Raw genomic sequence first — 144,179 nt, 5'->3', positions numbered from 1 at the left:
ATACTTTAAGAATTGTTCCTACATTCTTTCTCAGTTCAGGCACACCACATTTCTGGATTGCTAAATATTAACTAATAGGTTATTGGCTTCGTCTCTTCTTTGTGACCTTGAGGCAATACACTGCTTAATTCCAGTGATGCTAACATGAGCATTTGAAATAGCACTTTGGCTGACATTATAAAATGCCAGAACTTGAGATCTAGTAGAGTTGTTTGACATTTCTGAAAACATCGTTGTATTTGTGTTCTCATTTCCAAATGTTATCAGCTTCAAATCAAATTAAAATTTTACTTTGTTCATAGACATAACAGCATATACATAATTTTAAAAAGTACAATTTTAATGTATTTTAAAGGGAAAAAAATAGCACCTAAATATGTCAATAACTGTTATTGGCCAACATAACAAAATTTTACTATTTTAAAAAAAAGCTAGTTCTCGACTTGCAACAGTTCATTTAATGATTGTTAGACGTGAGTGTTAGAATAGCACCAGGGGTAGTATTCACTTACCTTCACTACCGGTTCGCAAATCTGAGCACCCACCTCGCGCATGCACAGGGCCTTCTACGAATGTCAGAGCATCAAAAACCTGGATAAATGGGACGTGATTACGTCCGGGTGGATGGGCAGAGCCACCTGTAGCCGCCGCTACCGATTCGCCCTAACTGGATAGAACTGGCTGAATACCACCATTGAATAGCACTGAAAAAAGTGACATATGACTGTTTTTCTCACGATCATTACAGCATCCCCATGGTCATGTGATCGAAATTCAGACACTTGACAACTACTCATATTTTTGATGAGTGTAGTGTCCCTGAGTCATGTGATCGATCACCTTTTGCGACGGTCTGACAAGCAAGGTCAATGGAGAAGCCAGATTCACTTAACAACCATGTTACTAATTTAACAAGTGCAGTGATTCACTTAACAATGGTAACAAGGAAGGTTGTAAAAGGGGCAAATCTCACTTAATAAATGTCTCACTTAGCAACAGAATTTTTAGACTTCTCATAAGTTGAAGACAACCTGTAGATCAGGGATGAAATCTACTTACCTTCCTTACCGATTCGGAAGTGTCACATGCGTGTGCACACCTGCGCATGCACAAAACCTGCACATGCACAGAAGGTAAAAAACATTACTTCCTGGTTAAAACCAGGAATTAATGACACCTGGGCGTCGATCACTACTGGATCGCTGAACCACAGGGAGAAATCGCTACTGGATCGGGCGATCCGGTCCGATCCAGGGGCATTTTACCCCTGCTGTAGATACAGTAGACTTATCTTGATAAATAACAGATAACGTAAAATAGAAATTACCAAAATGCCTAGGAAATTTAAAAGAGGAATATTTAGCTTATGACAAATATCCCTGTAAATCTGACAGTGAAGCAGAGAGTGGGCCAGCTTCATGAGTGCTACAGGGATGCTACCATGCTTCAAAAGGATTTCTCTTACATCTCCCTTCCAAAACAGCTGTGCAAACGACATTAAAATGGGGAAGAATTAAAGCTCTCCTGAATTTAGAGGTTTAAATATGGTATAGATATAAAGGTAATCTGGTATGAAGTAATCTGAGAACTAAAATTCACTTACTTATAAATGTATCTTGTGGGAAGGCAGCACTTTCTATTTAACCTATATTAAAATCCTTTGTCTTAAGTCTAACTTAATTTGATTTGCCTTAATAGTAAAATAGCATCATTGGAAAAGCCATAAAGCCACAATTTCTTTTAGCTTGTTTTTTTCCCAGGAAAATTTGAAATTTTCTGCCACAATCAAACAGAGTTGTGGAGTAGTTCCAGCCAGTATTTATCCAAAGACTGGATTTAAGCTTATTGACTTCTGCTTTCTACCAAAATACCATATTTGGAATGCAAATATATTATTAATATTTCATAATTACAGTAATTGATGAATGATCCCAAGTTCTTTTACTATTTGAGCCTGTAGAGAGGTGAAAATTAAAGTGCCTAAAACCTCAGATATCTTCCTTGACTACTCCAGGCATAGCTAATATGGTTGTCTTAAATCCCTGTAAGGTCAATTCATATACCCATCATGTTTCCTGGGAGAAAAAAAATCTACCATAGAGAAGCATGCCAGAAATAATAGACCTTTACTTCTGACTTTCCACTTTTCAATATTCCAGGTTATAAAAACGGGATGACACTAGTTAAGTGATTTGGTTTGGTTTGAATAGGCAAGTATGCTACAGTAGATTCATCCAAGGAAACTCTGTTACAGTGATGGTTAACCTTTTTGGTGCAGAGTGCCCAAAGCGTGCACATGTGTGCGTGAATGCACGTACATGTTGCCAGCATGTCACCATGTGTGAGTTGGGCAGCTATATAAATCTTTTAAATAAATAAACAGTCCTCTTTTGTAGAAAATAGCACCCTGGCTTATAGAGGAGCTTTGGGAGATGAAAAAACACATGAAGCATCTCCTGTATCATAGCAGGAAGACTCTTCAAAAAGACCTTGACTTTGTGTTAGAATGGTCAAACAATTGACAACTCCAAATCTCAACTAACAAATGCTCTGTCTTATACATTGGCAAAAAGAATCAGAACACAAAATACAAGCTGAGTGGACATGACCTTGTAGATGAGCCTCACTCTGTCAAGGACCATAGAGTACTTATATCTAATGATCTAAGCGCCATAGCCCACTGTATCAACATCGCCAAAAAGGCATTAAGACTTGTAAACCTAATCTTGCATAACTTCTTCTCCGGTAATATTACACAATTTATCAGAGCATCTGGAACCTCCACTGCATATCAGATATTAATACAATTGACCGTGTCCAGAAATATTTCACAAGAAGTCCACTCCTCTGCTTGAAACAGAACACCTTATGCCACCAGACTTGAAATTCTGGGCTTAGAAAATTTAGGACTACGCATGACCTAAGCATACCTCATAAAATTATCTGCTACAATGCCCTACCTGTCAATGACTACTTCAACTTCAACCACAACAATACACAAGCACCAGTGGTGGGTTGCTCCCAGTTCTGTCCGGTTCTTGCGAACCGGTAGTAAAAGTGGCGGGAAGCCCCACCCGGATGTCATAATGGACAATCTGTGCATGCACAGAAGCTTCTGCGCATGCGCTCTGTTGCAAACCGGTAGCAAAGGTAAGTAGAACCCATCTCTGACAAGCACACAATAGATACAAACTTAAAGTGAACTGCTCGAAACTCAATTGCAGAAAATATGACTTCAGCAACAGAGTGGTCAATGCCTAGAATGCACTACCTGACTCTGTGGTTTCATCCCAAAACCCCCAAAATTTTAACCTAAGACTGTCTACTGTTGGCCTCGCCCCATTCCTAAGAGGTCAGTAAGGGGCGTGCATAAGAGTACCAGCGTGCCTACAGCCCCTGTCCTAAGGTTCCCTTTAATTGCATTCATTTTATGTATTTAATTCATGGTTATACTGATATATATTATCTAAAACATACTTGGCAAAATAAATAAATAAAGATGAAGCTGACTGGGCACAGCCTTTAGAAGGATTTACCTTATAGTGGTAAGAGCATGCTTACTTCTTTGCCTTTATTATATCTGTAGGTACTGGCCAGTGGCCCCATTTTGGGTGAACAAGGTCCTCCTGGGTAAAGGAAGGTCAGACAAACTTTTGCAGAGTCACTGTGAAGACTATTCTAGGCATCTGTTAAACAAAGTTGCTCAATTTTGTTCCAGGTTTGATTCTGACTGGTAGATACAATGGAAGTGAATGAAGTATATTCTAGCTTGATTATCTGGAGTTAAAGTTGGTCAAACATGAGTAAGTAGTCCTTGCTACTGTGAGCTCTACTACCCATAGTCTGGATTCACACCCCTCTTGACCCCTTCCTCCAACTAGTACTGGACTGACCTACTAGAGCTGGGACAAACTCCTAGTGGTCTTGCACTTCTGTATTGAACTTCCTCTGGAGTTCCAGGACATTGTTAGGTCCCTGATGGCTTTTTTGAAGGGTCTTCAAAACTGAGCATTTTGGAGGAACATTCCAGTTTTTTTTAAACCTACTGCATTTTTTACTTATTATTTACAAGTAATTATTTTTCCAGTTTTATATTCTGTTTGTTTGTGTTTAAATCTTATCATAGCTGACTTAATTTTTTCTTCTTATAGTCTGTATGCTTCTGAGAGTCCTGAGATTGCACACAAATAACTTCAGCTAATAAATGTTAAATGTGTTCGAGGATCGTGCCCAATAACTCCATAGACAAGTTCTTAATGAATCAATTATCTTTTATTGATCATACATCTTATCTTTGCAGGTACAAATCTGGAAGTGCTGCAGGACCGCATGGCTGACCCTTAAGTACCCCTGGGGCGTGGCTAAGGTAAGGAGGGGTTATTGGGCTAGGGTGGACCTTGGGGGCTGGCTTGTCCAGCCCCCCTGCTTTCAGCTCTGGGTCAGAGGCAAGGCATTTATTTATGACAAAACCCCCTCTAAATGCCTGGCCGAGATGTTTCTGCGTTGTGTGTGACTGAGGTGTCCTTTTTAGCAGAACGCCTAACTTTGATGTGAGATACGTGTGTTGTTTATTTTGCAATGGCTTTGTTAGAATGTCTGCTGTTTGCTCTTCCGTGTCACAGTGTATAACCTTCACAAATCCTATGTTCGCGAACTGTCTAACGTGCTTATATTTTATGTCGATATGCCTCGACCTTTGACCCACCGCTTCAGCCTTAGATATTTCCATGGCAGCTTTGTTGTCCTCGTGCATGATGATAGGGTAGCTTGGCTCGGCCCATATGTCAGCGAGAAGGTCATCAAACCAGACCAGGTTGTTGGCGGCTTTGGACAAGCAGATATATTCGGCCTCCGTGGTGGATGTGGCTACCAGGTCTTGCTTGCCTGTATACCAATGAACTGGGCTGTTGTTTAGAAAAAATATGTAACCTGAAGTACTCCTTCTGCACTTTACATCCCCAGCCCAGTCAGCGTCAGCGTAACACGTGAGTGTGGGTGTTGTGGTGTTCTCGGGCTCTAATGACAGGCAAGCCTCAGAGGTTTGCTTTAGATATCTTAGTACTCTTTTGATGGCCTCCCAGTGGTACACAGTGGGCTTCCCCACATGCCTTGACAGTAAATTAACTGGTAGTGCGATGTCTGGCCTGGTCCAGTTTGCAATGTATAGTAGAGAGCCTATGGTGGACCTGTATAATGTGTTGTCCTCGAACGCCTCAGCCTCATTATACATGTCCTTTAGAAAATCTGGTTGCATTGGCGTTTCACACCCCTTGGCGTTTGCCATGTTGCATTTATGAACTAGTTCCAAAATTTTATCTTTCTGTGACAGTTGAAAGCCCTTGTTTGTTTTCGTGATTTGCACCCCCAAGTATTTGTCTACTTTGCCCAATACTTTTAGTGTAAAATGTTTTCCTAGCTCATTTGCGAAGTTACTATATTTGCTGGCTTGATCACTGATATACAATATATCGTCTACGTATATCAAAACATATTCGAGGGAGTTGTCCGACTTCTTGGTAAAAAAACAGTTGTCGGCTGAAGTGGCTAAGAACCCCATGGATTTTAATGTCTTGGATAGGCACTCATACCAACGCTTCCCTGATTGTTTGAGTCCATACAAGCTTCGGTTTAAAATCCAGGTTTCCCCCTTTTTGGTACTTTGGCTGGGTGGCGCTTTCACATATATCTCCTTGTCGAGTTCAGCGTGCAGGTAAGCGGTTTGCACGTCGAACTGGTGCACTTCTAATCCGAGCAGTGATGCGATTACGAGTGCACACTTCACACTCTCGGCCCTGACCGTGGGGGAGTATGTTTCCGTGTAGTCATCAGGGTATTTCTGGGCGAATCCCTGAGCCACCAGCCTTGCTTTGTAGAGTGCTTTGTTTCCCTCTAGGGTTTTAACCTTGTAGACCCACCTGGTGCCTATGGTTGTCTTTCCTGTTGGGACTTTAGAGGGAGTGTATACTTTTAGTTCCCTCAAGCTATCCATTTCCCTTTCCATGGCCTGTTCCCATTTTTCTCTCTCCTCATTTGGCAACCTCAGTACGTCCTCATATGTGTTGGGGGTTAGTTGGTTATTATGTAGGGATAGTATGTAGTCCCCTAACCTTTCTGGCCTTTTGCCCCTGTTTGTCCTGACTGGTCTGCTAGGGGGTGTTTCTGTGTCATGCATGTACCTAGCTTCTCTCTCGGTGAGTGAGTCTACTTTAATGATCGGGTGGTTTTCCTTCCATCCCTTCACTGATATCTCCTGTCCCTTGGGTTTGTTTTTCCTCTGTTCAGTGTCCCTCTCTGCTTGGTGTTTCATTTCCTTTTGATCATCCCCTGGCCCGTCCTTGTTAAGGGACACCTCGTTGAGGTGTATTTTAGACCAGTTAGCGTTTTCGTGAAAAACAGCTGTTCGTGATATCACGAAATTGTTGCTATTGTCTATGAACCTGTATCCTTTCGTCCCTGGTTCATAGCCCATGAACCTCAGCCTCCTGGATACCCTGTCTCCCTTACGCCTGAGTTGCTTGGGTATATGTACATCTGCTGTAACCCCGAATATGTGTAAGTGTGACACCTGTGGTTTCCTTTGGTACATTAATTCATATGGGGTTTTATTTAGTACGCTGGACCACAGTCTATTTAGAGTATAGTTTGAATAAATGAGTGCTTCGGACCAGAAATGCTGCCCTAGGCCGGCATCATCTAATGCGCACCTCATCATGGTCTGTAGCGTTCCGTTTTTTCGTTCCGCCACGCCATTTTGAAAAGCGGAAAATGGCGAAGTTGTGTAGTGGACCATCCCGCGTGCTTTTAACCATCGCGAGAAGTCGCTTGATAAGAATTCGGACCCCCGGTCTGTCATTATTTGTCTGATTTTGGTGTTGTGTTGTGTTTCTACCCTTGCATAGAATTCCTTAAATTTTTGAAAAACCTCACTTTTGTGTTTTAGGGTGTACACGAAGCCATAGCGGCTAAAGTCATCCACTATGGTGAGGAAGTACCTCTTCCTGTATTTGATGGAGGGCCTTAGTGGTCCAACTAGGTCCATATGCACAAGCTGAAAAATCGAATTAGTTGTGCGTACTGACTTCTTGGGCCTTGGTTTGGTTTTTAATTTGGAGCCCTTACAAATAGAACACTCGAGATAGTTCTCACAATCCTTTATTTTTACACCTTCAGAACATTCCAGCATTTTCTGCACTACGGGGAAACTAATGTGTCCTAATTTCCTGTGCAATAGATGAGCACAGTTGTCATGCATTGGTTTCCCTATCATAGGTTTCTCCTTTCTAGGTGTCCCCCGTTTACTGGGTTCATCAGTGATGTGGGTGAGCTCAACCCCCTCTACTTCTCCACTTGCGTTGTCTGCGCTATTGGGGCTGGCCTCTTGGTGGTTGTTCACTTCTGGTTGTGTGCTCTTAATTGGGTGGAAGAATGGTAGTTCCCCACAGACTATTACTTTTCCTATCCCTTTACCCCCTCTGGTTACCTGTGCCTTTCCTTCTTTGAAAATCACCTCAACATTGTTATCCTTGCTTAGTTTTAGGGTGGCAAGGATATTATATGGTATATTTGGGACTAGAAGTACTCCACGCACCATACCTATCCCTGGTACGTATGCATTACCTTTGCCTGTTACTTGTACGTTATTTTGGTTAGCCACTTTCACTACAAAGCTTTCTCCCGTGAAAGAGGTTAGTAGGTTGCGATCATGTGTGGTGTGGTTTGTGGCTCCTGAGTCCAGCAGCCATGTGCCTTCCTCCCTGCCTTGGCATACGTGTCGTGCTTGGTCCCCTATGCCATATAGGGATCCGGTGTGACTTTCTCTGGAACTGTCCCTGTGGTCTCTCCTGTCTCTAGGGCTAGGTGAGTCCCTACGCCTGTGCCTGGCCTCTGGTGAGCGTCCGCTAGTATGCCTGGTCCTTTGTTCTAGTCTATCTCTCCTATGCATCCTGTCTCCGGTATTTTTAGGGCAGTCCCTCTTGTAATGGTTTCTTGACCCACATGTATAGCACTCTGTGTTGCTCTGGGTCCTGCCCTGTGTCTCAACTTTTCTGCTGGGTCTCTGCTCCCTGCGGTTTAGGGAGCGTTCCTTTCTGATGCAATCCTCAGATATTAGTTTACTCGTTAGTAAGTCAAGTGAGAGCCTCCCTGTCCCTAGGTTGTCTATCTGCGTGATAAATGTGTCCCAACTGGGGTCTAGGGAATTCACTATGATACTTATCATGGTCCTCTCGCTTATGACCTCCCCCCTTTGTGTCAGCTGGGTCCTAGTATTGTTTAGTGATAGTAAATGCTCGCTCATGGGTGTCCCTGCCTTGAGTTTTGTGGCATAGAATTCCCTGGATAGCCTGGTGGTGCTGGCAACACTTTGGCAGTAAAACAGTTTGTGCATTCTCTGTATTATCTCTAATGCAGTTAGGTGGTGACCAATGCTGGGGTAAATACTGGGGGTAATGCTAGCTATGACAATGCAGTAAGCCTTGTGGTGGATGCAATCCAGTTCAAAAGTCCAGGGTTTTTCTGGGGGGTCAGTAATCATGGATAGCAGGTCTTCTTTAAGTAGGGTGCCCTGGAGTTGTTGATTCCAGTCTAGGAAATTTTCCCCATCTAGCCTCAGTTTAGGAAAATCACTGGGTAAATTCCCTGAACTGTAAGTTAAATTACTTACATTATGTTGCTGTCCATGGTTCCTCACATAAGGATACTCGCAATAAGGCAGAGGAACGACTGTGGCAAGTCTGAACTGACTTGTCTCTATGTGCCTGCGTCGGTGTAGCTCTATGTCTTGTTCCGTTTCTCTTACAGGGGCGCGCTGCGCATGCGTGAAGTTCATTTCTCCCCAGTCGTCGTGGAGTGAGGAGCTCGTCCATGCTGCTCCCGGATGAAGGCCCCAATCTTCCGGATGGGCCTTCAGCTCCTCTCCGGTTGGCCTTGCCTGCTCGGGATCGTCGTAGATCGCCGCCTGGAGTCTCGGAGAGCGGTGAGGATCGCCGATGGACACTGGGAGTCCCGTTGGGGCCGCGAATGGTCCCGGTCGGCCCGGTCTCGTGCGGGTGCCGCCTGTGGGTGTCGGGCCGATCCCCCTGCCCGCCGATGGATATCCCCTGCCCGCGGATGGCCTCGTGGTCCACGGATCTGGTCCCGGTCGTTGGTCCGGTGAGTAATCCCATCGCCCTTGGTGTCTCGTTTTTGTGGGTGGGTCCCTCAGGGGCTCTGGGTGGTCCTGGTTCCACGCGATGGTGGTCGCCTTCCCGGGGTGGGCGTCGGCGCCGGCCCACGTCGCGCTAGGGTCCCTTTTATTTTTCGGCCTGGCACCGGGGTTTGCGGTTTGTATTTTTGCCTTGTCCCCTAGGGCCGCGGCGATTAGTTCGATGGCCTTATTGACCTCAGGCTCGGTAGGCGAGTCTGTAGGTTTGGGTTTTGGGCCTTTTTGTTTTTCGTGATATTTTTGGTCGGTAGTTTTGGAGTAGGCCCCGATTCCCGCCACGGAATTTGAATCTCGGGAGTTTATTGGTGGATGGTCGGCCATTTTTGATGACGCCGCCTTCCAAGATGGCCGCCGTGAAAAGGGCGCGAAGTCTCTTTCGGCCTTTGTGGTAGGTTTTTGGTGGGGGAAATTTTCCCTTACCGGGTCTCCTTCGCTGTAATCGGATTCGTCCTCATCTTCCTCGCTCGCTGCTTCGCAGCCTTTGATCAGGCTTCGGAGTTCCGCGATGAGGTCGTTGTTACTTTGTGACGAATCTATCAGCTCGAGGAGTTTTCCTTTCAGGTGATGCATCTCCTCCTTTGAGGTTTCGTGCTTCGTCCACCCCTCGTTGCTCCTGGCCGGGGTGGATGGGTGATGGAGTAGGCCGCTTGTCTCGGGTGCCTCTCCTTGCGTGGTTTCGGGTTGAGCAGGTTGTTCTGCCATCTTCTTGGTGAATGCCCTGGTATTCACCCTGTCTGTCGTGGTCCCTTGCATGCTGTGGAGTATTAGGATTGGGCTATCAAACCATCCTCTGCTACCATATTGTTAAATGTGTTCGAGGATCGTGCCCAATAACTCCATAGACAAGTTCTTAATGAATCAATTATCTTTTATTGATCATACATCTTATCTTTGCAGGTACAAATCTGGAAGTGCTGCAGGACCGCATGGCTGACCCTTAAGTACCCCTGGGGCGTGGCTAAGGTAAGGAGGGGTTATTGGGCTAGGGTGGACCTTGGGGGCTGGCTTGTCCAGCCCCCCTGCTTTCAGCTCTGGGTCAGAGGCAAGGCATTTATTTATGACAATAAATATGTATGCAAAAAGCAGCTGCATGTTATCATGAGATATATTTTTTTAAATATATAATGGAATCAAATAGTATTGTAAAAGAAAAAAAGGAACGAAGAGAAAATGTAAATGATTTATGCACAGTTATTAAGTCAACCAGATCTTTGGATAAAATGACGATGTTATTTATGTTATATCAAAAAGAAAGCCAAGAAAACCATTTTGCTGTTTTTCAGATTACTTCCATGTTAGATTTGTGGCTTTGCCTCCTGGCGGTCACGTTTATACACCCTGAAGAACATTACCATCATTTGCCACTAAACATAATTATATGTTATGGATGGAAATAAATTTGTAATGAAGGGTAATAAATTGGGAATGCAAAGGCCAAAGGGAGAACAACAACAATCAGTATAAATATCCCAGTGTGCATTTTTCCCAAAGGTTTTTTTTTTCCCAGATGGAAGGGGAAATACCGTTACATTGTGCAAAAAACAAAACAAAACATATTTCTTTCCAGCTAAGCGATCAGCCTTTCAAAGATTCATGGATGTAACTCAATTGGCAAGCAGGAAAAACAGAAAACCAAAAGCTCACCAGAGATATAGCAGAAATGCATATCTTTCCGTTTCTTTTTCAATTTCTATTTTTTTTAGAAAAGTCCTTAAAAAAAAAGAAAAGAAATCTTAGATGAATCCATTGAATCTTTTTGGTGGATTTTAAAAAATGCAATTTTTGGAAAAAAAAAAAAAAAAGAACAAATGTTAAGATGTCCCAAGAATCTAAAATAACTCCATTAAGTGAACACCAATGAAATCCTTCAAGGATCTTTCATTGTGTCTTGGTAAAGGAATGTCTCTCACTCATTTTAACCTGGACTCCTTGTAACCAATATTATCTTGCAGCTTCTTGGATCTCTTCTTTTTCTGTTTTTCTTTGTTAGCCTCTTGATGTTTCAGGATTTTTTTTTAAAAAAAAAAATATTTCTGCTAGCTGTACTTTTGAGTTTATCCTCATGCTACGTATTAATGAACATTAATACAATTGAGCGGCTCCAGAGATATTTCACGAGAAGAGTACTCCACTTCTCTACTCACAATGGAATCCCTTATGGCACCAGGCTTGAAATTTTGGGCTTGGACAATCTGGAACTGTGTCACATGTAGTCTGATCTAAACTTATACACAAAATTGTCTGCTACAATGTCTTACCTGTCGACAACTTCTTCAGCTTCAACCTCAATAATACACGGGCAAACAATCGATACAAACTCAAGGTAAACTGCTCCAAACTCAATTGCAGAAAATACGACTTCAGCAACAGAGTGGTCAATGCCTGGAATGCTCTACCCGACTCCATTGTTACATCCTCAAACCCCCACAGCTTCAACCTTAAAGTCTCTACTGTGGACCTCACCCCATTCCTAAGAGGTCCATAAAGGGGAAGTGCATAAGCGCACCAGCGTGCCTACTGTCTCTGTCTTACTGTCCCTATTTATCAGTATTTACTTCCTTTTTTCATGCTTATGTTCATATTTATACTTGCTACTTTGTACATGTACATGTTTGACAAACAAACAAACAAAATAAATAAATGCTGGAAGTGGTACTTATTGGCTCTTCTGTTAATGGCCTTTTCTCACTTTGAAGCTTCTCTGGCTGAAGCCTGATTAGAAGAGTTCCTCATGAAAGTTTCACTTGCAATTTTGAGGAAGAGTCGAAAGCAAAAAAGACTGCAGGCCGTGAGACAGGGATGATCCTGCAGTGAAAGATGGGATGTTCACACACACAGCTGGGCCACCTCATCATAAATTATGAGTGAACCATGACCCACACAGGGAAATGGTCCCTGACTTCTTTGGATAATTTTTAAAACAAATACTCTTTCATCCAACTGAATGAGAAGTCGTAGCAGAAAAAATGCAGGAATTTTCCCCCCTGTCAGACAGCAATGAATCTTGAGTGATTCCCTCATCATTTATTCTGAAATAGGTTTTTCATTCCCATGAACTACTTGATAACTAATATTTTCTTTCAGAAGAAATGAAGAACATGACATGTAGATAGAGGGAGAATGGATTTTTAAAAACTTTCAAAGAAGAGTTGATGCTGCCAAAGGTTTCTTAATGGAAGTGGCATATCCTACACTCATGAAAAGTGATCACATTTGCTTTCTTCGTAGAGATGGAAGGAGTGAAAGTTCCAGGGGAATCAACCAAGCAAAATCCGTAAATAACTGCTGTGCAGACAGAATACTCGTCCCAAACTGAAGAATAGATTGACATCTGGACAGCCATGTCTTAAACCATAGTCATTGTCTGCAGTTTCAACAACAAGATTGTCATGCGGAAGATCACATGTTTTTTTTCCAGGAACAAAATTAATGCACCCTGTCAGCTCTTGCATGAGGTGTGAATCAGTGGTGGGTTGCTCCTGGTTCGGTCCAATTCTTGGAACTGGTAGTAACAGTGGTGGGTGTTGTGGCCCATCAATGGCCTGTGCAGCTAGTAGCTGATTCTGACAGTGAGGAGGCTGGTGTGGTGCTGCGCCAGCAGCCTGTGCAGCTGGCACTCGAGTTGGACAATGAGGCTGGAGAAGATGTGGTGCCAGAGGCGGGGATTCAGCCAGGGCCTTCAGAACCTCCAGAAGCTCCCATAAGTGAAGGGGAAGAAGAGGAGGAGCCTCTTCTCGATGCATGGGCGCGCAGAGCTACCAAAAGGCAGGAGTGGCTCCTCAGGAGGAGGACTCCTCAAGAGTAAGGCTTGGGGCTAATTGGCCACTCCCTTAGCCTATTTAAGGAAGGACGATGACTGAGGCAATTTGCAGGGAACAACTTCATTCACTCTCCTTCGTGTCTTGATCTTAGTTCTCTGCAAATTGCTTCTGGACTTTCTGCCAACCATAGTAAGATTACAATTATTTATTCTTTGGATTCTTGTAGGCTGTTTAGAAAGTTAATTAACAGCCTTTGTTTGAAAAAGACTGATTTAATTTAGTAAAACTAAGGTTTGTACAGACTTTGTGTGTGCTGCGTTCTTTGGGGTCCGTAGCTGGGGCAGAACAGTGGGAGGCTCCGCCCACCCAGCCAGATGTCATCAAGGATGATCTGCGCATGTGCAGAAGCTTCTGTGCACGCACGCGCTCCCATTGCGAACTGGTAGCGGAGGTAAGTAGAACCCACCCTGGTGTGAATACTTATTTGATCTTGTCTTTTTTTGTTTTTATTTTTTCATTTATTTATATCCCCCCCCTTCTATTATTTTTTACCAATAAGTGAAGGCAGTGAACATATCCAACACATCATCTTCCTATTTTTCCAACAACAATTCTGTGAGATGAGTTGGGCGGGGACAGAGTGACTGGCCAAGGTTAGCTGGCTAGTTTTCATGGTTGGGGTGGGGGGGCTAGAACTCACAGTCTCCTGGTCTCTAGCCTAGTGTCTTAACCACTAGACCAAACTGGCTCCTTTGACATAAGTAGTCAAGATAAATAGACAATGTCATTTTAAAATGAAAATACAATGTTTTTCTTTTTTTCCATAATCCTACACATTCAGCCCAATCAAAATGCAAGATGGAGCTTGTTAACAGGAGAAAGAAAATTATGACTGTTGCTTGGAGAGGGACAGGAATGGCAGTTACTAGCAACAATCCCATAGCTTCTTCTACTTTCCTAGCCAGACTTGATTACTATTTTTCTGAGCAAAATTAATCAATAAAAAGTTATTTATAAGCAGATATACCAGATTGGAATGGCATAAACGCAAAGTAGCAAACACATTTTAGCCTAGTGCTGAGATTCCCAATGATGCTACCCACGGACACCAATATACATGTCAGAAATTCAATTTTATGCCCACCAGACTCGATGTTTTACTCTATTTTAACCTTTTAAAAAAAAGGTTTTTAATTTTAATCAAAATTAAAGAGGAAGCCGGAAAGAAAAACATCAGCCTCCAGAATTCTCTTTGGTTTCTAGAATTCTACTGGATTCTTCAATGCCCATAAACATTCTTGGAATATCAAAAGGATGCCTAGCTCTGTCCCAGTTCCTTGTTTGAAAATGTAACAATAAAAGTTGATAATATCCTGGGGTGTAGGCCTAGTTGATTGTCAGTGAGCAATCTTCCCAGTTTTTTCACATCTGATAGTGTTTTGTCACATCTGCCACACCTGCTTATTACTCCCTATAGCAATTAAGAATGTGATAGAAATTCTCCTTTAAAGTTCCAGTAAACCAGGGCTGTCAATGTCGCGGTGTCACGGCGTTGTCACGTGATGTATCACTTTTTCCCCTTTGCTAAACCGGATGTGGACATGGCCAGTGTGTGACATATTTGGCTCACAGGTCAGGAGTGTGACACCCCTGCACTAAACCAAACAGATGTTAGACAAGACCAAATCTAAAAAAAGGCATGTTTCTTTTTTAAAACACAAACTGGAGTAGATATATAAGGATTTCATTCATTCATTTTATAGCCACAGGATAAAGCCAAAGTTGGAAGAAAGTATATTAGTAGTTCTAATTCATCTACTTCCTATTTGGTAATCATGATCAATATTTTGTGAATCTGTCAGATTTGTGGGTTAAATAAAAAAGCTGGAATGTTTAGTTTAGGCCCAATTCTGAAATTTGGATGCAGCCCAATTTGACTCAAAATGAGTCACAAGTTGTATGATTTGGCCAAACAAGTGAGATTGGGAAAAAAATAAACTTTCTGCTTCTTTTAAATTCACATAGAAATTTTGAAAGGTACAGTAAATACTTTGAGCATTTGAATATAAATGGTAGCATTTGAAGACCAATTAAAACAGGTAGGTGTAAATTCTGTTGTTTCAATTTCAATTTTAATCTAATTTTAAATAGATGATAGCTGCATCATCATGCATTGATTGGAGTACGGGTAATCGACAACTTACAACCATTTGTTTAGTGACCATTCAAAGTTACAACGGCACTGAAAAAGTGACTTATGACCATTTTTCACACTTGCAACCATTCCCATTCCCATTCCCGGTCCGAACCGGGGGCAACCCACCACTGATCTTAGTCCATTGTTCAAACCACATAGGGATATCTGATCTGTTGTTAACAGTGGCAGGTTGCCCCCGGTTCAGACTGGTTCTATACAACCGGTAGTAAAACTGGAGGGAGGCCCCGCCCACTGAACCTGATGTCATCAGAACGCTTCTGCGCCTGCGCAGAAGAGCGCGTGTGTGTGGCCCCATTGCGAACCGGTAGTAAAGGTAAGTAGAACCTACCCCTGGTTGTTAAGTATTACTGTTTTCTCTATTATCTTCATCTAAGCCATGCTGCATTCTGGCACTTTGATGACAACCATGATGATATGATCAAGGGCTGCGATCTGCCAACTCCTATTGGCTGCTTGGCGTTGCAGTTCACATATCTTTCTGGTAGTTGTTGGATTGACTTGGTTTCTGCTATTGGGATCAGGAACGCATTATTGATTACATTATTCTCATGTTATTGTTACAAGATCGGCAGGAGAGAAATCGTTATTACTACAATAGCTGCTTGTATAGGACGATTGCCAGATCTCTGTTTCTCAAGTTCCCATTGGCCAACCTGCTTCACCACATTAAAGAGAAGAGTTATTAATTTTCTCATCCAGCAGGTGGAAGCAGCAACCTTAATAGGAGGGAGAATGCAGCTGTCAGTCAATGCACATTACCTTGCTTTGCACTAAGTTGTTAGGACAGGATCACCTGCTTGAAAAGGACAGGTATATTCTATCTAGACAATTCAAAAGATTACAAGGATCCGTGAAGAGCTTTATAGTAGTAAAGCACTTTAAATTGGTCTAAAATCTCCTACAATGTTGGTGTTATTGTGCTATATAGATGCTGACCAACTGTAAATCATCTTTCTTAAAATTAAGAACACTATGTATTAAATAGTTTTACAATACTGAAAGATAATACAAAATGAAATGAGGAAAAAGAATAGGAAGAAAAAAGAAATATAAAGTGCAGAAAGGAAAAAGAAAGACAAAAGAATGTTTAAAGAAATTATTCCTGATTTTTCCTTGCAATAAATGCAGGCAAATTAATAGGTGGCTCATTTCTTTCCATATTTCCCCTTATCCATTCACAAATCCAAAAATCATTTTCATTTCTGTCCAAATGTCAACAAAAAGTCCATAAAGGTTTTCCAGAATTTTATAAAAGTATTCCATATTTTATGGAAACAAGTTAATTTTAAATTCTTTTACTTCTAACAATGTTAATCTTTAATCCATCAAGTTGCTGTTATAGAATTAATCTCCATGCAGACTTTCTTTCTTCCATCTCAATTCCCCCCCCCACAAGTTTTTAGAAGGCTTCTTTTGTAAATTCAAAAACAAATCCTTGCCCAGATCCTTTATCAGCTCTTGATTTGTCATTTTGTCTTTCCAATCTGATTGTCATCTCTGTTTTATAATCCTCCATTTAGTTATTTTTAAACACTTCTCCATCAGCTAGGGTTTGAACTTTCTCTTCATCCTGTCTGTCCACAAAATCTTGCATATATTTATTATATCTGTCATATTATTTATAATCTTCTTCAATAAATACATTTACAAATGCAGAGATTATTGTTGTCAGATTTGTTATAAATTTGTCTGCCAGTTCTTCAAAAATGCTTTTACATTTATGAAGTATCATACTTTTATTTATCATTTTACAGACTTCACTTTCCTTTTTCCTGCCTAAATATTCACAAAGTCTCGGTTATTTTATTATTTCACTTTCTTTTCATTTTCAATCTATTGTCTCTTCCCTAAACAATTTGTATTACTACAGAAGACAATATTTCTGTGGGAATACAAACTGAGCCGTGTGGTGACCTAGTGGTGAAGACGCTCTCCTCCCACTCGGAAAGTTGAGAGTTCAATCCTAGTTAGCGGCAGATATTTCTCTCCTAGGGCACAAAGAAAAAAAAAATCTGCTGCAAACTCCACGTGGTGCCAGGAAGGGCATCCAGTCAGTAAATGCTCAGCTCCATCCAGTCACCCTGACTTCACCTCAAGTTAAGATGATGAAGATGAAGACTCAATTTTTCAAAAAAATCTTAACAAAAATTATTCAAAATCCTGGCAAAGTTCAGGAAACAAGAACCATGTAGATTTCTGGAGAAAATCTTAATTACTAGTAGGGCAAGATAACAGAATCTTGAAAGCTTATCAACATCATTATCCCACACAATTAAGATAGTATTACTTTGATAGTATTACTTCTCACACTTTCTCCTTCCTCTGATTGGATGAGTAGAAACCACTGGAGATATATTACACACACCCTCATTATCCTAGAATGGATTCATAGTTTTCTTGAGAGTCATAAACTTCCAAGCTACTTCCAATTTTTGTGCTAAAGAAGCCAAATTGACATTACCAAAAACCATAAGCCTGAGAAACTTCCCTAACATCTTATTAGGGAGGCTGACAAGTAGCAGCATCCTAAATCATTGGTCTGCCAGCAGCCTGCGGAGCTGGCAGCAAAGTCTGACAGTGAGGATGCTGGGGAGGACAATGGGCCAGTCCTGGAGTCAGGGGAAGGCCCGGACAAGGGCTCTGCGTTGGAGGCAGAGATAGGGCCAGGGCCATCTGGGAGCGATGCGCGGACTCCGGAGCCTTCAGAGGCGGATACCAGAGAGGCAGAGGAACAGGAGGAGCCTGTTCCTAGTGCACATATGCGAAGAGCTGCCAGAAGGCAACAGCAGCTAAAGCAAAAAGGACGACTCAGGAGTAAGGTCAGGAGATGATTGGCCCCTCACAGAAAGCTTAAAAGAGCAGCAACGGCTCTTGGGATCTTTGTAAGAAAGCAACGTTGCTACACTTGTTTCTTGTCAGCGTCTCTTGCTTTTGAACTTTGTGGGGTTTTGCCAAGAAAAGCCTTTGGCAGGGTGCCAAAGAAGACAAAGGTTTGTGATAAGGACTGTTTATGAAGGATTTGTTTTGGACTTAATTTGGACTAAGCTGAGAATGAAGTAATTCTCAGCTGTTCTAATAAAATATGTTTGTTTAGGACTGATTGTGTCTGATAATAACCACCTGGGCCTAGGTCACAACAATCATAAGGACCCAACTTCATAAATAGAATCTCATATCTGGTCACTTGCAGAGCATTGTCCCTGGAAGCCACCAGAAGGTCTCTTAGATGACAGTGACCACATGTCCATTCTGTCTCAGGGTTAATTGTTAATTACATATCTGCAACCCAATATTTGCAGATATATTGGACATATTTATATGGAAATATGGAAAGATACTGTATACTGTATCTTTGGCTTTTGTCTGTAAAAGCAGAGGACTAGAGCTTAAGTTTTGTAGTCTCCGTTTGCTTCCATGAACTGAAGGATTGCCATCTAAATATATTCTTTGTATTCACATTATTCACAGAAAGAGGTTTTTGGCTGGATTTACATAAACAATGAGTTATTTTATTGGAATTCTGGGGGTAGAGAATTACTACAGTCCAATTAGCTTAGTTGAACACATCCAGGTGGATATAAATAATTCAAGATCACAGGCATCTGGATCTAAATATTATTTCAAGATGTATTATCCATATTTAACTCTTGGACATTTTCCAAGGTTGGAAACCAGAAGACCATGTCCTGTTTTAGGCACAAAGTTAGAAGGGGTGACTTCGGGCAAGTCATACTCTTTCAGCCTCCTAAACCAGGGGTCGGCAACCTTAAACCCTCAAAGAGCCCCAAAGGCCCTAACCGGAAGCCCCTGTTCAATTCGAAAGTCTGGTTCCCCATCATAGTTTCTCCTCCTAATGTCCTTTTCCTCTACCTGTCTTAACCAAAAGCCCTATCAATTGTGGAGCCGACCGGAAAACCTGCCGCTGCCATAGAGTCTCCTCCTGGCACATCATGCTTCCCCACCGCAACCGGAAGCTCGTCTCAAAATTGTGGTGCCAACCAGTGGCGGAGCCACAGCAGAAGGATGAAAGAGCCACATGTGGCTCCAGAGCCATGGGTTGCTGATCCCTGTCTTAAACCCAGAAGTTTAAATAATAAGTTAATGTTATAAGCAGAACTTTCCGTAGCTTGGAGTGGTTATTGAAAAAAACAATCCCAAAGAAAATATTTGATAGACAGACAGATGATGGATAGATAAGATAGATGACAGCTAGATAGATAGATAGATAGATAGATAGATAGATAGATAGATAGATAGATAGAAAAAATTGTGCACCATACCTTTCCCTGTTATAAATACAAATGTATATTTCTACTTCTCTGTAAATAGTTTTCCACTGCAGTGTAAACAGACTTGATAGCTTAGATCTGACAAGTGTTGCAAAGATTGTAATTATGTAAATGCCATGAAGCAATGAAGAAAGTCAATAAATGTTCCGGGAAAGAAAAGTTTAATTATAGTACACACAATATTAACATCAGAGAGCGATGCACCATTAAATGCCACATTCAGAAGAAGGTGGGGGCATACATGATGAGGGAAGAAAAGGAAAGAAAAGAAAAGGAAACTGCTGTGTTTGAGCTATAGATCTTCTGAACTTAATTATATGCATTGCTAGCCTTTGAATTCATATGGAGAAGTAGCTCATTCACAGGTTTTCTCATTTCTGATTCACACATGTTGCACATATTAATAAAAATGGATCCCTTGAACTGAATGAAAAATACATGTACTTGAGGTAAATAGTTCAAACTATATCTGGGTAGATTATGTTATTTATAATTTACAATGGTATATCCTAAATCAGAAAGTGGCCTGTTTGGTTTAGGCTTATTGCGTTGTGCTGCTGTGATTCTTAAATCAAACCAAATGGCTTAATTTGTAATTTATTCAATAAATCATGGTTAACAGTACAATTTAATTTTTTAGTTGGTTGAGGGGTTTCTTGGGGGGGGAAGCAGTGGTGGGATTCAGCAAGTTTGCACCTATTCGGGAGAACCGGTTATTAACTTTCTACGCAGTTCGGAGAAGCATTTGTTGGAAGAAATCTTATTTTGTTTTTTTCCACTTTACAGGGCTAATCCTGTAGGGAAGGCAGGAAGGAAACATTCTGGTGTTGTTTCTAGCCTAAACTTTATTGACCTGCTTACAGAAACTGCCTCTCTGGTTAACCCTTATTACATTGTAACAGCTAAGGCGAAGAGCCCATCGATGTGAGTGACGTTGAGTTGACCATACCCACACGGTCACATGACCACTGAGCCATGACCACCCAGCTGATCATTAGGGCAGAGTGTTGTGGCCCCGCCCTCTGAGCCTATCTCATCGGAGGAAGAAGGATCCGAACATGAGGGAGAGGAGTCAGCCAGGCCTCCCTCTCCAGGCCCCTCCCCTCTGGCACTGTCTCAGGTGCCGGCCGAGGGAGAGGAGATTAGCCAGGAGCCAGGTGTCTCTGATGAGGGCGAGGAAGGAGAGCCGTCGTTCCTGGATGCACGCCAACGAAGGCGTGATAAACGGTTGCAGCAGTTAAGGAGGCGTGCTAGGGATTAGAACTGAGTCACTGGACCACACCCCAGAGACTATATAAGAGAGGCTGGTGGCTGGTAAAACTCCGTGACGAACAAAAACTAACTTTGGCTAGTCACTTGAACAACGCCTGAAGCTGCCAAAGGGATATTGTTTTGCTGGACTATTTACAATGCGTATGTAATGTTATGTTATCTGTTGCAGTAAAGCTCTTGGCAGACGGTGCTTATATTGTTGCCAAGTTTGAGATAACGACTTGTGTGCGTGCCAAGTACTTTCTTAACCCTTGGCTGGCTGTGTTTGTGTGTGTGTGTAGACGGGGACAGATCACAGAGAACCAGTTGTTAGATTATTTGAATCCCACCATTGGGAGGAAGGATGTCTTCACGTCAGTTCCTGACTCTAGATGACTGCCTGGAAATGTCTCTGCGGTTTTCTTGTCAAGATTTCAGAAGTGGTTGGACTTTGCTTTCCTTCTAGGGATGAGAAAGACTTTCCGAAGATCACCCATTGGCTTTGTGCTTAAGGTGGGACTAGAACACAGCCTGTTCCAGTTTCTAGCTTAGCCACTACACCAAACTAGCTCTTTAAATGTGCCATATCTAATGGGATGTGAACCTAACTTAATTTAATGAATATCATCTCCTTATTAAAGTTTGTGTGGGTTCCACACAATATAATGCCTGGCATTACCTAATTAAAACAAAATCAAAATATTTTAAAAGTACAGTAAAGTTCAATGACTTAATTCAATGGACCACTGGATAATCTGACAGGACAATTATAATTGAAAAGCTTTTTTTTTTCAAATTTCACACTCTTTTTATTACAGTTTAATATTGTGACTATAATATTCTATTTCCAAGATCAATTGAACATTCCAAAATTGAGGTACACAGCAAGTGAGATTTCATGAGACAGAAGAAATGTATGTGGTGGTGTCACAGTGAAACCCATGTCTATTGGGTTTAACAGAATAAAAGATTTGTAAGGGACCTTGTAGGTCATCTAGTCCAACTCCCCCCCCGCCCAAGCAAGAGATCCTACACCTTTTCTGACAGATAGCAGTCCAATTTCTTCTTGAAAGCTTCCAGTGATGAAGCTCTGACAACTTCTGAAGGCAAGCTGTTCCATTAGTTGATTGTTCTCATTGTCAGAAAATGTCTCCTTATTTCTAGGTTGAATCTCTCCTTGATTGTTTCCACCCATTATTCCTTGTCTGGCCTTCAGGTGCTTTGGAAAATAGGTTGACCCCCTCCTCTCTGTTACAGCCCCTCAAATATTAGAACACTGTTATTATGTCTCCTCTGATCCTTCTCTTCATTAGTCTAGCCATGCCCAGTTCCTTTAACCGTTCTTTGTAAGTTTTAGCTTCCAGTCCCCTAATCATCTTTGTTGTTCTTCTCTGCACTCTTTCTAGAATCTCAACATCTTTGTTATAGTGTGGTGACCAAAATTGGTCCTTGTGTGTGATGCTACAAAATAAGTACAAAAGGACAGAATTTGCATTATGACCATTTTTGTCGTTCCCCCTGCCCTTGGCACCTATGGCTGCAATCCCAGTAAAGGAACTCATTGAAATGATAGCTTGAAAATTGTACATTCTGTCCGCGGCATGTTCACTTTTGATCAATAACTATTCTATGCAATTTTTATCCATTTTCTTGGTAGTTCCTAATCTCATTTTTTTAAGGACTGGTAATAGAACTATGTCAATTTTCTTTTTGACAAGGTGTGCCTTAACTACGACTATCCTTAAAAGACTTGGCACTTTCCACCAGAGCTGTTCTGTGACTAATATCTGAATCACTTAAGATGCAGAAATTGTTATAGCGTCATTATGATCAATTTTTAATACTTTCTGCTATTCATAACAACCTGTACTTTTGAAAGAAAAGTGCTTTTCTGAATCTCTGGAAAAAGGAAGAAATCTATTGATTTCAGTGACTATTCTATTTTCAGGTAGCCTGCCTCATTTTTTTTTTATATGCAACTTTTCTGACTTTCAAACTTTGCGGGATTTCAAGCTGAAAGAAGGGGTGTAAACTTGAAGTTAGGATGTGGTGCATATCGAATTAATTTTAAACAAGCATTGCTTTCAGACTATGAGAAAGCAACTGTTCTGAATGGATGAGATTTTCAGCTGGAGTTGCCATAAAATATGAGCTCTCTTCCAGTATTCTTAACAAACCTATGAATCAGTGGTGGGTTTCAACCGGTGTTACCACCAGTTCACATCATGCCCTTGCTTCGTGCATGCATGCCAAACTTGAGCTCCGCGCAAGTGCAGTGTATTATGGAACAGCTGAGACACAGTAATCCGCTCTGCCGCGCCTTTCAGCTGGGCTAAAACGACCAAATATAAGTATGTATAATGCAAGGGTGGGCCGGAGGGCCAACATAACTGTCAAAGAGAACCGGTTCGCTCTCAGCTCACCATAGTCGCTACCGGATTGCCCGAACCGGCCCGAACCAGTAGAAGCCCATCACTGCTATGAATGCTAACTCGTATAAAGCAGAGGAAGTGAGCAACCATTTGCAGCCTAATTGGGGTGGGGTGGGGTGAGGAATTAGACCTCTGTGGACAGGCATGCATAATAAGCCACACTGATATTAAAGTGACAATTTGTGTTTCATGATGTGATAGGCAAATGATGCAATTATGTACTTACGTATGACACAACTGTTTTGATCTGCCTACCAGTCTGCTTCTATGAATCTCAAGTCCTTCAGGGGAATGTATCACTAAAATGGGACTGAAATGTTCATCCTATTTTTTATAAGTTGGGAGGAATGATGATGATGATTTACAGTTGTGCTCATAAGTTTATATACCCTGGCAGAATTTATGATTTTCTGGCCATTTTTCAGAGAATATGAATGATAACACGAAAACCTTTCTTTCGCTCATGGTTAGTGTTGGGCTGAAGCCATTTATTATCAATCATCTGTGTTTACTCTTTTTCAATCATAATGACAACAGAAACTACCCAAATGACCCTGATCAAAAGTTTACATACCTTGGTAATAACATACACACAGGTTGACACAAAGGGGTGTGAATGGCTATTAAAGGTAACCATCCTCACCTGTGACCTGTTTGCATGTAATTAGTGTGTGTGTATGAAAGTCAATGACTTTCTGGCCTCCTGACAGACCCTTGTATCCTTCATTCAGTACTACACAGACGTTTCTGGATTCTGAGTCAGGGGGAAAGCAAAAGAATTGTCAAAGGATCTGTGGGAAAAGGTAGTTGAACTGTATAAAACAGGAAAGGGATATAAAAAGATATCCAAGGAATTGAGAATGCCAATCAGCAGTGTTCAAACTCTAATCAAGAAGTGGAAAATGAGGGGTTATGCTAAAACCAAACCACGGTCAGATTGACCAACTAAACTTTCAGCCACAACTGCCAGGAAAATTGTTCGGGATGCAAAGAAAAACCTACAAATAATGTCAGGTGAAATACAGGATTCTCTGAAAACATGTGGTGTGGCTGTTGCAAGATGCACATTAAGGAGGCACTGGAAGAAAGATGGGCTGCATGGTCGAGTCACCAGAAGAAAACCATTACTATACAAATGCCACAAAGTATCCCGCTTACGCTATGCCAAACAGCACAGAGGCAAGCCTCAACCTTCTGGCACAAAGTCGTTTGGAGTGATGAGACCAAAATTGAGCTTTTCAGCCACAACCATAAATGCTACATTTGGAGAGGAGTCAACAAGGCCTATGTTAAAAAGTACACCATTCCTACTGTGAAACACGGAGGTGGATCGCTGATGTTTTGGGGATGTGTTAGCTAGAAAGGCACAGGAAAATTGGTCAGAATTGATGGCACGATGAATACAGTATGTTATCAAAAGATACTGGAGGACAATTTGCATTCATCAGTCCGGAAGCTGTGCATGGGACATGCTTGGACATTCCAACATGACAATGATCCTAAACACAAGGCCAAGTCGACCTGTCATTGGCTACAGCAGAATAAAGTGAAGGTTCTGGAGTGGCCATCTCAGTCTCCTGATCTCAATATCATTGAGCGACCCTGGGGAGATCTCAAACGTGCAATTCATGCGAGACAGCCCAAGAATTTACAGGACCTGGAGGTTTCTTTGCCAGGAAGAATGGACAGCTTTACCATCTGAGAAGATAAAGAGCCTCATCCACACATACCACAAAAGACTTAAAGCTGTCATTGATGTTAAAGGGGGCAATATACCGTATTAAGAACTGGGGTATGTAAACTTGTGATCACGGTCATTTCGGTAATTTCTGTTGTCATTATGATTGAAAAAGAGTAAACACAGTTGATTGATAATAAATGGGTTCAGCCAAACACTTACCATGAGTGAAAGAAAAGTTTTCATGTTATCGTTCATATTCTCTGAAAAATGGCCAAGAAATCATAAATTCTGCCAGGGTATGTAAACTTATGAGCATAACTGTATACCCAATAGATGGAATTACTATTTTGTTGGTGCTACCGGTAGGAGTAAGCCTCTAGTGAGTGAAGAATTTAAGATCTTTAGACTGGAGCCTGTCAGCCATCTCTACGTGTTCTTCTTGTATTGATATGACCAAATTATCAAGAGTATCCAAATTTGCATCCCCTTCTCGTCAGTATATCTTATATGTATACATTAGTCAGTGTAGGTGCCATTACAAAGCCTTGTGGGAGGCCATTGTTTAATCTTCTTATTTATGTTGTCCCCACAAAAAAGATGCCAGGCTTTGAACTACCTTGTTAGCAATGGACAATCCTGAATAGGATTTGCACCTCATATGGCATCTGCTGGGTCTATCTATATAAATGGGGTGTAGTATCCTCATCTTAGTGGGGTCCCATGTCAAACTGTAGATCACATTGTAACTGGCTGTAAGCTAAGGACATTACTACCAGTCCAGCCTCTGATTTTTTAAAATGTAAACAATGCTGCACTTCAGTGGTTAGATGGCCTAGACCTGTGATGGCAAACCTATGGCACACATGCCACAGGTGGCATGCGGAGCCATATCAGTGGGTACATGAGCTCAGCTCCGGCATGCATGCACGTGCTGGCCAGCAAATTTTCAGGCCTTCTAGGTCCACCGGAAATCAGGAAACAGGCTGTTTCCGGCCTCCGGAGGGCCTCGGGGGGAGGGGGGTTGGGGAAGACCATTTTCACCCTCCCCAGGCTTCAAAAAGGCTCTGGAGCCTGGGGAGGGTGAAAAACGGGCCTACTGGGCCCACCGTGCCATTGCGTGCCAAAAGCTGAGGGCAGTGTGTGTGGGGGGGTTGTGCGCACATGTGCGGGTGTGTGTGCATAGAATTATGGGTGTGGGCACTCATGCGCGTGATCCCCCATGCTCCTCCTGATTTTGGCACACGATGGCAAAAAAGGTTAGCCATCACTGGCCTAGACATTGGTATTTGAACATAGAACTTTTTAACATTTATATTTTGTTGGGGTTCTACTAATCTAGTTGAAATGTTAATATACAGTATATTGTTAGTCCATGTATGATATGCCATACACTAAATAAATAAATAAACCCAATAGACATGTTAAGTCTATCACTATCATTGAAATGACAAATTCCATAAGAGTACTTCAAATACTCCAAATCAGAGATCAGGCTAACTTCTTGTTGGTTTTCAAGAAGATGTCAAAAATAGAACCATCCATGGAAATAATTTGACTCAGTTCATGTATAATGTTATCTTCTTCTTCTTTTTTTTTAAATCCTTTACTTTTTCACTAGTGTTCATTGCTTCTGAACATAAGTGTTCGGCAGATTTTTGTAAGATTTAAAAAATCTGAAAGACCTATTTAACCATAGATGACAACATTGGAAAAGAAATATCTATCTACTGATGGACATCTATCTATCAAACATATCAACCTATGTTGGCTCTTGGTGCAACCCACAATCTGTGTGTAGGAAATTTGAAGAACTGTTTTCTTATCTGTCTCTTCCATAAAGGAACATAAAACAATTTCAAGATTACTTTTCTGTTATCAGTTGATATATTAAATCAGAAATCTGATTTGGAACTTAGAGCAATAAAACACAACCTCTTTATCAGCATTTATATCCTTTGATGAACTCCAGAACAGATGAAGACTGTAAGAATATTGATTACGTTTATCTGTAACCTTTTTCACAACTAAGTACAATTTCACATTAGCTCTAAGCCCATTCAGGTCAATCAACTCATGTCCTGATGAAAGCTATGACGTATTATCGTTTTTAAATGCCACCATGGGAATTATATGCAATCAGTAGCCTTTAGAAAAGGTAAAGAAATGTGAATTTCAGGATTCGGCATAGAAAAGCTTTTTTCTGTATACCAAACACTGATACACGTGAGAACTGAGAAACTTTTATGTCTAGATTTTTGCGCAAAATGGATTAAAGTTGAAACATGTTCTAAATTAACAGGAAAACATTATTATTATTATTTATTGAATTTGTATACCACCTTACTCCCGAAGGGCTCAAGGCAGTGAACAGCCGAATAAAATACATATAATATAAATGTTAAAAAACCATTAAAATACAATTAAATAATTGGCCCGGAAAAAGAAATTTAAAACATACTTTTCGGACTGTCACTATAACAGGCATTGGTCACAAAGTTTAGCATCCTTGAGCACCTGCCTGGGCCCATTCATTTGCAAAGGCTTATGGACACACTTATTCTTTCTTTGCTGCTGCTACCTATACATCTTCTCTCTTTATTTTTGCAGAGAATAATGAGGAAGGACAAAAGAGAAGAGATGAGGAGATGCTCTAAATATATAGCGGTTATATTCCACCTCTCACATGAAAATCCAAGATATAGTTTCCTTATGGGGAACCATGATATTTCTTCAGCGGCTAAATTTGCCTAGATCCAATATAATTTTAATTTGTGATTTTTTTTCCAGCCACACCTCTTTTTCTGCTAGCAACTTCACCCAAGTTCCTCTCACCTTTCCATAAGAGATTGTGCATGTCTGTGTGCATTTTGTCTGCTTTATACCCAGCTATTCTCCCATTGTATCATCTCCAGGCATAACTTGCCTGTCTGGTTTACCACATAATAGGATGGCAGGCAATATTGACTTGGGCTGTTCAATCCCCCAGAGAGAAAGAGAGGTAAGTGTAAAATGGTACCCTTTTGATTGGTGCTGTTCTTAAAACCTGGACTTTATGACTATCGTGCAGAATATTGACTGGTGCATGTGTGCAGGTTCATATTTGTCCATATTTGGATAATCTTTATGATGTAGCAAGAGTTACTGCTCCCAGGGAGCCAATTTTGTGAGCTTTCCTGCTGTGCAAGAGCCGTCTGGGATCCCTCACCCAGATTTCACAGCAAGATGGTGCACAAATGCTTGCCACTATATTGACTTTTCACTTAATTTTATACCCAACCATGGCAAAGCTGCAATTCCACGGAGAAAGACAATTGCAGAGGTTTACAATAGTAATGCATGCTTAAGGCCGAGTAAACATTTTGGAACCATCTGATTAAAAGAGTCAAAGAGCTGATTACGCTGAATATTCCGTTTTATTCTTCCTGAGCCTTCATTACAGCTGAATCAAAGATAGTCCTGGGGAGTGATATTTATATCTACAATTGGAGCTGTGTCAAAAGGCATAATGCCCCCATTCACCATAGTTATCTTATCTGTTGCCACATTTCATTTGCTAATGTCCTGAAACTTTGAGATAGCAGAGACCTTCCTTGAACATTGCACATACTTTCGATTTGATTAAATAGATACTAAAGTAACAACGTAAAGGGTGTGGATTCATTGCCTTGGGGAAAAAAATCGCGTTGGTTGATGATCTCTGGAGGGCTCGGGACAGAGGTTGTTCCTCTGTTCTGGTCCTATTAGACCTCTCAGCGGCTTTTGATACCATCGACCATGGTATCATGCTGCGCCGGTTGGAGGGGTTGGGAGTGGGAGGCACTGTTTTACGGTGGTTCTCCTCCTATCTCTCCGACAGGTCGCAGTCTGTGTTGGCTGGAGGGCAGAGGTCGACCTCAAGGCACTTGGTTTGTGGGGTGCCACAAGGGTCGGTCCTCTCGCCTCTCCTGTTCAACATTTATGTGAAGCCGCTGGGCGAGATCATCCGTGGTTTTGGGGTGCAGTGCCATCTGTACGCTGATGACACCCAGCTGTACATCTCCACCCCAGACCACCCCAACGATGCCCTTGAAGTGATGTCCCGGTGCCTGGAGGCGGTGCGGGTCTGGATGGGGCGGAACAGGCTCCGACTCAATCCCTCCAAGACTGAGTGGCTGTGGCTGCCGGCGTCCCGATATAGTCAGCTGGTGCCATCGCTGACTATTGGGGGCGAGACATTGGCCCCCACGGAGAGGGTGCGTAACTTGGGTGTCCTCCTGGACGCACGGCTGTCCTTAGAAGAGCATTTGACGGCCGTGGCCAGGGGGGCTTTCTATCAGGTCCGCCTGATACGCCAGTTGCGCCCCTTTCTGGATCGGGACTCCCTATGCACGGTCACTCATGCCCTCGTTACTTCCCGCCTCGACTACTGTAATGCTCTCTACATGGGGCTCCCCTTGAGGAGCACTCGGAGGCTCCAACTGGTGCAGAATGCGGCCGCGCGGGTACTTATGGGGGCGGCATGGCGCTCCCACGTGACACCTCTCCTGCGCGAGCTGCATTGGCTTCCAGTGGTCTTCCGAGTGCGCTTCAAGGTGTTGGTTCTCATCTTCAAAGCGCTCCATGGCTTAGGACCCAGTTATTTACGAGACCACCTTCTGCCTCCGATAACCTCCCACCGGCCAACACGCTCCCACAGAGAGGGTCTCCTCAGGGTGCCGTCTGTCAGGCAATGTCGGCTGGCGACCCCCCGGGGAAGAGCCTTCTCTGTGGGGGCACCCGCCCTCTGGAATGAGCTGCCCCCAGGGATACGACTAATCCCGGATCTCCGGACCTTCCGCCGGGCCCTGAAGACGTTTTTATTTCAGCAAGCCGGGCTGGGTTAAAAATTTTTAATTGGTGAATTTTATGGGTAACGGGGTTTTAAATTGGTGAAGCCTAAGATAATTTAATTCTGTTTTAATGCATTTTAATATTTGTATTGTGTGTTTTTAATTTTGGCTGTTCACCGCCCCGAGTCCTTCGGGAGAGGGGGCGGTATAAAAATTTAATAAATAAATAAATAAATAAATAAATAAATAAATAAATAAAAAAAGCTTTTTCTGGTACCCTTCAAGAGATCATGAACACTGTAAATAGTTACTATTGGGTGCAGAAGTAATATCAGCAGCATATGTAGGCAGGCCCCGTGAAAAGTGCAATGGCATTGGCTCGAATAATTAAACATGAGTACCAAGAATTTGAGGGACGCGGTGGCTCAGTGGCTAAGACGTTGAGCTTGTTGATCAAAAGGTCAGCAGTTCAGCGGTTCGAATCCCTAGTGCCATGTAACGGGGTGAGCTCTTATTACTTGTCCCAGTTTCTGCCAACCCAGCAGTTCGAAAGCATATAAAAAAATGCAAGTAGAAAAATAGGGACCACCTTCGGTGGGAAGGTAACAGCGTTCTGTGGGCCTTTGGCATTTAGTCATGCCGGCCACATGACCACAGAGACGTCTTCAGACAGTACAGGCTCTTCAGCTTTGAAACGGAGATGAGCACCGCCCCCTAGAGTCAGGAACGACTAGCACATATGTGTGAAGGGAATCTTTACTTTTACCTTTTTACCAAGAATTTATCTCTTTGCCAAAAAAATAAATAAATGGTGATCCTTCAATTTACTTTGCAGGCTTGGATCAGCTTTGAGACCTAACACTGGATTTCCTGGTGGATTAACAATGTTGATCCAAATTCTCAGCTGATAGAAAACACACCTCTTCATTAGCTTCAAAACAAGCTTGGTGTCAGCTGTGGCAAATCTCATCCTTCCATGTATGTCACTGGGCTATTCTTCAGGAAGGAGAACCCAATATATGTTGACACGGTGATATCTACAATGGTGTGAGCACTGACAAACTGAATAACAATGCAGGAATTTGCCAAAAAAAGAGCAATTCACAAAATGCAAGCTAGTGTTAAATACAGTTATTGAATATTGAATATTCACTCATCATAAATATACTGGTTTGTTTATCAAATGTATATGGCCAGTCATCTCACAAACAGTGACACTGGGGGCGGGGGCATACAACACTGAATTAAGAACAATAAATATATAAAACATTAATGATTAAAAATATAAAAAAGCAGAAGACCCAATAGAGGATGAATAACTTTCTTGTTCTCTGCAATAAGGGAACCATGTGAAAATGTCTCCATTTTTGACCGACTAATGAGATAGCCAAGTCATGAAGAACTTCTGGAACTTTAACAGGGATAGAGCCAGTGGTGGGCTGCTGCCAGTTCGAACCGGTTCGGGCAAACCGGTAGTTGCAATTTACTGGTGGGCCTGCCCATCCGTCCTGGTGCTATGCCGTCCTACTTAGCCATGTTTTTAAGCTGCGCACATGAGTGCACGCTGCATGCGTGAGCAAAGGGCATGCACAGAAGCCCGCGTGCATGCGCGGAAGATGCACGCTCACATTTTTGGTGTTGGGTGAACCGGTTGTTAATTCATGTGCCACCTACCTCTGGATGGAGCCAACCTTACTTCTGGGGGAGAAGGCTCTATAAGTCAAGAGCCATGGCACAGAAGGACTACTTTAGTGACCTGCCAATTAATTCCCTAACAGAAGGGACCAGCAGGATACTTTCTCTACCAGATCTGATGGGATGGGCAGATATCATTGAGGAGAGGTTGTCCTTCACATAACCTGGAACCAAGTCATGGTGGGCATCAAAGGTTAAAGCCAGCACTTGAAATTGTACCTGGAAGCTAAGCAGTAACCAATGCAGCTCACGGAGTACAGGTGGTAATGTCCTGCTCGAGAGATACATATAACTGCCTGTGCTGCTGCATTCTGTACCAGTTGTACCCTTCCCTCTTCAAGGGAAGCCCCATTTAGAGTTCATTAAAGTAATTCAATAAGGATGTTACCGGGGCATGAATGACAGTGAGCAGGTCACTCAAAGTTGTGGAAAGCTTCTCCTAAACCTGACTGCCCCCAGCTCTTCAAGCAGGAGTCATGAGTCCAGGAGAACCCACACACTGTGCACCAGTCTTGAGTTAGAAAAAGCAATCCCACCCAAGATTAAAGATAGTTAGGTTCTATACTGACCTGGCAATTAGAAGCAGCAGCCAAAAACAGGAACTTTTACCATATCCAGACCCATCAAATCCAAGACCAGGAACCTCCTCCTGTCCTCACCAATCATCCTTGGGAAGAGAACCAAGGCACCCTAAACCAGGTACCTTGAGCTTCCCTAGTCTCAGGACTATCAGGGTACAAAGCAAGCACCTTCCCACTTTTGTACAACGCACATACACACATACACATTCACAGATACCCTTCCCATGCTGGTTCCTACCAGCAAGCAGAGGGATCCCTTCAAATTCATCCTTGACCAATTCCTCCTTAGGGTGTCACCCAGAGGAAGGAGAAAGAGGGAGGAATCAATCCTCATACTTAGTGGGAAATCCACAGTCCAACTTTCAGATAATTAATCGTTAGATGGAAACTGTAGCATTTTTCCTCCTTGGGGCTATAGGAGTAAAGACAAAAAGGCCTTCAGGAAAGAGGGGGTGCTACTTTACTGTAAAACACCCCCCCCCACTTGCCCATCCATTGCTTACATCACGTCTGAGTTCACAGATGCAATCAATATGGCAAACTCAGGCAAAGAAGAAAAACAGCCCATCCTCTATGTGGCCCATCCTTTAGCCTGCTTTTCAGCCCATTCTTCCAGGAAACAGCCTGAAAAATCCTATAGAGCACCGTGAGCGGGTCTTCCAAGCAGCAGATCCGGGGTGAAATTCAGCTGGTTCTATCCGGCTTGGGCGAACCAGTAGCAGCAGCTGCAGGAGGCTCCGCTCACCTGTGCAGACGTCATGACATCACTTTTTTGCAACAATTTTAAGCACATATTTGCTAACCGGTAGGGAAGGTAAGTGAATTTCACCCCTGAGCAGATCCCTCAAGATTGGCCTAACTCGTTTAAAAAAGACACTTCCATTAAAAAAAAAAAAAAAGACAAATCCACAGATGCAGAAAACACAGTCAACTTGGTAGATGTGGCCAATGCCACAAGACAGCAAGCGCGACCACTTCCAGTTCACTCCCTGAGCCTGAATAAATCCAAATTATTCTGACAAATCCAAAAGCCTAGCTGTCATTTAGGTAGACACCCCCAAAACATCTCTCCAATACAGCCAATAGTAGCTCCATGGCTCCCATTTCTTTTGACCTTAGTTTCCTGATTCCTGGTGATCTCCTATTTAGTATATCATGATAACCCCAAAACAATGAAAAAGGTGTCATGACATCATGACACAAGCTATGCTTTTTCAAATTTGCAATGTGATAGCATGTGCAAGTGCATAAGGCATGGAGCTTGCATTCACTATCTCTCCGCCATGGATGCCTATGAGTGAGATCTCCATCTTTTATTGTCATAAGGATTGGATGGTGAAAGTTCACAGAGTAGTTTGTCATAAGCATATACATCAAATTAGGGAGGTCCAAACTCAATAAATCTTCATTTACTCAAATTTCACTGGGAAAAAAATGATAAATTGAAGGGACAGAAAGCCATTGTTTGAGGGGGACTGGGTGTTGATTGAGAAAAAGATTACATTTTTTGCTTGTTCCATGTGATAAATTGTCAAGTAGAGAGGATTATCTCTTTGGTAATAGTGACTTAACTGTAACCTGTATTGGAGCATCTTCCTGAATGCCCTCCAGATACATGCAATGTCATCTTCCGTCATCCAACATTGCTGTCCAATACCCAAGGTCCCCAGGTTGGGAAAGGGTTATGTTGGAGTTTCCTGTGTTTTGTTGTGAAGTTATTTGCTTACGTGATTCATTGCCTTTTCCTGGAGATGATATAACTTGTTACTTGGGAAATTAAAAAGGGTTGGGACAGAAATGAAAATAATAAGTATGATGAAAAGACAACTCAAAAGGAAATGCAGTACATACAATACCTGCATCACTGAAACCATTTCATTTAACTCTTGATTTGCCTTTCAGCCACTTTATTTCCCCATGTCAATATGTCAATACTGAATTGCACCTATTACAACTGATAAAAAATATTGGTGGGTGTGTGAAAGCTGGTGGATTAACGAGAATATGAATAGGATAAAGCTGTATTAAAAGATTAAACATAAAGGTAAAGATTCCCCCGCACATGCGTGCTAGTTGTTTCTGGATCTAAGGGGCAGTGCTCATCTCCATTTCTTAGCCGAAGAGCTAGCGCTGTCCAAAGATGTGGTCCTGTGGCTGGCATGACTAAACGCCAAAAGAGCTGTTACCTTCCCACCAAAGGTGGTCCCTATTTTTATACTTGCATTTTTAACGTGCTGTCGAACTGCTAAGTTGGTAGAAGTAATGGGAGCTCACTCCATTACGTGGTGCTAGAGATTTGAATAGCCGAACTGCCAACCTTCTGATCGACAAGCTCAGCATCTTAGCCACTGAGCCACCGTATCCCTAGTAAAAGATTAGAGGAGCCTAGATTTATTAAAATCCACAGAGCCAACTACAGAAACTTAGTTCATAATTATAGTCCCTGTGGACTGCCATGGGCTTACAAGACAACAACATTCAGAATAAAATAAATTCTTCTTAGAGGGAGAGAGAGGCATTGTTCCAAGTATTGTGTATTTTAACATACTACAAGATTTTTTAATATTAGAGTAAGTGCTTCAAGTTCAAGTAAGAAAAGTAAAATTAATGAAGAAGAACTTTTCCCTTTTCTTTTAACTTGTAAAGTCTGCCGCGAAACCTTCTGTGGAACGCAAGAAGATATTCGTAACGTTGTCAAGATTCAGTAGATCCACCAGAAATAGACATAATTGTTTCTTATGGATACTTTTTTTCCATCTGTATAAAACCCATAATGTCCTAATAGAAATAATAGTAAGAAAAAAACAAGAGCTCTTATCTCATTAACAGAGTATCACATAATGCAAATAACAATTCAGAGAGAAGGTTGCATGATTGAAAGAATGATGGAATGAATGGATTGTGAGGAGGGGAGGGGGAAGGGAAAGGGGATACAGGCAGGCAGGCAGGAAGTTTTCCGATGCTCCCTACCAGTATTCCACAAGGATACTCAATGGGGAAGCCAGCAGGAAGTTGGAAATCATTCCAACTCCCACTGCTTTTTTGCTGGCCAATATCTCTGAAACAATGACCCAATGGGACACAGGTTGTCTAGCAAACATCTAACAATGCTTACTTATATATTGGAGCACTATAATTTGGAAGGAATTTTCAGAGACGAATGCCTGCTTGTTTTACATGTTGGATCAACATGCTGTTTTTTATAGCTAAATTAGACACTAGTTGTTCATATGCAATCTGTTACTGAATAGCTGGATCTGCCATAGTGTTCTATAAATGTCTCCAAAACATCTGGTTGACCATCACTGGAAGAAAAATGGATGGATTAATTTTCCAATGAAGCTGAATCACTGTTAATTCAGTGAACTTCTTCAAACATAACATGACTCGGTAAAATATATTGTGAAGATCAAGTTACAGCATAAATCAATTTGCAAGCCTTCAGTTTGAAAACGAGAGTGCATTTAGTTTAAAATCTTTCTATTTCCATCATGACATTGGTTACAAGTGAGAATGATGGCAAACACAACCTTTTAAGTAATCCTGTGTTCTCCATAAGTCAGCAATGTTTACACTCTAGGCAGTTCTACGAATTAATTATTGTTTGACAGCATTAGCAGTCAAGATGAAGAAGTCAGGTTTTTTTTTTCTTCTGTAGGAAATGCAGAGCCAGAAGAATATTTACTATAATAATAGTTTTGTCTCTTAATTTTTTTCAGGACAATCAATCTACATTTCCTTTCCATCTTTACAGGTGTTTTGATGTCTTTCTGCATCGTTGAGAAAAGTGAAATAGCCAATTAGTTAGGGCACTTGCTATGTGTGCCTGGAAGTGACAGATGTGAAATTCCTTACAGTTTGCATGTTTTGGAGCATATTTATTTATATATTGGAATTTGTCAAACAAAAATGAGAACAATAATAAGAATAAAAATACAATGACAGGGACGATAGGCACATTAGTGCAATTATGCACTAAATTTTGACCACTTAAATATGAAGTAAGGTCCACAAAAGTCAATTTGTGACTGAAACTGTGAAAATTTGTAGGTGAGACAACTGAATCAGGTAGGGCATTCCAGACTTCGACAACTCTATTACGGAAATCATGTTTTTTACAATCAAGTTTAGAACGATTTACATTGAGTTTAACACGGTTGTTGGCACGTGTATTATTGTGATTAAAACAAAAAAATTCATTTACAGGTAAAACATTACTACGTATAATTTTGTATGCAATACCTAGGTCTGACCACAAGCGATGCAGTTCTAAGTTATCCAAACCGAGAATTTCGAGCCTAGTAGCATAGGGAATTCTATTGTATACAGAAGAGTGCAAGACTTTTCTCGTGAAATACTTCTGAACCCGTTCAATTGTACTGATGTCAGATATATGATGGGGATTCCAAACAGTTGAACAATACTCTAAATAATATAAACAAGGTCAACATTTCTAATGGTTAAAATCTATTTATGTCAAAAAAAGAAGCACATACACAGACAGGTCTGGTTCACATAGAATGCAAAACTATAATAAAGTTCATTTGTTTTTGTTTAATATATTATACTAGCCCAACCGATTGTGGTTTATTCGGCAAATTATAACTAAAGAAGCCATGGCTTAGAGTGATGTGAGAAAACAATCATAAACACAATCAGATTCTGGAAAGAATGGAATTTTGACTTTATCAGCTACCTATGTAGTGTTTTTCCCAAAAAATTGTTAAGACTGCTGTATTTGAGTAGGGCTGATACATGAACTATTCATATAAGAAGTCAAAAGTCATATCCTCCTATCTTTCTAAGGTTTATGGTTTTTAATCCAATTGCATTATTTCTTACTGGAAGAAGTTAATCGCAAATCTCATTGAAGATTTTTTTGAAAAAAATAAATGAAATATATGTTTGGGATTTCTGTCATTATTTCACTAGGATTTTAATTCATTCAGTCCTTAGTTCAAAAGACAGATGTAAAAGAAAATTGCCATGGATTTCAATGAGGTTGATGGAATCCTTCAAAACAGATTCTGCCATATCATGTACAGACAGAAATTCTATCATTCTTGTCTCATAAATCTATGCCCTCCCCACCCAAAATGTTTATTAACTTTGTTTTACTTGTATGCTATCTCTTCCCGAATACTCTAGACAGCAAACAATCTCATCATAAAATAATGTCCTTTCAAAAGACCCATATATACTTTTAAGACTTTTATTAGAGAAAGTTGAGACCAAACATGAATATATGTTTGAGAAAAATAACCTTTAAAAAACATGTATAAATATACTTTCAAAACTTACATATTAGAGATAAGGTAAAGTTTTCTTCAAGCTGAACTCGGTTCTTGGTGAATTCTTGAATGTGTCACCAGAGCTTCTTGGCAGCAATACAAAAATTATTTGCTTGGGATGTTTTTTTGTGATTTCTCAGTTTAGCCTACAACCTTTATATTCCCTGGAGAAGTCCCAGCCACATATTATCCCTATCTGACCAAGGTTTTAAGCCCAGAGAAGGCCAGTTAGATGCTGCCACCCACAGAGTTCCATATTAAACTCAGTATATTAGGGAAAGTTGCAAACAACAATAAAGAATGCTTTCTCAGAACTCAGAAGTTAAAAATGCAAAAAAAAATGTTTTTAAAAAAGGATAATAAAATTTACATCACTTGTATAAATAGTCTCTTCTATTGGTACCAACAGCTGGCTTCCATGACTAAGGCAGAACTAGCACATGGGATTCTGTACTACTCAACTAGTGTTTTAACTGTTTGATCAAACTGATTCTCCTGACCATGTATAATCAAAAATAAATTCTATGGAGCTGTTTAGAAGCTTGTTCCCAAATAGAAATCTGGTATTAAACCTGTTGAAACTAACATTTATTTTTTATTATAGATGTACTGGAGAGTCAGTTTAGCCAAACAGTTAAAACACTAATTGAGTAGTGTAAAAATCCATGTATTTGTTCTTTTTTCTTTTTTCTTTTTTTACATTTTTATTCATTTATCAAAATATAAAATACAAAGAGAAATTCAAAAAAGTAATAGAATGCTAGGAAGGGGAAGGTAAATTGAAAGGCAATTGAAAGTCGGTGCCTCTGTCTTTCTTTTTTCCAAATGTACTGTAAAGTGGAAAAAAGAAAGACAGAGGCACCGACTTCCAATTGCCTTTAGCAGGGTAGAAAATAACAATGTTACAACCTCAACTTTTTACTTTTATACAATAGTACGGTATATATTAGCCATTTCTATAACAACAAACCTATCTAATTAGCAAAAATCAAAATTTCATTTTTTTTTCCAATGCAAGCACAAAATCCAGAAGCAATTTCCAAAGAGAAACAAAATTAAATGCATTCTCTTCTTTGAATAAAAGAATCAATAATCCATGGGCTAGTTCTATCTTAGTCATGGAAACCAGTTGGATGACTTTGGTACCAATAGAAGAGAATGTTTGCAGCTCAGGGTTGAACTGTGAGATCCTTTGTGCTCTCTGAGCTTGGTTATTGTCTTACAGATATTTCATTACACAACTAGGTAACATCATCAGAAAGGAAGGTTGGCTCTCTGTTTATATACAGATGGTATATATTTTGTATACACAAGATGACTTTGGGCCAGTCATTCTCTCTTGGCCTGAGAAAAATGGCAATGGTGAACCACTATCAAAAATATTAATGAGAAAACTAAATGGGCTTCTCCATATACTTAACAGATGTCATACCTGACTAGAAGGAACACACAAACAAAACTATATACTGATTTGCAGTGTACATTTGTCATAATCAGAAACTGTGCCAACATTTCAGCTATGTTGGCTGAAATTTCCCCTGCTCATGTTTTATATTTACATTTGAGTCTTTGAATACTTTCAACAATTCTTGTTCTCTTTAAGTATCCGTCAAGGGAATGGTTATATCGCTGTTCTGCTTCCTAGCTTCCCATCTAGCATTGTGGTTCAGAGCTACTGGAAACTTTTACATTCTTTTTCCTGTTTGAGGTTAAAATGAAATGAAGGAAAATATAGTCTGAGTCTTTTGTATTTGTTTATATGTGACAAGGGAGCTATTAAGGAATTAACAACAATGCTGCGTCAAAAACTAAAAATATTCTATTATTATACTGCACGTGCAGTTTTGCTTACAAATACCAATTTCATTTATCAATCTGGTCTTTTGACAAGTTAATTTTATTTGAATGCAGCCTCCAAGAGAGCAGTACTGTATGCAATAGAATGCCCTAACACTTCTTTTTAGACAGACCTAAAAAAACAACAAACCCTAATAATGTTCAATGTAATTGGAACTGACCTAATTTGAATTTAAATTCTTGTCACCACCACTTGGGGTAGTGTCCTGGGAAATAGTATTATGAATGGTTTTTATATTGCTTGAGTTGTGGACTGAATCCAAAATATATGCCAAATAATTGAAGGAGCAGTTGGATCTTTTCCAGTCTACTGTATTAGGCAAAAGCCTTCTACAGCAGTTGCTTAACCATGAATGTGGTTAACTCCAGAAGTTCTGGAGTAGGTGTAGATGTTGCTGCTATAATTGCATCTTTGTTTTTGAGGGAGGGATGTCGTTGCACGTAGGTCTGACTTTACTCAAGCTTAGTTTGCCCACACGATTCCTCCAGTCTTCTTGATGCCATAAATGACGTAGGGCCATTGTGAATTTACTCAGTTTATTAAGATTTCTATAGTGCACTTGTATAAGGTAAAGGTAAAGGTTCCCCTCGCACATTTGTGCTAGTTGTTCCCAACTCTAGGGGGCGGTGCTCATCTCTGTTTCTAAGCCAAAGAGCCAGCACTGTCCGAAGACGTCTCCATAGTCATGTGGCCGGCATGACTAAACACCAAAGGCGCATGGAAAGTGGTTCCTATTTTTCTACTTGCATTTTTACATGCTTTCGAACTGCTAGGTTGGCAGAAGCTGGGACAAGTAACGGGAGCTCACTCCGTTACGCAGCACTAGGGATTCGAACCGCCGAACTGCTGACCTTTCTGATCGACAAGCTCAGCATCTTAGCCACAGAGCCACCGTGTCCCCTAGGTGCACTTGAATGGAGAAAGATAAAAAAGTATATCTGCGGTCTGGAGTTCAGCCGCATTAAAAGCTTTCTTAGTGGGCAGGCTATGAATCATCCTATGCTATGATTGTTACTGACCATAGACGGTTCTGTGCACTGAAGAATGAAGAATGAACCTTCTGTGCCACTGAAGAATTGGAATGAACCTTAAAGGACTTGAAGATAAAGAGATTACCTATGCCTGATGAGTCCCATTAGAACAAATGGTTCACACAGTACCTCTTTTTGCTCAGTAGCAATTTTTGACATCTGTCAAAACTACAAAAACTCCCTCAGAGGATTGGGGGAGAGATCTTGAGGCTTCTAGTACGAGGTCTTGTAGCTCTCTAGTTTGAGACTGCACAAAGCATCCAAAATACTTTGTAAAGGTAAAAATGTCTCTGTATCATCAGCAAAATTAGAGGATAAAATAATAGAATCAGAATATCTTCAGGAACAAAATTGGGATGATTTGAACAATTCCAAACTTTTCTGGTCTAGTTTTTCATAACAAAAATGTTTCAGAACAATTATTATTGTTTGGTCATTTGTTTGGAATAAATTGGCTCAGTACCTATTTCAAATTAAGGAAGTTATTCTGTTTTTTTCCTGCACTTATATGAGGATACAGTATACCTGTTTGACCTGTTCGTTTATTTATTGCTTATAATTGGTATCCTTTGTGTGATACTCAGGTTCACAAGCAAACATGGCATTTTGAAATGGGCACACTTACAAATTATTTAAATAATTTACTATACAGAAATACAAATTGCCTTTTTTAAAATTTCAGACTGATAGTGGTCTGTAATGGGTATAAATTCCTCCCAGAAAAAATACCATCTATTAAATTCTTTAAAATACTGAATTTGATGACAAGATGGGATGGGAAATCCAGCTAAATATTAAGAGAACTTTCTTAAATACCTTTTCTCTTTCTACAACATTGAAGTACAAAAAACAGAATAATTTTTATAGAGCAATTGTAACAATTACTAAGAATTTTCTAATCATTAATTGCCAATATAACCAACTAAGTGCCAAAGGTTTTATCAATGTAAATAGCTTTCTTGTCATTAATAATTCTGTGTTTTAGATGTGCTGTTTTTCACTTTCTTTCTTCCACTAGTTAATACCACAATGAGTTTATAATGTTTAAGAGGAAAAAAATGTGATGAAAAGAAATAGTTTGCACAGTACTTGTGTTGAGTCAATAGGCATGTGATGCTCAGCTTCTACGATTCTCAGTCATTAGATTAAGTTATCACAATTACTAAGATGATTGAGTGTATTTTGGCACCGTAAGTGGTTTTAAGGACTTACATAATTCTGTATGCTTGCGTAATAGACATTTATTTTACCTTTCTTTATTCTTCTTACTCGTTTTTCTCTGCTTGGAGAATCTGAGAAAGGGGAAACAAGATTCTTATCTGTCACTGAAGTCTTTACTAATGGCAAACTGACACTACTAGAGACAATTGAATGACTTATCTGCACTATTTAGGTCCCTCGTGTTTGTTGTAGGGACTCTGGGCTCTTGTTCACCATCAATTGCTCTTCAACTGTTGCTTCCAAAGTAGTAAATCCAAAGTGCAAAGGATTCAATCATTTCTCTTCTTGGTACAATAAAGCCATCTTCCCCAGCTTGGGGTTCTCCAGAGCTGAGATTAAATTGCTTAAGATTCCAAGGAAGTGTGGTCCAGTATATTCAGAGGAAACCAGATTGAAGAAGACAGTACACCCTTTTCCATGAATGTTAATATGATTATTTAATCATTGTGTTTTTTAAATCTATATTTTCCCTCCAGAATATTGTTAAATATTACTATGAAAGCCACAAGATGAAAAAAAAAACTCATTCAAACATATAAAGTTATATGCATGAACTACATATATCCTGGTTTGCAAAATTGATTGATTACTTTATTGCTTCATGTTTCTTGAACCAAGGATGAAAAGAAAATCAGGGGGGGAAAGTGATAAAGTATATAAGAAGGTCCTTAATTCTTTGCACCATGCATTTAAATAAGTTTACATCAGATCAGGATTTTCCAGTTTAGCAAATGAATATCAGATATGAGCAAGACACTAGCTGTTTACATTAAACTTGGCCAATAATAACAAGTGTAATCCTTTTTTAAAAATGGCATTTGTCATTGGACTGGCACCAAGATAAGGACTCTACTTTTATATGCAGGGCAAAATCTTTCTATATGTCTATGCTTGGGCAAGATAAAAATGCTTACAGTTTTCCAAATTTTACAGCTGTTTCTGCACTGCTATGAATGTACAGCAATTCATGTGATGTCTCCTCCATATTAGACATGGAATTAATGAGAAACTAGTTCATGTAATTTGGAAGCACCATCGAGTTCAATGCATTGCGTCACAATGTTTCCCTGTTGCCTGTTAAACGCACTGTTGTATGTCAACCTTTATAAAAATTATAATGTTATTACAATAGTATATAGAGTGGTTGCATCAGTATAATTTTTACCAGTCAAAGGAGAAAGGAAAGGAACAGGAAGGAGAAATTTGGATATCAGTCTCAAGTTCATCGTTAAATATTTACTACTTTTTAAAATTAAAAAAATATTCTCCATAATTCTACCGTAATTCTTGCTTTTTGGTGCCCACTTTTGCAATAGGGCTATTTTACCTCAAGTTGAAGAGCCATTCTGAAGCACTTTATGACTGGAGAATCCAAACTTTACCCATAGTTTGATAGCTTGTCCCGAGGACTGTTGAAACCTGTTTAGGTTTTGTTGTGTACTATATAATAGAATGGATTATTTTTTTCAAATGCATATTAATAAGCTGTAGTCTCATCCTTGCTTACTTGACTTTAAATTGATTCTCAGGACAATATTATACAGCTAAGTTCAGATATGTTTAGTTATACCCATCATGCAGGGGAGAAATCCAGCAGGTTCTGATAGGTTCTGGAGAACCGGTAGCGGAAATTTTGAGCAGTTCGGAGAACCGACAAATATCGCCTCTGACTGGCCCCAGAATGGGGAGGGAATGGAGATTTTGCAGTATCCTTCCCCTGGAGTGGGTTGGGAATGGAGATTTTGCAGTATCCTTCCCCTGCCATACCCACCAAGCCACGCCCACCAAGCCATGCTACAAAACCAGTAGTAAAAAAAATTGGATTTTACCACTGCCATCATGCTATTCCTTTTCAGAGTAAGCATTGTTTGGGGGAATGCAGAAAAAGAAACAATAAGGCAAAGAAATTAAATATATGATATAATAAAAGGAAGAAGAACTGAAACTGCTTCACACCAACCCTATTAACTCTATTTGTTAAACGGTCCTTGAACCCTTTTTTCTAAATCATGTGATTACACACCTTCAGTAAGTGCCCTTTATTCTTTAAGCCTCTCCATTTCTATTTTTTCAGGCTCTAATCTTCCTTCTCCTGCCACAACTTCCTCAAAGGCCTTGCTGTCAATCCATTCCTTGTACTCATTTTCTGTATTCATGTCCATGTTTATACTTATTCCTATTATTTTGTACATGTTTGACAAACTAAGTAACTAAATAAATAATAAAAAGTCAGGGCAATTGGATGGAGTTGAGCATTTACTGGCCGAATGCAGGAGTGGGCTGCTGGGGATTTGCAGGGGTTTGGGAGAATCTCTAGCTAAGATTCTGTGCAGTTTGGAGAATCCCCAAATCCCACTCCTGGATGGCCCCGCCCATCCCACCTCTCCCCTCCCAGGAGTCTCCATGTGGCCCGTTTTGGATGCAGGTAAATGTGGGACATGCACAGAGGCTCAGGGTGGGCGAAAAACAGGCCTACCAGAAGTTCAGGAAGGCCGGAATTGGGCCCGGAGCCTGAGGAGCCTCCCAAAGGCTCGAGGAAAGCCTTGAGAGCCCAGGGAGGGCAAAAATTCCCCCTCCTGCCATGGTGCAGAAGGCCAAGTAGGCCACGCCCACCATGACGACACCCACCCAGCAACCAGACAGAGAACCCCTTGCTAAAATTTTTGAAGCCCACCCTTGGCCAAATGCCCTTCCTGATGCCATGTGGAATTCACAGCAGATACTTTGTCTTTGTGCGCTAGGAGAGAAAAAACTGCCGTTACCTAGGATTGAACTCTTTACCACTAGGCTATCATGGCACTCTACTTGCTTCACACACTGTTGTATGTAAAGGTTTATGCACCATTTGTCAAGCTGGGCCTTTCAATGAACCCATAAGAGAACAACAGCTGACCTCTACATAGTACAGGTAGTCTTAGACTTAACAACAGTTCCTTGAGCAACCATTAGCATTGAAAAAAGTGACTTATGACCATTTTTCACACTTTATGTCCATTGCAGCATACCCATTGTCACGTGATTTATTTTCAGATGCTTGACAACTGACTCTTTATGATGGTTGCAGTGTCCCAGGGTAATGTGATCACCTTTTGCGACCTTCTGACAAGTGAAATCAATGGGGAAACTAGATTCACTTAACAACTGTGTTACTAATATATGTGGCAAGAAAAATCCTCAAATGGGGCAAAACTCACTTAACAAATTTCTCATTTAGCAACATAAATTTTGGGCTCAATTGTTGTAAGTGGAGGACTACCTGTACTATTAAACATGACATCTTTCTGCAAAATTACTATTTATGAGCAGTGGTATACTGTTTCAAAAAGGACGCCGTGGCTCAGTGGCTAAGATGCTGAGCTTGTCAATCAAAAGATCAGAAGTTCAGCGGTTCGAATCCCTAGTCTGCGTAATGGTGTGAGCTCCCGTTACTTGTCTCAGCTTCTGCCAACCTAGCAGTTCGAAAGCACATAAAAAATGCAAGTAGAAAAATAGGGACCACCTTTGGTGGGAAGGCAACAACGTTCTGTGTGCCTTTGGCGTTTAGTCATGCCGGCCACATGACCACGGAGACGTCTTCGGACAGCGCTGGCTCTTCAGCTTTGAAACGGAGATGAGCACCGCCCCCTAGAGTTGGGAATGACTAGCACATGTGTGAGGGGAACCTTTACCTTTACCTATACAGTTTCTAAAGTGATTTCATTCAGTAACAAATCTCCAGATCCATATTCCTGCAAAACTTTCTGCTTCTCTACATGAAAAGGATGAACCTAAATGTGCAACCCAGCTGCCCCACCCCTCTAATCCCGAGGTTATTCTTGGCACATTCGTTGGAATGCAAGAATAGGTTCTGGGAAATGCATAGTTTTCAAAGATTGCAAAAACTATTCATGCATGGGATAAGAACCATTTGAATGTCAAGTTTATTTTTTCATGCATTTGCTCTGATATTTGTAACGTGGAGCAAAGAAATTATCTTTGCTCCAAGTACCCAAATTATCTCTTTGAACAAACAGTGTGAATCAGAAATAGCTAAATCAGATGTGTATGTCCACTGCCGCCTGTTTGCTCGGTATGCAAATTAGAGTGGATTCTTGGGGATTACATTTGGCTTTTCTGTGTGGGGGGGGGGGGGAAGAGAGAGAGCTGACATTTATTGTCTGAAACAGGCAGTGGAAGAGAAAGAAGAAAAGAAAAGAAAAGCTGCATTTGGAGCTTAATGTTCTTTCCACAACCACATGGAATAACAGAGTGTAGGAGAACTGAAAGTAAAGCTCATCCATTTGAAAAACCCAGATAGAAACTTTTTAAGAAGTGGAAAGGAATTTTTTTCCCCAAAAAAATCCAGAACGTGGACTATTTTTCCCCCCTCCACAAATACGTGAGGTGGAAGTCCAAGGAGAATCCTGCTCATAAAAGAAACTGGATGAGAAAGGTAAAAGGTAGTAACAAAGGTTGAGATTTTTGATCAGGGACACCTCTCTCGAGCGGTGCGCTGTCTTTTAGAAAGTTGCTGACGGAGCTTTGGCATTTGATCATCTCCAACTGCTGATTAACACAGCACCGTTTTATATTTAACTCTGACCAGAGCAGGAGGAGTTGGGGGTGGGGCTGTGCTGCTTATAAGGCAAATAGGAGCAGCCACAAAGTTCTTCTGCATGCGTTTCCTCTTCTCTTCTCTCCTGAACCGATTCCTGCTTTACCAGTCATTTTCCTTTGGAAAAAATCAAACTTTTTTTTGTTTTTGTTAACTGTCTAAAAGGGAACTGAGGGGAGGGAGAGAGGAGAGAGGCAAGCAAAAGCAGATGAGAAGGAAAGAGGAAGAGACAGCCTATTAAATACAGCCGGAGTCCCTTCTTCAGCCAAAGAGAGAAAGAGAGAGAGAGAAGAGAGCAAGCAAGCCACCGCACTGTTGCTTAATGTGTCTGTTTTAAGTTGTAAGTTTGGTAAGCACCGTGGGAGATGCAAGGAATGGATATTGAAGACAAGTCATCCAAAATGTATTGCATGAAAGGCAAGCACGTGGCCATCATTTGTGGAGTGGTAACTGCTGTGGCCTTAATTTTGGGACTCGGATTAGGTTTAGGATTAAAACCTGAGGCCTGTTATCCTTCAGAAGACAATGGGCAAGTGTCAGCAAAACCACCCACATCCACTGCTCCAGAGGTCACACATCCTTCAGAGACCAGTGTGTTTTGCAGTGCCAAAAATGATGAAAACGGACCCTGGATGAATTTCAGGCTGCCCAACTATTTTTACCCAGTTCATTACGACTTAGACTTGATTCCTGAGATGGAAGCTGAGGTGTACACTGGAATGGTAAATATCACCATCAGCTTGAAAGAACAGACAACCAGGCATTTGTGGCTTCACCTGAGAGAAACAAAGATCACGGAAATACCTGAGCTCAGGACATTCTCAGGCCAGGTCATTGGGATAAAGCATTGTTTTGGATATGAACCACATGAATATGTGGTGATAGAGGCAGAAGAAGTCTTGCATCCTAACAACTATTTCCTGAGTATGAAGTTCAAAGGCTATTTGAACGGTTCCCTGGTTGGATTTTATAGAACAAGCTATGAGGAGAATGGAAAGACCAAGTAAATCTCTCTTTTAACATTTTTGCACTATTAATTTTTGCACAAGGCTCTTCTCTCTTTTTCTCTCTCCATCTTACACCTCTTTCCTCACCACAGAACTGTGGTCTTTCATGTGTATATATAGATAATGGGATAATGATAGCTACAACACGGAGATGGTGGTTCTAGGAATATGGTTTATTTTTGCTTATGGATTTACCACATATTTAAAGAATGCAAAGGCAACAAAATAAGCACATATCTCTTGGGCTTTTGTTCTATAAAGTTCTTTATCTTATTCTTAATCATACTTTTATATTGTTAGACAGAATGTTCCAAGACAGAAAACATATGTCTGGTAGTTTAATTTAAATTATTATGATATCATAAGTGAAATTCATTATTTATACAATGATGGCCTTTTAATGCACAATTTCTTCCGTTTGTTGCCTGTAAGATATGTTTATATATAATTGTTTGGCAGCATCCAGTTTAAGAGTTGACTACTGTTAGATATGTAGAAATGTATCAGTGGAAGGTTAGAGAGGAAGCTGGTTGTTGCTTCTCATCCTCCTAATCACAATTTCAAAGTGCAGTCGTTTTTGAAACAGGACTTTGGTACTGGGGGTGTCCATCAGGTGTGACACAAGATCTCAAGCTGTGGGAAATCTCTACATCTCAGTCCATATACAAAAATCATTTTTATTGGTTTTAAAATAATAAGAAAAAGAAAAGGAACAAAATGCAAAGACATTTATGATAGAAATAAATATATTGTCACAGAAAAAAAAATACATAAAGCAATAGCTTGTAAGATTTTTGGAAACAATGTTCTCTATGCTGTAAATTTCTACAGTTATTACTTTTTTAAAAAGTAAAAAGTGCAACAAAGAAAAAAAATATAATATGATATATCATAACAGCAAACAGATACAATTCTATACAGGTAGTCCTTTACTTACAAGCACAATTGAGCCCAAAATTTATGTGGCCAAGTGAGAGAGTTGTTAAGTCAGTTTTGCCCCATTTTACAACTTTTCTTGACACAGTTTTTAAGTGAATCACCGCAGTTAGTAATACAGTTGTTAAGTGAATCTGGCTTCCCCATTGACTTTGCTTGTCTGAAGGTCACAAAAAGTGATTGCATGACCCTGGGACACTGCAATGGTCATAAATATGAGTCAGCTAATAAGCGTCTGAATTTTGATCATGTGACTATGGAGATGCTGCAGAGGTTATAAGTGTGAAAAATAGCACTAGCACTTAGACTTATATACCGGTTTACAGTGCTTTACAATCCTCTCTAAACGATTTGCAGAGTCAGCATATTGCCCCCAACAATCTGAGTCCTCATTTTACTGACCTCGGAAGGATAGAAGGCTGAGTCAACCTTGAGCCTAGTGAGATTTGAACTGCCAAATTGCAGTCAGCTGGCAGTCAGAAGAAGTAGCCTGAAGTTCTGCACTCTAACCACTGCGCCACCACGGCGCTTGTCGTGGTCATAAGTCACTTTTTCAGTGCTGTTGTGACTGTGAATGGTTGAGGACTACATTTTTTTTTTTATTTGATTTATATGCCGCCCTTCTCCGGAGACTCAGGGCGGCTTACAGTGCATTAAGCAATAGCCTTCATACTTTTGTATATTTATACAAAGTCAGCTTATTGCCCCCACAAACTGGGTCCTCATTTAACCTACCTTAGAAAGGATGGAAGGCTGAGTCAACCTTGAGCCTTGGAGAGATTCGAACCAGCAGTAAATTGCAGGCAGCTGTGTTAATAACAGGGTGCTTTAAACCACTGTAGTACCAAGGCTCTTTTTGTACTTATCTAGTACAAACATGTACTTATCTAGTACAAATATCAATCAAGTATAGATATATTTCTAATACATTTGTATAACTATCATGTTTTTAACCTACTGTATGAGTCCCATGTTTCATTATACTTGTCCATACAAAGTCTTATAGGCACTCCATTCATAGGTGGCAAATACAATCAGGTCTTCCATCCAGGGAGTGTTTGGGGCCCTGTGTTTATCTTTCCAATGCCTCAGTCACAGTCTTTTGGACATAATAAGGGCAAAGACAATCCATTTAAACCCATTTTCAACCCAACTATTACCTGGTTGGCAAATTCCATGTACTAGGTATGTAGCTTAAGAAAATATCATTCTCTGATTTTTTTAGCTCTTGTCTCTGTGTTCAAGTCATTAAGGCTTTGAGAAATACTCAGATTTTGAAATAGGCTTGCTTTCTGCCGCTCCGGAGGGCTGAGCTAGAATTGATGAGTGGAAATTGCAACATTAGGGAAACTACAAGCAAGAGCTGTTAGATGATGGAACAGAGCACTCCAGGGAGGACCAATTTAAGCAAAAGCTGGACAGCCATATGTTAAGGATGCTGTGGTTGCATGTTCCCTGCAGTGAACATAATTCTATCTTGCAGGCTTTCATAACAGGCTGCATTGTCGGTAGAGATTTACAGCATAGAGAACATTGCTTCCGAAAATCTTACAAGCTATTGTTTAATTGGAAGTTCATTTCATCACAGGGATGTTAGTTGGGAAAGTACAATAAATATTAAACCAAAGGTTTGGAATCCTTCCATGCTTAGTCCAGCCTTTCCCAATCTCATAGTCTCCATATGTATGACTACAACTCGCATCATCCAATGCTATTTGGATATATTGCCTGGAAGAATGACAGTCTGAGTCAGTTTCAGCCTTCCTTCCTTCCTTCATGTTTAATCAGAATTGTAAATAGGAAACAGTGTGGATTGATGAAGCAATGTTAGAATTGACATAGTATTAATCATTATTTGTATCTCAAACCTAGCACAAATAATTTTCCAAGGTCTGATTCAGTATGTATTGTTTTGTTTGGCCATGTTTGTATTGAGATGCTTGTAGAGGCTTCGAAATTAGGAATTTGTTTTCTTAATAAAATGAAATTTAATGAAGTATTCAGAAGAATAGGTCAGGCTGAAAATGGTATAAGTCGCGTGGTGCCACAAACTCTACAAAGACCCTATTGTGGATTGTCTTCTGACTTCTGAAATGCCGTAGAAGTGCCTTAAATTGTAGACTTAATAGTCCTATATGTTTGTAAGGTAGTTAGTTAGCACTATCTGGTTCCATCCATGAACTCTTTCAACTTCCAGTTGAAAGCCATAAACCGGTCTGTATTTTGTGCAATGAAAATCAGAAGAAACTTTACAATTGCAAGAAGAAATTTAGAAGTAAATGAAGATGTGAGTCAGGATTGTGGGCACAAAATCGGTAATGCAGAATGTTAACTAAAAAAAAAAAAAGAAGCAGGATTGCTCTCATTATACACACACAGTGTATGTGGGGCCAAGTCCCTCCTTCATGTGACAATTAATGGACTATATTAAGAGACAGTAGAAGAGGGAACATCTGTTTTATGGTAATCTGCTAAACAGATGAAAAGGAATTGAAAGGCAAGTTATCCATTTGTTGATCTTAGTCTTCCTTTCAAAACCATTAAGGGATATGTACTTAGCAACAGCACCAGTAAAGAATCCTTTTACCCTAACAAAGCTGTCATACCCTTGAAAGTTAAATAATGTAAAAACGTGCTTTCACCACATTTTGGTATGTACTAATGGGTACTTTGGAACATAATTCTAATTTTGTCTACATCAGCCTTCTCTAACCTAGCATCCATCAAATGCATTGAGGCTATAGCTTTCATTATCTGCTTGCTGGAAATTCTAGGAGCTGTAGGGTAAGGAAAGCCAGGTCAATATTATTTGGGAGGGATGGTTTAGAACTGTAGGTGTTCCCCAAACCAACTAAGATATATTACTTAGCTAGTCAAATGTACTTGGGAGTTGAAAGGAATGTACAGCTTCATATATTTCTTCCATATTCAAAATATCTATTTGTTTTCAGTATTGCATGTGATTTAATTCATATGTACACATAGCAAAGAATAAATTGAAAAGTATGATTGATGTGATAGCTTGTGATTAAAGGCATCAGTAACAAGGACGTGGAAGTTATTTGAAACAGAATGAAAATAATGGTATTATAGAGTGCCTCAAAAGTATGTGGAAGTGTATTAATAGGAAGCATGAAAAAGAATGATTTTTGGAATGATGAAGTGAAAGAGGCTGTGGATCATGAAAAATTTCATATAGCAATATCCCTTAGACTTATATAACGCATCATAGTGCTTTATAGGCTTCTCAAAGGCTTTATAGGTTTCTCAAAGGCTCAGAGGCTCCAACTGATCCAGAATGCGGCCACGCGGATGATTATGGGAGTGACTCGGCGCTCCCATGTAACACCGCTCCTGCGCGAGTTGCACTGGCTCCCGGTGGTCTTCCAGGTGCAATTCAAGGTGTTGGTTGCCACCTTTAAAGCGCTCCATGGCATGGGCCCTGGGTATCTACGAGACCGCCTTCTGCCAATGATAGCCTCCCATCGACTGGTACGCTCCCACAGAGAGAGGCTCCTCCGGGTGCCATCAGTTAGACAATGTCGGCTGATGACCCCCAGGGGGAGAGCATTCTCTGTGGGGGCCCCCACCCTCTGGAATGAGCTGCCCCTGGAGATTCGTAGGATTCCCGACCTGCGTACCTTTCGTCGTGCCCTAAAAACATTACTATTCCAACAAGCAGGGTTGGCCTAAATAATAATAATATTTTTACTATTTTAATGGGCTGTTTTATTAGAATTTTCGGCCAATTGATTTAATTGTTTTAAATTGTTTTTAATTTTCTTACTGTCATGGTTTTATTTCTGGCTGTACACCGCCCTGAGTCCTTCGGGAGAAGGGCGGTATAGAAATTTAATAAAATAAATAAAATAAAATAAATAAAGTGGTTTAAGAGAACAATTGCTGAATAAAAAAATAAGAGTGAGAGAAAGATAGGTTTGAACAGCAGTCAGCATTTTTCAGAGCAAGTTGTATTTAAGTTAAGACCTTTCCAATATCTACAGCATTACTCTGACCTTGGAAATGGCACAGCATTTTTATGGTCTGTCTCTACTATAGTTATCTACTCCAAATGTAGTTTCTAATTCATTTTCTAACAGGTCATCATCGTTGGGACAATAGCGATAGAGCTAGAGTTCAAATTCGTGCCTGAATTTCCAAATACATATTTTATCAGTAAATGATGAAAATCCTAGCTACATGTTCTAACGAAAGTTTTAAATCCAGTTTTTAAACTGTTAAGAATTTAAAGGACTGAAGGATCAAGCCAGGGACCCTGACAAGTTGATTCTTAATGAAAACTTATAAAGCTTCAGAGAAATTATAGTCTATGGTTTTGTCTATGGTTTTTCGTCTTCTTTATTATTTTTTCTATATTTGTTTGGACCTTTCTTACTTTTATACAGTTGATAGTATTTCTAAACATGTGGTTGAAAAATTACCAACACTTTGAATTAATTTAAGAGACAAATTTGGTTGTATGTTCTCATCAATTGTTACAATTGGCAATTGTGCACAATACACACAATGCTGTTAATAAAGCATAATTCACCTTTATGTGAAAATGTTTAATATTAATTTTGGAAACAGTTTTAGTAGCAGTTTACCTTGGTTGCTTAAATTATCCACATATAAATTAATATAAGACACATCATCATACCAACTTATTTCAGTAGGTTTCTCGGTGAACTTCTGCAGTCCAATATTATTATTGTTAGATTGTATTTCTTGAGCAATGGACAAAGTTATACAAGGATACTCAGAGTGATGAATGATATTATTATGAATATACTAGTACCTGGTTGTTTTGACAAGTTGCTAAAATTTATTCTAAAGATACACAAATACACACACACAGATAAATGCTGAAGGCACTTGAAAGACCTTAGCACCTGGTTTTTTATTGCAATCTTGTTTGTTATATGTGTTGATCAATCAGTCTGTCTCTCCATCCATCCATTCATTCTCCAACTATTACAATCAATATGTGTTGAAAGTTTAGTAATATTACTTTTATAGAATTAACTCTTTGTCTAATTTGGACATGTGACGTAGGTATCTAATATCCTTTTTTTATTCAAATGAAATAAGCATGGTAAGCATTGTCCCCATCCTTCTAACAAATTACTAAAAATATCCACGAGTAATGATTTAATACATTCATTTTCATTCTTTTCCAAAGATACATAGCAGCAACTGATCATGAGCCAACAGATGCACGAAAATCATTTCCTTGTTTTGATGAACCTAACAAAAAAGCAACATATAATATATCTATTACTCATGAACATGACTATGAAGCCCTATCAAACATGCCAGTTGAGGTAGGTATACAGACTGTTTCTTGTTTTTTAATATCTATCCATCCATCCATCCATCCATCCATCCATCTCCTGCCTGCCTACATACCTGCCTTCATACCTAAAGGTAAAGGTTCCCTTCGCACATATGTGCTAGTTGTTCCTGACTCTAGGGGGCGGTGCTCATCTCCGTTTCAAAGCTGAAGAGCCAGTGCTGTCCAAAGACATCTCCATGCTCATGTGGCTGGCACGACTAAATGCTAAAGGTGCATGGAACGCTGTTACCTTCCCACCAAAAGTGGTCCCTATTTTTCTACTTGCATTTTTTACGTGCTTTCGAACTGCTAGGTTGGCAGAAGCTGAGACAAGTAACGGGAGCTCACCCCGTTAACGCAGCACTAGGGATTCGAACCACTGAACTGCTGACCTTTTGATCGACAAGCTCAGCTTCTTAGCCACTGAGCCACTGCGTCCCTCTGCCTACCTACTACCAGTTAATATATCCTGCAACGTGGATCAATGAGTTAGCATACTTTTGCCCAATCTGACTCATCTATGTTTATGTATGCACTTTTCCCAAGGAACTAATCAGACTATTTGCATACCTGCTGTCTGTATGCATGTAGTTCTAATCATAAATGTTATGTCTCAGTGAGTGCATTTATGCTTTTCTTCTGCTGTATTTCTGTGCTTATGCATATACACTTAACAATAAGAAGTAGAGAGTGGGTTATACATTTTTACTTTCCCAGAGACATTTTAGAAGAAATTTTCCCAAAACATTTTTTCCCCCTCTAGATTCCCTTGCCCAGGGTTTCTCAAACTTGGGGACTTCTGGGTGTTGAAGTCCATACATCTTAAAGGTGGCCAGCTTGAGAATTGCTGCTGTAGATATTTGGATCCAATGGCCACTTTCAAACTTGATTTTTCTTTTTTTGGCATTCCCCACAGCCAAATTTGACACCTCTGTGTACAGTTTTCAAAGAATTGTCACACTGGTGGAGACAGTCCTGAACCCCTTTCCATAAAAAGAATGACACAATATCTTTTTCATATTAGTACTAAAGCACAATTTCCTTTGAATAACACAATGTCTGGAAATGGCATAGTGTAAAAGGGTAGGATGTGTGACTTTATATAGTTTCAATTGTATTGTTTCAGTTATATTTATGTGTACAAATTATGTGTTGCATTGTGGCCAATTCACACTTGCTATATAATTTCCAGATTTCCCCTTCTCAATAAGTAACAAGGGGTATTTCTGATATAATCTTCTATGAATAAGGAACTGATGGAGAGTATTTCTTCCAGGGGTGAAATCCAGCAGTTTCTCATAGGTTCTGGAGAACTGGTAGTGGAAATTTTGAGTAGTTCGGAGAACCGGTAGCGGAAATTTTGAGTAGTTTGGAAAACCGGCAAATGCCACCTCTGGCTGGCCCCTGAATGGGGTGGGAATGGAGATTTTGCAATATCCTTCCCCCAGGAGTGGGGAGGGAATGGGGATTTTGCAGTATCCTTCCCCTGGAGTGGGGTTGGAATGGAGATTTTGCAGTATCCTTCCCCTGCCACGCCCACCTAGCCATGCCCACAGAACTGGTAGGGAAAAATTTTAGATTTCACCTCTGATTTCTTCCTCTTTCTCACACACAAAAACACCTATTCAATATCATCAAAAGAGTATAATAGGGACTGATTTTAATGCCTTGAGTATATTTACCTGGAAATAAGGGCATTTGAGCTCAGTGGAATCTGCTTATCAGCAGGCATCCTTAAGTAATTGTAGTTAGGTTCCCTAACCTATTTCTAGGGGAAAAAGTTATGGTTTGCATATAGATTTTTTTTAAAAAAAAAATTGAAATGAAGTTACTTTGTAGACTTGATTACATTTCTGGTAAGCTGGACATTTCCTAACTACTTTCGGAAGTTGCTTATTAACCATCTCAAACTATTAGAGATCTTTGAAATGACAAGTTTCAAAAGTCTTCATTGGGTGAGTTTATCTGCAATTCTGAACAGAAGAAAGATAAGACATGAAGCTTAAATTTAAATTTTGAAATAAACAGCAAAAAGCTAAGTAAGATTTTGATCTAAAAAAGTTGTAAGAGGATTAAGAGTTAATTTATTTTTAATATTTATTTTTAATATAAGGTTATTTAAAAAATAAATAACTTTCTGTGGGAAACAGATTTGTTTTGGCTATCCCGGCTATTGCAAGTCATAACACAAGATAAGTGATGACATTAGAAACTAAATCCTAGAGAGTACTTAAGATTTAAGCAGAATAAAAGAAAATACAAGCCTGTTCTTGATGTTAGTTGATGATAGAACTTATAATATGACACAAAATGTTATAATGTTGGAAATATTAATGGGGGTCAAGACAGGAATTAGTAATTACAATATTGATACTGTTAGTTTGCATTTGTGGATAGACTATGTCTAAAAGATGTAATGAAGGAATGGGAGAAGTGGAACACATTTTATCTGACAAGTCAGAGAAAGTATAAAATATGGAACCTCAAATGATAAGCCAAGAGAATGCTTTGGAAAGGGTACTTTACTGGATATGCAAAAGAAACTGACTGAAGGTTTTACTGGATTTACAAAAGAGGTTGTTAAAACCTTGACAAAGAGCAGAATAAAGACAAGTAAAATTCTACACCAATATTTGATTGAATTAAAGTTTCAATCTGTTGAAGCAAACTAATTGTTAACAGTAAAGGAAATAATATACGGTTGGTTTAATGATTAAGGTTAAATTAAGACTTTCTTTCTTTCTTTCTTTCTTTCTTTCTCTCTCTCTCTCTCTCTCTCTCTCTCTCTCTTTCTCTCTGTCTGTCTCTGTCTCTCTCTGTGTGTGTCTAGGTTCTGGGAATAATTTATGGTCTTTTATTGACTCTATGATTGAAAACTTTATGTTTTGTGGATGTGCTTATACGTAAGGAATAAGATATCTGATGAAGAGATATCTGTTTAACCTTATAGAGGGTGAAGAGTTATTAACTTCATTTGTACTTGTGATGAAGGTTGTAAGCCATTTCTTTATTTTTCTTTGTTTTCTTTTTTTGGTGTGCACTTTTTATTCTTGCCTTCCATTCTTTTCCTTTTTCTAAGTTTTCCTAAGTTTAGCATGCATTGGTTTCAACTATTGTAATTAAATTCCTTAATAAAAATTATATTCAGCAGAAAAAAAATTATTGCAAGATAGAAAGAGCAATCAGTAGGAAAATTCTGCTCAGCAATATTCCAGCAACAAAAAAGAGATAATTTTGGCTCACCATAAATGGGATGCAAAAATCCAGAGGACAACAAGATGACAACAAAGAGATTCAGAAAACTGAATTAGATGCAGTTCTATCGTACAAGAACATTAACAATGAAAAATATTGAGGTTCTGGATTTCATTCTGTACATAAAAGAATCATAACAGACAATTGTTTACTTTGCAGAAATGCTTCATTTTCATTTATTTCTTCCATATTTTTATTCTCCAGAAAACAGTTACATTAGATAACAAATGGACAAAGACAATATTCATGAAATCTGTGCCAATGAGTACTTACTTGGTGGCCTGGGCTGTGCACCAGTTTAAATATGAAGAAAGAAATTCATCTAGTGGAATTCCGGTAAGTTCTATCTACATTGGTTGTTTTCGCAATCTTTCTCAAGGAAGTTTTGCTTTGCGGAATGAAAAGCAAAGTATAGCTTTTACCAAAAGTCATATCCTAAGTAATTTTCCCATGGTTGGGATTTTCTGTCTGCAAAAAGAGATGCTATCATTTTCTGCTTAATTGTGCTATTTCACAAAGTTCTCTTACATCACGTACTAAAGCTTTAGTAAAGACTTTGTAATTTTGAAGCTTGCCTTCTTTCTAATTATGTTATTATGCTACATGCACAGAAGATACTTGTCGCTTATAGTTTTATCTAAGGATCTGAATGAAATCGTGTATTCAGAGTAAGTGTGAAATAAAACTTCATCTAAACATAACACATTGTGAAAAATGTCCTAATACTCATCTACCAGCCTTGAAAAGAAGCCACTCCATTCTATGAATCACCAAGCACACTACAACTTACCAGATATGTGTGGTGGAGGACTGACACAGCAGGTGGCAGCATTTAGCCAAATTTGTCTGATTATCACCCCCCACTACCCACCCCGATTCCCCACTTCTACTAAGCAGTCTCTGTCCTGGTTATTTGGATGGAGAAAGCAATAAGAAAGTCTAGGCTAGGTTGGAAAATTGAGAAATATCTTACAAGAAGGCAAACCTTTCTTGTATTATATTTGGCAATAAATATACAGGAATGTGCTTCTGTGCATAACTGAGCTCCACTCAAAGGAATATTTATTTTAAATGCTTTGCATCCTTTCCAAGGGAACCATTCAAAGTACTCATTTTAAGTTTTGTATGACTGAGGTCGAGATATTTTCATGACCCCCATCTTGAGAAACACAGCTTCTCCCTGTTGGCACTTACTCCTGCAGCCTTCCAGAGAGAAACTGCAATGGAACTCTTCGATGGGGTCTTGAAGTTATTGCTTGCCTCCATGTGGATTCAGCTTGATTACAATAATAAGATTATTATTGTTACTGATGTTTTATTATCCTACTAATATTGTTGCTTGTTTTTTTAGAATAGAATATAGAATATTCTTTATCGGCCAAGTGTGATTGGACACAAAAGGAATTTGTCTCCAGTGCATAAGCTTTAGTGTACATACAAACAACAAAGTGATAAATCATAAGATACCAATCGGAGAAGGTAATAGGAAAGATGATAATAGGATAGATAATAGAGTTAATAGGATAATATTAGTATTAATATATAGACTAATAGGAACCTTTAAATTGGAATTTATTTAGTTTTGGTTTTATTTACTGTATTGTAGGCCACCACAAGTTAGTGTGAATTAGTAGCACATCTTTTGTTATTTCTAGGAGTTATTTGTCAAGGCTGTGATGGGCTACCATCTGAATGAAAAAATTTATTTTTATTTTTTATTTTATTTTAAATTTATATACCGCCCTTCTCCCTGAGGACTCAGGGCAGTGTACAGCCAGAATTAAAAAACATGGAATACAAATATTAAAAACAATTAAAATATATATAAATTTGGCCCAAAATTAAAAATACAAACCAATTAAAACATTTAAAATTTCTTCTTAAGCCAGCCCGGCTTGCTGGAAAAAGTGGGTTTTAAGGGCACGGCGGAAGGCGCTAAGGTCTTGGATTCTCCTTATCTCTGGGGGCAACTGATTCCAGAGGGTAGGTGCCCCCACAGAGAAGGCCCTCCCCCTGGGGGTCACCAGCCTGCATTGATTGGCTGATGGCACCCTGAGGAGGCCCTCTCTGTGGGAGCGCACGAGACGATGGGAGGTCGTTGGTAGCAGCAGGCGGTCTCGAAGATAGCTAGGCCCGATGCCATGGATAAAAAGTAACTTCCCTTTCAAATCAAATTTGATTCCATATGACCTCATGCAATTGCTTAAAATCTTGATATCTCCTAATAGATATGTGTATAGGTGATGCATGTTGGTCATAGAAATTATAGAATAAGAGAGCTGGAAGAGACCTTGGAGGTCTTCTACTCCACGTCATGCTTGTGCATTCCAGACAAATGGCTGTCCAACCTCTTCTTAAAAAGAAGCATCCACAACTTCTGGAGGCAAGCTGTTCCAATGAATAGTTGTTCTCACTATCAGGAAATTTCTCCCTAATAATAATCTTCCATCTGTTACTACTTCTCCTGCTTTCAGGTGGGTTGGAGAATTGGTCAACTCCCTCTACTCTGTGACAGCCCCTCAAATATTGGATATCATGTCATCCCTAATCCTTCTCTTTGCTAGACTAGACATACCCAGTTCTTCCATACTCTTTTTGCTATTCGTGTGGGAGTTGAAAAATTGACTAGAAATTTCAATGAATCAAATTTCAATGAAATAATAAGATAAACCTCCTAATATGTGACTCTGCTTTGGAAGCTCTTTCAATATTAAAATAGAGACTTACGTATAGAATGAATCAGATAAAATGACCTTCCCAATCCCATGATTCTTTATTCAAGACTATAATGAACAAACATTTGCTACCTGTTACTATGTTTTCAATTCAGTTCAGATTCACAATTTCTGAATTCAAATAAGGCAGAAACCCAAAGTTATAATTCAACAGGATCCTCTTCAAGTAGATTGCTCTAGTGCTTTGATATTGTCTTACCAAATGTTGGCTTTTTTTCTGTTAATGAAGGTTAGATTAACAATAAAAAAAGAAAGAATTGTGTTGTATCTGAAGGCATAAAAAGAACTCTCATAATATCCAAAACATTTCGGACTTTGCATAGAACACTATATTATCTATGGTTATCTTGATATATTTTATGCTTGTACTAAATGCAATATGCTGAGAACATCAGTTAATAAATAATCCACAGAGATAATTCTTTATGAAAGTCCAAATTACAATTATTTTGTGTCTGTGTGTGGGACTGTGTGTGGGACTACATTAATTAAGGATACTAACAATATCAATAAACCTGTTAAAATATGCAATTTTACTAATAAAATTGTTTGAAAAAAATATCATCACCTGTCCATAACTTAATACAGGTAATCCCCCAGTTACGAGTGTTCCCTTAGCAAACGTTTGAAGTTACATGATCAGCGCCCCCTAGCATTTTTGAATGAGGCCCAAAACTACGAATCTTGCAGCACTAAAGCAGTTATTTGCCCTTATGAACAACCGCAGAGGCTCTGCAACATTTGTCCTGCACATTGCCCCGTTCAGCTGTCCAGAGGCCTCCCACGGCCTGGGCAGGCTCCATTCCATTCGTAACTCAAGGACTACCTGTAGCTCCACTTAATAGCAATAGCAATAGCACTTAGACTTATATACTGCTTTATAGTGCTTTACAGCACTATCATCGCACCTTACAGCCCTCTCTAAGCGGTTTACAGAGCCAGCATATTGCCCCCAACAATCTGGGTCTTCATTTTACTGACCTCGGAAGGATGGAAGGCTGAGTCAACCTTGAGCCAGTGGGAACCGAACTGCCAAATTACTGGCAGTTGGTAGTCAGCAAAATTAGCCTGCAGTACTGCAATTTAACCACTGCGCCACCACGGCTCTAAATCATATCAGGAAGGTTAGCTTTTAGAAGAAGAAGTAACTGCAGAAATATGGTATCAAGGTGGAATCTCTCTTATAACATCTTCTCCATTGTTTTACAGCTCCGCATTTATGCCCAACCACTCCAGATAAAAACAGCCATCTATGCAGCAGACGTAACCAAAGTTGTATTTGATTACTTTGAAGACTATTTCAACATGAACTATTCTCTTCCAAAACTGGGTAAATTTCTATTCTTCATTTTTAATGAATGTTACAATTTTGTTTTCAGTTTATGTGTTCTCTGAAAATTTACAATTTTCAGAGAACACATAAACAATTTTCTGTTTTATCTAAAATTAAGTTTAAATAATTGCCTTTTTGTTGCTCACAGTTGTGTTTTATAGGCATCCAATTATTGGTCCATAGCAACAAGTATAATCTGTTCAGATTGGCAACAGATTTCTCTTTTCAAGCCGTTTTAATCTCATTCTCAACTAGGGGAAAAGTACATCAGGCTGAAAAAAGTACAAACAGTGGAACCAATTTAAAACAGAATCTTTATATCAGAATAGGCTTAAAGCACCACAGAACATATATGCAAACCATATGCATTACATTAAACTACATATCTAGCTTTCAAGCAATGTGAAGGAAGGTATTCAATCGCTGTTGACTGTCTTAACTTTGGATATTTTCTGGCTGTGGATCACACATATTGTATGTCATTGCCATGTTTTGGAAAACAATTTAAAATTGTAGTGCCAACAAGTAATTGAGAAAGCTTATCATATCACAATTGAATTGGATAGAATCTACTTTAAGCAAGATTTATAGGTTTTTTAACACATTTATGCATTTATTTAGGTATTTTTATTTGTAATTTTGTGACCACTCAATAAAGCACACCTTAGAAGTTCTTTCAGTCAATAAAATGTTTACTGTGAGGATGAAATAAGTGTTATCAAGTGCTGAGTTAACTGTGATAGATATAAGTAGAAAGGAACTAGAAATTTATATTAGCTATCAGTTAAGAAATCCATGTTTTATTTATTTATTTTATTTTATTTTATTTCCAATTTCTATACCGGCCTTCTCCCTGAGGACTCAGGGCGGTGTACAGCCAAAATTAAAACATGCAATACAAATATTAAAAACAATTAAAAGATATATAAATTTGGCCCAATTAAAAATCACTACCAATTAAAACATTTTAAAATTTCTTCTTAAGCCAGCCCAGCTTGCTGGAAAAAATGGGTTTTAAGGGCATGGCGGAAGGCACTGAGGTCTTGGATTCTCCTTATCTCTGGGGGCAACTGATTCCAGAGGGTAGGTAGGTGCCCCCACAGAGAAGGCCCTCCCCCTGGGGGTCACCAGCCTGCACTGTTTGGCTGATGGCACCCCGAGGAGGCCCTCTCTGTGGGAGCACACGGGTTGATGGGAGGTCGTCGGTAGCAGCAGGCAGTCTTGAAGATAGCTAGGCCCTATGCCATGGAGCGCTTTAAAGGTGATAACCAACCGGAAGAAGCGCACCGGAAGACCACTGGGAGCCAGTGCAGCTCACGCAGGAGCGGTGTTACATGGGAGTGCCATGCTACCCCCGTCACTACCCGCGCTGCTGCGTTCTGGACCAGTTGGAGCCTCCAGGTGCTCTTCAAGGGGAGCCCCATGTAGAGAGCGTTGCAGTAGTCAAGGCGAGAGGTGACGAGGGCATGAGTGACTGTGCACAGGGAATCCCGATCAAGAAAGGGCCGCAACTGGCGAATCAGGCGAACCTGACAAAAGGTCCCCCTGGTTACAGCCATCAGATGTTCCTCCAAAGACAGCTGCATATCCAGGAGGACTCCCAGATTGTGAGCCCTCTCTGTGGGGGCCAACGACTCACCCCCAATAGTCAGTGATGGAGTCAACTGACTATATCGGGATGCCGGGAGCCACAGCCACTCAGTCTTGGAAGGGTTGAGCATGAGCCTGTTCCTCCCCATCCAGATCCGCACAGCCTCCAGGCACTGGGACATCACTTCAAGGGCATCGTTGGGGTGGCCTGGGGTGGAGATGTACAGCTGGGTGTCATCAGAGTACTGGTGGTATCTCACCCCGAAGCCACGGATGATCTCGCCCAGTGGCTTCACATAAATGTTGAACAGAAGGGGCGAGAGGACCGATCCCTGCGGCACTTCACAAATAAGAGGCCTCGAGGTCGACCTCTGCCCCCCTGCCAACACAAACTGCGACCAGTCGGAGAGAAAGGAGGAGAACCACCATAACACGGTGCCTCCCACCCACAACTCTTCCAGCCGGTGCAGCATGATACCATGGTCGATGGTATCAAAAGCCGCTGAGAGGTCTAACAGGACCAGAACAGAGGAGCAACCCCTGTCCCGAGCCCTCCAGAGATCATCAACCAACGCGACCAATGCCGTTTCCGTGCTGTGCCCAGACCTGAAACCCGACTGGAACGGATCTAGATATGATGTTTCCTCCAGGAATTGCGGAAACTGTTGCGCGACCACACTCTCAACAACCTTTGCCATGAAGCGAAGGTTGGAGACAGGACGGTAGTTGGCCAATATCGCCGGATCCAGGGACGGCTTCTTGAGGAGAGGCTTCACCACCGCCTCTTTCAAGGCGGCGGGGAAGTAACCCTCACTCAATGAAGCGTTGATAACACCCAGGAGCCAGCCTCGTGTAACCTCCCGGGAACCCAGTACCAACCAGGAAGGACACGGGTCCAGTAAACATGTGGCCGCACTAAGTCTCCCCAAAATCCTGTCCACATCATCGGGAGTCACAGCATCAAACTCCTCCCAGATAACATTCTCAAGACTATTCCTCGTCACCCTGCCCTGATCTACCCAGTCAGAGTCCAAATCCCCCCGGATCTGAGCGATTTTGTCATACAGGTATTGTCCGAAATCCTCCGCCCTGCCTTCCAAGGGATCCTCCCGCACTCCCGGATGGAGCAGGGAGCGGGTTACCCTGAACAGGGCGGCCGGACGATTCCCTGATGATGCAATAGAGGCGGAAAAGTAATTAAACTTTGCCGTCTTTATCGCCACTAGGTAGGCCTTAATATGCGACCTTACCAGTGTTCGATCAGATTCAGCGAGACTGGCCCTCCAACCGCTCTCCAGGCGTCTTTTCCGGTGCTTCATTTCCCTCAGCTCCTCCGTGAACCAAGGAGCCGCCCAGGATCGGCACCGGGTCAGAGGCCGCAAAGGCACGACTCGGTCCAAGGCCCCACCAGCCACCCGGTCCCAGGCGGCTACCAGGTCCTCGGCCGAGTCATGTGCTAGATCCTCAGGAAATGGCCCAAGCTCCATCTGGAACCTATCAGGATCCATCAGGCACCTGGGGCGGATCCATCTAATTGGGTCCACCTCCCTGCGGCGAGGGGTAGCGGTTCGAAGATCCAGGCGAAGGAGCGAGTGGTCAGTCCATGACAAGGGTTCCATATCTATATTCCCTATAACAAGACCACTCAACCACTGGCCAGAGACAAAAATCAAGTCCAGAGTGTGACCTCCCCTGTGAGTAGGGCCATGAACTAACTGGGTCAGGTCCATGGCCATCATGGAAGCCATGAACTCCCGAGCCACCTCAGACGTTTCACCGACGGATGGCAAGTTGAAATCACCCATGACTAAAAGCCTGGGTGTATCTACTGCCACCGTGGCTATCATGTCGAGTAGCTCAGGTAGGGCTGTTGCCACGCGGCCGGGAGCCAGGTACGTAAGCAACAAGCCCATCTGAACCCCACGACCCCACCTCACAAGGAGGGCCTCACATCCGGCTATCTGAGGCACAGTGGTCTCCCTCGGACCCAGATCCTCGTTAATAATAACCGCCACCCCCCACCCCTCCCCTGGGCCCTCGGCTGATGGAATGCTCTGAAGCCTGGTGGGCACATTTCAATCAGAGGGACGCCACCCTCCGGGCCCAACCAGGTCTCTGTAATACCTGCCAGGTCCGCTCCTCCCTCTTGTATAAGATCGTGAATGAGGGGGGCCTTATTTACCATGGACCTAGCGTTGCATAGCATCAGCTGAAGGCCCAGATCCTGAGTATCTAAGCCACCTAGTCTCCGAGCGAAGCTGTGGGGACCGGGGCAAGCAATTGCTCTCAGACAGCGAGTGCGAGCCCCCAACACATGATATGGTCCCCTGCTCCTGCCATATCTGCCCCTCCCATCTACCGTGCTGATGGTACAAACCTCATAGGTATCGTCCCCCATCCCTTTCCCAATCCCTCGACCAGCACCCCCCGAATCGTTACCCTGTGCTGGGCTCGGCTCTGACCCTGGTGGATTTCCCCCCCCATCCCCCAGAGTCGTCTTCCCAATTTCTCTAAAAAGATTATTACAAACCCCCCTCCCAGAACCCCTTAAAATCTTTAAAAATTTCCCTAGAAAACCCCACAAATTCTTCCTTGCTCCATGCCATCTCTCTGGACTCCAAAGTCCGTCATCGAGATAGGCCCTCGAAAATGTGGAGGGCCAAACCTGCGAGAGGGGAGAATCTCGCAGGGCGAGGAGTTCTGATACCGAATACATATAATCATCAGGGGAGCCAAAGTCCAAGGGTAGGGGGACCACCGATGTTACAAACGTAGGGAAAATTCCAGTCCATGGTCAGGCCGCCAAGCTCCATTGTCCTCTCATGACAATGGCAAAGGAGGTGCATATCATTCGACCCCGGAGGTTTCCAGGGCAGCCATCCTCTCACCTAGGCCAACCCATGGAAACTTTGATGGAAACCCGGGCGTGAAGATAGCCATATTCCGCCTCCAATCGGCCTTACATCCATAGAACCAGTATCCCTCCTGGGATTGGTAGCATCCGGGAGTCCAAGTATCCTGCTCAGAAGGAGGTTTAAGTTCGTACATTTATGTCAAAGAGGTTTTACATGGCAGGGAGTTCAGACAGGCTAGATAGAGAAGGGGGAAAATTAGGAATAATTCAGCAGGCCAAGATAAATGGGTGGCTGTAGCCGTAATAAGGCCCATAGGCCTAAACTCGGTCCAAAGGAAGGAGGAGGGAGGGGAAATTCAAACCGCATAAGTTTGTAGTCATTTTCTGACCCCTGTAAATCCCTCAACCTTCCATTCTGATAATGCTGCCCTATTTCATTCCCCCCATCCAGCTCGCCCTGGGGGATCTCTGGGTCTCCATGGAGGTAACCCTTCCCCCGAGGGTCCCCTGAGTTGAAAAACCATAAAGAAGATATGGGGATTTTGGGGTCCAAAATTCTTGCATAAAACTTCTCCATCTGAGAAGCAGATTGATTTATAAGCTGGGGACAATATTGCCCTCCAAGGATTGTTGAGTCCATCTCTTTCATTAGAACTAATATTGATTATCTGCAATAAAGACAAGCTCTTACATTTCATGGTGAATAGCGCCAGATATGATTAATTACATGTGGATTTAGTTCATTAATTTATCAATAAATATTTCTGAGTCCCATTATCAAATCAACCTAATCACAGGAAGAATCTATAGAAATTACTCTGGCTGAAGCAGTGAAAAGTATTACTGTGGACTGATTGCATGCCTACTACATATAGTACTCACAAATGAATATATACATCCCAAGATAATTTTGCAGGATCCAATCTGGGTCAGTCATGGGACCAGAGGTTTAGTCCCTACTGGAAGAGAGAAGTATTGTGAGGATGGGCTTAATCTATTTATATAACAATATAACACAATTTATATTGCATTAAGCAATAGCCTTCATACTTTTGTATATACCTGCTTAGTAGGGCTTTTGGGGCCCCCTAAGTGGTGTTCTTTTTTATACAAAGTCAGTTTATTGCCCCCACAAACCGGGTCCTCATTTTACCTACCTCAAAAGGATGGAAGGCTGAGTCAACCTTGAGCCTGGTGAGATTTGAACTTGCAGTAATTGCAGGCAGCTGGCAACTAAGTGCTACTTTAACAGCACTTAGTCCACTGCACCACCAGGCTCTTAAGTATTCATAAGTATTATCCTGTCATACCCGGCACTGAGTTTCTGTATTGGAAGCACCAAAGCAGGCATTGTCAGATCGTTGAGAGGCAGACGGGCTGTGAAGCAGGCCTGTCAAACTGGCAGCCCATGGGCCGGATGCATCACATGCAGGCTGCACATATCCCAGCTCCGCAAAGGCAAAAAACATTGTGATACGTCATGATACATCATGTGACGCGATCGAGTTTGACACCTGTGGACTAGAGGGAAATGGAAGAGTTTGAATACTAAGAAAACATCTCTCTTGTTCCATTTAGACAAAATAGCAATTCCAGATTTTGGCACTGGGGCCATGGAGAACTGGGGGCTGATCACTTATAGAGAAACTAATCTCCTTTATGATTCACAAGAATCTGCTGCTTCAAACAAGCAAAGAGTGGCAGCTGTGGTTGCCCATGAACTTGTCCATCAGGTATAGTGTGTTTGTTTGTTTGTTTATTAAATTTATATGACACCCCCTCACTATGCAAAGCGCCTCTGGAGAGTTACTGAATATTGTTGTCAACACGAAACCGAAATACATTATTATATTCAAGGAAATTATAATGTGCTTATCGTATAAATCATTTTTGTCAGGAATTTTATCTGTTTCCTTCTGAAGTATAAAATAATTACAGTAGGTTAATTTGGTATTTCAGATATATTTCACAAACAGGTTTTATCTCATCCTTTATCAATATTTTATTTTTAGATGGGGCTTTACTTTTGGCAGCTGCTACAGCATAAAGCTGTAGCTATTCTTCAGTCTCTGTATTATTCAGCATATTATTCAGCCCTTGTCACCTCCCGGTTGGACTATTGTAATGCTCTCTACATGGGGCTCCCCTTGAAGAGCACTCGGAGGCTCCAACTGGTCCAGAATGCGGCCGCGCGGGTGGTTATGGGTGCAACTCGTTGCGCCCACGTGACACCCCTCCTGCACGAGCTGCACTGGCTCCCAGTGGTCTTCCGGGTGCGATTCAAGGTGTTGGTTACCACCTTTAAAGCGCTCCATGGCATAGGACCCGGGTACCTTCGAGACCGACTTCTGCCACCAATAGCCTCCCACAGACCAGTCCGCTCCCACAGAGAGGGTCTCCTCAGGGTGCCATCGGCCAAGTTATGTCGGCTGGCGACACCCAGGGGGAGGGCCTTCTCTGTGGGAGCCCCAGCCCTGTGGAATGAACTGCCCCCGGAAATACGTAAGATCTCCGACCTCCGGGTGTTTCGCTGCGCTCTGAAGACCCTGTTGTTCCGCCAGGCCGGGCTATTAACATAACGTTTTAAATTGGAGTATTTTAAATTTCTGGGATTTTTAATTGGAGCCTAACTATTTAATGATTTTAAATTTTAATTATTGTTTTGTTTCTGTGTTTTTAAATAGGCTGTACACCGCCCTGAGTCCTTCGGGAGAAGGGCGGTATAGAAATAAAATTATTTATTTATTTATTTATTTATTTATTTATTTATATAAATCATGCTAAATTGTAAGAGTTGTGCTATTTATAAGGACTCTTTTCTCTTGGCCTCTCTTCTCACAAAGGAAGGGAAAAGAAAAATGTGTGAAGAAATCACATTTTCAACATCTCAATTTATCAGCAGAATTTCTTCACCAAGATGGACAACTGCTTCCAACCAATACTTACAATACAAGCACTCATTAAAATTCTTATGTTTAAGATATACAATTTTCAAATAAATGTGCTCTGAGCGACCTCATCAGACTTTTAAAAGATAACATTTTTTAGATGTTCCGGTAACAAACATTGTGTTTTCAAAATGACAGTGTCTTTTAATACTTTATCTGAAATATTTCTATCCACCTTTTGACAAAAAGCTTTCAAAGTAGGATATTTCAGCTAGGTGTTTATTATCATTTTTAAATGAAAATGGATTTCAAAAGAGTGAATTGAGATGTCGTTAAATCACTGAAGAGGATTTGCTGTTTCCCAAACTGTTCTGACGATATCTTGAGTGGCTCAGTTGCTTTGAGTTCTGATTGTGTTTTATCAGACAAACCATTATTATTATTAGAGCTGTCAAGTTTCATTTGGTAATATTTATCTTCAACATATACTGGTACCTTATACAATATATATATACTGCAAATATATTGAAAATGGAAACAAAAAAAACTAGGGCTCCTTATAGTTATACTTGTTTAAACAAGATGTTTACGAACATGGAAGGAGGATATGCCATATGATTCCCAAATGATAAATGTTTATGCAAATGCAGTCAATATTTAACAAAACTATTTGGAATCAGGCAAACATAAAGCTTCAACAATAAAGCACCATAATTATAGCTGCTCAACATATGGGCAAGTTACAATGGTTTAGATTGGTATTTGACAAGAGAAAGCAATAAATTTTCATTTCAAATGGTACAGTTTAGCCACTAAAAATGTCCCCTTCTCAGTTATTACCCATCTAAATGCAAAACTGAAACTCTTGGAAGAAAACTGGATTTTTGAGCCGTGGTTTGTGTTGCCTTTGTGTTATTTTCCAACAAAAGGAAAAAATATCTTGTGCAATATCTAAATAGCTCATTTATGGATGATACATTTCTCTTCCTATTCATCTTCTTTTGTAATGCTGTTTGCTTTTTTTTTTTTTTTTCTTATTATAGTGGTTTGGAAATATTGTGACCATGGATTGGTGGGATGACTTATGGCTAAACGAAGGATTTGCCAGTTTCTTTGAGTTTATGGGTGTAAATGCTAAAGAAAAAAATTGGCAAATGGTAAGAATTCTTGTCTTTGTATAATTATAGAATATGAACAAAGGAAGTATTACTCATGTTTATGGACATTTTTTAGCCCAAGGATTTTGTTTGAATTTCCCCCGCCCCCAAAAACTACAACAAGGGCTTTTTAAAATCAATTTTGAAGCCCCGTGTTCTGCCCCACAACCACTGACTTCTAGCCTTTTTTAATAAATTTATTATTAGTATAATGCTGATCTTAGAATACTGATCATTGTTGAAAATTTATTTATTTATTTATTGGTTTGATTTATATGCCGCCCTTCTCCGGAGACTCACGGTGGCTTACAATGCGTTAAGCAATAGTCTTCATACTTTTGTATATACCTGCTTAGTAGGGCTTTCGGCCCCCCCAAGCGGTGTTCTTTTTTATATATATAAAGTCAGCTTATTGCCCCCACAATCCGGGTTCTCATTTTACCTACCTCGAAAGGATGGAAGGCTGAGTTAACCTTGAGCCTGGTGAGATTTGAACTCGCAGTAATTGCAGGCAGCTGGTGTTACTTAACAGCACTTTAGTCTGCTGCGCCATCAAGGTGCAGCCTATATTAGAGAGCCTATATTAGAGAGTACTTAAGCTTCTCAATAGTCCATCCAGGATTTTAGGAAACAGGCATTTTCACCGAGTTGTTGAATCTCCAGCATGGACTTAGAGATTCCTTGTTTCATAGAATAATGTAGGAAAAGGGATGATAGAATCTGGCTGTGGAGTGAAAAGGGGAAAAGAGCCTTGGTGGCGCAGTAGACTAAAGTGCTATTAAGTAGCACCAGCTACCTGCAATTACTGCAAGTTCAAATCTCACCAGGTTCAAGGTTGACTCAGCCTTCCATCCTTCCGAGGTAGGTAAAATGAGGACCCGGATTGTGGGGGCAATAAGCTGACTTTGTATTAAAAAAAACACCACTTAGGGGGGGGCAAAAGCCCTATTAAGCAGGTATATGCAAAAGTATGAAGGCTATTGCTTAACGCATTGTAAGCCGCCCTGAGTCTCCGGAGAAGGGCGGCATATAAATTGAACCAATAAATAAATAAATAAATTAGCCTAGAATTCCTATATAGACACAAGAGAACTAAGCCCAACCCCCTCAACCTTAAGTGCTGTTTATCCTTATCTAACTCTAAGCAGGTTGCCAACAGTTAGTTGAGAAGTTTCCTGTGCATACGATTTTAGCTATACATCAGTTTAATTGAGTCATCACATGTGGACCTGGTTTTTCACTCCTGCCAAACAGCTATAATAGGCTTCCTCAGTCTAAGGTCCTCCAACAAATGGATTCCATCTTCAGAATTCTTATAAATGACCACACTTACTAAGGAATTTTGAGAATTTAAAGTATCAAGGCTGCTCTAAAATATCTATAGAAACATTCCTTTCTAATAATTTAAATAAGATACACCTGCTCAAGTATGGCTGCTCAACAGGTGATAGCTATTAGATGACCTTATTTGAGTTATTTGAGGTCAAAAGCAAGGCAACATAAAGTTTGGTTAGTACTTGATTGAGAAGATACTCAGGATCTCAGGGCTGTAGGCTAAATGAAACATCCTGGAAAAAATACTGTAGAATTGCAGCCAAATAAAGTGAATGGTTTTGTCTTTTTTTAAAACGGGAATTCAGCTTTGCTGAGGTATTTTTAGTGGGATAGCTTTCATTAAGTTACTTAACTCTGACATATGAAATTTATAATTGGGGTGTCCAACTTCAGCAATGTTAAGGCTTGTGGACTTCAACTTCCAGAATTTCCTAGCCAGCCCTTCTGGCTGGTGAATTCTGGGAGTTGAAGTCTAGAAGACCTAAAATGGCTAAGGCTGAATGCCCCTGATTTAAAAGCTTCGATCTATAAATTTTTCTCCTTGAGTTATCAAGGAGAACTTGATGTAGAAAAACATCTTGACCAAATATTAGCTATTTTACAATATGTAATGATGATACATATGATCAGGGGTGGGTTCTACTTACCTTTACTACCGGTTTGCAGCAGGGCCGTGCGTGCGCACTCGCTTCGCTCACTCGTGCGCTTTTCTGCGTATGCGCAGAAATGTTTTGATGATGTCGGGGGCAGTGGGTGGAGCCTCCCACCTGTTTTACTACCGGTTCTATAGAACCGGTGCGAACTGGGGGCAACCCGGCATATGATAGATATATTTATATAATTCTTAGGTAAAATTCTAGAGAATCAAGAAAGTGAGCTGCACTAACTACATCTTTTTGACGTTTCTTTGCTCTCTATCCTGTTAATTAGCTATCCATCCAAAACTCCTTTTATCCTATGATAGGTGAGATTGACATGTGGCATGATTTTATTTATGCTCATCGTTTTTCATGTATTAGCCTGCTTTTATCTAATTAAGTAAATTGTTTTGGGGAATAATAACTTTTCCCATCAACTCTTTCTTTTCCTCCACAGCTGGAACAAATTTTAATTGATGACCTACTCCCAGTGCTGAAGGATGATTCTTTGGTTTCATCTCACCCTATTACCGTGAATGTGTCTTCTCCTGATGAAATAACTTCTGTGTTTGATGGCATATCGTACAGCAAAGTAAGAGTTTAAATTTCCCCGTATAACTAGGAGAAAAGAAGATAAACATGTTTAGTGTTTGAGCTGATTTTTTTGATCTTGGGGGGAAAAAACATGAGATGAATGTTGTGGAATATATATTTTACACTTTGGTTTTTTATATATATTTATCTGCACTATGTGGTGTTACAGTTCAGAGGCGGGAAAGATGGAGAACTTGGTTTCCTTGAATAGCGGAGGAACAGAATACAGGTTGTCCACAACTTGCAACCTTAACTAATTGGGACCAGAATTTCTGGTTGCCAAGGCCCAAATTTTGATCACATGTCCATGTGGATACTGTGACAATTGTAAATTCAAGTACTAGTTATAACTCACTTTTTTCAGTGCCACTATAACTGTATAGAGAGTATTTGGGGTGATAATTAGATAATTGTGATACGCTGCACTGTAATTTTCACCACTTAGTGGTTTGCAAGGGCACAGCTGCCCAAGTCAATATATATTATATAAAGTGACAAATAGGAAATGGTTACTGTTAGGTAAATTAATCATTATCTTTGTCCTGGTAATGACTTGTGGATATTGTTCCTATCTGTTGATATTTTTTATAGTATAATCTGGGTCTCTCTACAGCAGGGCTGTCAAACTCGCGGCCCAGATGTGTCACGTGTTGGCCACGCCCACGTTTGTTTAGCGATGGGTGAAAAAGTCGTGATACATCACGTGACGACATCGTTTGACACCCCTGCTCTACAGTGTATCAATAATGAATGATACTTTTTTTTTTAATTTGATTTATATGCCGCCGTTCTCCGGAGACTCAGGGCGGTTTACAATGCGCTAAGCAATAGCCTTCATTCTTTTGTATATTTATAGAAAGTCAGCTTATTGCCCCCACAACTGGGTCCTCAATTTACCTACCTTAGAAAGGATGGAAGGCTGAGTCAACCTTGAGCCTTGGCAAGATTTGAACCTGCAGTAATTGCAGGCAGCTGGTCTTAATAACCAGCTTAATAACAGGGTGCCTTAGACCACTGTACTACCAAGGCTCATACTTAGATGAAAGTGGCCTTGTCTCTTTGCAATAGCCATGCATTCCGATCACTACTGCCTTATATAATTCAGAGAAAGTAGCTGTTTAAATGGATTTTTACTTTTATAGTCAGCCTCTTGAATATGTATTTGGGACTTTCATAGTCAAGGTATGAAAAAAAAAAGAAGAAGGAAATGGTCTGAAATTTACAACTGATAATGGGATTCCCAGGTATGAAATTTATGTGATGCAACCTTCACTTTTGCTTGCACAGTGAACACTATTGTGGTCTAAATCATATAAGATTTACTCATGACCAGGCATGAATTGCCAATTGTGTTTGCTGGATCACCACATATTTTTAAAGGCTGAAATCACACGTCTGGATTGAATTGTGGCAAACAAAGTTTGCGTGCAATCTGTTTATAAATGAGGAAGATGTCTTGTATCAAATCAGAGCGTTACTCTACTTCTGTCAATGTTGTCTAGGTTGATTATGAACAGATCTCCAGACTCTCCAACTTAGCAATGCCAGTGATTGAACTTGGGACCATCAGTATGCAAAGCATGTATTTGCTACTCAACTCTGACACTTTTCTCACTGGATTGCTTCAAGTTGGAATGGGAATGGGGAAACAAACCACTGACCGTAATAAATGTGTAAATTGGCACAAATGACATGGATCGGCATGCCAAATGGAGCTGGCTCATATTTATCAGATAATATCTTCATTTGGCGCTGATAAATCTTCAATTTTCCAGATGTTTTTTTTCCCCCGTTTCTGTTTTCTGTCCCTCTTTCTCAGGGTATGCTTTAGTTTCTTTTTGTGGTGCCTGTGCATACTGAATGGTTGTGAGGTATCAGGAAAGGTACTTCTGTTATTTTCTGTTTCTTCTGTTAACCTGAAGTTTCCTTCCCTATCTCCACTTCCCAATCTTCTAAAGTTCCATAGAATTATGTTCCTCACCTTATCTGAGGTTTAATGGAAATGTTGGAAGTCAGGGAACTTGTAGATGGCTGGAAAGATTATTGTACCAGTGAAAGACAAGTCATTACTCTGTACACAGGCTCACTTAGTTATAATAATGCTGTCCATCAGTGAGAATTCTATTAAAATTTTCTCCTTCCAACTGAAGTCCAAGTTGAAGTGATCTTCATCACAGTATTAGTATGCACAAGTAACTGTTGAAATCTTTCTGAACAAAGCTATCTGTGTGTGCTGCCTTTTATCAGCACTTATCTAGTGAAGTCTGGAAACTAGATGTCAGGCCTAGAAGCCATCTTTTGCATTGGATCTTCAGGCCTGCCACTATTAGCCAGAAACTGGGAGGGGGGATTGTATGGAGCTGGGGAGATATATAGCCATAATAACATTCCTTTCTTTGGGAGTCAAGGACATCCTGTTCTGCACCTGGAGGGGTGTGACTGGGAGGCATCTCCAGTTGGGATGTGTTGTGATCTAGGCTTCTTCAGTCATTAAAACACACAAGGAGTACCAAATACCTCTTTTATTGCAACAGCTGTGAATTACGTTCATTCATTGCTGAGTTCCAATTAGTTGCAAAAAGTCTTTCGGGAGAAATCCTTCGGGATAATCACCAACCTTTATCTCCCTTGACACGCTGCCAAAGACCTACTTGGCAAAGCCATACAGAGTCCAGAATCAAATAGAGATGCTGACTGGGAACAGAATTAACAATGTTGCTTTTCTGCAAAGGTCCCACGTGCCTTTGCTCCTCTTTTAAGCCTTATGGGAGGGGCCAATCATCTCCAGGCCTTACTCCTGAGTCATCCCTTTTGTTTTAACTGTTCTTGTCTTCTGGCAGCTCTGCACTCTGCACATGTGCACTAGGAACAGGCTCCTCCTGTTCCTCTGCCTCTCTGATGTCTGCCTCTGGAGGCTCCAGAGTCCACGCATAACTCCCAGATGGCCCTGGCCCCATCTCTGCCTCTGATGCAGAGCCCTCGTCCGAGCCTTCCCCAGCCTCCAGGACTGGCCCTTGTTCCTCCCCAGCCTCCTCACTGTCTGACTCCGCTGCCAGCTCCGCAGGCTGCTGGCAGACCACAACAGGATGGTGCATTGATTGGACCATGTGATGGATATGTGGGTACTGGGCAGGGATTTGGATTTTCATTTGGGTAGAGAAAACCTGGAAGCTTTCAGATTCGGGTTTTCCGAATAAAATGGATCCTTAAGGAACTTCGAGCCTTGGAGTCTTTTTTCATGGGGGTTGTTACGTGGAACCCTGACATTAACCTGAATCTCCACTAAACTTTAACCAGCTTTCTGAACTTCGGGGTGCTGTCCAGGGTCCTGAGCCTGAACATCGACCCGACACCAGGCAGCATGAAGACTCAGGGAAGATGGTGCATTGATTTGGCCATGTGATGGACATGTGGGTGCTGGGTAGGATTTGGATTTTCATTTGGGTGGGGGAAACCTGGAAGCCTTCAAATTCGGGTTTTCCCAGATGTGCCAATATGACATCTCTAATAAAATGGATCCTTGAGGAACTTCGAGCCTCAGAGTCTTTTTTTGTTGCGGGTGTTACTTGGAACCTGACGCTAGAAACTTCAACAGACCAGAATTTTTAGATATGTTGGTTTTCATCAATATACCCCCAAATGTAAAAAAAAAATCAACATGAAGCCACAAAAAACCAACAAGGGCTTGAGTTCAGTAATTTGGGACTGAATATTTTTATATGTCTGCTTATGTAAAGACAAGATTTCAACAAATAGATAAGCAATGTTTATTAGTTTCGCTAATTCTTGGTTATGACGAGTTTACTACAATGCAAAGAATAACTAATACTATGCTTGTACTTCTGGATTGCACAGAAATAGGGAGAGTATACATGATCAGTGTGTTTTATTCAGTCAAGCTGGAAAAGTTTGTTTGTTTGTTTGTTTACTTTTTGAACACCTTGAATACAAATTGGTATATGAAGTACTATTTATCAATATTATCAAATCTCTGTCTATCTAGGGAGCGTCAATTCTCAGAATGCTTGAAGATTGGATCTCACCAGAACTCTTCAAAGCTGGATGTCAGGTATACATTCTGATGAAATGAAACCCCAAATGATTAATAATTTGAGGCTGTCTATATTTTTCTGGGAGAAATTATTGGACTACATATTTCTCTGGGAGAAATTATTGGATTTTAGTTGTGAATTAACAGACTTTGACGATATGTGTGAATTAGGGGTTAGGACCAGTGGTGAAATCTGAAACGGTTTGCTATCGGTTCTCTGGCTGCGCAGGTGCGCTGTGCACCAAGCATGCTCTGAGCACACACATGTGCAGCTCACACCAAACACGTGCTGCACACGCATGCACAGTACACGCCAAAATGAGGCTTGGGAAGGTAAGTAGAACAGTGAAGGGGGGAAATCAGCTGTGGCACACGATCTTGGGAACCTTTTAAAAAACTTTTTAAAAGCATTTTTTACTACCGGTTCAGGTGAATAGGTAATAAAAAATGCTTTTAAAAAGTAAAAAAAAGGTTCCGATGATCACAGCTGTGCCACGCGATCGTCGGAACTTTTTTAAAAACATTTTTAAAGCATTTTTTTACTACCTATTCGCCCGAACTGGTAGTAATAAATGCTTTTAAAAAGTTTTTTAAAAGATTCCGACAATCGTGCGGCACAATTGTGATCTTGGGAATCTTTTTAAAAACTTTTTAAAGCATTTTTTTACTACGGGTTTGGGCGAATAGGTATTAAAAAAATGCTTTAAAAAAGTAAAAAAATCCAGCTCGGATGATCACAGCTGTGCCGCGTGATCATCCGCGCCGTTTTTAAACTTTTTAAAAGCATTTTTTTACTACCTATTCGAACCGGTAGTAAAAAAATGCTTAAAAAGAAAAAAAAAAGTTCCAATGATCGCACATCGCTCAGCTGATCGTTGGAACTTTTTTTTTACATTTTTTTACTACCGGTTCGGTGAGCCAGTAGCATTTTTTACACCTGGTTAGGACTATCTTCTCTAACCTAGTACCTTTCATTTGAGTTTGGATTAAAAGACCCTGAATTCTTTTTTTAATAATAATTTTATTTACAACTAGCTGATAACCCAGCGTTGCCCGGGTATTTATTTATCCCAATCCTGTATTAGGCAGGAAGAGCAACTTCACCCTGAGCCCTGATTTAGGTGAGAATTAAATTAGTTAAAAATGTTTTCCCTGTGCCCCCAGAAGCGTCAAGTAAACTGATACCACCTTGTTGTTTTGCTGGCTGATCCATGATCATTTGGTATGCTTTTTTCTGATCTTGATTTAGAAATGGCTTCTTGTCCGCAATATATGCACTAAGCTGTTCGACATTGTAGTTCTTTTCTTGTATGTAATCTGCATGAAGTATGTCATGTTGTTCTCATAGTGGTGCAGGCAGGTCAAGTTGCAGTAATGTTTTATTGATCATGGCCATACATTTGTCCTCAAGAATAATCAAAACCTTGTTGAAAATGTCCGGACTAAATGTAATTTCTAATCTTGGATTTTCCCCCTTACCAGAGGGAGCCCCCTTGTGGAGTACTGTGAAGCTGTTACCATGGCAACTCCACTGTGCTGTACAGTAGAAACCATTTTAAGGCAGTAGAAGCCATTTTAAGACACAACAGGCTGTATCTTAACAGAACAAACACCCTGAGGGATGTTAGGAGTGTCTTACCCCCACAGTATTTGTTTCCAGGGAGTAAGTCATCTGTGTACCAAGTATGGTTGAAATTGCTCAAGGCATTCCAGAGTTATGCTGGAACATACACACACACAGCCATTTTTATATAGAGAGATAAAATTTATTTACAATAAAATGTGCCCTCACAAGACTGTAAACATCTAACATTATTATTTGATTTATATACATTAACTATATTATATATGTATATGTGGTGCAAGTCAATTCCTCTTCACTCTAAGTGGCCTAGGCAAGCCAGAAGGTTGGACAAGAATGTTTTAGTCCCTTTAAGCACTCCATACTTCTGTCATCATACGGTCTTCTAAAAACTTCACGGTCCCCTTCTTTTTCCACTTGTCTCTTTGTTTAGCACAGTCAACCAATCAGCTTCCTTAACAAATTGAAATGTTCTTCTTTCCTATGGACATATCTGTTTATTGAATTCAAATAGGTGTTTTAAATACTTTACATGAGGTGATATCCAAACTTCAGTCCATTGTTTAACTTTCTTATTCCAAAATTTCAGTAAGCCTTTTGCATTTAATTCTTTTTAAATCTTTGTAATTGCTTCCTTCTTTTTTATTTAATCTTCCCCAGATTAAAAATACATTCACCCAGATAACTTTGGATGCTTCTTACACTTTAAACATGTTCCACTTAAACACGCTTTAGGAATTGGATCAGGCAGACCCAGTGTCATGTTAACATGCTTCATGCATGGCTATGAGAGTAGTTTCTTCTTCTGTGGCTCCTGGTACTCTATTCACAGGTCGCCCTCAGGGTCCCTCTGAACTCTGTGGACTTCCTCCTGAAGACCTGCCCCCTCCCCAGAACACATGTGGGCAATCTCACGACTTTTCTTTGTCTAAAGAAACTACATTAGCTCAGGTATACTATTCAGCTGTCAATCTTTGTCTCTGCATGATCCCCACTGTTCATGGAACATGTGCTAGTTACCCTATTTCCAACCTGAAGATACTGTTCATCTTCATCTCAAAATACACTTTGAGGATATATTTATCTCAATATACAGTACACACACACCAGGGGTGGGTTTCAAAATTTTTTACTACCATTTTTGTGGGTGTGGCTTTGTGGGAGTGGCATGGCTTGGTGGGCGTGGCAGGGGAAGGATACTATAAAATCTCCCTCCCCACTCCAGCGGAAGGTTACTGCAAAATCCCATTTCCTCCCGATCAGCTGGGACTCGGGAGGCAGAGAATAGATGGGGGAAGGGCCAGTCAGAATTTTTACTACCGGTGCTCCAAACTATTCAAAATTTCTGCTACCGGTTCTCCAGAACTGGTCAGAACTTGCTGAAACCTACCTCTGACACACACACACACACACACACACACACACACACACCACACACCTCTTTCTGCCTTAAGAGTGCTGCTTGAATAAAAAGTTTGTTTAAAAGAAAGAACACGTATCATGGTACCAGGGGTGAAATGCTCCCGGTTCGGACCAGATCAACCGATCCGGTAGCGATGGCAGCGGGTGGTTCGGAGAACTGGTAGCAAAAATCCCTCCCCACCCCTATGCCCAGCTGAGCCACGCAATCATCAGAGGCTTTTTATTTTATTTTTAAAAGCATTTTTTCTACAACCTCTTCGGCCGAAAAAATGCTTTTAAAAGTAAAAACAAAGCCTCTGCCGATCAGGCAAGTCAGCTGGGATCGTCAGAGGCTTTTAAAAGCATTTTTTTTACAACCTCTTCAGTCGAAGAGGTTGTAGAAAAAATGGTTTTAAAAATAACAAAAAAAAAAAGTTGGCCATGCCCACTCAGTCATATTACCCCATCACCACCAAGCCACACCCACAGAACCAGTAGTAACAAATTTTACATTTCACCACTGCATGCTGCCTACATTATAAAAGGGTATCTATTAAGTAGAGCTGGAACTGAGATCAAAGTAGTTAAGGTTTCAGAGCCCATAATAATAATATCATAATTGCTGGTTGAGAAATAATGATTGTGCAGGAAGTTCCCTACCTTCTACACTTGATCAAGATGCAATTCGTTGGCATATTTGATCTGTGCTTTTGATTCAAGCTAGGAATAATCATACAAACTAAACTTCATGAAATCATCGAAGTGCTGAGTGAGACAAACAGTGCCATCTATTGTTCTAATACAGAACATTCAAATATGTAGGAAGAGCCAAGAAAAACATGATTTATCAAACCATACTTCCAAGGTATCAAACCAAGAGATTTCTTCTGGGGTACATATAACAACTACAACTACAACTATAACCACAACTATACAACTACAAATATGTATGCATATACATATGCTTCAAAAGAGCTTGAGAGACTACACAGAGCTACGTGTATTTTTTTCTGCACATCTATTTTGCTGCTGACATGCATATCATTTCAAATGCATACACACACAGAGAGACACACATATTTAAGGGAAGGGACTTTCTGAGTCTATATGTACATAGATACAAACATTGCTTTCACCTTCACTTCAACTTCCACGTTACCACTATGAACACATATCTAGAGATTGTGTCCATTGTAGATTTCCATGGGAAGAAATCCAATTGCTCCAGTTTTTCCCACCACATCCTCTGAACCTTTTGAGATAGGCTAGGCTGAGGACTTGCCTATGTGACTAACCCAAAATATTTGATGAGGTTTTGTGTCTGAGAGGGACTTGAATTTTGCTATTTCTTGTCTAGTTTATCATCTTATTCACTAAACCAGGGGTGTCAAACTCAAGATCTGGGGCCCAGATCCAGCCCACGGGGTGCTTAGATCTGGCCCTCGGGAGCTACCCTGAAAACAGCGAAGGACTGGCCCATGGTGACTCTGCCAGCCTCTGGCAGAGCTCAGGAAGGCCGCATGTGGCTCTCCTGAGCTCCATTTTTGCTGGCAGAGGGTTGCAGGAGACCATCTCAGCTGGAAACGGAGCTTGGGAGCCCGTTTTCACTGGCAAAGCGCTCAGGCCATCACAGGTGCCCCCGACACGAGTGACGTAGAATTGGCCATACCCACCCTGGCCATGCCCACTCCAGCTCCCCGACGTCAAACAAAACCCTAATGCGGCCCTCAATGAAATCAAGTTTGACACCCCTGCACTAAACCGTATGAGCTCTGACAAAGGGAAATATACACTTTTGATTTATAACTTCCAATGTCAGCAATGACCATTCACAGCACAACTGTTACAACTTTCAATAACAGCACACTTGATACTGTCTTATCAAGTCTAACATGCAATGTTCTTCATGTCTCTGTAGAATGCATTGGAGTAGCCATGTCCTCCATCCACCCCACAAAGTGAAGAGAAACTTGTCCCAAAGGTTCATTTTTTTCAAAAGGCCTCTGAACTTTTATTGGTTTAGAACTGAACCTAGAAGAACTGAAGAAGCATCTTGGATGAGAAGTAAAATCTTTTTGAAGGGAAAAAAACAAGAAAGTCCAGTTACCTTTTGAAAAAAAGGACCTCTGGGTCAACCACGATCTGGATGATTGAGAATCTCCATTTTCTTGCACTCAGTTATTAATCCGAATAAGAAATACAGGTAGTCTTCAACCTCAGACCACAATTGAGCCCAAAATTTCGGTTGCTAAGTGAGACATTTGTTAAGTGAGTTTTGCCCCATTTACTGTCTTTTTTTGCCACAGTTGTTAAGTGAATCACTACAGATGTTAAGTTAGTAGCTCGGTTGTTAAGTGAATCTGGCTTCCCCATTGACTTTGTTTGTCAGAAGGTCGCAAAATGGGATCACATGACCTCGGGACAATGCAACCGGTCATAAATACGGACCAGTTGCCAAGCGTCTAAATTTGGATCGTGCAACGGTTGTAAGTGCAAAAAATGGTCATAAGTCACTTTTTTCAGTGGTATTGTAACTTCGAGCAGTCTCTAGACCAGTTGTTGTAAAGCAAGGACTACCTGTAGTGATAGCATCTTCTTTGCCACTTTTTGCTTGTGGCCCTGTGGATAAAAACAGCCACATGATGAAATATGTACCTTTAATCAACCTATCCATTTTTTTTTAATAAACCAGGCATGGTACATCCATAAAGAGCATCCCATTCAGCAGAAGTTATCCTCATGCACAGTTCTTGTCAAGCTCACCTCTTTTGTTTAAAAGCTGACCCCAGGTAGAAATTCAACAAGAAGAGGGGGGGGAAATAAGTTCGAAACAAAAGTGCTGGTTTAGGGTGTTGTGTGTAAAGAGGAGGCAGAGAACACTTAAAAGACAATTCAGCAAAAACCCAGCTGTTCCCTGACAATTAAATCCACACTCCGAATCTTGCATATCTGCAGGATCGGCTCGTTGGTCCCTGAAAGCAAGTTTCAATGCTTTTGAAAGGACAAATCTATTCTTTATCCAGCAGTGACACTGAGAGTCAGCAGTTTTGAGCCTGACAAATGCATTGGGCTGTACATTAGGGCAAAGAGCTGCGAAAGAACGAGAGAGAATTCTAGTTGTGTTCTTTTTTTTCGTTTTTTCGGTTGTTTGTTTACTGAAACCTACGTAGTGTGCTTAGATTATAAATTCCTGTCTTGTGTAATGGATGAGGGGACTTATTTTAAGATGTGTGTTCTTGAATAATTGAAATGGAAGGTGAAGCTGAGTGTTACGAGAGCAATCCCACTTTACCTAAATAGCTTTCACTTGGAGAAATAATTAAGGTCAAGGAAAGTTACATTTCTAACCATGTTTAAATCAAGGACATATTTAAAATTCAGGGTTGTTGTTTTTTTTCACCTTGGGAACTTTTATGGGGGGAAAAAAAGGTATAGCCGTAAAGGGCGGTATACAAATTGAATAAATAATAATAATAATAATAAAATTATTTATTTATCATCCTGCAAACTAGATTTTTAAAAACTCAGCATTGTACATCCATATCAGTGATGGGTTCCAAAAAATTTTACTACCGGTTCTGTGGGTGTGGCTTGGTGGGCATGGCATGGCTTGGTGGGTGTGGCTTGGTGGGCGTGGCAGAGGAAGGATACTATAAAATCTCCATTCCCACCCCAATCCAGGGGAAGGTTACTGCAAAATCCCCATTTCCTCCCGATCAGCTGGGACTTGGGAGGCAGAGAATAGATGGGGGCGGGGCCAGTCAGAATTTTTACTACCGGTTCTCCAAACTATTCAAAATTTCCACTACCGGTTTTCCAGAACTGGTCAGAACCTGCTGAAACCCACCTCTGATCCATATCCTATTATATCAGAGTGGAAACTTGCAGCCCTCTGGATCTTCTTGGGTGTTTAGCAGGATATGATGAATTGCCCTGCAAAATCAGAACTTTAAAATCTTGAAATGCTTTAAAATAAGAACTGGAATTGTTTAGACAACAAATGAGCACTAGCTACTTATTTGGCTGCCTCTGTGACATGCTTTATCTGTGTACTTGTATAGACTTTGTCCGCTGCACCAAACCATATACCACGATCAAAGAGTGATCTGGAGGATGACAAGTTAAAGAAAGATGTTCTAATAGCAATCAATATAACTTTTTATAAATGTTATGGTAAATGCTAATGTTCAGAATTTGCAACCCCATGTAATGACTTTCTTTTCTCCCACAGAAATACCTAACACAACATCATTTTAATAATGCAAAAACAGATGATTTCTGGAACGCAATGGAAGAGGTATGTTCTGTCTCTCTCCAGTTAGTTCATACTTTTTACTAATACCATCTGAGCTTGCATCAGGGAAGAAATAATAATTTAGCATTAACGATGCTGTTCGTGTTGTTGCAATGGCACAATTAGGAAAAGACAAGGAAAGCACAAATGAATTAAAGAACTATGAATTAATGGTATGCTAATAGCAATTTGAGGCTAATAGCAATTTACAGCTTTTGGGGGGCACTTATCTTCCAACTGCCAAAATTTGTTGGCTAGATTTGTAAAGTAAACAAACTGAAATAACAAATCAAGACTCAAAGAAAAAGTAGCAAAGATTGAGCCTCAACTATGTTGTACCCATTATGTTGGGGTACTAACCAAATACAAAGTTTGATTGGAAGACCAAATGATTATCTTAAAAATACTCTGAGAAGCCAATCAAGAGAAAGAAAATGTGCATTAGGACAAGATGTGCCATCAAAACTCCAGCTACAATTTAATATCTGTCACAAATAAATGAATTGCTCAAACACCACCTGGAAAATTGATATCATCTCTATTTTTGGTGTTGAACTCTCCCAGCATGACCATCTATTGTTGTTTTTAGGTAAGTGGGAAACCTGTCAAAGAAGTGATGGACACATGGACCAGGCAGATGGGTTATCCTGTGTTGAAAGTTAATTCAAGCTCAACAGTCACACAGCAACGTTTTCTATTGGATCCCAAAGCAGATCCCTCCAAGCCATCTTCTCCATTTAGGTATCTTCTGTCTAACAGTTTGATATGATATTGCTAGACTGGGGAAGTTTGTTTTCTCAGTGGTCTTTACTAAGTTCTCACATAGATAATTGATATTATAATAAAATAGCTTAGTTGATTCTTATATTAGGACTGGAGAACCTATGAACGTTCTGAAGTAGTTGTGGTGTAACTTCCATTTTTATACCAACTGAATTAAATGGAATTAATTGCAGTAACACTATTTTTCTCCCAAATCAACCATGATTCTACAATCAGTGAAATTGAGCCGTGGTGGCACAGTGGTTAAATGCAGTACTGCTGACTGCAGTTGGCAGTTCGAATCTCACCAGGCTCAAGGTTGACTCAGCCTTCCATCCTTCCAAGGTCGGTAAAATGAGGACCCAGATTGTTGGGGGCAATATTTTGACTCTGTAAACCACTTAGAGAGGGCTGTAAAAGCACTGTGAAGAGTCCCAAAGGTGCTTTTTCAAGAGGCAATTAGACTTTCTGGTTTTTCTTTGAAGATGTTTCGCTTCTCACCCAAGAAGCTTCTTCAGATCTGGAACAGCTCTGCAACAGAGCTGAAGAAAATTCATGGATGAGAAGTGAAATGTCTTCAAAGAAAAACCAGAAAGTCCAGTTGCCTCTTGAAAAAGCACCTTTGGGACAACCATGACCTGGATGTCTGAGAATCTCCATAGACATGGTGAAGCGGTATATAAGTCTAAGTGCTACTGCTATTGATGAATTAATGTCAGTAGCTTTGCTGGAGATTTATTCATTCCTCACTGACAGAGTATATGTTTGTGTTCAGAAGATGACTAAAGGAAAGCAGCTGCCAAGTAAGTTTAAATAAAACTGAATTTGATGGGCAGACAGATTAGCACAGTAAAGGCAACCACCTACATTGTTGGAACTGTTGCTAATTTCTATAACTGAGCTAATACACAGGTAGTCCTTGACTTAGAACCACAATTGAGCCCAAGATTTCTGTTGCTAAGCGAGATAGTTGTTAAGTGACTTTTGCCCCATTTATGACTTTTCTGGCCACAGTTGTTAAGTGAATCACTATAGTTGTTAAGTCAGTAACACGATTGTAAAGTGAATCTGGCTTCCTCATCTACTTTATTTATTAGTTCAATTTATATGCCGCCCTTCTCCGGAGACTCAGGGCGGCTTACAATGCGTTAAGCAATAGGCTTCATACTTTTGTATATACCTGCTTAGTAGGGCTTTCGCCCCCCCCCAAGCGGTGTTCTTTTTTTTTTTTTTTTTTTTTTTATACAAAGTCAGCTTATTGCCCCCACAATCCGGGTCCTCATTTTACCTACCTCGAAAGGATGGAAGGCTGAGTCAACCTTGAGCCTGGTGAGATTTGAACTTGCAGTAATTGCAGGCAGTTAGTCTGCTGCGCCACAAGGCCCTTTACTTTGGTTGACAGAAGGTTACAAAAGGTGATCAAATGACTCCAGGACACTACAATTGTCATAAATATGAATCAGTTGCCCAGCGTCCAAATTTTGATCACGTGTCCATGGGAATGCAGCAATGGTCGTGTGAAAAATGGGTATATTGAAGCAAATATTCTAACCAGCAAAACCACATATGTTTTTATAGTATTTTTAAAAAATGGTGGCATGATTCATTATAAAAATTCTTTTAAAAATATGTCTCCTTTCTGAATTTTCAGTTACAAGTGGAATATTCCAGTGAAGTGGGAAGAGGGGAATACATCAAATATAACATTCTACAAAATATCAGAATCAGCAGGTAATCAAAACTAATGGACAGTAACTATCCACAAAGTAAAGATTTTCTTGAATCACATCCATGGAGGGCTAATACCAAAGTGGTTTAACATTGCTTTCCTCTGAACTGTTTTCTCAAATTCCAGTCTCTCCTATAGGGTAGAATTCTTTGATGATGTCCAGTGTGGGATTCAAATAATTTAACAATCGGTTCTCTGCCCTAATGACCTGCTGGGTGGGTGTGGCCATGGTGGGCATGGCCAGGGGGTGTGATAGGCAGCACTCGGCCTGCTGAACCCCCCTGGAAGCAAAAGCGGGCCGCAGGGGGGTGCCCCATTGCACCCATGCCCCGTTTTGGACCTAGTAGGCCTCCCTGCAGCTTTCTGAGAGCGAAAACATGCCACTTGGGGACTCCTGGAAGGGGCAGGGTGGGAAGCGGCAGGGCGGGGAGCGGCAGGGCAGGGAGCGGTGCGGTGGGGCCAGTGAGCAATTTAACTACCGGTTCGCCAGAACCCGCCCAAACCGGCTGAATCCCACCACTGATGATGTCGCATTTAGGTATAACCAGGCCAAATCCAACTTGGTTTCCAAGCCTAGAAAAATCAGAGTAAGTGGTATTAACTTGATAGGAGTTTCTTTTGAAAGAGCAAGGTTGGCCAAGACAATTCACCACTTTGAATTACAAAGAAGAATGATTGTTCTTTTCATAGTTCCTTCTCAGGTGATAGCTCTATCCCAGTTCTATAGCCTTTAAAATATTTGATTGAAAATTGTTGATATATCATTGATAGCTGTCTGTGCAGGCAGATACTTTATCCATCTCTCAATGAATTGCTTTGCAGTACATAGGATAACCAGTGAAGGTGACCAATCACTCCAAAACTCAAAACAGCAGGGACTCACCGGGAGGGCAGGAGAGGGAGAATGTTACAAAACAGGATGCATGTTCCAGTGACACCACAAGATGGCGCAGATCTGTTACAAATGGCTAGTTTAATACTCAGATCAATCTTGCACTATTTCAAATTTAACATGGAAAAATATAATCATGTTCATCAACTTTATTCAAAATATATAGCTGGGAAACATGTATACTAATCCACATTTGGACTGAGCCGTAAGCAGAAAAGATGAACAATTAATCTAATACATACATCAAAATTTAATGCAGATTTCCTGCATAAAATTTTTATCTATTTCTGCAGGAGAAACTGAATTTTGATGCAAAGTCCTTTCCTTTCCTTTCCTTTCCTTTCCTTTCCTTTCCTTTCCTTTCCTTTCCTTTCCTTTCTTTCCTTTCCTTTCCTTTCCTTTCCTTTCCTTTCCTTTCCTTTCCTTTCCTTTCCATCTGTCTGTTGTCTGTCTGTCTTGAAATTATATGCATGCCCTACTCACAAATGCCTCCTGGTGGTTACAACAATTATCAATCAGTCAATCAATCAATCAGTCAACCAGAATAGTGTGAGAGGGACTCAATATAATTTCAGACAAATGGCTGTCCAGTCTCTTCTTAAAAACCTCCAGTTTATGTTTGTTTATTGAACTTCTATACCGCCCTTCTCCCGAAGGACTCCTGAAGGACTTGATCCAGTGATCAAGCACCCACAATTTCTGAAGGCAAGCTGTTCCTCTGGTTAATTGTCCTCGCTGTTTGGAAGTTTCTCCTTAGTTCTTTGCTTCATTTCCATCCATTGTTTCTTGTCTTGCCTTCTGGTGCTTTGGAAAACAAGTTGACCCCCTCTTCTTTATGGCAGACCCTCAAATACTGCAATACTGCTTTCATGTACCCCCTAGTCCTTCTTTTCTCTAGACTGGCCATACCCAATTCCTGCAAATGGGTATTTTTCCCAATTCAGATGAAGCAGCTTCTTTTTCTCTCTTTATTCTTAAGGATTCAAATCCTCCTAAATATAGCAAAGGGAGAGAAATTGGGGCACGTAAGTGACAGAAAGCATACCTCCCCCAATGCTGATTCTGCTTAACATGGAAAATGTGTATTCCCAGTCTGGCAAGCTAGGAATGCAGGCTGGCATAACAACATGTTTATAGTATTCATTTATCTCTTTATAGCTGCTTCAGAAATATTTATTGCTTTTACTCTTTGATTTTATCTGTAGTTCTGACTTTGTTTTTGCTGGGAATGTGAAAAAAGGGCACAATTGTTTTCATGTCTACTTGGTAGTCACAATTGTTTTCATGTCGACGTGGTCACAGAGTGGAAAAACAATAACTATTACCCACACCCTAAACTGGGTAGGTCAACTCTATCCACTCAAATGCCTCTCCGCTGTAGTGAAAGAGGGAGAATCTTTCCTTGCATTCTATGCAATATGAAAAGTGCAGGTCAATGCTTTTCGTAGACGAGGAAGGTGGTTGTACCCATTTCTCCATCATTGAGTTGATAGGTTCAGGGGTGGAATTCCCTTCTGCTGATAGAATATAGTCCACCCCGTCTGTGCATGAATGTGCTCAAAGCATAATATGATTTTTAGTCCAATTTGGTCTCTGTAGAAAGTGTTGCAGAATAATCTCTGATTTTTGGCCACAAAGATGGCTAATCTGAAACTCAGAAATTACAGATGTACCAGCATATTGATTTGTGGATAGATTACAGACTTTCTGACTTAAAGTAAACTCATTCTAGTTGTTATTCTTTGTTAGAATAAACCACATCAGGCACACCATGGTCAAATTTATTTGAACTACAATAATCATCAAAATTTAGTCCTTTTCTTTCCAGCCATATTTTAGGCTAACTTAACATGCTATTCAATGCCTGAACAGTGATGGCTCAATTTGTACAACAGGCAAAAAACATGGACTGAATTCTCACAAAGTACAATAGCTAACCAATGTTTCTTTAGTTTAGGCTAGTATATTGTGTGAACCCAGTCTAAAGAAAGAACCCTTCCTTGGCACTGATTGAATGCTCTACACCAGGGGTGTCAAACTCAAGGCCCGAGGGCTGGATCCGGCCTGCAGGGTGCTTAGATCTGGCCCACGCAGCCGCCCTGGAAACAGCAAAGGACCGGCCTGCGGTGCCTCTGTTAGCAAAAACAGAGCTCAGTGGGGCTGCACGCAGCCTCCCCCCAGACTCCGTTTTCACTGGCAGAGGGCTAGCAAAACAAACTAAAATCAAAACCAAAAAAACAAAAATGTTTCCCCTTTTGCATTTGACATGCAAGAAGGGATAGGAAAGGAGAAAAGGAAAGAGGAAAGAAAAAGAAAAAGAAGGAAAGATGGGAAGGAAGAGGAAAGGAGAATGAAGAGGGAAGGAAAAGGGAAGGAAGGAAGGAAGGAAGGAAGGAAGGAAGGAAGGAAGGAAGGAAGGAAGGAAGGAAGGAGATTATAATGAGAAAGGGAAGGAGGGTCTGGGGTGAAGTCCTGCCTTAGCACGTGGGCCACCACAGGCATGCCTGACACAAGTGATGTTGATCTGGTCACGTGCCCCTGGCCATGCCCCCCCCCAGTCAAACACAACCCTGATGCGGCCCTCAATGAAATTAAGTTTGACACCCCTGTTCTACCCAGTAAAGATGGAGTAGGGTTGGAGGTGATTGCATTGCAGTTCTGCTTAAAAAAATGTTAGAGGACAAACAATAACCAGATGTGGTTGCTAATTCTGAGGAAACTCCCATAAATCTCCACCATTGAGTTGATCAGCTGCCCACATCCAGAGACTCAAAAATAGATGAGATGTGAAAGGAATGTTGTAGAGGCTGAATAAGCAGGTGCTTGTAATTATTAAACATATTGCAAGAGGATTTTAGCTTTTTCACTTTTGCTGAGATCCTGGTGAGAATTGTCTAAGGGTAGAAATTTTTTTCGTTTCCTCCTGTTTCCCATTATTGAAAAGGAGATGGTGAAGTCAGCAAAAATGTTAAACTACTCCCCATACTAATTCTCTCTGGGCATCTCCCTATCTGCATTTTTAAAAATAGTCCTTTTAAATAAAGTCAATGTTGTATCAGTTTTGGCTTTTCCTAATGTTTGTCTTTTGGAAAGATATTTCATACAACCGTAACACATTTATAACTTATTCCCTACTTTTTTGTTGTTGATACCACCACAGGAATTACTATTCCACGACCCACTGATCTTCCTGCCGGTTCTTTCTTGAAAGTAAACAAGGATCATGTTGGTTTTTATCGTGTCAATTATGAACCCCAAGTCTGGCGTGATTTAGCTGGTATTATGATAAAAGACCATCAGGTCAGTCTGCTGAAATTAATCATTGGTTCAGTTTTGGAGATGATTATTCACTATTTTAATTTTACCCATCTGATGTCAACTACTATTTTTTTCTCTCTCTCCTCTTAGAATTTTAGTCTAGCTGATCGTGCTGGTTTTATAGACGATGCTTTTGCATTGGCCAGGTAGGTCTTGTAATTAAATTAATGAAGTACAGAGTTTATCTGATGCTACATTACAAGTTAGCTATTTAACATAATATTACCTCAAGAAACATACGTGAACGGACACCTGCAAATATATTACAATTCATTTTCTTGTTGCTAAGGTTGCAATCCTATGCACATTTACTTTGCAATAATATCCAGTGAATACAGAGGAACTTACTGCAGAGTAATTCCAAAGTCCTTTCATTCCTTGAGGTTTATCCTCTCACTGTCAAACTTAGTTCCCAAGAAGCTTTTTTTTTTTTTTTTGAGAAAACAGAAGCCCTCATTCACAGTTGGATTCTGCAGTATAGATACTCCATGAGTTCTAGAATCAGTGAATCTGGAAAGTGTATACTTACTGAATTTGCAATTTGGAATGCTGTTAGTCAGATCTTTAAAATTTTGTGACGCTGCTCTCCGTACAAACATACCAAAATGTATAGTACATACTGTAAGCTACATGTGATTTTATTCTTATTACAGTGTAATCTATTTTATATAAACTAGCGATTGGCTCATCAAACACTATGTGCTGGCTTATGAATGGAATAACATCTACCAATTAACAACAACAATAACTAAATAACTAATTAATAAATAAGTGATAGTCCATTGGATTTAATTCCTAAGAGGTTTCTTCATTTTCCTTGTTCTTCATTTCCCCCTTAGAGCTGGACTTCTGAAGTATGCTGATGCATTGAACCTTACAAAATATCTGCTACATGAGAAAGAATATATACCATGGCAAAGGGCTGTAGTAGCAGTATCATATATTGGACAAATGATTGAAGATGATAAGACACTCTATCCCAAATTTCAGGTAACGTTGCCCATGAAATTGAATATATCATGAAAACAAAACAATAAAATCTCTAGTCCTCACATTCACATGCTTTCTGCAGTAATGCTGAAGAACTGACTTCATCAATCTGGAGTCATTTTTTAAAAAAATGAGTCCTACTGCATTTCTGAAATGTGAAGGTTCCCCTCGCATATATGTGATAGTCGTTCCTGACTCTAGGGGGTGGTGCTCAGCTCCCTTTCAAAGCCGAAGAGCCAGGGCTGTCCAAAGAAGTCTCCGTAGTCATGTGGCCGGCATGACTAAATGCCAAAAGCACACAGAATGCTGTTACCTTCCCACCAAAGGTGGTCCCTATTTTTCTACTTGCATTTTTTACATGCTTTCGAACTGCTAGGTTGGCAGAAGCTGGGACAAGTCACGGGAGCTCACCCAGTTACGCGGCACCAGGGATTCGAACCGCTGAACTGGTGACCTTTCAATTGACAAGCTCAGCGTCTTAGCCACTGTGTCCCATCTGAAATGTATATTACAAGTTAAATAAAGTGTCATGCTATGGAAGGTTCCTTTTCCATAAACCCCATGGAAAACCCCCATCATTTCCATAAACCCCATGGGAAAAAAATACTTGTATTACCCAGTATCAAAGTCACAAAACAGCATTTAAGCTTTTGAGTTCTGAAGAATTTTGGAGAGCTCTTCATCAGCAGGAAAAAGGAGAAAGAGAATTTGCTTCTGTTTCGAACTATGTGCCTGCATGTAGATACAATCAGGGGCAGAGCAGGAATAGGTGGCCAATGGATAAATTGCTTTGTATCAAAGAATTTCAAATTTGCATTGATATATCTACAAAGGCTCTCCGAAATGGGTGATATTGATAATCATGATAGAAATGGAGAAACAGAAGGGAAGGATCTCCCAGGTTTTTTTTTTTTTTAAGTAAATAAATTCATGGTCTTGATATCTGAAAGCATAAATAGAATGAAGATACACAACTGAATTAGGAATAATTTTACAGGAGAGAGGGGAAGGAGGGAGGGAAGGAAGGAAGGAAGGAGGGAGGGAAGAAGAGGAAGGAAGGACGGAGGGAAGGATGGAAGGAAGGAAGGAAGGACGGAGGGAAAGAGGGAAGGAAGGAAGGAAGGAAGGAAGGAAGGAAGGAAGGAAGGAAGGAAGGAAGGAAGGAAGGAAGGAAGGATATTTTCTTGAAAATATAAAAACCTTAGCTAGTTTGTGGAGAATATAAAAACTTTGTATGCTATTCTGTAATTTTAGACTTAAGAATAAGTTCGTTACTTAAGTTTGGGGAATTCTAGAACTTTGCCTTTTCTGTGATACAAGGGTCATTCACACATACAGTATAAATAACCGGCTGTTAGAGAGATTTCATATCAGCTCCTCTCAAGGAAACAGCAATCTTGTACTATTTCATTGGAACAATGTTGTTGTTTACCCAACAGAATGCAGACATTTGTGCCAATTGTAGTGCAGTTGAAACGTATGCAGTGGGAAGGCTATCTGACTAGACACAATGACCGCAGGATAAACAGTAACCTGCTTTGCTTCCTGACGCCTGATCTCTTCTAGTGACTTTCCAGTCACTGGCAAAAGTCCACTTAATGCAAAGTCTCTGGTTTTATGGCCTCGGATTAGCCCATAAAAAGACCATGTTTTAACCATACCCATCCTCATCTACTCAAAATAAAGTTCTTTTTTATGAACTGCCATAGTGAAACAGAAACTCATCCATTTCAATCATAATCAAATTCCTACCGTAATATTTAATAAACCGTAGAGAGTACTAATGTTGATAATATAGAAGCCACAATCAACTGTTTACTGTTGATGTTCTGCTTAATGCTGATGACCTCAAGAGCTTTCCTGAATGTAATTAGACTATTTAAATCTGACTGCTACGTAAAGATTCCAACATGAACCCTTATTGCTTCTGTTTTCAGAGGTATTTTGGTAGCCTGGTCAAGCCCATCGCAAGTGAACTGAAATGGGAGACTGATGATGACCATATCAAGAGGTGAAGCATTTGTTTCAACTGCCTTATATGCAAACTTGCTTTGGAGCATTGTATGTTGCGTATTATCTTTCAGATGACCCTTAGACGTACCACTCCGCTGATGTTTATCAGCCCTTCCTTTATTTGTAGGATCAAAGTTACAGACAAATGAAATCTTGTGCATAATGAGATTTAATCATCCTATTTATGTTAGAGGAAGATGGTCACCCTTGTTAGTTGTTAAACAGACCAAAAAAACCCCTAAACAGCTGTACTAATCAGCTTTTTAATCTGCATATACATGAGACAGAGAGAAAGAATGTGAGTTGGGTGGAAGGTTTGAAGATAGTCTTAAAGCTTAATGCTCCCAGATAAGGAGCACAATGTTTTTAGAATATGTGAAATTACCCTGTCCTGTATGGACACTGTTTCCTTCATTGATAATTTTCTTGTGTTTTCTAGTATTGTTTCCGCATCTTTTCATTGTAAAAAAGAGTGTAGCACAATTGGTGTAACTGTACAATTCTCTTTGACTGATAGTTCTTTCAACCTTCCCTCGCTCTTAATTTCATCATCAACATTGACCCTAACCTGCCTCCCACAGCTTTTGATCCACCCTGGGACAATATGATAGGGCATGGAGTAATCTAACATTTCTCTGAAAGGAATATGCTGCAATAATCAAATCAATATCCTCCAGTGTCAAAAGTTCCTTTATGTGATAAATGTTTTGTTCATTTTCCAAAGTATCTGTATGATCAGATGAATCACATAGCAAATATTGGATTTTTTTTTTTCAAGCTTTCCATTGAAAGCACAGAGTACCTCTATTGGCTTCTGCTTCCATTTCTTTCTCGTCTTGACCTTCATATGCCCTGCAGGAGATCTATAACTGGGATCTGGCTTTTTGTTTAGTTGAATGGAGTACAACTCTAAATATGAGCTTGTTTTATTCAGGTCCTGGACTGTAAAAGCTGGTTTATTTACAAGTAGTCCTCGACTTACAATAGTTCATTTAGTGACCATTCAAAGTTACAATGGCACTGAAAAAAGTGACTTATGACCCTTTTTCAAACTTATGACCATTGCAGCATACCCATGGTGACATGATTTACATTTGGATACTTGACAACTATGAACAAATATGAACAACTAATTCATATTTATGACGGTTGCAGTATCCCGGGATCATGCGATCCCCTTAACAACGATGTTACTAACGTAACAACTGCAGTGATTCACTTAACAGAGGTGGCAGGAAAAGTCATAAAACAGGGCAAAGCTCACTTAACAACAAATTTCTCAGCAACATTTATTATGGGCTCAATTGGGGCCGTAAATCAAGGGCTACGTGTATATTCAATCTAATTTGACTATACCTTCCCTTTAGAACGCCTGCAGAGCAAATAATTAGCTTGGATGCCTGAAGAAATCTTCTATAAGTACTGTATAAAATATCTAGATGAACAAAGACCATGTTTTTCAAAAAATAAAATACAAATTAGATGGACATGACCTTGTAGATGACCCCCACTCTGTCAAGGACCTTGGAGTACTCATTTCTAAAGATCTAACTGCCTGAGCCCACTGTAACAACATTACCAAAAAGGCGTTAAGAGTTTTTTAACCTAATCTTGTGTAGCTTCTTCTCTGGTAATGTTGTACTACCAACTAGAGCATACAAAACATTTGCTAGACCAATTCTTGAATACAGCTCATCTGTTTGGAACCCGCACTGCATATTGGACATAAATACAATTGAGAGAGTCCAGAGATATTTTACGAGAAGAGTCCTCCCTTCCTCTAACCGCAATAAAATACCTTATGCCACCAGACTCCAAATTTTGGCCTTAGACAACTTAGAACTACGCCAACTTCAGTCTGACCTAAGCATAGTGCATAAAATTATCTGCCACAATGTCCTTCCTGTCAATAACTACTTCAGCTTCAACCACAACAGTACATGAGCAAATAATAGATACAAACTCAAGGTAAACCGCTCCAAATTCGATTGCAGAAAATATGACTTCAGTAACAGAGTGGTCAATGCCTGGAATGCCTTACCTGACTCTGTTGTTTCTTCCCCAAACCCCCAAAACTTTAACCTTAGACTGTCTATTGTCAACCTCACCCCATTCCTAAGAGGTCTGTAAGGGGCGTGCATAAGTGCACCAGTGTGCCTACAGTCCCTGTCCTAATATTCCTTTTTACTTTTATTCTTTTTACGTATTCAAATTATGTTTATACTTTTACCTGTTATCTTATATATGCTTGACAAATAAACTTATGATTATGATTATGTGGGGGGGTTCCTCCCTCCTACAACAGTTCCTGTCTTATATTCCACTCCTTGCTTTTCAGACCCCACCCCTCATTTTCAGAAATGGACTGCCATGTGTCCTATAGCACTGCTGTTTGAGGGTTGAATGTGTGTAGGTTTAATATGTTTATGTGCTAAAGTTTAATAGGTAAACTATAACATATACCAACCAAATAAAACATAGTTTTCCTTTGTCCTTTTCTGCAGCCTCCTTCGTACAACTGTTTTGGAATTTGCATGCAATATGGACGACCCAGAGGCTTTAGCAAATGCTTCTTCCCAGTTTAAGACTTGGATAACTGGAACAAGGTGACTATACATATTTATGTTCAGGTGCAGATGGTGTCCATAGGCAAAGTGGCATGGAAGATAGGCCTCTTTCGCTAACAGTATCATTCTCTTCCATATTAGACTAGATGTAAATATCCGTCTCCTGGTGTACCGTTTTGGGATGCAGCACTCAGGTGATGAGGAAGCCTGGAATTATATGTTTGAGAAATACACAACTGCAACATTAGCTCAAGAAAAGGAGAAGCTTCTCTATGGCCTGGCATCAGTGAAAAATATAACTCTGCTGAACAGGTGCCTTTAAATTACCTTTAACTTTCTATATTAGAAGTTTTCATTTGCTCTTCTTAAACCTTGGTTCTCAAAACCACAAAAAAGGATTGGTGGAGGAACACGAAGCAGAGGTTCTGAGCATTCTTAGTAGGCATAAAAGTTTAGCAGGAAGCAAGTTGCTCTTAAAAGAATCAGTGATTAATTTCCCAATAGATATAATGCTATCTTTCTAACATGTTTTTCACCAATGTTTTTACACCAGGGCCATGGGTTATGGTTTCATATACACAGGGTTGCCTAAAGCAGTAGTTTTGAGCTACTGTGTTTTGCTACCTGTGAACTGCAAAGTTCCTTGAAATTGATCGAGGGATTCTTTAATCGACAAGCAAAATAATGGACAACTTCCCCAAAGCATCATAAACAACATAATCTTGCAAACTGGAACTGAAAGGGAGTACTAGATGTGTTTTGTTCAAGCAACCAAGAGGCACAAGTGACTTAAAACAGTGCCTGAATCATAGCCAATGCCATATTTAATTCAGAAATCTATCAGGAAGGTCTCGTCTAAAGTTTCCTACTTAACATGCTCCTTTCATCTTTCTTGATTGAGGTCTGAGGAATTCCGAAGTTTGTTTTTTTTTAAAGTTTCTTACTTCATGTAAATTAGATAGAGAAAAGCAGTTTAAATCTCATTTTCTATGCAATGCTAATGAAGTGCTAATCATCAGATATAATTGCTTCTTTCATTTCTAGATTCTTAAATTGCATCAAAAATACAACTCTCATAAGAAGTCAAGATGTATTCACTGTCTTGAGATACATCTCCTTTAATAGTTACGGCAAAACCATGGCTTGGGACTGGGTACGGCTCAACTGGGAATATTTGGTCAAACGGTAAGTATTGGCTCCCTAGACCAGGGGTGTCAAACTCAAGGCCAATGGGCTGGATTCGGCCCACAGGGTGCTTAGATCTGGGGCTGCCCTGGAAACAGTGAAGGACTGGCCTATGGTGCCTCTTCCAGTGAAAATGGAGCTTGGGAGGGCCGTGGCAGCCCCCCTGAGCTCTGTTTTTGCTGGCAGAGGGCTGCAGGAGGCTGTCCCACTGAAAACAGGGCCCGGTCAGGGGACACCCATGCCTGCCTGAGCTCCATTTTTGCTGGCAGAGGGCCGGGCCCATCCCATCCACTCCCACCTGCCCCCCACACCGACCCAGCCCCCCTGACATGGCCCTCAATGAAATCGAGTTTTACACCCCTGCCCTAGATAGTTCACTCTCTTTTTGAAGCCACCTCTCGCATCACACAATCAAGAAACAAATGCATAACTGCAAATGAAGCTGAAAGAGTATTGAACCTCCAGGGCCTGATATTTCTGGTGAGCCAACCTGAAAAGGAAATTGAAGAAGTCCATAGGTCATGTGTTCCCTATTCAGATTCTGGGGTTTTTTTTAAAAAAAAGAAGAATGTGTTTATTTCTATGATTAAAATAGCAATCATTTTCTCTTGTGGCAGCAAATTGTTGGAAGAAATTGTTGGCTGTATCCCAGGTTCTGGCTTGAAGGAGACTCTTCCATGGCTTATGTGGAAATAAGACTCCCCTGCCAATCGCAACTTTTCTCCTTGGAATGAAAAAGACGTGTTTTTGCTCTTCAGTAGCAGGAGGGAAAGAGAAAGATTGACTATTACAGTCAACGACTAATCTATAAGGCTGAGAGGTGGCACGCAGAACCATATCGGTGGGCACACGAGCTCAGCTCCAGCGCGAATGTGCGTGCCAGCCAGCTGATTTTTGGGCCTTCTGGGCCCACCGGAAGTCAGGAAACAGGCTGTTTCCGGCCTCTGGAGGGCCTCCGGTGGGGGAGGAAGGCCCGTTTTTCGCTCTCCCCAGGATCCAGAGCCTTCCACCCCCCTGGTGGCCCTCCGGAGGCCGGAAATGGCCCATTTGCCAACTTCCAGTGGGACCGGGAGGCCTGTTTTTCGCTCTCCCCAGGCTCCAGAGCCTTTCTAAGAACCTGGGGAGGGCAAAAACGGCCTTCCCCACCCTCCCAGAAGCCCTCTGGAGGCCAGAAGTCAGCAAATGGGCAGTATAAAGGCTCTGGAGCCTGGGGAGAGAGAAAAATGGGCCCACCGTGCCATTGTGTGCCAAAAGTGGGGGGAGCACAGGGAGATTGTGTGCGCATGTGCAAGGGGGTTGGGCGCATAGAATTATGGGTGTGGGCACGCGCGCGACCCCCCTGCATTCCTCCCACTTTTGGCACATGATGCTATAACCATCACTGCTATAAGGCATATAACGTACATAAAACTAATATTAGTTTAGTTAAGGATGCTAATCAAACTACTGCACATCTTACAACAAAATTTGACAAAACTCAGCATTGCCTGAGTCCAAAAGTTATATTTGTAAATGAAATTGATCAGAATGACCAGGGAATTTGGTTGGGGTCTAGGTTATCAGCTTATGCAGATGCTTTCATAAAATGAACAGTGTAATAAAATATATCTGATAGTTTCAGTGCTTCCTTCTTGGCATGGGCATCATCTAGATTACAATAGAATGCTTTTATATCTCCTCTATGGAAGCCGCAAAACATCTTGGACTAGTGCTGTATCTGGACTAAAAGTTGTACTAAGGTTTACCTCACAGCATTTAAAGTCTGTCTGAAACAAGCACCAGGCCTTCCAATTTTGAGGCTTGACAAAATGTCTTCTGGAATGTTCCTGCTGTAGCTTATGGAACTCAAGAGAGGCTTGTTTAATAGCAGGTTCTCTCCAATCAACACAAAGAGTAAGCATAACATTGTTTTGCTCACAGATGGCTCTGGGGAAGGAAGCAATTTCAATTTCCTACATAGTCAAGAACACAGTGATAGAAATTAACATATCTACTTCCCAAGTAGATAGGACAGGATCCCAAGTAATTTTAGTCCCTATCAAGTGGCCATTAGCTGAGAGATGATGATGATATGATGATTTTGTTTCCACTAAGTATTTTTATATTGAAAGCCAATATGTAGTAGCCACCATGTTTTGCATGCATAAATAAGGATGCATAAGGAGTCGTGGTGGCGCAGTGGTTAGAATGTAGTATCACAGGCTAATTCTGCCAAATGCCAGCAGTTCGATTCTGACCGTCTCAAGGTTGACTCAGTCTTCTAACCTTCCGATGTCAGTAAAATGAGGACCCAGATTGTTGGGGGCAATATGCTGATTCTGTAAACCACTTAGAGAGGGCTATAAAGCACTTATATAAGTCTAAGTGCTATTGCTATTGCCAAATATGAATATGTTCTTTTTTTCACAGATACACTCTTAACGATAGAAATCTTGGCCGCCTAATATCAAGAATAACAGGCACATTTAACACAGAGCTCCAGCTTTGGCAGGTAAGACACAATGTGGTTGGCTACTATGCAGCTATTCAATTTTCTAGATATGAAAAATGCCAAGATACTACTACTCATTCTTCTTCTACGTGCACCTATTTAATGAGATGGATGTTGATAGGGTCAAGGGGTTTCTTTTTTTTATTGCAAAAGTTTTACAATTACATTTTCACCCCCTTTTTCACCCCCCACCTCCCTCCCCAAACTTCCCATCCTCCCTAACCCTCCCTAACCCTCCCCCCCCCAGACTTCCCTATTACATACTCATAACTAATAACACTAATATATAAGCCTGAACCCGTCCCTCCCCCTATATAATTTTTCCTCTTTATCTCTTTACATTAAGATATTTCTAATACATTATTTTCAGATAAAAGCTATTTGATACTTTCTAGTTTGATATTTGTTCTGGACATATTCTTTTCCATTCCCATTCATAAGTCTCTTGTGAACAGTCTTTTAAATACGCTGAAATCTTCGCCATCTCTGCAAAACTAGCCATCTTCAAAGTCCATTCCTCGATAGTAGGCAAGGCTTCATTCTTCCAATATTTACCTATCAACAATCTTGCTGCTGTTATCATATACAATATTAGTTTTATTTCACCCCGTGTAAAACCCTTAACTATACCCAATAAAAACAGTTGTGGAGAAAATTGAATTTTTTTCTTCAAAACATTCTGCATAACCCACCAAATTTTTATCCAAAAAGCCTTAACTTTCCTACAGGTCCACCAAACATGATAATACGTAGCATCCAAACATTCGCATCTCCAACATTTTGGCTGAACATTAGGGTACATACATGACAACTTTTTGGGATCTAAATGCCATCTATAAAACATTTTATAGAAATTTTCCCTCAAGTTCTGGGACTGTGTAAATTTAACATTCTGAACCCAAATATTTTCCCATGTTTCCAACATCACTGGTTCTTCAAAATTTTGTGCCCACTTAATCATACAATCTTTAACTAATTCAGTTTCTGAATCCCTTTCTAGCAAAACATTATAAAGCCTTTTAATATGCATTGGACCTTTCTCTCTTATATGTCTAACCAATTCTTCCTCATGCAACATAATACCAGTTTTTTGGTCCTCTTTCCATCTCAATTGTAATTGATTATATTGTAGCCAAGTTAGATTAAGCCCTTCATCCAACAGTGTCTGTAATGTCTTCAGCTGCCATCTGCCCGCATCTGTAAAAAGAACCTCTTTGTATAAAAACCCCCCGAGTGACATTATATTTGTATTCCACAAAGTATGACCAAGATCCAGCCATAGTGGTATTTTGTAATCCCATTTGAGTCGGTGCTTCTTCCAAACTCTCATCAAGGAGTCTCTAAGTATATGACTTTTAAATACTTTATCTACTTTGTCGTCATAAAATAAATAAGCATGCCATCCAAATTCAAGATCAAAACTTTCTGCATTCAGTATTCCAGTCTTTTTACTTCCAAACCAATCACTTGTTAGAGTTAAAGCTGCCGCATCATAATATAACTGTAGGTTTGGGAGTTTAAGACCTCCTCTTTCTGGAACATCTTGCATAATTTTCAGTTTCACTCTCGGCTTCTTCTCGTTCCAGACAAATTTATTCACACCAGACTGCCAAACTTTCAATTGTTTATCACTTTTAAGCACCGGGATCATTTGAAACAAAAACAGAAATCTTGGCAAAATGTTCATCTTAACTGCTGCTATTCTTCCAAGTAAAGACAGTTGCAGCTTTTTCCAAGTCTCCATATCTTTCTGGACCTCTCGCCACAACACCTCATAATTATTTTGAAACAATTTCAAATTTGATTCTGCAACCTGAACTCCAAGATATTTTACCTTAGGTACAATTTCAAAACCTGCCCTCCTTTCAAGCTCATATTTACGATCTTGTGTCATATTTTTAACTATCATTTTAGTCTTTTTTGAATTCAGTCTAAAGCCTGAGACTCTACCATAGTCTTGTATAATGTCATTCATCAAGATTATTGATTCCATTGGTTGTGATAGGGTAACAACCAGATCATCTGCAAATGCCTTTATTCTGTAATCCTCTTGCCTTATCATTATGCCTTTCAAAATTTTAGAGTCCCGTATTGTGTTTAGCAAGACTTCCAATGTTAAAATAAATAAAAGTGGGGACAACGGACATCCCTGTCTTGTTCCTTTTTCAATTTTAAACTCTGTCGTCAAACTTCCATTAATAATAATTTGTGCCTTTTGCTCTTGATAAATTGCTGAGATCGCCTGTATAAATTGGTCCCCAAAGTCCATCTTTTTTAAAGTCTTTAGTAGAAAATTCCAATCCACTCTATCAAAGGCCTTCTCTGCGTCCAAAAAAGCCAGCACTGCAGGAATCTGTTTATTCTTATCAAGATATTCCAATAAATCTATTACTTGCCTTACATTGTCCTTCATATATCTGCCTTCAATAAATCCCGCTTGGTCCTCATGAATCACCTTTTGGATTACTGGCATCAACCTGTTGGCTAATACCTTCGCATAAATTTTATAGTCTGTATTCAAAAGAGATATTGGTCTATAATTCTCTGGTTTTTTAGGACCAACTTGTTCTTTTGGTATCAAAGATATATAAGCAGTTGTCCAAGATGGGGGTATTTTACCCCCTTGTTGAATGTTACAAAATAAATCTCTAAGTTGTCCCACCATTTCAGCTTGTAAAGTTTTATAATACACTGCAGTCAAACCATCCGTGCCAGGAGCTTTGGCTGTTTTTAACTGTTTAATTGCTGCTGTTATCTCCTCCTCTGTTATGGGATAATTCATTCTTTCCTTTTGTTGATCAGTAATTTTTGTAACTCTCTTATCATTTAAATATTTTTCTATAAATCCATTCTGCACCTCTTCTTTAGCATATAATTTAGTATAATAGTCCACAAAAGCTTCTTTAATTAATTTTTGTTGAAAGATTTCTTTCCCGCCAATAACAATACTATCAATAGTCCGTATACTTTGTTTTTTCCTCAATGTGTAAGCCAACCATCTGCCCGGTTTGTTAGCGTTGCAAAATGTATTATGCTTCGCGTATTGTAGACTTGTTGCAACTTGTTCCGCCATAAGCATTTGAAATTGGTCTTTCAAAAGTTTTATAGCACTTCGAATTCTTTCATCTGTTGGATTTTTAATAAATAGCTGTTCTTTATTCTTTATTTCCATTTCCAACTCAATTCTTTTCTTTTGTCGAAACTGTCTATGTTTAGAGTTCATATAGATAAGTACCCCTCTCATATAAGCTTTACTTGCGTCCCAAACAATTTCAATTGGAGTACCTTTATTCAAATTTATTTCAAAAAATTCTTTCAAATGCTTTTTAAGTTCTATTGTATTTTTTTCATATCTAAACAAGTTCTCATTTAATCTCCAAAAACGTCTCTCAACCTTATCCATCTCAATTTCTATCCATACAGGGCTATGGTCAGTCAAAGTTCTTGGGAAAATCTTTGTTCTTTTTGTCTTAACAAGTAGATCATTTGACAACAGGATAAAATCAATCCTAGAAAAGGATCTATGTCTATCAGAAAAAAAAGTGTAATCCAATACGTTTGAATTATGTATTCTCCAAACATCTTTTAATTCCATATCTTCTTTCATATCAAAAAAAGTCTGTGGTAGTCTAATTCTAGACTTTGCCAAGCTCTTTTTATCTAGTTTAGAATCAATTACTCCATTCCAGTCTCCCATAATTAAAATAGATCTATAGTCCCATTGCAATATTTTAGTATGTAACATCTTATAAAAATAGTCCTGTTGTTGGTTGGGAGCATAAATTCCAATCAAAAGAATTTGGCCATTTGCTGTAAGCAATTCAATTGCTACAAATCTACCATCTTGATCTGCTTCTATAACTTTCGCTGTTAATTTTTTATTTACATAAATAACCACACCATTCTTTTTCTGCGAAGTTGAAGATATAAAATATGCTCCTAGTTTTGAGTTTATCAAATATTTTTGATCTTGAGTGGTTATATGCGTTTCTTGTAAACATATTATATCATTATTAAATTGTTTCAAATATGTAAATAATTTCTTCCTTTTCTGTGCTGAATTCAACCCATTGACATTCCAAGATAGACACTTAAAGGTCATCAGCCTCTTTCTGGAGCGCGGAGCAATATATTTGAAGTTCCTCCGAAAGCTTCGATCTCGCTCCTCCCATAGCGCCACTCTCTTGTACGGTACTCTTAACTGCCTTCTTGTCTTGTCTTTCCTGTTGTTGTTGTTGCTTTTGTTTAAATAGCTTGGATTGAGCTCTAGTTATACGTTGATCTTTAACTTCAGCCAACTGAATCAAATCCAAAATTGGAGAAGAATCCAGCAAGGGCTCACTCAGAAAACCTCCTTCTGCACCTTGCACTGTTTCTAATTCCTGCTTAGACTGTTCTTTCAATTGCCTCTCTTCACTCTCCTTAATCTCCAAAACTGTAGATGTACGTGGAGATGGAGTTCTTTCCTTAAGTATAGTACTATAAAAATGTTGTGCCTTCTCCACGGTATTCAACCGATATCCTTCTCCCTTGTATCTAAAAATTATCCCAGCTGGTGCGTCCCACCGAAAGGGTATCTGTAAATTTTTCAATTCCTTAACAAGAAAACCAAATTCTTTTCTAGCTTTCAGCATTTTAGGAGGTAATTCTTTAAAAATTTCAAGTCGTGAACCCCCCACTTGTACAGAAGTGTGAAAAGATTTTTGCAGGATATGATTTCTAATTTCTCTATCAGTAAAATATATCACCACATCTCTAGGCAGTTGTCTTTGTCTGGCCACCCAAGAGTTCACTCTGTAAATTTTATCTATTTTATGAAATACCAAATCAGGATTAGCTTGTAAAATCTTAGCCAAGGCTTCAGAGCAAACTTGTCTCAAATCCTGTCTCTCCTCCTCTCGGATTCCCCGAAGCCGTATGGCAAATTCCATCGCCCGAAATTGTATCATAACAATCTCATCTTCAATTCTCTGCATTTTATTGTCAACTTCATCAATTTTATAATCATTGTCTTTCATCTTAACATTAACTTCTGATTTAAATTCTTCAACTTTAAAATCAACTTTCCCAATAAATTCTACCAGGCCAGACGCCACTTCTGATATTTTTTTGGTCACCTTTTTTTGATTCTGATTCACCATATCTTTAACTTCATTAATTTCCTGCATAAATTCTTGATGTGATTTTTGAAGTTTATCATCTATCTCCTGTTGGGATTTTTGAAATTTATCATCCAAAGTTTTAGAAATAAATTCTTTTAAATCTCCCACATCAAATTCTTTTTTCTGAGTTTGTAACTGTTGAGCAGGGGGAGGTTGCGTTTCATGTTTGTGTGTGGGGGATCCCCCCCCTGATGCCTTCCCTTCCTGCTTCTTTGAAGCCATCCTGGCTCGTGATCTAGTTTTTCTAAAGAGGGAAGTTCCTTTTCCTTTCCCTCCTGCACAAAGACTTCTAAAAAAGTCCCCCAGATTTGATCAAATAAAGACTAAAATAAAGCAAAGTCCAGTATTAAAAGGGGAGAAATTGTTGTTTCTCTTATAACAAGCAAGGCAACTTTGTAGCAACTTGGAAACTTTGTAACAAAACAAGATAACTTCACCAATCCACATTCACTGGCTCGTTAACTCTAAGGCTAGGCGCCATATTTTTTTTTTTCCAAAGCACTTTCACTCACTCGCATTTCTCAAATTGAAAGTCAATAAAGTGCTGATACTTGCGTTTCCAAATTTCAGGATTCAGGTAGTTTCGCTGTTTATTAGAGCCGGTTCTTTCGCTTTAAGTTTCCTGCAGCCGGCTTGTTCTGCAAAGGCAGAATCGTCCCACGTCGCCCGGAGTTTCAGCAGGCTGGAAGGGAGCCACGCCTGTTCTCTCCCCAGAAACTTCCCTGGGGGGTTACAGGGGCTCAACCTGTGCCCTGCGATCTCTCTTCTTCAATCCTTTAGGATCTAGAAGTTTTCGAGCCGCTTCTTCGTCTCGAAGCGGCTCTACAGGCGGCGGGGCTGGCGGAGCTTCAAAGAGCACCGCCGACGCCGAAGACAAGGAAACCGGAAGTCGGGTCAAGGGGTTTCTTGATTGTGGCAACCCACAAAAGTTTGCCGAGTTCTGATTTTATAGTCTTTGGGGCCTGTATATTAACAATAACAATAACAACAACAACAATAATAACAACAACTTTATTGTCATTGTACACAGTACACTGATACAACGAAATTCACTTAACACCCAAAGACCAGGTCCAACACACATAACAATCCCCAAACACCCCCCCACCATAATTCCCCACCCCTAAATCACCCAAACATCCACACAACAGACCAAGTAATGCTGTCCAACACCTCACTGATAATGGCCCTTTAGTTCATTGAATGTAATTATAGCTCTGGGATAAAAACTATTCAGAAAACATGTGAAAACATGTATATTCTCCTGACGCTTCAAAATAAAACAGTTTTATTGGGCATGTATATAAGCCTTAACTAGAATGATAAAACCAGAACAAGAACTTGGTAATGGAAACCTAATGGGAATATTGCTCCTATCAATTTTTTTTATGGCAAACAAAATAGTCCAATCCATACAGCAGTACCATTCAGCTCAAAGCTAGCACAGAAGGCCCTAAAGGTAGTTCCCTAAAGGACTACCTGTACAATATAAGCCCAACTCTAACTCCACCCCACCTTCCACAAAACAAAGTAAAATAAAACAATAACAAATCAAGGGAAAAATTTCATATCCAGCCACAAGCCTCAAGTTAGTTGCAACCCTCAAAAGTTAATAAAAAAGAAAAAAAAAAGAAATTGTAGTCCTTGCTGGCAATAAAGTTTCCTAATCCATCCTAAATGTATTTATTTGCAGGACTTATACGGCCACCTAGCTCATGTGTAACTTTTGTTTGTTTTCCCTGTTCGTCAGAAAGTCTTGTTCTTTTCCACTCTTTCTAGTTTTCCTGTAAATAGTCTCTGAAAATTGTATGTACACTCACTCAGTGTAAGGTTGGGAACAGTTTAGAATGTACATGGAAACCAAGAGTAGGACCTGTCCTGTACATATGCCAGTACTATTGCAATCCAAACCAAACAACTCATTAGCTTTTCTTAAGGAAGAAAAGAAATATGGGATGTTAAAACCAAGAATGCTTACAGAATACATAGTTAACCCTTCTCTAATAATGTCACATCTAAACGTGTGATCTAAAACCAATGATCTAAACTGGAATAGTCTGTGAATAGTCTATTTGTTGTGGGGGACATTTCCTGGTTCAGACATTTCCTGGTTCAGACATAAAAAAAAAAGGAGTGTTAACAACCAAGTAACTCTTTTTAAAAAAAAAATCAGAACAAAATATAAATTATAGAAAAGCTAGACCACTCCAAGGGGATGAGTCATGCCAAGTTTAGAAATCAATTTCAAGGACTTTCAAGTTTTGCTGCTTTAAAAAAAAGTTTTAAATTCTATAAGATCCTTGCTTTGGGGGTGTGGGGAGGATGATTTTGCAGAAAAATGGCACTTTCATGAAGAGTATCTTTGGAAAATTGAAAACAGCTAAATAGCAGAAGAGTTAATGATGGCAAACATTTGATAATGCACATCTTGTGCATCTGATGCTCAAAATCATCAGAAATCTAAAAGATTGGCTCATTGGTCTTTTCCTATCAGCTAGTTAAGACAACACTTCAAACGTTGTCAAACAATGCGTAAGGGTGAAAGTCTAGTAAAAAATCAGATGGTGTGAATGGTAAAACAGAAGCTGTCTTTGGCTACAGGAATTCTCCAGATTTCTGCTGATAGGATGACATGAGTCACTTGAACCAGAGTGACTGGAAGGGTCATTTTGAGTTGAGGCTCTACATATTGGTCATTAAATTCAGTCTCCTCCTTCTCCCCACCCTGATATTTCTTTCAACCAGTAAATTTTAGCATGACAACCATAGTGCACCAAAATTCTAGTACAACAAATCAGGAGTGAAGTTTGAAATCAAAATGAGGTGTGATAAAAATGTTCACTCTATGTCGTGTAAATTATAATATGTTTTGAATTACTCTGATCTGCTTCAGAATGCAGGCTTCACTCCAAAACCAATGCATAGTGTTAGACTAGATGCATAACAACCCAACCAGGTATAACTGAGCTCAAAGCCTATTTACAAAATATATTTGATAATTACGTATTGACTTGTAGATCTATGAAAAATTTTGCAAACTGGAGATACACGAAACTGTTTGGTCTTCTGAGAAACCAGTTCTATGTCATTAATATTTGCACATGTTTTATCTTCTTAAGATGGAAAATTTCTTTGAGAGATATCCTGATGCTGGAGCAGGAGAAGCCTCAAGAAAGCAAGCTTTGGAAACCACAAAGAGCAACATCGAATGGCTAAAACAATACCGAGATGACATAGCAACCTGGCTTGAAAATTCAGAGCAGCCAAACTTTGTATAATTGTGTCTCAGTCCTCATGAAAATTCTTAGGATTTTTTTTTTTTAATCACACCAACATGGTAATTTGCAGAAATACTACATTTAGATTTTGACAGATCTATCAACTTTGAAATACCTTAATTTATTGACATATATATTGAAAATAGCCAGCAAGTCACTCTTAAATGTTCCTATAAATGTTTCTAATCTCCTAGAATATTTGTTCACATTTTAACTGGACAAAATGTAAAATTATCATTTGCACAAACATAATTATAGGATCTCTATTACCTTTACGAGCATTACTGACGTTTGTACTTAACCACATATTCACCACTCTGGAAACACATCTTTTATACAAAAATATTTATTATTCCGTGTGTGCAGGAAGCCCTTCCAAATAAAACTTCACAGAGTCCATTCCAAAGGGAGGGCTTTGCCTCTATTCAGAAAAAAACTAGATAATATGTATATATTCTGTTAGGAAATAAAAGCACAAGCCAACGTTGGCAGGGAGGAGGGGAGAAATCACAAAATTTTGAGAGACAGAAGACAGACAGACAGACTGACAGACTGACTGACTGACTAAAGTTATTATTCTAAAGTGACTTTGAGAAACCCATAGCTTTGATAAAGATTATATTTATGGCAAGAGGAAAATGCATATTCAGAAATTTCAGGTCAAGAATCTTTGGTAGCAGCTTGATGTAAGAATTCTCATCTTGAACCCTGAAAAGCTGTTATCACTCAAAAGAGGAGTCAGCAACATTTCAATTGGCGGGTACTGCTGTTTGGCCTTGTGTTATAGCATCGGCACCTATTTTTTAATTTCTTTTTTAACGTCCGGCTCTCACCTGCATGTATCATATAATCTTATAAGCAAATACTAAAATCTCTCACACATTTGGACAAGCCATTGGAGATTGGATTTTAACAATGAAAAAGGCTATGATACAATTTTATAAACAAATAATTTAATCTTTCTGAAATGGGCACTTTATACAGTAGCTGAGCACTGCTGAGAAAAACAGCTAGAAATTAATTAGTCCAAAATCAAGGCACAAGTCCTGACACCAAACAATCACCCAGTAGAGAAAATTAAGACCTTGAAATACCTGGATATTGTTTTCCATTGCGACAGGCAACCATAGATCCCATGCCAGCTTTAAGTCCCATTGTGTCAGCTTAAATGCACAAAAACAGCATCAACTTTACAATCTTTCCACTTCTCCAAAGTAGCTCAAATAGCTAAGATCTGAGGCCAGTGCCTCTTTCGAGTTCAGCTGGGCACCTACAGGTTATTCCTTTCTCTTGAAAGAGTTTGGATCTAGCTTCTGAGATCTACTTCATTCCAAATGGGGTATTTTTGCCGTGGAGCTGGCCTACTTAAAATAGAAAACTTGTGGGTCAAACTTGCTTCCCACCCCCCTGCTGATTTGGCCCCTTTAATCATGACTTTCACTTTTCCTGGTGCCACGCAATACTTACTCAATTGCAATCCTATGGCTTTACAGCGGCAGCTCTCACCCTGAAGTGCATTAGCTGATCTTAAACAATGGGCCATCAAATCAGAGCTGCAATCAGATTCATCCGTTTTGAATCAGGAAAAAGCTTTTTGAGCTACAATATTCTGCAAATTTCTCTGACCAGTCAGATACCTAAGCTTCATAACAGTTCCAAAATTTAGAAAGGCTTATCCTTGACTAAATTTAATGCCCTGCTCCTAAGAGCTGTTACTGAAGGAAGATCTAAAACATCCTTTTGTATCCATGTGGTGGAGGAATAGTTGAGGCAATGGAACATGTTCTTTTATATTGTCCTTTCTACGCAGGAAAAATCTCCATTCTTCACTAAACATCCTGGTTGTTCTATCGTTCTTAAATTGTTACTATCTGATCAGTCTGATTTTACTTCACTGACCACAGCCAAGAACAGCTCTATAGTTGGTAGAGTACACTGTGGTATCTCCTCTCTTCTTTTAAATATTTCAGAATGTTATGTCTTCCTCTTTTACTTTAATTAATTATGATGTTTTGCTTTATTTGATGTTCTGTGACTAAATAAATATTGATTGATTGATAATAAATATTGTTTGATAATTTAATCTGAAGTTTTTATGCTTTTATAGAAGTGCGATAGTACATCTAAGTGGTTGTATTTCCAGTCCCTGAAATAATAATGTAGCAAAACTATCAGCCCCACAAGATAGATCAGACCAGAAAAAAACAGCTGCAGAAGATGACTAGATTAGATTAGATTAGATTAGATTAGATTAGATTAGATTAGATTAGATTAGAATAGGTTAGGTTAGGTTAGGTTAGGTTAGGTTAGGTTAGGTTAGGGTAGATTAGATTAGATTAGATTAGATTAGATTAGATTAGATTAGATTAGATTAGATTAGATTAGATTAACAGAGTTGGAAGGGACCTTGTAGGTCATCTAGTACAACCCCCCACTCAAGCAGGAGACCCTACCTTCACCATTTCTGACAAATGGCAATCTAATCTCTTCTTGAAAGCCAGATGAAATTTTAAAAAAATATTACAGTAAAGGCCAGCATATTTAATAACAGAAACTGATTGTTCCTGACCTCCCTCCTCCTTATGACCAATGAATTGGAGAGAAGCTTTCCTGAATTGCTTCCAAGTACCACCTTGGTTTCTAAGACTTAAATAATGTTTATGTATCAGTTCTTGCATATTTCTGTCAAGGTCACCTCTCTTACTTTCTACTTAAGTACACAAGTAGTCTGAATCATTGTAATGTAGTTTGATGTCTGCAGATGTAGGAGAGGATAATCTGGCTACACACCAGAGGTGGGTTTCAGCATGTTCTGACCAGTTTTGGAGAACCTGTAGCAGAAATTTTGAGTAGTTCGGAGAACCAGTAGTAAAAGTTCTGACTGGCCCCACCCCCATCTATTCTCTGCCTCCCAAATCCCAGCTGATAGGGAGGAAATGGGGATTTTGCAGTAACCTTCCCCTGGATTGGGGAGGAAATTGAGATTTTACAGTATCCTTCCCCTGCCATGCCCACCAAGCCACACCCACAGAACCGGTAGTAAAAAAAATTGGAACCCACCACTGCTACACACACAAACACAAAAAAATATCTAAATTTGTTTCTTTCTCCTAAAGAGAACTTTGGGTTGTACAGCCAAGTTTTTTTTCCATTCCATTCATTACAACACACTGGGTCATGGAAAAAGGATGGGCTTACCGTATGTCCTATGGTGGTTCATCATGCATGGCTTCAGGTGCTCACTGGTACCTAGAATCAATATGGGGAATATGTAGGAATGAATATGTCTGCATATTTGAACTTGCTCAGTTTATTAGTTACTCAGTTTTAAATTTATTTCATCTTATGTTTTCATTTTCTTTGCAATTCTCCATAAAAATCTGCCTCAAATTTTATGCAGTTTTGGGCAATTATTCTTCTAAGAGACATAATTTTGTGTGCACTTTTTGCAATATAGAGATAAATACAATCTTCACAGATGTAACAACATGCATTTTTGTAATTTTGTAATTGCATAGATTTCTGCCCTATGCTCATATTTTCTATATGTGTGTTTGCTTTGGGAAATCACAATAAATGTGAAAAACCTGAGAATAATAAAAGATTATTGCAATTAGTTAAGGCTACATTTAAATGTAGACATAATGCAAAGAAAAATTGTATTTATTCCTACTTTTTATTCCACACTTGCTGAAAGAACAAACAGTTTAAGTAGTTCTAATATTACAAATCAAAATAGTAAATTACATTAATACGGTTGCAAGTATGCAAACTTACATTTTATCATTATGTATTAATAGCAGCCTCTATTGGCAAAGAAGAGTAATTGCAAAGAATTAACATTTTAAGCTGCCTTATTGTTTAATGCATAAAAACAGTTGGCAGGTATTGGAGGATATGACATTCTTGAGATTGGGGACCACGCTTAAAAAATGAGCACAGTTCAGAAAAATAAAAAAAAAATATTGATGGCTTATATTGCGTATTTCATAATTTCAATATATAATCCAGTGTTTGTTGTTTAGAGGATTCAGTCTTCTTTTGTGATTGGTTTTAAATTTCTATTATGGAGCCAATCTTTGACAAGAGAGACAAAAACTATATTGGGGTTTTTCAAGGTTCTGCAAAAAGATGATATGTAGGTTCTATGAAAGACAAAGTGGAATCACCCAAATGCAGCCAGGTTTCTGACTCTACAACTTTATTTCTGGACCAGATGTTTCAGATATTTTTTAAAAAGCTAACAGGTTCCCAAGGCTGAAAAAGTTTGAAAACCCCTGGTCTGGATGTTGCAATGAAGCAGCTTTCTCAAAACATATATAAACAGCCACACACAGATCAGACAATTCTGGTTTCGTTCAAGTCATGACACAAGGTCTAAAGTTAAAAATAGGACTTTAGGTGACCTTATCCATTTTTGTGCCCATGAACTTTTGGCTAAACACACAACGTTCCCGGAAGGCACTTGCAGAACAGAGTCAGAATTATAGCTCAACATTATTATCACAGGACATCAAACTGAGGAAGGCAATTCAGATGTCATTAGCCCTAGTGATAATGCCATCCAGCCATTGCTGTTCACTACACAATCTGAGTGCATCAATGTATAACTTCACAGAAGTGGCTGGTTTGATACTAGATTTGTTTCTCTTTTTACTTAGGATTCTCCCCCATAAGCATGTTGCTTAGACTAAGTTAACAGAGGAAGGGTTGAGGCCACTGACATTCTAATGCACTTCTTCATATGACCATCTTCCTTCCATAATCTCCATAAATTAGATAAACCACTCCAAGTGATCCCTAATTTTGCTCCTCAGCAGAATGAAGCAGCCATTCTGTCAAATCTCAACAACATCAACAAAAAATACCAAATGGCTGGAGTGGGAGTAAGAGTGTGGAAGGGGGAGGAACTGTGTTAAACCCTGTTAATAATATCAATTCCCATGTGCTGTTTAATTATATTACAAATTATTATTAAGTTGCAAGCCTCTAGAGCAGGCCTGTCAAACTGGCGGCCCACGGACCAGATACGTCACCAGAAGTGGTATTCAGCCAATTCGGACCTGTTCAGGTGAACCAGTAGTGGTGACCTGCGGGGCGACCTCTGGGTGTGCTTACCCACTCATTCACCTGGGCACAATCCTGTCCTATATTGCTGTGTTTTTGACACTGCATGCATGTGTGGATAGTGCGCATGAGCAAATTGCCATGTTGTTTGACGTTGCACGCATGTTCGGGCAGTGTGCGTGACCTAATTGCCATGATTTGTGACAGTGCACGTCCACATTTCCGGTGCTGGACAAACCGGTTGCTACAGTATGTGAAGCCGACCTCTCTACGTCACGCTCAAGCCACACCCACCTCAGCTCCGCAAAGGCAAAAAACATCATGATACATCACGATCTGGCCTGTGACATGATCAGGTTTGACGTTCATGCTCTAGAGGTTACTCCTAAAGTATGTAGGGCTTCTGCAGCCTTGGGACACGGGCTGCCATTCGGGGGGGTTCCCCAAGCTATGACCGGAAAAGGCAAGGTGCTGTCTGTGGTGGACTTATTCAAGTCCCACATGTTTATCATTTGCAACACATACACAAACAGGGAGAGCTTGAACCATAACAGTGTGGCAACCATCTTGTTTTTTTTTTTAAGCCTAATCTGTGACCATCCCTACACGCCCTAGGGTACCATATTTGGGCTGCAAAGTTCCTGTCAGTCGGTAAATATTTACTGTTTACTGTATCTCTTTGCAGCCATCTGGTGCCCACCTGAATATTTTTTAGACTAAATATGGTAATCTAGAATAGAAACATCCATTGCTAAGGATTGAAATGTTGGCATGCATTTTATGGGCTTTGAAAGAAATGAGGAATTGGAAGGCTGCAAATGTTAACCGCAATGGAACATATAGAGTTTTCCACTAAATGGTCTAGCATACTATGCTATTCACGCAATTATTATACTTGATACAAGAAACAGGTAACTATGAAGAGGCAAAAAATGGCCCTTTCTAGATATTAAAAGTAATTCCTTCCAACAAGTATAGCAGCAAGAAAGACAAATGTTTTACAAATATCATAATGCTGGATAATTGTGTAATTTGTCTGCAAAGATATCAAATGATTTTTACCAATGCTTCAGATGTAACTTCAAAAAAAAAAAGAAGAAGAAGAGGAAAAAAAGCCTTAAGCAACAGAGCTAGGATGTCTCTTAATTAAAAAAGAAAAGAAAAAAAAACATACAGCTGAACTTGTTTAATGAAAAATGCCCTAAAGATTCTCTGATTCATGTAATGGTATTTTTTACTTCAACCAACAGCCAATTAAACTATTTAATATAATTAAATCAATCCATGAAAGTTTTCTTGCAAAACTGAATCATACATTATATATATATAATATATATTATAATATATATATATATTATAATATATATATTATAATATATATAAATGCTAGCAAGTGACCCAAATGACAAAGAAGTAAAACAATAGTAGCATGTGAACATCATAATCCTCTCAGAGGTGCCTATTGTAAAAACCACTAGAACTTTGGAGTTTCAAAAGTAATTTTCACTTTGACGAAAGTTCAAATGATGCACCATCTGCAAAGCAATGTACACTCCAAGCAGTGGTGGGTTGTTACCGGTTCGCCCCGGATTGGGCGAACCGGTAGCAGCAGTGGCGGGAGGCTTCACCCACCCGCCCACAAGCTTCTGTGCAAGTGCAGAAGTGGAAAAAGCTTGTGAACACCCACGAGTGAACCGATAGCGATGGGTTTTGAAACCCGCCTCTGACTCCAAGGTTCTAAGACACTATGAAAGCCACCAGATTGCCTCATCTACCTCTGCTTCATGGCTTCAGCAGATGCGGGGAGATTGCTCATGTTTGTGCCAACATGGTCTAGATGTGCACCAAAGATTTTCCAGTCTCTCTGGAATTGGCAAACAGGCAAACAGCATGCCCTCTGTAGTAAGGAGAAGTGAGTGATGAGGAGGAAGCAAGTTGGAAATCTTCTGCAACGTTAGCCAAGGGAGAAGACAAATAGTCCATGCAAACACCATTCATCTTCTTCTTTGGTAAGCACTGAAGAGCAAGGCTTACTCCAGACTTCTCTCTAATAGCTTCATGCACTGAAGGACTTCAAGGTTTGCCAGAGGATTGGAAAAGAGCTGATGTAGTTCCCATCTTCAAAAAAGGAAAAAAAAATAGATCCAGGAAACTACAGATCTACAGATCAACTTGCAAAGCTTTCAAGTTGCCATCAGCCTGACCTCAATACCAGGGAAGATTCTGGAAAAGATAATCAAACAACGAATCACCGAACACCTAGAAGCAAACCAAGTAATAACCAAAAGCCAACATGGGTTTGTCAAAAACAGATCATGCCAGACTAATCTTATTGCATTCTTTAACAAAGTGACAAAATTAGTGGACCAGAGGAATGCTGTCGATAAAATTTACTTGGACTTTAGTAAAGCATTTGATAAAGTAGACCATAACCTACTACTAGATAAAGTAGAAAAATGTGGGTTAGACAGCATCACCATCAGATGGATTCGTAACTGGCTGACCAATGTGTAGTCCTCAATGGAACTGCATCTACATGGAGGGAAGTATGCAGTGGAGTACCCCAGGGTTCTGTTTTAGGCCCAGTGCTCTTCAACATCTTCATCAATGACTTGGACGAGGGGATAGATGGGGAACTCATCAAATCTGCAGATGACACCAAGCTGGCAGGAATAGCCAACACTCCAGAAGATAGGCTGAAGATACAGAAGGATCTTGACAGACTTGAACATTGGGCACTATCTAACAAAATGAAATTCAACAGTGAAAAAAGCAAGGTTCTACATTTAGGGAAGAAAAACAAAATGCACAGGTACCGTATATGTGGTACCTTGCTCAATAGTAGGAACTGTGAGAGGGATCCTGGAGTCCTAGTGGACAACCATTTAGATATGAGCCAGCAGTGTGCAGCAGCTGCCAAAAAAGCCAACACAGTTCTGGGCTGCATAAACAGAGGAATAGAATCAAGATCATGTGAAGTGTTAATACCACTTTATAATGCCTTGGTAAGGCCACACTTGGAATATTGCATTCAGTTTTGGTTGCCACGATGTAAAAAAGATGTTGAGACTCTAGAAAGAGTGCAGAGAAGAGCAACAAAGATGATTAGGAGACTGGAGGCTAAAACATATGAAGAACGGTTGCAGGAACTGGGTATGGCTAGTTTGATGAAGAGAAGGACTAGGGGAGACATGATAGCAGTATTCCAATATCTCAGGGGCTGCCACAAAGAAGAGGGAGTCAAACTATTCTTCAAAGCACCTGAGAGTAGAATAAAAAGCAATGGGTGGAAACTAATCAAGGAGAGAAGCAATTTAGAACTAAGGAGAAATTTCCTGACAGTTAGAACAATTAATAAGTGGAACAACTTGCCTGCAGAACTTGTGAATGCCCCAACACTGGAAATTCTTAAGAAGATGTTGGATAACCATTTGTCTGAAGTGGTGTAGGGGGTTGGACTAGAAGACCTCCAAGGTCCCTTCCAACTCTATTATTCTGTTCTGTTCTGTTCTGTTCTGTTCTGTTCTATTCTATTCTATTCTATTCTATTCTATTCTATTCTATTCTATTCTAAGGTTGGATGATTTCAGGGCATATTGTGGGTCATCCCAGGTTCCCAAACCTGGAAGTATTTGAACCAGAACTGGAAGAAAAAGCCTGGATAGCTCTGCAGACTAAAGCACTGTAATTTAACACCAGCTGTCTGCAATTAAAGTAAGTTCGAATCTTGCCAGGCTCAAGGTTGACTCAGCCTTCCATCCTTTCTAAGGTAGGTAAATTGAGGACCCAGTTTGTGGGGGCAATAAGCTGACTTTGTATAAAATATACAAAAGTATGAAGGCTATTGCTTAACACACTGTAAGCCGCCCTGAGTCTCCGGAGAAGGGCGGCATATAAATCAAATTAAAAAAAAAAAAAGGTTCAGACAAACTATCTCCTGTAGCATTGGTCTAAAGGGTGTTCAGGGCCACTGAATATATTGAGTCAGATCAGATAGTTTAAATTACTTTAAATTAAAGTAATTTAAACATTGTTTAAATTACTTTAAACAATGTGAATAGTGTCACTACATTTCATTCCATAGAATCCTTATGCTGAAGAATTGTAAGTCACTTCACACAGACCTAATACTCCAGTAGACAAACCATGGTATAACCCAGGGGTTTCAAACTCGCAGCCATGGTATAACCCAGGGCTTTCAAACTCGCAGCCCGCGGGTCGGATGTGTCATGTGCTGGCCACCCCCACGCCCATTTTGATGAAGGGGAAAAAGATCGTAATATGTCACGTGACGACAATGTTGCAACATGAGTTTGACACCCCTGGTATAATCAATATGTGTTTTTCTTACAAGACACAAACACCAGTTTTGAAAAATCCTCTCCATTTTAAAAATGCTTTGTGGGAGAAGACAATGATATTTGAAAAAAAAAAAAAAAACTAAAGTCTTCTTCAGTTTATCAGGCCACCGCAGTAAAGCAAATATTGTGATTCATATAGACCTTGACTTACAACTGGAATTGAACCAAGTATTATGGTTGTACGTCAGACCGGTCATTAACTGGATTGCCATATGATTGCACCTGATTTTATTACCTTTTTTGAAGCAATAATAAAGCAACCACTGTAGTCATTCAGAGAACACTGCAGTTGTTAAGTGAATCCACAATATCCACAATGAATGTTTCTGGAAGAAAAGATGAATTTCTGGCAAAAAAAGGTCATAAATTGTGATCATGTGATCACAGCATCCTGAAAAAAGCCATTAATTCAGGCCAACTGCTGACTGCCCAAATTTTTATCATGTGACCACAGGGGGGGCAGCTGTTGTAACTTCAAACCCAGGTCATAAGTAGCTCTGGAAAGGTCTGTTCAGTAATGCTATTCAGCTGGTTCTATCCGGTTTGGGAGAACCAGTAGCAGTGGCTGTGGGAGGCTCTGCCCACCCACCCGGATGTCAATCATGTCCCGTTTTTGACGCTCTGCGCATGCGCACATGCACTGAAGTTCATCTTAATATGCTATTCCTGGTATGTGATGTTTTGTATACATACAGAGAAAGAAGCACTCTTGTAATCTTTGACTTTTAGGCTTGCTGTCAAACATCAGCCATAATACTAATGACTGTTTTGAACAATATGCAGGTTGTATTACACGAATGGCTATTTTATATGTGAAATTATGACGGAAATATTTCTGCACCTATATTGGTTCACACTGTCAGGAAGTTTTTCCTTAGTTTTAGGTTGCTTCTCTCTTTGTTCAGTTTCCATCCATTGCTTCTTGTTTTGCCTTCTGGTGCTTTGGAAAATACATTGCCCTCCCTTCTTTCTGGCAGCCCTTTAAAAGCCTGTTGCCTATCACACTCTTGGGCAAAGCATGTGAGCCATTTCCTCCTTTCAGTGGTCCATGAAAGTGCATCTATAGTATGTAAATAAAGTTGAAAAAAGGTGAACAACATTTTTACAGAACTATAGATATGTTGAGGTTAGGTGTGACAAGGAATGGCTGGAAAGGGAGGGGCCAGGCAAGGCACCCCTTGACGTGAGTGACATGAGTTGGCCACGCCTACCCAGTCACATGACCATCAAGCCATGCCCACAAAATAAGCCACGTCCACAGAACCAGTAGTAAAAAAATTTAGAACCCATCCCTGATGCCTTCCATTTGCGAACCGGTAGCAAAGGTAAGTGAATACCATCCCTAGATCTATTGTAATTTCAAATACTCACTAAGTGATTGGTCACAAGTTGAAGACTACCTATGAAAGGAATCACACAAACTTTTAGTTTCCCAATGCATATAAAAGTTACAGTATGTTTACACTACACTATATAGTCTATCAAATGTGCAATAGCATTGTGTCCTTAAAAATGTATATACTTTAATTTAAAAAGACTTTATAGTATTGCTAAAAAAATGCTAAGCCTCAGCTGAGCCTTCAGTGAGTTGCAATCTTTTTGCTGGTGGAGGCTCTTGACAAAAAATGCAATATCTGTGAAATGCAATAAAGCAACGCATGATAAAATGAGGTATGTCTCTAGTATATGCTGAACTTAAATTAATACACAATTCAATGGCAGAGTTACATCTGAAGACGTCAGTTCTAGTGTGACATCACTAGAGGGAGCAATTCATTCTGAAATATTAGAATTAGTTTAGTTTATAAGAAAGCTCTCAGGATTTACAATTTAAAAAATAATATTATTGAAATAGAGATTTGGGAATGGAGAGAGAGAGAACAGTGATGACAGAAGAAAGCATGGTACTACAGTATTTAAAAATGAATGCAATGACATGCATTCATAAAGGACTGAAAATGTCCAGTCCTGAAAAAAAAATATTTTGAAGCTGAAATATTTTACACTATTAAACAGTTTTGGTTTTCTGGCTATGCTGACTGTTGGATTTCATTCATCAATACGTTTGTCTGAAGGACCTAGTTCTGACTGAAACTATATTTTAAACTTAATTTTAAGAGAGTTGTATCTTAGTAACATTATGGGGCAGCTTTTATGAAAAGGTTGATTAAATAAAAATAGCCCACCTTGGAAAACAAAATAAATTCCAAATATCTGACCTTTTTAGCCAACAATAGACTGAAAGTATGTCAACATTTGCTTTCTAGCCTCTATTCAAATGTAAGGCATTTATGACTACTGTAAACATTCATTTAGGACTGTGGGTGAAGAGACAAGGCCGCAGCTGAGGTAATATGTTGGTTTTACTGTTCAAAATCTTAAATGACTGCTTGTTTTGAGGCAACATTTTCAAGGCTAATAGTCTGAACAACAGGCCTGCTCTGGTAAAGTTTGAGTTTTAAGGTAATTTAATCACATCAAAGACAAGTAAAACTAAATTGTCTGAATCTTGAATTTCCCATAAATAGGGTGATTCTGTACACTATATTTCCCAAAATTTTCAGAAATAACCAATGTTAAGGTGATTATTTTTCCATTTAGACCTGACTTCTCCTCACAAATGGATCTGAAAATGGGCTAAAAGCATTAAGGAGCTACATGTAACTACCCTGTTTCCCTGAAAATAAGACATCCCCTGATAATAAGCCCAATCGGGCTTTTGAGCACATGCGCTAAAATAACACACACCCCGAAAATAAGCCCTCTCCAAAAAATATTTAAACACAGAGCTGGAAATCAGGTAAGACAGCAAGAGGAGCCCCATCTTGCTCCACGTACCCCAAAATAATAAGACCTCCCTGAAAATAAGGCCAAGCACTTATTTCAGGGTTCAAAAAAATATAAGACAGGGTCTTATTTTCAGGCAAACACAATAATTTTATATGCCCACATTTTCTATACAAGATAATATATTAAAATCTTATGCATGTAAAAGACATCAAAGGAATTCTTATGTATTATTTTCTTTTGTATTTCAGAAATAAGAACCATGAAGTAAGACCTGTCACACTGCAAAGAACAGGAGAAAGGATTTGTCAGGAAAAGAAATAAAGCAGATAGTTTTGGGGAAAAGAAGAAAATTGACCATGTTAAATTTTTGGTTGAAATGAGCTGCTCCTTCTTTATCAATCTATTACGTGAAAAGAAAGAGTCGTTTTTTTGGATAGAGTAGAAATAAAGAGGAGGTGGAAGAAGAAATGGTAGCACTAACACTAATGTCAGCAGAAAGAGAGAGAGAAAAAAAAAGATTTGCAATGAGCAAATTCCGCCCTCAACAACAGCAGCATTTGTTGGTAATACCTTGATTTAGGAATAGCTCTAAGACTTTTCTATATAATAGTGTGACCTGATTACAAAATGAGCAGTTAAAATAAATTAGGAACATAAAATGTTGCTACAAACAATACTGATCCAGAAAGATCAGTCGCTTGACTAAAAGTAAGGCTGTTTCTTAGGTTCACAACTTTCTTACGTTGATGCTCTTGCTAGGGTAGTCTATAAATCTAAGGTGTCAGAAGAGGAAAATTAATATATGACAATCCGCTTTTTTGTTTTTCCCTTCAGGCAAGAAAGAACAACTAAAGATTCAAGGATTATGATGACGAACATGCAAACTGTATGGCTGAATAAAGTCAAACAAAAGATTGGTCTTTAGAGTACTTGACTAAAAATATCCAAGCAGTAAAAAGTAAATGGAGATATAGATATATATTTGGGGGAAAATATCTTGGATTAAAAACTCTTTTTATCCAGGAAGGCTAGGGAAGCTTAAGACCCTTGGTCTTTGTGGGATTTCAGAATGGGCCACCCATGAAGAAAGTTGAAGTTGGCAGCTACAGTATGCCATTACAGTCCAATTTTTTTTTTTTAAAAAAAAAACTTTTTTATATTTCTATGGGCTTCCCAATGAAAATCAAAACAGACATGAAGTGACTGTTCTGGTTGATAAGATCTGGAAGAGGGCTAAGGCATAAATCATAAGGTTACATTCTTTAAAAAATTGAGAGGGTCCTTTGTGCTCTCTGAGCTTGGTTGTTTTCTTGCAGACATGTCTTTACCCAAATTAGGTAACGATATCAGTAAGGAATGGGGTTTGCTCTCAATTTATATTCTTGCCCTGTTAATGTTGGTGCAAGTGGCCTTGGAAGTTGGGCTGTTTACCGTTAGCTTGTTTGGCCGTTCCTTGATTGGGCTATTGTTTATTTTTTGGTTGCTAGTTTGATGTTAATCTTGTTAATCTATGCTCATCTGGGTGTTGATTGCTGGTGAGGAGGTGTTTTGGTCTTTTTGTTCCTTTTTTGGCTTGTTGATTGTCCCTTGAACAATAGGTAGATGTTGTTTATGTCTATGTGTCTACTGATACCAATTTGTCAGAGTGCTAGGCTACCAGGAGTATTTGAGCATTTCTGGACTCAGTCTAAGATGGCCACGGTTTCCTAGATGAAACTATGGTTAAATCTGTCCATGTGTTGAGAAATTAAAGAGTTTTCATCGGGTCTTCTGTCTGCGAATTGGTGTTCATAGATGTGTCCTGCTAGTTTTTAAAAGATTGGAACTACAAATTTCATTTCGTCCAATTGGCCAGTTTCAGTCAGCTTCTTTAATAATACAATTGCTCTTAACAAATTTAGATGGATATAAAGGGACAGATGCATTCCTATCAGGATCCGGACAAAAGTCAGAAGAAATCACCCACAAATACAGGTCAAACAAAATAGGTGCCTTTTACTTCCAGTAGTGAACTAGTGACACTTGTAAGAGGGGCAGATAGAGAGAGATGGTGTCTCTTAAGAGATAAGATTGTGTGCCCATGGACGTTGATTCAGCAGCTTGGAAAACAATCTAATTTGCTTCTGAATTAGTCAGAGTCATCCCAGCCCAATTTAGTTTGAGTTTTGAACTGATATCAGCAAACCACCCATTAATAGTAACTAATTTCTAGTGAGTGAACTGTGGCACATAAAGTAATAGTACTTTTTATAAGATGATCCTTGCCAAACTTTATGATGGCTTAAAGCATTTTAGAAGGACTAGTACAGCATTTTGGTTATTTTTATTTTTATTTTAAAAAAATATATTTTAAAGAAGAGGGAAGTTCTTGGTTTAAATAAACACTTTCTGAGAGCAATATTGTCAGGCAATTGAGTAGATCTTGAGTTGCTGCTCCAAAGCAAGACCCAGCAGGACCGTAAAAAGTGCATTGGAAGATCTTTCCCCAAGGCAGTGCTGATCTCAGGCTAAGATACGACCTGAAAAGCCTGGCAAAAAGTACTGAAAAGTTGACAAATGTCAGAGTGAAGACAAGTGAACCTGGCTGACAAACAAACTACAAGGCTGAAGTACCAGCGATTGTCCATATATAAGCCATGCTTGGAAGCTTTTAAATAATCAGACCAGATGGTGGGAACACTCTGCTCCTTCCTTCTTTCACTTTGTGGTATTTGTGACTCATCATGAGTGACCCTCACACAAGGCTTTGAACCTCTAGAAATAAGTTCTCATTTTCAGTGTCCAGTTCAAAATCTGAAATCTAAATAATGTAGTTTCTGCTTCCAAAACAATACTGGAATCCATCACTTCATGATCTAGAGAAGGTGACATATAAGAGCTGCTATTCTCATTCCCTGCCAGCACTCCATTTTAGTGCTGAGTTTAACCAGATTAAAAATTTAACCAGTTTAAAGTACAATGTTACAGCTCCAGGAGAAGAACCAGAAAGTGGTCATTCAAATTAAAAATAATCCTCATTTTACAACCATTTGTTTAGCAACTGTTCGAAGTTGTAATGGTACCATTCCTCATGCTTACAACCATTGAAGCATCCTCATCATCAAAATGTGGATGCTTGGCAACCAGCATATATTTATCAGTGTGATGAATTCTCCAGATGCTTCCCCAGATACCTGTTGTGGTCCGCTGGCGGCCTGCAGAGCTGGCAGCAGAGTTGGACAGTGAGGAGGCTGGGAAGGAACATGGGCCAATCCTGGAGTCTGAGGAAGGCTCGGACAAGGGCTCTGGATTGGAGGCAGAGATGGGACCAGGCCCAGGGCCATCTGGGAGTTACGTGCGGACTCTGGAGCCTCCAGAGTCAGACATCAGTGAGGCAGAGGAACAGGGGCAGCCTGTTCCCAATGCGTGCATGTGCAGAGCTGCCAGAAGGCAAGAACAGTTAAAACAAAAGAGATAACTTGGGAGTAGGGCTTGGAGATGATTGTCCCCTCCCATAAGACAAAAAGGAGGAACAAAGGCACGTGGGCCTTTGCAGGAAGCAACTGTTGTTCATGCTGGCTGGTTTCAAGACTGCAGCTCTGTGTTGACTCTGTGTTACGTGTAGCCTTGCAAAGTTAATTGCCAATTAGGTCTTGGCAGCGTGTCAAGGGAGATAAAGGTGGGTGTTTATCAGCCTTATCCCAAAGAACTGTGGCAGACTTCTGTCAGTCTCTTTACAATTATTTGGGACTCATCTGTGAATGAACAGATTGAGAATGAACAGGCTCTGAATGAGCAGAATTCACAGCCGTTGAAATAAAAACCGGTTTTTGGGACTCATTGTGTGCTTTTGCTGTATCAGGAAGCCTAGGTCAGAACAATACCTCTCCAGATGTCAGCTCGGGGGAGGATGAACCAGTTCCTGGCACATCAGGGGGGGAGGTGGTCAATGGTTCCAAGCAGCCGCCTAAGAGTGATTTGGCTGAAGCACAGCTGCAGCAGGACAGCCTGAGGCGTCAGATGAGGAAAGCATACAGCTGCAGCCAGTCAGGGATGAGGAAGAGGAACTGCCTTCTGCACCTGATCCAAGAACACATGGGGCAGAGAAAAGGCAGGAGCAGCAAAGATCAGCAAGATTACTTTCAAGGGGAAAGCCTTGCCCTTCTTGATGGGCTGCACCAGGACCTGGCTATTTAGTACAGCAAACAGATGGAGGTGATGCTGGGAACAATGTGTTCATTTCCTAGCTGTGTATTTTCTGATCATTGTGAGTCCTGCCTTGCTTTGGATTGACACTGTGCCTTGACTTGGGTCATGCCTTGTGATCTCTGGACTTTTCTTGCCTCGTGAACCCTCTTGTATTGTGGATTTAATTTTGCCTGATGGGTTTATTTTGATTGGGAGTCTTTCAAGTGCCTTGTGGACTCATTGGCCAAACCAGGGGTGGTATTCATTTACCTTCGCTATAGGTTCGCAAATGTGAGCGTGTGCATGTGCAGAGCATTTTGCACATGCGCAGAACGTAAAAAATGATGTCAGAGCAGGTGGGCGGAGCCTCCCATAGCCACCGCTACCAGTTCGCACAATCTGGATAGAACCAGCTGAATTGCACCACTGGGCCAAACAGTATATAAGTCTAAGTCTATAAGTCTAGTGCCATTGCTATTGCTCTGTGGACCAGCATTGGTGTGCTTGTGGCTGGACTTAATCTTAGTTTTCTTAATGTTGAGTTTCAAGCCAACTTTTGCACTCTCCTTCTTAACTTGCAGAGTGACAGGATACAGCCTTGCCGGACTCCTTTCCCAATTTTGAACCAATCAGTGGTTCCATGTCCAGTTCTCACTGTTGCTTCTTGACCCGCATATAGGTTTCTCAAGAGACAAATAAGATGGTCTGGTACTCCCATCTCTTTAAGAACTTGCCACAATTTGTGGACCAACATTGGTCTGCTTGTGGCTGGACTTAATTGGGACAGTTCTGGGTTTTTGGTGAAGGGAATTGCTGGGGAATATTAATAAACCCACTAAATCACGGTTATGTGTGTGAGAGAGAGTGAGCGGTACAGCACAATGATGATTGCAGCATCCTGGGGCTATCCCATCATCATTTGTGACCTTCCCGTCTGGCTTCCGATAAACAAAGTCAATGGGGGAGGCAAGATTCACTTAACAACCTCATTATTCATTTAACAACTGTAGTGATTTGCTTAATTGTGGCAAAAGAATTGTAAAATGAGACAACTCACTTAACAACCACTTTGCTTAGCAATGGAAATTTTGGTCCATTGTGGTCATACGTTGAGGACTACCTGTTTGTGTAAGTGTAAGTGTAAAGGCATGCAGTTATGGCAATTACACATCTGCTTTTATTCAGCTTCTATACCCCAATCCTGCATCTGCAAATTTGAATAACTGGCTCAACATACCATTTTTATTGTTTTGGGAATGAACCATATCCTAGGTATATGGATTTTGCTTCTTTATCTTCAACCACCATTTTTTTCAATGCCTTCCAAATTGGTATACTTAAATTGCATCTTGGGAGACTGTTTATAATGAAAGTGGAATTCTATGAAATTATGATAGCTTTACAGCTGAAAAAATCATGGAGATTTCAACCATGATTGCTGAACATCTGTCATGGGTTTGAAGTGGCTTTTGAATGCTTTCAAACTCCTGAATAATATAACGTGCATGAATGAGTAATATAGATCAGCCTTTCCAGTTTGTCCCCTACGGCGGCTAGCTGGAAAATTTGTTGTCGTTCACATCTGGAGGAAAAGCTGCATTATTTTTAATCAGATACCAATTATACAGCTGTAGACAGATCCTTGACTGACTTCTATCAGCCACACATGTAAGATTACTGTCCTGCCACTGAGCCACTGAAGTTCTGCTTATGTTTTTTTAGGTGTATTGTATGTGTACAGGTCCCATGTATACATTCCACACCCCTGACTTTTTAAACATTCTCTGATCAAAATGCTTTGGAACAGTGCTTTCGCCTTTGGCAAAAGAGCAGAACATCTTGTTCTCTGTGCCCTTTATGTGGCAGCTCCGAAGTCTAGCTTTTCCTCCCTGAATCCCGTCCTCCGACATAACTCTCTTTGCCAAACCTGGATGCAAATCATTCTGACTCCTGGGCTGGAGTAGGTTCCTCGCATTGGCCTTAAAATCACAGATACGATGCCAACCAGGAAAAAAATATGTTGGTTCAAATCCACAAGATTACAAGTGTATTGATGTGATATATTTTAATGTAAGTGTCATAATCAGTGGTGGGTTGCTACCAGTTCGCCCTGGATCAGGCAAACTGGTAGCGGCGGTGGCGGGAGGCTCTGCTCACCCACCAGGACGCTTCTGCGCATGTGCAGAAGCGTCGCACATGCACGAGCGTGTGAGCGCTCACAAGCAAACCAGTAGCAGAGGTGGGTTTCAGCAGCTTCTGACCAGTTATGGAGAACCGGTAGTGGAAATTTTGAGTAGTTCAGAGAACCGGTAGTAAAAATTCTGACTGGACCTGCCCCCATCTATTCTCTGCCTCCCAAGTCCCAGTTGATCAGGAGGAAATGGGGATTTTGCAGTAACCTTCCCCTGGATTGGGGAGGGAATGGAGATTTTACAGTATCCTTCCCCTGGAGTGGGGTGGGAATGGAGATTTTACATTATCCTTCCCCTGCCACGCCCACCAAGCCATGCCACGCCCACCAAGCCACACCTACAGAACTGGTAGTAAAAAATGTTTGAAACCCACCACTGACCAGTAGCAATGGGTTTTGAAACCTGCCCCTGGTCATAATCCTAAGAATGTTGACACAAAGATTTTACTAATATAAGTAGGCAACAGGGCCTTCAAGAATTTGGTTTGGAAAGGAAGAGGGAAGAAACAAAGTTGGTGTGTAATTTAAGATAAGATAGACAAGATAACCTTTATTGTATTTTTTACTATGAACACACTGGCACACATTAAAAATGAGATTCTGTTGCCCGCTCTTAAAAGAATATATGTATATACCCATAGACAGACATATACACATGCTATACACATACACACATATATACATATACATATATTTATTTTATTTGTTTGTTTGTCAGACATGTACAAGATGACAAGTATAGGTATGAACATAAACATAAACAAAGGAAGTAAATACAAATAAATGGGGACAGTAAGACAGGGACGGTAGCAGAGTTGGGTTCTACTTACCTTTAGTACCGGTTCGCAACGGGATTGCTATATTACTTTCTAAACTCAAAATAAAAACCTCCCTGCACCTGAAAATACAGATGAAGATAGGCAATTTTCCTTCCTCACTACTATGAGCAGAAGCTGGGGCTACAGAATGGATGGTGAAAAGCTGCATGTCAAATATAGCAGTCATATTTGAGATGACAATTGTGAACTTTGCAAAGTTTTACATCTGAAAATAACTAACTTTAGCACCACCATTACTGTTAATCTTACCACATCAGCACTGCGTGGAAATGTGCGTTTTTAAGGTACTGTTGTTCAGATTTTCAGTAAAAATGAGTAGCCACCGTGAAGACTCTTGAAAGAAAAAAAAAGTTAAATATTATGTCACTGCCACTCAGAATTGAACAAGCTATTGCAGATCAGTAAGATCTTTTCTTTCCTTTGTTTTCCTTTCCTTTCCTTTTTTTTTTTTTGGATGGCTTACACTCCAGTGCCTATAAGACTGGAGGCCAATACGTGAGTGGTCATTAGGAAGCACTACTTATGAAAACAACCCAGAGTTCCCTTTTAATATGCTGGCTACATACCTTCTAAAGTTTGTTTGCTTTGCAGAGGGGGTTGCCAGTAGCATTGTTTGCTTAAATCCCAGACCATTTTAGGAACTGCATACTATAGCAACAAAGATTAGCAATAATGAAAAAGATGTTTCTGCATTAGGTGAATAAAGTATTATAGATAACCCACATTTAGACAGTCCATATTAACCAAAAGGTCTATGCTTTGGAAAGTTTCCCTGAAGGGTAAATCACCCCATATTAAGACCTCAAATAAAATATACTTAATGCGGATTAAATGAACCTGCTTGGTATTGAGCCAGTCTTAACCTTGTTTGAAGAAGAGTTAAATATAACATGTTCGTGGCACTTTTGATCAGTGTCAAACTGACTGAATATAATCTTAAAATGGAATGGCTAATTTAGATTAGTACGGATTAAATGCTTTAATAAGGGAGCAGTAACCTTCCCAATAGACAAATAATTAAATTACTGAATGTGCATTAAATATCCGTTGTTTAACCCACCAGAGCTAATTAACCTTGTAAAAAAATACACATTTGACTTTTTTCCCCCAAGTCTACAGTAAGTAGACAGGAAACAGCTACGGTAACTTGTACAGGGAAATATTAATATCAGGGAAAATTACATTTAAAAAAAAAACTCTGCTAGGCTATTTGAGATTAAAAGAAGCACCATGTTTCACAGCGACTTCAGCAGAAATGTTCTTCTGAGAAACAATAAAACAAAGGCGGCTTCCATTCTCACTCTTACTTAGAAGAAGGATCCTCCTGATTTGCTTACCTCTGGGTGGTCATTAGCACATGACTGCTATATATTTCAAAGCCAAGAGGGTGCTATATAATGCAGCACTGAGCTAGGACCAAACACTTCTAGACTTATAAAAACAATGACTGACAGTAGTTGTAATAGCAAGGAGTACTGCAAGTGACACTGTACAATTCAATATACCACCAACAAAACACCCAACCAAACACTTTTGCTTTGAATAAAATGAATAGAATTAGCTATTATTCTAGTCTATGGGGACAAGTTAATATCATTTGCATTCAGACTTTGGTAACTTGGTGCTATATTTGCTTGCAATGATGGGAATTGTATTCTAATGCCCCTAGAGAGCATTAAGATGAAGAATGCTGCTTTAATCATGGCATTGCCTGATTGTTTCATACTGATTATGCCTTTGGATTTATTTTACCTGGCAGCCTTCTGAGAAAGAGCGATGCATAGGCTCCCTAAATTAACGCACCAGCTGCGAACTGTTGATGACTTCTGCAAAAGAAAACCAGGCTGTCATATTCTGATATTTGTTGGAGGGCTTAATTGTACTTTTAAAATTCTCTTGTCAATTGGAAAATTCACCAAGAAGTTATTATGTTTGCCTATGAGCTATAAGGATCGTCATTAGCCACAGCATCCTCATGGAAGGGGAAGGCGGGAGATCCTGACCGTGTCTATAATAGGCATTTGGGATCTAACCACTGTGGTCCTGATCCTGACATGAACATTGGACGGTGTCAATATTATGGGGGTTTCTCTCTCTCTCTCTTTTATTCTGGAAGTAATGGTTTAAAATAGAAAGGCGGTGGAAGTCATTCTCTGAGTAGAACATGGAGGCTAAATCAGTACCAAATATAGGAGGGTGCCCGCAAATGCGGAAGACTTTCTGCCCATTCTTAGCCAGGTGGGTGGCCCTTACCTTGACTCCGGGGCGCCTGGCGGTCAAGAAGAAGGAGTAGACCAACAGAGGATGGGTCTTTTTAAAAAGTTCCCTTTGTTGTGACCCACCCGACAGAAGGAAGAGGAGGAGGAAGGTTGCATTTTGCTGGAGGGAGAGGGCCAAAACTTGCCCCCGCAAAGTTACCTCTGGCGGATCGGCTCATCTCTCTCTCTCTCTCTCTCTCTCTCTCTCTCTCTCTCTCTCTCTCTCTCTCTCTCTCTCTCTCTCTCTCTCTCTCTCCCTCCCTCCCTCCCTCCCTCCCTCCCTCCCTCTATCTCAAAGTTGGGCAGCTGCATGCTTGAAATAAAAGGGCGAGGGTGTCCGGAAATTGGGGGGGGGGACTTTTGTGGGGATGGGGTCGAACTGGAAGGTACCTTGGGGTTTGAGCTTTTCTTCCAACAGATGCGGAGGCGCTTGAGCGGGATGCGCGTCTCGCAGGGGGAACGCCCGTCTCTTAAACTCGGGGGCTGATTAGGATTGGAAACGCGTTTTTCTCGGGCAACCGGGGGAGAGGGCAGAGAGAGGAGGGAGAGAGAGAAGGAAAGAGAAAGGAAAGAGAGGGAGGGGAGAGGGAGAGAGGGGGAAGAGAGAGAGAAAGAGAGAGAGAGGAGGGAGAGAGAGAAGGAAAGAGAAAGGAAAGAGAGGGAGGGCAGAGGGAGAGAGGGGGAAGAGAGAGAGAAAGAGAGAGAGAGGAGGGAGAGAGAGAAGGAAAGAGAAAGGAAAGAGAGGGAGGGCAGAGGGAGAGAGGGGGAAGAGAAGAGAAAGAGAGAGAGAGAAAGAGAGAGGGAGGAAGGGAGAGAGGGAGGGAGAGAGAGAGAGAAAAAAAACGAGGAAGAGTTTTGGGGGCAGCGGGGGAAATGAATGCTACAGTTGCTCCTTCGTCTCTAGGACTTATTCCGTGGCAAAGACGAGCTGAGCTCCTTGGGGGTTACAACCCCGTTCCCCGGCAGGTGACACTTCACCTCCGTGAATTGCCTCTGAAGATTCCAAAAGTCGCGTTTCTAAGAGGAGGAAAAAAACCCGAAGTGCCCTGCTCTCTTTTGAGGATCTTAATTCTCTCGCGGGAGCCCTAGACTCATTCCTAATGTTGGGGGGTTGCGGAGGAGAAGGGACGTTTACAATTGTTTTCAGTTCGATGACAGTAGCGTGGCTTTCCCCTCGAGATAAGCAGCGCGAGGGTTGCGCTCCAAGTCTTATTTATTCACACGAAGTCATTTCGTAAGTCAGTCCGGAGACGCGTTCATAAAAATAAATCTGCCACGCTTATTCATTGTCTAGTTCAGGGGTCTCCAACCTTGGCAACTTTAAGCCTGGAGGACTTTAACTCTCAGCTTTGCTGGCTGGGGAATTCTGGGAGTTAAAGTCCTCCAGGCTTAAAGTTGCCAAGGTTGGAGACCCCTGTTCTAGTTGTCCTCCTGCGCTAACGTAAACCGTCCTTTCTACGTCCCGATCGCCAAGCGGCAGGTGGAATTCCGCTCCAAATCTCTTCTTATACATTCCTGCTCCGTAGTAGAGGACAGCATCGGGGTCCCCGCCTCGGAGAAATTACAATTGATGCTGGAGTCGGGAATGGCGTGGGAGAAATTGAAAACCCTCTGCTGAATCCCCGCGCAGGATGATTGGTAAATAAATGGAACAGAACGGGTCTCCCAATCGCTTTATTCTGTTACTTGGCTGAAAGTAAACGACGTGGATTAGAGTAAAGCAGTAAACGTTACAAGTATTAGTGTATTAACCCATTAACCCGGATTATAACTAGGGAATAGGGGAAAAAGCACCTTTGGGACAACCATGACTTGGATGACTGAGAATCTCTACCGACTTTTAGCTATGCAATTTGGGATGAACACCCTTTGAATGGTGGGGGAGTAGGAATATATTCCCAGAGGGGAAAAATTGCAGACTACAGGAACCAGGAGCACTTACTCAGGTGACCCTGAGGACACAGATAAACCTCCAAGTGCTTCAACGACCCTCTAAAAGGATGCAGATGACCAGCTGTCTGCAAGGAACCCACTGTCCTGTCAGAGTTGAAGAAGCTTCTTGGATGAAACTCCAGTTGCATTTGGGACAACTAGGGAACATGTTGCTATATATAAACATTTTCCAAGGAGGCATTGATTTTTAATGCATTTGTATCGCTTTGATATCTTAGGATCGGGATTTGAGATCTCTTCTCATCTAGAAATATGATATTAGAGCTATTCCGAAGGCAATGACTGGGCGTTTGTCCCAGAAAAACAAGGGATAGCTTCAGTTTTGGAGCCGGTGGAAGGAGGAACCGTATCGTTGCAAAGAAAGCATCCGGCGATGCAGATTTTTCCCTCTTGCGTGACTTCAAGTCTCACCAGCATCCTTAGCCAAGAAGTCTTATTCATTCATTCATTCATTCATTCATTCATTCATTCATTCATTCATTCATTCATTCATTCATTCATTTATTTATTTATTTATTTATTTATTTATTTATTTATTTATTTATTTGTTGGTTCGATTTATATGCCATCCTTCTCGGAGACTCAGAGCCGCTTACAATGCGTTAAGCAATAGCCTTCATACTTTTGTATATTTATACAAAGTCAGCTTATTGCCCCCACAATCCGGGTCCTCATTTTACCTACCTTAGAAAGGATGGAAGGCTGAGTCGACCTTGAGCCTGGTGAAATTTGAACTTGCAGTAATTGCAGGAAGCTGGTGTTACTTAACAGCACTTTAGTCTGCTGCGCCACCAAGGCTCTGTATTGTCTTCCTCTGGCTGTGCAGGCTGGGAGTTGTAGTTGACTCCTGCTGGCTCTTGAGATGCCCGACGAAGGAGCAGCCTGGATCTCCCCTTCCGTTCTCCGCGTTGTTTCGAACTGGAGATAAGAGCCCCCTCCCCGGCCACGCGAAGGTCCCAGGGAAGTTCTTGTTCTTTACGGGGGTAAATATTTTAGTGGTAACATAAGAAGTCAAATCGAAGGGCTTAAGTGCATGCCAGGATTTACAAAGCCATTTTATGGGGACTTTTTAAACGAGAATTGGGAAGATGATTCCTTTTTATTCCTCATATTTTTACACCCGCCATGAGGCTCCCCAGTGGTTAATGTTCAACCGAAGATAGAAGGAGAAAGGCGTCGGCCCCACCTCTCCCCTCCGGCCTCCTTGAATGGTGGGGCGGATTTTCTTTTGGAAACAGGAGTTCAATTAGAGGGCGCAGATTCGACTTTGTGACGCTCAGCCTTTGTTTGGGTTCACACGCCATCGCTCAACCCGAGTTAACAAACCGCGCGGACTCTTTCCCATAAGACGCGAGGGGGGAAAAAAAACAAACCACACGCGATGATGTCACGATTAAAACCGATAGCTCGCGTAATACTCTAAGGGTGGGCAAATGCGGCCCTTTTACAACCTGTGGACTTCAACTCCCAGAATTCCTGAGACAGCCAAACTGTCTCAAGAATTCTGGGAGTTGAAGTCCATAGGTCTCAGGCCAAACTGTCTCAGGAATTCTAGGAGTTGAAGTCCACAGGTCTCAGGCCAAACTGTCTCAGGAATTCTGGGAGTTGAAGTCCACAGGTCTCAGGCCAAACTGTCTCAGGAATTCTGGGAGTTGAAGTCCACAGGTCTCAGGCCAAACTGTCTCAGGAATTCTGGGAGTTGAAGTCCACAGGTCTCAGGCTAAACTGTCTCAGGAATTCTGGGAGTTGAAGTCCACAGGTCTCAGGCCAAACTGTCTCAGGAATTCTGGGAGTTGAAGTCCACAGGTCTCAGGCCAAACTGTCTCAGGAATTCTGGGAGTTGAAGTCCACAGGTTGTAAAAGGGCCGCATTTGCCCACTCCTGCTCTAAGACGGTGTTTCTCAACCTTGGTAGCTTGAAGATTGGTAGTTTCTCAACCTTGGTAGCTTGAAGATGGGTGGACATCAACTCCCAGAATACCCCAGCCAGCAGCGCTGGCTGGGGGATTCTGGGAGTTGAAGTCCACCCATCTTCAAGCTTCCAAGGTTGAGAAACACTGCTCTAAGACAAAGATAGCTGCGTTCCAATGAAGCCTTCCCTCCAAGTTAACCGTGGTTTACTAAATGAACCCAATATGGGGAGAGGGGGTGTGTGGATTTTGCCCATTTAACTAATTTACAAAGGATTAGATTAACACAACGTGACCGCATGATGTGTGGCTTGGCAGGTCCGGTGAATGCAGTCTGATTTGTAAATTCATGTTTCAGGGTAACTGCACAGCCGGGAAAAAAATTCTGGGGGGGGGAAAAAAAAGATGATTATTTTTGTAACTTGGGGTGGGAGAAACTTTTTCCAGGTTCTTGGACTACAGTCCCGTCTGCATCTGCGGGAAAACAAATTCCATTGGATTTTCTCTCCCTGAGCAAATGTACCCAAAAAAACAAAACAAAAAAACCCCCCCAACCCTGAGGAATTCATTTATTCAGTCTATCACGTTTGTTCAACTTTAAAATACAGTGGCTTCAGCTGGTGTTTCTCTTCTGGATTCGCAGCCCAAGTCCCTAAAATGCAGCGTCCTAGTCTTCAGATCCCAGAGCCCCCACAGGGACAATGGAGTTTTTTTTTTTAATTTGATTTATATGCCACCCTTCTCCGGAGACTCAGGGTGGCTTACAGTGCGTTAAGCAATAGCCTTCATACTTTTGTATATTTTATACAAAGTCATCTTATTGCCCCCACAAACTGGGTCCTCAATTTACCTACCTTAGAAAGGATGGAAGGCTGAGTCAACCTTGAGCCTGGCAAGATTCGAACTTACTTTAATTGCAGACAGCTGGTGTTAAATTACAGTGCTTAGTCTGGAGAGCTATCCAGGCTCTGGGATGGAGAGACGGGCTGTCCACATTTCAATTGCCTTCCTATTTTGCTTGCAGGGAAGGAGGAAAGAAAAATTTCCCTGGCTCTTCTCTTTTTTTATTTCAATAATAGGGATTGACATCATGTTAGAACCTGTAGTCTATCTGAATTAAGCCTCGTTCTTAGCACCACGGGATCCTAGGGTGCAGTTGCTTCAGGTGTTGAACCAAGACCAGGAAAAACCGGCACTAGGACCCAGAATGTCCAACTCATCTTGGGAAGTTCAACTGGATGACTTACTGTAAGTCTTAGGTCCAGTCACTCTTTCCCAGCTAAGCCCACCTCGTGCAAGGGTGAAATCCAGCAGGTTCTGACAGGTTCGGGAGAACCGGTAGCAGAAATTCTGAGTAGTTCGGAGAACCGGCAAATGCCACCTCTGGCTAGCCCCAGAGTGGGGTGGGAATGGAGATTTTGCAATATCCTTCCCCCAGGAGTGGGGAGGGAATGGGGATTTTATAGTATCCTTCCCCTGGACTGAGGTGGGAATGGAGATTTTGCAGTATCCTTCCCCTGCCACGCCCACCAAGCCACACCATGCCCACCAAGCCACGCCCACAGAACCGGTAATAAAAAAATTTGGATTTCACCACTGACCTCGTGTGATAGTTATTATAGGAAAAGAGTGGAAGTGAGACATAAACCTAACACATAAATAAATAAATGCATTCAGAGAGATCCTATTGAATTCTCGGAGGTTCATTTCTAAGAAAATATGATAATAGGAATGGACAAATCCCCTTCAGGATGCAAGCCCCACATTACAAACGCTTACTGTAAAGTAAGCATTTGTACGCTTTTCTTTATTTTTAAACAATTTCTGCTTTGCACTGCCACATAAAAATTTCTATTGCTTCTGGCTTGGGGCGGGTGTGTAAGTTCTCTAGGAAAGTGCTTGAGTAAAATAAGTCTGAATCCAGATCCAGTTAAGAAAATATGCCTAGTAAATAACATTAGACTTTGGCTTAGTGGTATTAAGACACATAAGTCATGGATTTTCTGGAATTAAACTATTCCCCAGACACAGCTCTCCACTTCTGAGGTAATACTATATGCCACAGCGAAGAATAAAGGGCATAAGCTTTCCTTCAGTTCTGAATCTCATTGAACGTGAAGTGCACAAGAGGGCCTGCAGGGGGCAGCCATTTCTGCTTACTGATGCAAAATCCAGCTAGATCAGGGGTCACCAACCTTTCGGACCTCAGGGACCACTAAATTCATAATTTTAAATCCCACAGACCACTAATATGATCTGCCTAATGACTGCCTGGGTGGGCATGGCTAGGGGGTCATGTGACTGGGTGGGCATGGCCAACTCGATGTCACTCATGTTGAGGGGCACCTCGCTGGCCTCTTACTCACCCCTCACCTCCCAGCCACTCTTCACCTACCCGCCCAGGCTCCTTAGGTCCCCAACAGGAAGCAGTTGTTGGAGCTAAGCAGCCACCATGAGAAAGAGTTGGCAAAACAGCTGACTCAGTTCAAATTGGATCTGACCAAGAAGGAGGCTCAGCAGAAGCACCTCACTGAGGACTAGGAGCATAGGCTTTCTAAGCAGAGGGAAGACCTGCGGGAGTGCAAGGCCAGGTACCGGCACCTGGAGGCTCAGGGGGCTGAGATGGTCAGCCAGTTCCAGGCCATATGGCAGTCCCATTGGAACAAGACCCTCTGGCTCTTCGCCACCAGCAGCACTTCCTTCCAGCCTATGCCCTCCCACACCAGGAGGCTGAAGGAGACCCCAAGTTGGAATTTCTTTCCCACTCCGACCCATACAAAAAGACCTTGAGCCACTTGAGGGAGGAGGGTCTCCGCAGCAACACAAACGTTCATTGCACGTATATGGCCCAGGGACCATAGTTTGAGGACCCCTGATTTAGTGCAACATTAAAAAAATGCAAATAATTTTTCTGTGGATCACCCACATTTTCTCATGGACCACCAGTGGTCCACGGACCACCAGTTGGTGACCGCTGAGCTAGATTCTACAGGGGTTGCCATCTGGGGGTGCGAGACAATATTCCAGGGGGTGAGAAAACTTGGGTTTAGAAGTTTCAAAATTATAGTGTATATGCATAATTATAAGCATCTAATTATTTACTTTTGTAAGGGGTGCAAGAATAGATCAGAAGCATTCTAGGGCTATAGAACCCTAAATATAGAAAAGTAGGGTATAGAAAAGTTACGGAATCCCTGAGCTAGAAGGTTGCATCCAGACAATCTTAGCTGATCTCCAACAGTTAAGCAGTGCTGGACATAGCTAGTGCTTGGATGGGATCTTGGATTAAGAAATCTCAAAATTCTTAGTTAGATTCAGAAATTGAAAAACATCCCCCAGCAACAAATTGACTGACCGGTTCTGATTTTTATTAAGAACAGAAAATACAATAAAACCACAAGAATGTGTATAAAGAGACTTAACAAATGCAGATTCAAAAAGGAACAACATAATCTTATTGGGTTCTGGAAGCAGCCTTTCGGTTCCAGTTATAGGTCTCCAATTCCTACCAGACACAAAGGAATGGCTTGTTTTCATAACCTTGGACCACACCCAGTTTGCTTTGCATAAACCATTGTTGTGGTTTATACTTTCCCCATCTTAGATATCAGTTCAAGTTTCTATTGGACCATGAAGCTTAGTTGGAACCAAGAACTAAGTCGGGATTGCTCCTCTAGTGTCATGTAGCATCTTAACCTTGTAGGTGACAAGTAATGTTGATTTTTACTGATTTCCAATTAAAATAAAAACTAGCATAGAGTCACGGCTAAACAATCACCTAAACATGGTTTGCTCTGAAGTTTTGCTTCCTCGTTGTAAAAGGACTGTGGCTTGAACCATAAACCCAACCCCCCCCCCCATTCCAGTATACTGAGTTTGCAAATTTGGATGATAAACTCACTTTCCCCCTCCCTCTCCTCCCAAAGCTTTCGGCACCGCTATTGAAAAATCATGGAGAGGAAGGGATAAAATCAGACAACCATAGAAAAAGGCCTGTCTGCTGAGAGTCAAAACGAGCTAGTTGACAGAGACTGCCTGCCTTGGCACAATCCACTGTGCCTCACAATAATCAAGTAGCTAAGCATAGTCCAGCCTCAGGGTTTTGCAAATACAGCCCTGCCTGGTTAGTCAAGAGTTTTGCCAACCTAAAAATTAGGGTTAATTGAGGAAACTGTTTTAGTTCACCAAGAAGAAATGTGTGGGGTGCAGATAGGCAAAGGATGTAAGACACTGCCCTGCCCTGCCCTGCCCTGCCCTACCTTGCCCTACCTTGCCCTGCCCCATTTCTTTCCAAACAGAGCCAGCTAATAAACCTAGTTTCACATTGAATAAACCACCTGCTTTTCATTTCTCCTCCTTTCTACAAACTCTGCTCAGAACACAAGGGAATATATGCAGACAAAATATGCGGAGGACTTTGGATGGCACTTCTTTGTAAGAATCTGCAGAATTCAAACCTCACTTCCCAAATCTGAAAGAGATTAATTGTCTTATGCTTTCAGACTCACCACAGGACCAGGAATGCTTTAGGCCTGGAAAGTTGCCACCCTGCAGGAACTAAGTGTTAGATGAAGAAGAATGAATGCCTGTGTCTATGCATGCATATGTATTCTCTCTCTCTCCCTCCCTCCCTCTCTTTGTGTGTGTGTGTTAGAGAGAGAGAAAGAGAGAGGGGGGGAGGAGGGAAAGAGGGAAAGGGAGAAAGAGGAGGGAAAGAGAAAGGGAAAGAGGGAGGGGAGAGGGAGAGAGGGGGGAGAGAGAAAGAGAGAGAAGGAGGAGAGAGGGAGGGAGAGGGAGAGAAAGGAGGGAGAGAGAGAGAGGGAAAGAGGGGGAGAGGGAAAAAGAGAGAGAAAGAGAGAGGGAGGGAGGGAGAGAGGGAGAGAGGGGGAGAGAGAAAGAGAAATAGAGGTAGGGAGAGAGAGAGGGAGAGGGAGAGGGAGAGGGAGAAAGACAAAGACAAAGAGGGGAGGGGAGGGGAGGGGTACATTTACCCGGATGAAGTACCCAGGATTTTAACATCAAATCTTTGAACAGCTTCTCCAAACTTACTGACCACCTGATCTGTTTGGACAACCAGTCTCAGGACACTCAGCTAGTTGGACAATTACAAGCTGGAAATTTGGGGAGATGGATTCCTAGTTCTTTTGTAATGTTTAAGGTAAACACAAGGCTCCCTAGGCCTACACTCCATACAAGGTGGCTTCCCAGCTGCAGCAAGTTGATGCTGTAAGCTTTACTCAAGGGAAGACTAGGAAGAAGACCAGAGGGGACGAATCTGTCCCAAAGAACTGGACTTGGAAGTTAGGAGGAGGAGGAGGGCTCTCTTGTAAGGGAAGGAATAAGATTGTCATTCATCAGTTATAACGTATATCCCTGTAGCTCTGTAGGAAAGTTCACGCCTTTCATGCAAAAAAAAAAAAAAAAAAAAAAAAGCTCAGATTGAGTCCCTGCCAATTTTTGGCAGAGCTTTGGAAAGTCCTTCACTTAATTCCCCTAAAGAGCAGCAGACTGGGTTCAGAGGAGCCTTGGTGGCTCAGCAGACTAAAGTGCTGTTAAGTAGCACTTAGCTGCCAGCTTCCTGTAATTACTGCGAGTTCAAATCTCACCAGGCTCAAGGTTGACTCAGCCTTCCATCCTTCCGAGGTAGGTAAAATGAGGACCCGGATTGTGGGGGCAATAAGCTGACTTTGTATAAAAAAGAACACCGCTTAGGGGTGGCCGAAAGCCCTACTAAGCAGGTATATACAAAAGTATGAAGGCTATTGCTTAACGCATTGTAAGCTGCCCTGAGTCTCCGGAGAAGAGCGGCATATAAATTGAACCAATAAATAAATAAATAAATAAATAAATAAATAAATAAATAAATAAATAAATAAATAAATAAATAAATAAATAAATAAATGGTGGGCAAAGACCCATGCCAGCCTAACAGTGCTCTGGAGGTAGCAGCCATAGTTACATGGTCTAATGGCTCTCCAAAGCCATTTATTTTTATTCCAAACAGCGACTTTGGGATCACTGTGAGCACAAAACTATAGGACCGATGCATATTGTGAAAGGGTGCTCTATTCTGGGATCCTTATTGTGTCTACTCAAAGGGGAATCTCATGAAACTCAACTGTTCAGTGTGGATCTGTATGATACCATATTCTACAACTGCATAACTCCCAGATGCTTCTTCCATCACAGCCAAAGACCAGCCTGGGCAAGGAAGTTATGAGTTTAAAAGATAATGTTTCATTCAAATCTGCTCAGAAATCAACTGCTGAAATCCAAGTCAGGAAATAAATCTTGAACTCAGTAAAAAAAAAAAAAAAAAGTATATTGATCTACTAAGTGACTGGGATGAGAATGCCCTATTAACTTCTTGGGCATAATAATATCTTAGTTTTCCTGTCTGATTGGCTAGAGCAGTGTCTAATAAATTGTCTAAAGAACAAAAGAACTCAAGAACTTGGGCTTGGCCAGATAACTTGAAATTTTGCATCCCATCCTGGCTCTCGCCTGCAACGGCTCCAACTTCTTAATGTTTCTTCATAGCTTAAGAAGCCTGGAAATTTCCAGGCTTTCTATTGGGCCAACACCAAAGCCGCAATATGGAACCAGAGGGCAGTTTCATTTAGGCTGAGCCTGGCAAAGTTCTTTTCATTTCAAATTAGCAAATTGGGTAGGTCAATTGCCAAAGGAAAATAAAAGAAGATGATGAGAAGGATTAATTTGTATCTTCTTTTTATCCAGTTTAGTCATCTCTCAATTAGGACACTTTTCTGAGTTCCAAGGACATTAAATATGAACAAGTCATGGAAACCAGTTTTTATATATATAAATATATATATGCTGTCTGTCAGCAAGAAACAAAAAGCCCAGAAACTAGTGAATGAGATTTCACAGAGCCAGAGCTGCATAACATCGTAGCTTACCTAGGTAAAACCTGGCTAGAAAGAATATGCACATAAAAGCCTATGAAAAAGAAAGAAAAAGAAGCATTGTACCTTTACAGGGAGGATACCTGAGAAGAGGGTGTGGCTCACTGACGAAGCCTTATAAGGCAGAAATAGCTATCTGAGTCTCCCAAAAGGCAGCACAGAGTATGCTGTCTGTCAGCAAGAAACAAAAAGCCCAGAAACTTGTGAGATTTCACAGAACCAGGGCTGCATAACATCGTATATACATACATATATATACATATATATATATATATATATATATATATATATATATATATATATACATACATACATACATACATACATACATACATACATACATACATATATATATATACACACACACACACACACACATATATACACACTCTGGGCTAAGGTGTGGTTGCAGCAGCAACACTGGTGAACCAATGTGCTTCAATGTGCCTACTCGTTTAGTAGATAGATTGATGGAGCATATACCAACCTCTTGTTTTATTCACAGTGAACTTACAGCATGTTCTGAATTTTATTCACAGTGAAGTTACAGCACATTCTCTGGCCTTTATCCCAGTGAATAAAAGTGGACCTTATCAACCTTATCTTATATTGTAAGAAAACATGTAATCTAATGCCACCTAGCCTGACTAGGTGGCTCAGTGGCTAAGACACTGAGCTTGTCGATCAGAAAGGTCGGCAGTTCGAATCCCTAGTACAGGTCTCCTGCATGAGCAGGGGGTTGGACTAGATCAGGGGTCAGCAACCTGAGGCTCTGGAGCCGCATGTGGCTCTTTCGCCCCTCCGCTGCGGCTCCCTGTCACTCAAAATATGTGTTGCAACCGCCAATGTGTGACACCCGCTGGCATGCGATTTATTGAGCTTTTCAACCCCTGGTAGGCCAACCATGGATAAATCCAAGAAAAGAAAAGTTTCAGAAGAAAACAGAACATTTAATTCAACTACATATGCTAGTTTTGTGGCCACTCAAGAAATAGTCAGGCACGGGAAGGCTTTTGTGGCTCCCGGTGTTTTTTTTTTTTTTTTTTCTGTGGGAAATGGGTCCATATGGCTCTTTGAGTGTTTAAGGTTGCAGACCCCTGGACTAGATGACCTCCAAGGTCCCTTCCAACTCTGCTACTGTTACTGTTAATGGGATTTAGTCAGAAGAGGCTTGTCGGAATTATAGTTGAGAGATACAGCCTTGTGTATATTTCCCTGATGGTGAAAACAATAGAACTCAGTAGGAATGACATTCTAAGTAAGCAGATCAAGGGAAGGATTGTACAGCTAAGTGTTCACTGACTAGGAAGAAAGCTTGCAGCCCTTAAAAACACTTTCCAAAGAATGTTATGATCATAAAATACCAGACTACCACTAGAGGTCACTAGATATAGAACAGTGTTTCTCAACCTTGGAAGCTTGAAGATGGGTGGACTTCAACTCCCAGAATCCCTCAGCCAGCGCTGCTGGCTGGGGGATTCTGGGAGTTGAAGTCCACCCATCTTCAAGCTTCCAAGGTTGAGAAACACTGATATAGAAGTTCTGGGTACCTCTATTACAGTATTTTTTTTTTTAATTTGATTTATATGCCGCCCTTCTCCGGAGACTCAGGGCGGCTTACAATGCGTTAAGCAATAGCCTTCATTCTTTTGTATATTTTATACAAAGTCAGCTTATTGCCCCCACAAACTGGGTCCTCATTTCACCTACCTTAGAAAGGATGGAAGGCTGAGTCAACCTTGAGCCTTGGAGAGATTCGAACCAGCAGAAATTGCAGGCAGCTGTGTTAATAACAGGGTGCACTAAACCCCTGTACTATCAAGGCTCTTGTATTGAACAGTCATCCAGATTTTTACTGGATAGTTAGAGTAGCTTTGGTTTTAAGTAGGATTTTCTCTTTAAGGGGTGGGGGTGGGGGGGGCTAATGTTAACAATGGTACCTCAAGACACATGTCCCAATCATAACCCTGGTTTTTCCTAAATTAGCCAGGCTAGTTCCTTGATGGAAGACCAGGATGAAATACTGACCATAGGTTAGTTCAGGGGTCAGCAACCTGCGGCTCTGGAGCTGCATGTGGCTCTTTCACCCCCTCTGCTGTGGCTCCGTCACTCAAAATATGTGCCCCAACTGCCAATGTGTGACACCCGCCAACAGGCAATTGATTGAGCTTTTCAACCCCTGGTAGGCCAACCATGGATAAACCCAAGAAAAGAAAAGTTTCAGAAGAAAACAGAACACTTAATTCAACTACATATGCTAGTTTTGTGGCCGCTCAAGAAATAGTCAAGCACGGGAAGGCTTTTGTGGCTCCTGGTGTTTTCTTTTCTGTGGGAAATGGGTCCAAATGGCTCTTTTTTTTTTTTAATTGATTTATATGCCGCCCTTCTCCGGAGACTCAGGGCGGCTTACAATGTGCTCAGCAATAGCCTTCATCCTTTTGTATATTTATACAAAGTCAGTTTATTGCCCCCACAACTGGGTCCTCAATTTACCTACCTTAGAAAGGATGGAAGGCTGAGTCAACCTTGAGCCTTGGCGAGATTCGAACCTGCAGTAATTGCAGGCAGCTGGTCTTAATAACCAGCTTAATAACAGGGTGCCTTGGACCACTGTACTACCAAGGCTCTTAACTTGTACTACCAAAGCTCTTTGAGTGTTTAAGGTTGCAGACCCCTTGGTTAGACTGAGGGGGGGAGAAACAGTGACCAATGTGTTTTATATCATTGTCAAGAAAACTACACTTTCTGGTCTATGAAACCATCCCTCTGGAAGAAGACTCTACATTTACCTTTTGATATTCCAAATACATATCTCTGGTATCTTGGCTTTCTTACTTGACTCCTTACTTGAAAACTTCCATGGAAAGTAACCAGATTATTATCACGGACATATACTGAGCCTAGAAAAAGAATTCTCGGCTATTGAGTGCTTAGTTTGATTTGAGAACAGCTGTTTATGGAAGTTTCCAAACTCTATGTAAATATTGATTGAAGGTGATTCATGACCACGATAACATTATTATTACTTGCTCTGTTCATACAGCTACCAGTTCAACTTGTTCATTTGCTGGGAAGACAGTTGTAACAGAGTAGATGCTACCCAAGGGCGTGTACGACTTGCACCAACATCTTAGGGAAATCTGGTGATCTCAGTGCTGGGTTGTCTAATAGCAAAACAGATTCAATCCAAGAATGAAGTGGAGGATTATGGCGAAGGTCACACAGTGGCAAACCAGTGAAGCGTTACAGATGGACCTGTGATCCTGTCTTATGTTTGCTCCTTTGCAAGTCTGGCTCATTGGGGTGGGGTGGAGTGGATGAGAGTAGCATCTGTGTATCAGTGTACCTCACATGGAATCTTGTTTGGATGCCTATCTATTGACTCTGAATTAAAAACTGTACTTGGTGGCTCTGTTTTGTGTGCTTGGATCTAGATGGACATTTATTTAGGACAATCTTTATAGGCATACACACCTTGTACTCATCAAAATTTAGATGCATCAAATCACTGACCTAAAATACATGTGTGCAGTTTAAATTCAGAAGGGCACACTATGTTCCAAGGTGGTATTTGTCATAATTAACCTGCTTAAGAAATAAATGAAAATATTGTCTCTTCCCACCAATCCTGCTTTGGTAGGAAATTCCTCATGTGATCCTGCCACTACTAAAATAAATTCCTGGCATTCTTCCCCACCCGACTCTGCCGTGTTTTTGTTTTAATGGTTAATTGCTCTTCAACTCAGCCAAGGTTGAGTATTTAGCAGAGAACTATTTGGGCGCAAAAGGAATTTGTATAAGCCCCAAATATAACCTTAATAGTCAATTTTTAGGGAGCGGGAAATATTAGACTGAGTTTGGGTTTTGACTGTTTGCAGTGCCAGGCAAACTTAAACGAACTTCTTCAGAAAGAAGTCCTACTGAACATAGCAAGACTTACCTCCAAAAAGTTAAGGAATTGCAGACTTTATGAATTCCGTTGGTCAATTAAAGATCACTGCATCCCGTCAAAGGTACAATCCCTTCCTTCCTTCCTTCCTTCCTTCCTTCCTTCCTTCCTTCCTTCCTTCCTTTTCTTTCCTCCTTTGGCTAATCCATTTCTCTCTTTCTGTCTAAAAATGCTAATTCTATTCTCGATCTACAGATGCCCAAACTTTTCCCCAATACCCACCCCATCGTTGAATTCAGAGCCTAGCCACATTCAGACGACCTGCACCTCCGGAATGGCTCCATGGCTGGGGGAAGACAAAGTCGGGGAATTAAGGAGTCCAAGGGGCGGCTCTGCTTCCAAGCTGGAACATTTCCAGGCCTTGCACGCGCACTGGGACGCGCCCAGCTGTCCCTGCCTCCCTGCCTGCCTGCCAGGGCCTCCGAAGGCTAGGCAAAGAGGAGGCGAGGGCGGCGGGAGAGTTGGTCTCCGGACTCAAAAGGGT

The 144,179-nt window shown here is 40.5% G+C and overlaps 1 protein-coding gene across 1 annotated transcript; it reads left to right on the top strand.

Annotated features, from left to right (window-relative positions):
* The first annotated feature begins 46,038 nt into the window (after positions 1-46,038).
* On the top strand, positions 46,039-107,285 carry ENPEP (glutamyl aminopeptidase). The gene is made up of 20 exons (XM_070948234.1): positions 46,039-46,916; positions 53,039-53,180; positions 56,651-56,782; positions 60,391-60,511; positions 66,537-66,691; positions 68,890-69,003; positions 71,434-71,568; positions 75,574-75,639; positions 82,836-82,901; positions 83,488-83,639; positions 85,312-85,391; positions 89,442-89,581; positions 89,690-89,745; positions 90,439-90,589; positions 92,527-92,600; positions 95,107-95,208; positions 95,311-95,481; positions 96,214-96,354; positions 98,764-98,845; positions 107,127-107,285. Exons 1-20 carry the CDS (start codon positions 46,279-46,281, stop codon positions 107,283-107,285), a joined length of 2,877 nt encoding a protein of 958 aa, XP_070804335.1. The 5' UTR covers positions 46,039-46,278.
* The last annotated feature ends 36,894 nt before the right edge of the window (positions 107,286-144,179 follow it).

This window comes from Pituophis catenifer, unplaced genomic scaffold, assembly GCF_029215685.1.
Source record: "Pituophis catenifer annectens isolate HBS135680 unplaced genomic scaffold, rPitCat1.0.hap2 SCAF_8, whole genome shotgun sequence".
Taxonomy (NCBI): domain Eukaryota; kingdom Metazoa; phylum Chordata; class Lepidosauria; order Squamata; family Colubridae; genus Pituophis; species Pituophis catenifer.
Note: the sequence above shows the minus strand (reverse complement) of the source record. Positions and strands in the feature narration are given on the sequence as shown.

Coding starts and splice junctions, on each gene's coding strand:
- ENPEP (XM_070948234.1), top strand. CDS start 46,279: ATGCAAGGAATGGATATTGAAGACAAGTCATCCAAAATGTATTGCATG. Junction 60,512..66,536: donor CTATTCTCTTCCAAAACTGG/GTAAATTTCTAT, acceptor TGTTCCATTTAG/ACAAAATAGCAATTCCAGAT. Junction 71,569..75,573: donor ATGGCATATCGTACAGCAAA/GTAAGAGTTTAA, acceptor CTGTCTATCTAG/GGAGCGTCAATTCTCAGAAT.